The sequence below is a fragment of the Pipistrellus kuhlii genome, unplaced genomic scaffold (genome assembly GCF_014108245.1).
Source record: "Pipistrellus kuhlii isolate mPipKuh1 unplaced genomic scaffold, mPipKuh1.p scaffold_m20_p_3, whole genome shotgun sequence".
In the NCBI taxonomy this organism is placed as follows: domain Eukaryota; kingdom Metazoa; phylum Chordata; class Mammalia; order Chiroptera; family Vespertilionidae; genus Pipistrellus; species Pipistrellus kuhlii.
In genome coordinates, this window is record NW_023425529.1 from 181,923,767 (window position 1) to 182,046,059 (window position 122,293).

Consider the following 122,293-nt stretch of genomic DNA (forward strand, 5'->3'; position numbering starts at 1 on the left):
GGGAGTGACTGAAAAGAGAGAACCTGCCGCGCCAGGCACCACGTGTGGTTTGTGTTTACATGTAACCACGTGCGGACGAGCCGGTGTGGGCTTTTGAATCACACTTAAGGCTGCTATCCCTGCCAGTGGTCGGCAAACTCATCAGTCCACAGAGCCAAATATCAACAGGACAACGACTGACATTCCTTCGGAGAGCCACATTTTTTAAACTTAAACTTCTTCTAACGCCACTTCTTCAACACAGACTCACCCAGGCCATGGTATTTGTGGAAGAGCCACACTCAAGGGGCCAAAGAGCCGCCTGTGGCTCCCGAGCCGAAGTTTGCCGACCACGGGCCTAGGCTAACAGGACCCTGAGCTCGCCGTTCCTCCTCCCTGAGCCCGCCCGGTGTGCTTCTTACAAAAGGCACAGAAGCCCTAGCCGGTTTTTCTCAGTGGTTAGAGCATTGGCCTGCGGACTGAAAGGTCCCGGGTTCGATTCCAGTCAAGGGTACATGCCTGGATTGCGGGCTCGATCCCCAGCAGGGAGCATGCAGGAGGCAACCAATCAATGATTCTCTCTCATCATTAATGTTTCTCTCTCTCCCTCCCCTTTCCTCTCCAAAATCGATATTTTTAAAACAACACCAAAAGGCACAGAAAACCGGCCTCACTCTAAATTGCTTTGTAATGGAGTCAGTTTTGTCATGTATTTGCTCCTTTAATATCTTAAGTACCAGCCCCCCATGCGGGATACTTTGCTCTTCATCTCTCTTCTTTGTAGCACACACACCCCACTGAGCGGCTCCCCTTCTGTGCCTGTCCCTTTTCAGTAAGAGGATGCTCACTTGTTGCCTTCACTGCTGTGGAATTCCTCTGGGGAACCCCACAAGTACAAAAGGTGAGACCACGAGGAATCCTCAGGCTCCTGACATTCCAGAATCTAAACACCCGATTTTCCTTCTCTTCTTCACATGAACACGATGATCCATTGAGAGCCAAGCGCTGCCGCCAGGTGAGCAGTTACCTGTGTGACGCTTAGAGTGACACATCCCTGTCTACAGGAACTCATCATGAGAAATGTATAAATGCTACAGAGATGGGTACATGTAACATGTCCGTGAACACCACGGGAAAGCAGAGACAGCAGGCAGGCCCGGGCCACCTTCCACGCTGAGGAAGCTGCCATCAGTGTAACTTTGAGTCACTTCTCAGCCTTCAACGAAGCGAAGCGTTGGGGTCACTGTGACAACAACACCTACATCAACACGGAACTGTCCCGTGCCGAATGGTCCCACAGAGGAGCTGCTGGCCGCCAGCGGAGTTTTCACAACTTTGTTAGAGGCAAACAAAAAATAAAAAAATAAAGTTTCCTTAGGAAAGCAGCTACCCTTCTTGAAAGCCTACGGGTGTTGGGGGAGTGGGGGTGGGACAGGACTGGGATGGGGCTTGTGCCAATGGCCTGGTGTTACCCTGCTTGGTGGGAGCACGCTGCTAGGGAAAGCCAGGGACAGCTTCTGGGTGCAGCCCAAGGCAGTGCACACTCTCTGAAAACGCGGAAAATGTCTGATTAGGTTTGGTGTAGCCCAGTGATAGGCAAACTGAGGCTCTTTGGCCCCTTGAATGTGGCTCTTCCACAAAATACCACAGCCTGGGCGAGTCTATTTTGAAGAAGTGGCATTAGAAGAACTTTAAGTTTAAAAAATGTGGCTCTTCAAAGAAATTTCACTCGTTGTACTGTTGATATTTTGGCTCTGTTGACTAATGAGTTTGCTGACCACTGGGCTAGCCGAAAGGTTCCTGGAGTTTTAACCAGAAACTGTGGTGGGAAGCCCCCTCTGGCTCCTTAACCAGAGCTTTCCTTGGTACCCTTACCTTCAAGAGAAGATTAATCTAAGGGCACAGGAAAGCACCAGTCAGGCCTGGGACAGAGCAGATGCTCAGTAAGTGCTAGTGCTCTCACGCCTACCTCAAAGTCAGTAAGATGCCTACCCCCTGGGTATAGCTCTTACTCCATTTTTATGCTTGATTCCCCAAGCAGGCTATACCATCTTTGAGGGTAGGTTCCTGATACTATGGTTTTTTAAAAAATAAAATCAATAGCAATAAGCATAAGGAATTGATGTATATTAAAATTTTAATTTATGTTTTGTCAAATGGATGGAAGTTCTTAAAGAAAACCCAGTGCTACTATAAGGGGACTTCCTCTTAGTTCTAGAGATAGCCTAGAGGTTACCCTTATGACTCAGCAAAGAAAGCCCCCTGGGTACTGAGGCTGGGCGGCGGCGGAGCTGGGGGTAGGAATTCAGAGAGAATGGAGGAACCCCCTGTCCGCCAGCGCGTTTAAAGTCCCCTCTCTCTCTGCGCTGGGACGGAAATCAGAGCACAGGCATTGCTGGTGTGTATCACCCCATCAACACGCGGGCGGCCTCTCTGCTCTCACTTCCTACATGGGCACCTGTGCAGGCGGAGGGCGGACCAGGAGCACATACCCTCCGCTCTCAGAGCCCCTCTGTGCTCCTTAGGAAACCAGAGTGTGGAGCATCCCGAGTCCGTGTGCTCACTGGCGTGCACAGGATGGCTCCTCCTTGGTCCTGGCGGGAACCACAATGTGTGACTCACTCTCCGAGGTCCGCACAGCTGGACTGGAGTCCGACAAAGCATCTTGTCTCCTGGGCTCATCCAGAACCATCGTAAGGCCAGCTAGGTGGGGATGCTCGAGGCCCCTGAGCATCCACACTGCTGTGCCTGGGCCGGCTGGTCACCCCGAGGGCGGTAGAGATCAGCTTTCTCCTGCTTCATAGAGGTTTTCTCCCTTGTTCTCTTAAACAGAGCTCCTTTCCTTTACTAAAAGTGAGGTTGGAAAAGCACCTTGGGGTTTAACCACTTCAACAAGTGCTTGTAGTCAGGAGGCTCTCGCTATTTCTGAAGCTCTGTCACCTTTCCCCAAATCATTCTCTCTTTCTCCCCCCCCCCCTTCTCCCTTAAGCTGTCATCCCATTCAAACACAGTTCTGCCAACGCCATTGTCTCTGTCTTGGACCCATTAAGCCTGGGCTTGGTAAACAAATTTTCTCCCAATGTCACCAGGATCTGCTGTGTTCTTACGTTCCATAAGAGTGTTACAGATGAGCAACGTGAGGCTCAGAGAATATGTGTAACTCTCCCTGTGCCCTTAGCTGCTGAGAAGCACAGCTGGGATTTGAAAACTGCTCTGACTTTAAGCCCCATGCTTTTTATTCAATCCCTCTGGTTTCAACATCTAGCAGGAATAAGAAAAAACTGGTGGTCATCCACCCATAATTACGGATCATTTCACTCTTACGAGGGCTTTTCCATCTAGTCTACCCCATTGACTGCCAGTATTACCTTCCCAGATGCCTTTGCCTTTGTCTGCTCCTGGTAGACACGCCATCAATCCAGGGAGAGAGAAGCAGGAATGAGATTGTAGAGTCTGAGCTTTGCCTCTGGAGTATTCTCTTCCTGGTGGGGAAAGGGACACACCTGTGCAAATGGAAATCCACGTCCTGCTTTTAGATGGAGAAGAGGGGCAGAGGCTAATTGCCTGCAGCTCAAAACAACCCTTAGGACAAAGCGCCATGTTCTGGGGTGGTGTATTTATTATAGTCCTCGTCTTACCTGAGAACACAAACCTGTAGCCCTGTTCGTGTGGTATCGACACCGTCTCCCACCCCCGTTGTTAGGATCTCGCTGCAAAGGTGTGAGCTGTGGAAGCGAGAGAAGCATTTCTCTAGTTTCATGTTTGTAGTGCTCCCCCTTAAATGCTACCTTTTATTCACATCCATGACATGTCACTTGCTTTATGTACATTCTCCCCAGAACACTTCAAGGAAATATAAACATCTCCACTTTACAGCTGAAGAAAGCGAGGCTCAGAGAGATGTTGGATCTGCGTGAGTCAGGATTCTCCAGAAGCACACAAAACAAAGGATGTGTTTGTGTGTATAGAAGGAGCTTTATTGTAAGGAACCGACTCGTACAATTACGGGCAAGTCCGGAGTTGGCGAGGTGAGCCAACGGACGGGAGTCTCAGGCAGGAGCGGATGTTGTAGTTCAAGTCTAAAGGGAACCTGCTGCCGAGGTCTGTCCTGCGTGGGGGAGGCCAGCCTTTTGTTCCATGCGGGCCCTTAACGAATTGTGGGTGAGGCACATCCACAGTATAGAGAGCAGCTGCTTTTCTCAAAATTCACCGATTGAGCCCTTGGTTGTGGGCACATCCCCAGCAGGGGGTGTGCAAGAGGCAGCTGATCGATGATTCTCTCTCATTGATGTTTCTAACTCTCTATCCCTCTCTCTTCCTCTCTGTAAAAAAATCAATAAAATATATATATTTTTTAAAATTCTCCTATTGAAATGTTCGTCTCATCCAGAACGCCCTCATGGAGACATCCACAAGAATGTCGCCTATCTGGGTTTGGTGGCTCTGCCAGCTTGACACATCAAAGTCACCGCCACCACCGCCTGTTCACGGCAAATGCCATGCCCCTTCTTACCACCCCAGGCTCTTCTCAGCATGGCTTCCCTGTGACCTTGAGTGGAGGTCAAGCCCAGCACATTGACCTTCGGCAAACGCTCCCCGTGTTATGTGAAATGTCTAGCCCGTGCTGTTTGCAAAGTCTTTGTTTACAAAGACAATCTTGAAGGAATGTTCTGCCTCCTAAAACGTAAAAGGCAAACCTGATGTGGGTGGTTATAAAACACACAGACCTTCTCTAAGCACCCTAGCTAGAGCCATCTTTAGGATGTCTCCGCCAGTTTGGGGAAACCATCTAATGCAAGCAAGAGCAAGATGAGGAGAGAGGTCAGTTTTTATATGTAAGCAAAGCCATTTTATTTTTACTTCCCGGAATAAGAGAAAAAGGAAAATAGAAACAGATTGATCATGGGCTAGGCATCGATACCGTGTGTAATGAAGATTCTCAAAAGTTGCAGTTTGTTTTAGCCTATTTTTTTAAAAATAAATATTTTATTGATTTTTTTTACAGAGAGGAAGGGAGAGGGATAGAGAGTTAGAAACATTGATGAGAGAGAATCATCAATCGGCTGCCTCTTGCACACCTCCTACTGGGGATGTGCCCAACACCCAGGTACATGCCCTTGACCGGAATCGAACCCGGGACCTTTCAGTCCACAGGCTGATGCTCTATTCACTGAGCCAAACTAATTTCGGCTGTTTTAGCCTATTTTAAATAACAATTTTGCTTTTAAGAAATTAAAAAAATTTTTTTTTTTTTTTAAATTAAAACCAAACATGAAGGCTTCAAGCAAACTGATTCCCCAGCATGAGTTTCTGGGATCCCAAAGCTTTTCTCAGTGGGGCTGAGATAGAAGCAGAGTTGAAATCTGGGCAAGAATGTTTGGGCGGGGGGAAGGGAAGGCCTGTCCTGTTGGAAGAGGAAGTTGACCATGAGCTGTGAGGATTTGGAAACACCGTCTTGTCGGTCTCGCAGGAAAAGAATCATGTGCAATTCCATGGCCCAACGCATCCCAACTTTTCACTCGTTTTTATTTTTGTATTTTTTATCATGATAAACATACAAAACGTAAAATTTATCTTTTTAGCCATTCTTGAGTTTATGATACAGTGGCATAAGTCATCGTGTTGTGTAACCATCACCACAATTTCCCAAATATTTTCGCCCTCCCGAACAGAAACTCTGTCCCCATGAAGCAATTCCTCCCCATCCTCCTGCCTCCAGCCCCTGGTACCCTCCACACTACCAGGATTTGCCTGCTCTAGGTACCCCACTCCAACGGAACCGTACAGTTTCTGTCCTTCTGGGGCTGGCTTTCGCTTAGCGCAATGCCTTCAAGGGAGCATGCGTCAGAACCCCGTTCCTTCTCTCGGCTGCCCATTTCCTTGCTGGGGGCCGCATCCCGCTCCTTGATGTGGGAGAGGATGTGGTGGGCAGGCGTCCGTGTGAGGCTGTCAGCGAAGCACACGCATGGCCCCCTCTGATTGCAGAGAGGCTGACAGGAATCCTCCTCTCCTCTGACCTTCCAGACCAAGGTAATTTCCTGTGTTCCCGGCGCCCGCTCTCCTCCGGGTCCTGGGAGAACATGCCCTCCAGCTCCTCAGTTTCATGGGAGGAGAAAACATCCACCTGATAAAATTTCCCCAGCTGATTACATTTTCGGGGACCATCATTTTTTTTTTTTTAAATAAAAAATCTACACAAGAGAAGATTTATTTTTTAAAAATCAGGTAGAATGATTGGCAGTTTAAAAACTCCTATGCAGACAGCATATCCTAGATGAGAAGCGCTTATCTAGGTCCAAGATCTCCATCCGCGTGGCTCTCAGAAGCCCAGCGGCGTGGACGAGTGCCCTCCCTTGCCCGCTCCCTCTGACTTTTTTGTCCTTTGCCACGGCTTCCCACAACCCACTTCATCATTTATGCATTCACTAATCAACAAACGGGGCAGAGTTCATTATTAATTAATAATTACAATGAATAATTAAGCATATTACAAGCCATTATTAAATAACAATACTACTAAAATTAACTAACTATTGCTAATAATTATTGTCATGAGTCATTGTTTAGGAATTAATGATGAACTGGAAGGTGGTTAAATGTTGCCATATTTACCCACGACTCTTTAAAAGGCCTCCCTCCCATCAAATATCGCTGATCTGCCAACTGGCCTTGTTCTCTCGGCATCCTGAGAAATGGGCCTTTTCATCCTGGGACTATTCCTTGGTTTTTTAAATGTGAAATATCTCCACTGGACTATGGGTACCAGATCATAGTTTTAAAAATCTGCACGGCGAGTTGATTACATCAAAGGCGAAGGTTTTCTGTCTTAACCCTTTACTCTCACACACTGTGTACAGATTCCTCCCACGACAGCAGTGCCGTGTACCCGAATCCCCTCTCCCCCTCTCCCCCTCTCCCCCTCTCCCCCTCTCCCCCTCCCCTCCCTCAGCGTGCAGAATACACGACTTGCCGGATTCTCCCCAATGCCCTGGCAGGTGGGCAAGGGCAGGGCTGCCACAGGTTCTGCAGCAAAACAGACCCTGGGGCCTGACGGGCAGGCGAGGTGTGCCGCTGCCCACATGCAGTGCCCCTGCAGGCTGGACACAAACCTCCCGGGACTGAAACTCACCCCACCAGAGCGAGGGGACACATGGCTTCCGTCCCATCAGCAAAAACACTGTCCCAGGGTCAGCAAGAGGGGGGCGGAGGAAAGCCCTGCCCCCCACCCCACCCTAGCTGGGCAGCTCCACGGAGTCCCTCCCGCTGATGGCAGCCCACCCCACAGCCATCCCGGTGCCCCTGCGTGCCCAGAGGATGGCCGGCCGGACGGTGCGCTAGCTCACCGCGCGGATGCCAAGTCAGCGCCAGCTCCTCTCACAAACCAGCGCTCCTCTGGCCTGTGGGGGCCGGGGGCCAATGAATCCTGGGAACCTGCAGAGCCAAGGCCATGGCCAGCTAGGGGGAGACTGAGATGAGGGGACCAGGACAGAGGGCGGGCTTTGAGCAGACTCTCTATGTGTGCCCTGGGCCCCTGCCCCTGCCTCTGTGCCCTTTGCGGCAGCGTCTGCCTGCGCAGACTCCTTCCTTTAGGGTCCTGGCTGCCCCCCACTCTCCCCGATGGCCTTCTAACCATCAAAGATTGGGGACAGATGCGCTTACGGCCAGAACCCCATGCCTCGAGCTCCTGGTTTTGAGGAATGATGGAAAACATTTGGTTTCACCCAATTTCCAAGAATCAGAGGCAGATTCCAGGAGGGTGGGGATTGTCTGTATTTAAAAATAGGAGAACGCATCTGGCGAGAGCTATTCCTGCCATTAAAAGACCTTCACGGCTTCTCCCAGCAAGGCCCGGCCCTGGGGTGCTGGTCCCTCCACCCTGAGGTTTTGGTTTGGTCCATTTCTAATGTCCACAAAGAGCGGTGACCATCCTGATGGAGAGTCATCCTCCTCTCTAATCTGTCCACACTTTGCCAGAGAGAAATTTCTAGAACTCAAGCCTGACCACACAGGTCCCTCCCCTATTTCAATGCACTCATGGGTCCCTGGACTCTGTAGGTCGTAGGCCCAGCTTCTCCGAACCCCAGAGGATCAGAGTCCACGCAGCCCCAGCTCCTCTTGTGGCTGGTTTTGTTCTCTCTCTTTGTTCTATTTCTCTTGCTCTGCTTGACTGACCTCTAGTTTAGGAGTCAAGCTTTGAGGAATTCCCAGGCCAGCCGCCTGGCACTGCCCACCGGCCCGAGTTCAGGGCGTGGCCCCCACGGGAGCCCCACGGTCTGTGTCTCTGCTGAGGCGTGATGCGCACTTTGACGTGTCTCACCCATCGCATCAGGTCGTCTGTGAGGACGTCGCCTCTTGGTTCTCCAGGCATAGATTGTCCTTTCAGTACATGTGTCCCGGTTGCTGAGTCAGAAAACAAGACATGATGGCACGTGCATTCGTGTGCGAGGGCTGCCCTCACAGAGTGCCACAGAAGTGAATTGCCCGCAGGTGTTGGCAGGGGTGACGTGACCAGCGGTGATGTAGGGAAGAGACCTGCAAACCCGTCAGTCACACCAAACAGTGACGGCTGCGCCGGACCTGTGTGGGCGCGTGTTTTGTTTGACACGTACCGTTCATGTTTCTGTTGGTATTGTTGAGGGGACATGGAGGCGGACAGAGCAAAGACTGTGGTATAATAATCATAAAAGCTGCCGAAGCTGGTTTGGCTCAGTGGATGGAGCGTCGGCCTGCAGACTGAGGGGTTCCGGGTACGATTCCGGTCAAGGGCATGGACCTTGGTTGCAGGCACATCCCCAGTAGGGGGTGTGCAGGAGGCGACTGATCGATGTTTGTTTCTCTCTCATCGATGTTTCTAACTCTCTATCTCTCTCCTTTCCTCTGTGTAAAAAAAAAATATATATATATATATAAATAAAGATGTATGATATGCAAACTTAAAAAAAATCATAGAAGCCCCCCACGATCCCTCTTGTGAACTATCCCGGGGTTGGGCACCTGGAGAGGGCATTGGTCCTCAGACAGCGGGCTGTGGAGTCAGCGTGTGAACAGAAATAACGGGGTCTGTGGTAGGAGGAAGAGAGGGGGGTATTGTGATCAAGATCGAGGGGAAGGGAGGCCTGAGGAACAAAAGCACCCCCTCCCACAGCCCCCGGAGGAGACAGCAGGAGCGGCTGGGAGCGGGACTGGGTGAGGCAAGGGCGGTGCAGCATTGAACTGACTGCGCCCCTGGGAGTGAGTGCCGCCTCTGGGTGGGCTTGGGCACTCGCTTCACCGGCCACCGGGTGGGCTCGGGTGCCAACTGGAGAAGGGACTGGTGTAGGCTAGAACTGAGACACATCTCGGTATGTGAATTATATTTTCAACGTAGTAGAAAGGGACCTATCAGGGAACATATAAATATTTCTTCTGAAACACTGTAGTTATAAAGGAGCCTAGTAGGGTTAAAAAAAAAAAAAAAGCCACAAAAACTTTTCTCATGTGTCCTGGATTGACACAGGTTTTTTAAAAATCTCATTCCACTTGAGGAGTTGGCAGCCATGGATCACCCAACAACGGTTGCCATGGCTGCGAGGAGGAAGCAGAAAGCACCTCCGGGCTAGTTTACCGGAGAAAGGGCAGTCTGGCTCCTGTGCTTCACTAATGGCTGGGCTTGTGTCCCCCGAGGCCATAAAGAGGAGCGACTACAAAACGCGTAGAAAAACACAGCCAGTTCCTTCCAAGGAAATCCCAGAGCCTGCCCCAGCGAGGTCTCCTTTCTTCAACATTGGAGTTGGTTTTCTGTCTCAAGGGCCACCTGTTGTATAGTTGTGTGTGTGTTCTCGGCATTTTAGGGATGCTTTTTCTCATGAAGTGCGGGCAAACAATGCACAGTGGCCCAGGTTTCTGGATCAATTGCAAGAATTGTGGAAATGGTAGTGGAAAGGAGTATCCATGCAGCACTCAGGGCTCCCCGACCTGCTTGGGGCTGTTCTCAGTGACAGTGGGGGAGGATCTGGAAAGTGGGGGTGTCAGTCGTGATGAAGGGAGAATGACCTTTACTTGGGCAGATGTAGTTTTGGGTTCTGTCTTTAGTCCTTAGAGATTGTGTGGCACCTGTTAGTTATGTCCTGTCTCACCTGCAAACTGATTGTAACACTTACTTTGGCTATCACACTCAGGTTACCTCGGGATGTTGTGAGGGTTGGAGAGGGCACAGAAAACAGCGAGCACAGGACGAGGGATGCATTTGCCTTTTGTGGGTGGCTGAATAGTGACCCCGCCAAAGATGTCCGCGTCCTAATCTCTGAATGTTAACCTGTGAATGTTACCAGGCATGGCAAAAAAGACTTCACAGGTTTGATTATGTCAAGAATCTTAAAATGGGGAGATTATTCTGGGCGACCCAGGTGGGCCTTACATGAGACAGATAGGAAATCAGATGAAGAGTAGCAGAAAGTGATGTGACCACAGAAGCAGAGAATAAAGTGATGCAGCCACAAGCCAAGGAATACAGATACCTTCTAGCATCTGGAGAGGCAAGGAATGGATTCTCTCGGAGTCTCCAGAAGGAACCCACCTTGCCAACACCTTGATTTTAGTCCCAGGAAACTCATTTCTCCCATCCAAGTACTAACCAGGCCCGACCCTGCTTAGCTTCCGAGATCAGACGACATCGGGCGCGTTCAGGGTGGTATGGTCGTAGACCCAGGAAACTCATTTCTAACACTGACCTCCAGAACTATCTATACTGAAAAAAGGGTAATATGCAAAAATTAGACTGGACAGACAGGACATCTTCTGGACGTCCTCCAGACAAAGTCATAGCAGCTGTGAGAGCTGAGGAGGGCTGGGCCATGGTAACTGTGAAGGCTAGCAGTGGCAACAGCAGTGGGGTGATGTGGGTGGCATCTTCCCCTGATCAGCCAGGTCACCTTCTGCAGATGGAGGCCAAACTACCATGGAGAGGGAGAGTGGGTCTAAGCCATCAGTAGGACATCCTTTGAGGGCTCCTGGACTATGAGAGGGGGCAGGCCAGTTAAGGGACTCCCCCCACTACTCCCCCCCCCCCCCCCCCCCCCCGTAGTGCATGAATTTTCGTACACTGGGCCTCTAGTAAGATAATAAATTTGTGTGTTTTTTTAAGTTACTAAGTTTATGATAATCTTAATAGGAAACTAATACAACTTTCTACAAATGGTGGCTATTTTCATTATAAAGCATAATATTCATCAAAATATGAAAAATTGTAAAGTGCCATCGTGAAGATGATTATCACAATGTTTTATTCTATGTACATTGAAATCAAGTCTGTTGCTTCCAAACTTTTTGCATTTCAATATTTTTCCATTATTGAATTTATGTATGCCAAACTATACTTCCTTTTTTTAAAATTACCATTTCCAAGAAGATTTATATCTTTTTTTAAAATATATTTTTATTGATTTTGTACAGAGAGGAAGGGAGAGAGAGAGTTAGAAACATCGATAAGAGAGAGTCATCGATCAACTGCCTCTTGCACACCCCCTACTGGGGTTATGCCAGCAACCAAGGTACATGCCCTTGACCGGAATCGAACCGGGACCCTTCAGTTCCCAAGCCGACGCTCTATCCATTGAGCCAAACCGGTCTTGGCAGAAGATTTATATCTTAAGAGATATTCTAGGTTAGTCCTTGCCTCATAGGGTTGTAGTCTAATGGCCTCCCACCCTTGGTAAGACACCTCAGTCACTCAATGTGAGCACTAAAGGGGAAACAGTTAACAAGTAGGGAAAAGAAAATGATATACTGAAGCAGGCAGTAGCAGTCTGCCAGTGAACTCCCAGATAGGGACTGCATTTCCCAGACTGCCTTGCATGTAGATGTGGTCACCCCTGCGTTCTGGCCAATGGAATGGAAATAGAATTGACATGTGCACCTTGAAGGAAATGTCCTTGAAGACAGCTCTAGGCATTGCCCCTCTTCATAGCTCACTCTGCTGGGCGGATGGAAGGTGTGATGTTTTGATGGTTGTGTTGTCATCCATTATGTATCCCTTGCCATTGGACAGGAGGTTACTTCCAACTTCCCACTACACCAAATAGCACTGTGATAAGTATTAGTGTAGCCAGCTCTGTGCGATCATGCTTTTAAATATTTTTTAAATGCCTAGGTAATGAAGGAACACCTTTCTTGGTAAAAACAAACAAACAAACAAACAAACAAACATTACAGAAGTGACTAAAGTCCCCATTATGATCAGCTTCAGTGTAGTCGCTGTCACTGGCTACTGCGTAACTTTCTCTTACAATGTGTTTACATAGTATATTCTCCTGTATCTAAGTAGAGTATATACTAGTAGTGCTGGATAGTTTCTATCTGTGATGCGGGTGTGGTGATCAGACACTACCATGGCACATATATTCACTCGGAAGCATATCTTAGAAGCATTTCCATATCAGCACAGGAAGGTCTGCACCGCACCCTGTAGTGCTGTGTGAGAGTCCAGAACAAGGACAAATCCCTGTTTAATGAGTTCCTTCCCTATTGCCTAGTATCTGGGCTCCTTTCAGTGTTTTGCGAAGGCAAACACATTTCTTATGCACATGTGCAAATGTTTATCTGGAGAAATTCAGGGAAGCGGAATTGTTACATCATGGAGGAGGCACTTTTTACTTTATTTTATTCTAACAGATACTGTCAAATGGCCCCTCAAAGTGACTGCACAGTCACGCTCCCCCCAGAGCTCAGAGGAGGGTGGTATGTTTGTCACTACACCCTCACCCACGCTTCGTATGATCTAACTCTGATTAAAAATGCTTTCCTGTGTTTTATTTGCATTTCCCTTGTACCTAGTGAGATTAAGTTTGTTTTTTCAAGTTCATTGGCCCTAGTAGGTCATATTCCTGAAAGTTTAGTTGCTAGGTAGGCGAAAAGACATGCAATGTGTGTGTGTGTGTGTGTGTGTGTGTGTGTGTGTGTGTGTGTGTATCTATCATCTACTCTTCAAAGGTTTTACATTTTTTCCAAAGGGCCCTTCTATAATAATTGAATCAAATGAATGCCCTCACTACAGAGTGTGTAAACTCCATTTTAAAAACACTCCTTACAGCACTGAGTTTTACATTTTAAACATGTGATAGGTAACTATAGCATCTCATTTATTTTAAATTGGTTTCCTTAAGAATAAAGGTGACTACATTCTGATCATTTTTGGCCAGTTATACTTCTTTTTGTGTGTGTGTGATTTACTTATTTCTTTATTTCCCCCATGTTTATGTGAGGGTTTTCATCTTTATTTCTGTGAGCTTTTATAAGAACTCCTTGCTCACACTAAGAAGGTTAACCTACATCTGAGAGTTCAATAAAGCCTGGGTAGTTCAGTAAAAATAACATTCCAAATATATTAATGTGTTATTATACAACATAGAATACTGTTCCTAAGACTAATATAAATTCCTCACCATGAAGTTACCAGCTGCTGGAGAAGGAAAAGCCGCAGGACGAGGTAATGAATAACCAGGGAGGGGCCTGGCCTAGCCCCGCAGTGACACTGCATCCAGGACACGGCGTCCTCAACCTCTGCAGGCAGAGACGGAAAATCCAACACAACCAACCGAACAAAACCTGGACAGCACAGCCCCCCTCAAAAGCACTGCAAAGAGGCATGAACTATGAACTTGTCTTAAGCTTTGCTGACCTGAGGGGTAAGCTAGTGCTTTTTTGTTGTTGTTGTTTGTTTATTCACTTCACAGAGTGATTGACCCAGGTGTTTCCTTGGTGGAGATTTATAACATCCATCCGTCCATCCCAAACATTTATCGAGTGTTCCTGAATTTTAGACCCTCTCTTTGGCACCGGAAGGGGAAACTGAGGAAGGAGAAAGTGTGGACAGACAGCTGAGTGGAGGATGAAAGCAAAGTGCTAACTTGTGTGCGATGGACTTATTTCTTTGTTTGTGTGAGGTTTTTCACCTTTATTTCTGTGAGCTTTTGTAAGATCTCTTTACATACACTAAGAATGTTAACCTACACCTGAGAGTTCAGTATAGGTTGAATCCATCTCAACCTCCCCTTGTTCCGGACCCTTTTGGAGTCTAGGCTCAGACTCAGAGCAGCTCAGCTGTACCCACACAATCTCATCCTTCATGAGTTGTGCCAGCCTGGAGGTGGCCTGGTCCCCTCCCTCCAACTGCTCCAGCAGGGACGTGCTCAGGCCGAGCACAATGGCCCGCTCCTGTTGGAAGGTCTTTTCAAAGAGGAGCCAGTGTGACCCCAACTGCTCAGGCCCGTGGGGCTGGCCAGGTAGCAGCATGCAATCCAGGCTCAACGCTTCATGTGCTCCATGGAGCACAGAGCACTTTCCGAGGGCCAAGCCGGGCCGTTCATGCCTGCGAGGCCCCTTTCCTTCGGCTGATCCAGAAACTGGTCCATAGTCACTAAACCATGACACGGCAAGGATCTCCCTTGAAAGTCAAGAAGGAATGTTAGAAGCAGCAGCGGTGGAATGAATCAAAGGGAAACTCCACGGGGATAGGTAGATTTTACATTACAAAAAAGGAACAGAGAGAAGGAAGAGAGAACAGAAAAAAGGAGTGGGTGGCAGTGAGGGAAGAGAGAGGACGGGGAGAAAAAAAAAAACATCAGAGAGGTCCCCACCTTCACAAATGACAATGCTGCCCCCCACCTCCCAGCAGCACTGGCACTTGAGAGAATTTGGGCCCTTCTGCTCGGTGGAGGGTGGAGGGAGCCGCGAGATGAGGTCAGGGAGCAGGATAAAGAGTTTGAAAACCCAGGGGGAAAATAACCTGGGTCCTAAGCACTGGGCAGTTGCAGCTAAAATGATTAAAATAAGCAAGCAAGCAACCAAACACATCCGAATCTCCCCTTGGTTTGGGGGGTAGAGAAGGGAAAGAAGACAAGGGGGGGAAATAAGGAAGAAGTGTTTCTGATGCTGGAAGCAGTGTCAGGTGCCTGGACCAATTCCACAAGCCACGAGCTTGTGATTCAACCAACGCGCTGAGTTGAGTTCTGTCCTCAACGCACCTCGTTCATTCATTGTTCGTTTCTCCTCTGCAGTGGGAATCCCTCTCCCTGCTCCTGCTTTTAAACCTGGATGAGCTTTGAGATTGTGAGACCGGAGCACCCCCGTGTCCCCAAGAGACCTGACGCTTGCTTCATGGCCTGCACACGTGAGAGAGAGTCTTCCTGCACCCTCCCCTTTGCCACCACTGTCAGAGCATCGCAGACAGCAGCCCCTTTGTGTGTCTTGCTTTGTGCTGGTGGAGTGACCGACGGCTGCACTGGGGTGCCAATGCCAAGCCTGCTCCCCTCTCTGGGTTTGTCCGCATGTTGTAATTGTGCAAATAAATGCTCACTCAAAACAACAACAACAACAACAACAACAACAACAAAAAAAAAAAAAACCTGAATGAAGTAGCTACTCTTCGTGAAGGAGACTAACACTCCAAAGCCCATCGTGATTTGTTTGTTTGTTTGTTTGTTTTTTTGATAATAAGTGGCCCCTTGCTTGGAAAGGAAGCTCCCAGAAGGGACTGATGGGTTAGAAAGTAGCTGTTTCCCCAGGTTCCTAACGGAACTGCAGACTTGCCCGGTCAGGTGCACACCAGCTGCAGAACTCTGGGTACACGCTTGTTCTGTTTCCACTGTCAAGCTCACAAACATGGTAGAAACCTTTCTGGGTGATTTGTCAAAGGATTTACTTAAACTATTTCTGTCCAGACGCTGAGACTAGGTCTGTGCTTTTGAGCAATAGTGACACCCAGTGTCTGAATTTTTAGGTCTGAAAGGAAACCAAGAATGAGCAGGGAGGAGGAGGAGGACGACACCTTACATACAGCTGCTGTCTTTTATTGAGAGCCAACGGAGGCCCAGAAAGGGACATGATGGTGAGCTCTCGTCCACCTTCTCTTTCTGCGCTGGGCTGGCTCCACTCAGAAGTGAATGTGGCCATCCCTGTGAGTGTGGGGCGGGGAGAGTCCTTTTGGGTAGAAAAGATGGTGTGTTGCCTGTCACTAAATTGACGCTGATGCCTGGTAACCCTATGAATGAGGGATGGACCACAGGGTTCTGTCCTCAACAGCCCAGCTCGGCTCCTACACACTCGCGCTTGTGGCTTCGTGGATGGAGTCGGCCCCTCTCCTGTTTGGCCTTCCTCTTTTCCTGCTGCCGTCTAGTTCCCCAGCATGACTGTCGTTGCCAAAGAGCCCTGCCGCCTCATGATGTGCCCGAAGTCAGACAGCTTCAGTTTTGTTGTTGTTGTGGTTTTTTGTTTTTGTTTTTAAAAAAATATATTTTATTGGTTTTATACAGAGAGGAAGAGAGAGGGATAGAGAGTCAGAAACATCGATGAGAGAGAAACATTGATCAGTTGCCGCTTGCACACTCCCCACTGGGGATGTGCCCGCAACCAAGGTATATGCCCTTGACCGGAATCGAACCCGGGACCCTTCAGTCCCCCCGCTGACGCTCTATCCACTGAGCCAAACCAGTTTTGGCCTTCTGTGATGTTTTAGGCTGATTTGCTCTGGGGCCCACTTGTCCATCTTCCTGGCGTCCACAGTACCCGCAAAGCTCTCCCCCAACATCATGTTTTATATGAATACAGTTCTCTCCCCACCAGCCTTCTTCCCTGTGCAACTTTCACACCTGTACATAGTGATTGGGAAGAAGAGGATGGGGGTGCCCTTGGCCTTGACCTCTAATGACGCATCTTCGTTCTTGGGGATCTCTCCCAATTCTCCATTGCTGCCCTGCCGAGACTTATTTTCTCTTGATTTCTTGGCTGCGGTCTCCATTTGAGTTGATGACTGAGCCGATTTTATTCAGGGACTATTTGGCTTTAAAAATTAATGTTCAGCCGAAACCAGTTTGGCTCAGTGGATATAGAGCATAGGCCTACAGACTGAAGGGTCCCAGGTTCAATTCCAGTCAAGGGCATGTACCTTGGTTGCGGGAACATCCCCAGTGGGGGGTGTGCAGGAGGCAGCTGGTCGATGTTTCTAGCTCTCTATCGCTCTCTCTTCCTCTCTGTAAAAAATCAATAAAGTATATTTAAAAAAAATAATGTTCAATTAATTGAAGTTACATTTTAAAAACAAGCTAGCTCTTCCTTAAGTGTTTTAAATTCAGCTTCCAAATCATATTTTTTAATCTACTAATAAAGTACATTCTCAACAATCATATTTACTATTTGGGAAGGTCTACCAAATAGAAACTGAAATACTTAAAAAGAAACCAAAATATAAAAAAACGGGAAAATGCACTTAAAATATGCTAATTAAATTTGTCATAGGATCCCCATAAATATCATTATTTTATTTATGTATTGAATATATTCAAATATCTATTTGAGCATATCTGAATAAAATGTCTTCCCAAATACTTTAGATAACTTTTTTCAGCTATAGTTGATATTCAATATTATTTCATATTAGTTTCAGCTGTACAGCATAGTGGGTTAGACATTTATATAACTTATGAAATGATCCCCTTGACACCATGCATAGCTATTACAATATTTTTAACTATAGCTTTCAGATGTTGTACTTTACACCCCCATGACTATGTTGTAACTACCAATCTGTACTTCTTTTAAAAATATATATTTTATTGATTTTTTTTACAGAGAGGAAGGGAGAGGGATAGAGAGCTAGAAACATCAATGAGAGAGAAACATTGACCAGCTGCCTCCTGCACACTTCCTATTGGGGATGTGCTTGCAACCAAGGTACATGCCCTTGACTGGAATTGAACCTGGGACCATTCAGTCCGCAGGCTGATGCTCTGTCCACTGAGTCAAACCGGTTAGGGCCAATCTGTACTTCTTAATCCCTCTACCTTTTTCACCCACTCCCCCAACCTCAGATAACTTTTTAAAATCAGATAAGATATAATTAAGGCAATTTAAGTTGCTAAAATGACTCAATATTGTCTTCAAAATTAAAAAAAAATAATTGTATCATTCTTTACACTAAAATCCCAAGTGCAAATAACTCAAAACACACTTTAAACTGTAATCACAAGACTCAATATTTGGATTCTTCGACAGGGAAAATTATCTTTATCCTTATAAACATAATAAATTCCAAGTAAACACAGTTTATCCTAAAATGCAATATGATGGTATTGATAATGAGTTTGATTTACATATGAACTCAAACCTCCTGGTCTTAAAAAAAACATGTACCCTATAAACTGTTAATGTCAACCCAGCCCAAGTCCATCTCTATATGGATGCTTGAGGGTAGTCATCAGCCCGCGGGGGCCTCAGTGCTGATCCTTGCAATGACACTGGCGGGCCACAGGCGGCTAACTTAGGGCCACCATTCCAGAACTCCAGGGCCTCCGCAGCGTCTGGCGAGGGCTCCACACCTCAGGGGTGGAGACATTTGGGAGTTTTTCCTCCTTGGTCCCCATGGAGATGGTAGCCTACTTCCTTCGGCTGCAGCTAGATCTTCATTTCGTGGGCTCCTGGTGTGCACCATCACCGACTGGAGGAGGATCCTGTCACTTAGGGTTTTTACTCAAATGGACTGAAAGTTCTCTCTTGCACTTCATTATGTTTTTAACGTGAACCACCTCTTGCAGGACCTAAAAACAAAGTAAATGTAAACCAAATCGGCGAAGGCCTTTCCAAAACGCCTTCTCATTCCAAGTCTGACTCTTTTCAGTTGTGTTTCCGCTCAGTCATTAATGTGTGAGCTTTTCAAACAGTCTAACACGATTCACACTCGGGTGTAGAAGGAACACATGCCCCAGCCTCAGGTGGGACCAGCAGAGGCTGCAGGAGCGGGTGTGCGCTGAGAAGGTGACGTTGGAGGCAGACCGCTGGGTCAGAAACAAACCCTGACAAACACCTCCACGTGAACATGTGACTTCACACACCGTGACCCTCTCCCCAGGCCCACGTCGCACATGAAACAGAAGTGCATTCCAGCCGAAACAGGTTTGGCTCAGTGGTAGAGCGTCGGTCTGCGGACTGAAAGGTCCCAGGTTCGATTCCGGTCAAGGGCATGCAGCTTGGTTGCGGGCACATCCCCAGTGGGGAGTGTGCAGGAGGCAGCTGATAGATGTTTCTCTCCCATCGATGTTTCTGGTTCTCTATCTCTCTCCCTTCCTCTCTGTAAAAATCAATAAAATATATATTTAAAAAAAAAGTGCATTCCACTACACAAATGCGTGACATGGAGCACGCGGAAAATTATGCCGCTCTCTCTTATTTTCAAGGTTTGGAAGGTTTTTTTCTTATTATTTCTTCCAAAACTCACTGGTGAGGGAACCGTTCTTCAAACAATCCATGGAGGAACCAATGCCGCTGGTCTGGCTCATCAGCTGCACTTACAATTGTGCCGCATCAGCCAGTGTCCGCCTCCTCCTCCTCCAGAAATGTCGCTAAGCACATCTGCTCACCACTCCTCCTCCCGCCATCCTCAGAAGCCTGTGCTTGAAAGCATCTTACGCTGTTATTTCCAGAACGTTCCTTCCAGCCACGCTAAGTTCTGCTGCTGACGCTTTTATGTTCTAGCATTTTTAAGCGATGATGTCTGCTTCCCGGCTGCTGCCTGGCAGACCCTGAGGGGAGAGGCTGGGATCTGAAGGGGCTCCCCACGTCAGAGATGTCCACGTGTGGGGGGAACACACATGCCTAGAATCGAGGAAATGCAGCTGGAACCGGTTTGGCTCAGTGGATAAAGCATCAGCCTGCAGACTGGAGGGTCCCAGGTTCGATTCTGGTCAAGGGCATGTACCTTGGTTGCGGGCACATCCCCATTGGGGGGTGTGCAGGAGGCAGCTGATCGATGTTTCTCTCTCATCGATGTCTCTAACTCTCTGTCTCCCTTCCTCTCTGTGAAAAATCAATAAAATATATTTTTAAAAAAGAATGAAGGAAATGCAGCCAGTCACAGAGAGCGGGAAGGTTAGATTGGGAGCCTAGTCTTGTGTGTGGCCTGTATGGGGCACGCTGTGTGTTTGGGGCCCCCATCTGTCCGTGACGGGAGTCTCCCTCTCCCTGAGACCTAAGTGGTGTGTCCTCACTACCTCTCTCCCCCACCACAAACGGGGTGCCCCGAGGAGAGTGAGTTCCTGCAGGGGCTCCCCAGCTGCCACCTTCCGCACCCCTTGGCTCCCCTTCAGGGGCTTTGACGGCAGGAGGAGGCCCCGGCTGTGCCTGCTGCCCTGGGACCCTGAGCCCGTCCCCACAGGCCCAGGGGGAGGGAGGTCTGTCACAACGCGCTGGGCGCTGGGCGCTGGGCGCTGGGCGACGGCGTTTCTCCCACACCACGGCCGTCACGGGGTCTCACGTGCTGTGACATCGTGGCCGGATGCTCCCCAGTCTGTCACGTCCTGGCACATGGAGCAGGTGCGAGCCTTCACCCAGCCACCGGCCCAGGGGCGGCCTCTCCGGGCTGGGAGTGCTCGCCCGGGGCTGCCCTGACCCCTGCCTGACCTCCCCAGGCTGCGGGGACCGGGCCGTGCCCTGGAACCCCCGTGAGCCCGGGGGGGCCTGTCTGTACCCCGAAACCAGGTGAGCCCAGGGGACCCTGTCTGTACCCCGGAACCAGGTGAGCCCAGGGGGGCCTGTCTGTACCCCAGAACCAGGTGAGCCCAGGGGGCCTGTCTGTACCCCGAAACCAGGTGAGCCCAGGGGGGCCTGTCTGTACCCCAGAACCAGGTGAGCCCAGGGGGCCCTGTCTGTACCCCGAAACCACGTGAGCACAGGGGGGCCTGTCTGTACCCCAGAACCAGGTGAGCCCAGGGACCCTGTCTGTACCCCGAAACCATGTGAGTACAGGGGGGCCTGTCTATACCCCAGAACCCCCGTGAGCCCAGGGGGCCTGTCTGTGCCCTGGAACCAGGTGAGCACAGGGGGGCCCGTCTGTACCCCGGAACCAGGTGAGCCCAGGGGGCCCTGTTTGTGCCCCGGAACCATGTGAGCACGGTGGGGTGGGGGTGGGGGGCTGGCAGTGGCTGTGGGCCCAGGGAACCTCCAATGAGAAATGATGCAGGTCACTGTCTCACAGAACGTGCCTCCTGCCCGTTGGAGGAAGTGAGTGAGCCACCTCCACACCAGGAGGCAGACTTCGGCTGTGGCCACAGGACTCCTCTGGTACCGGCCGGACAAGGACACGCCTGGGCCCTCTCCCCCGAACCATCCCCCTCCTCCCTGCCTGCCGGCAGCAGGAGAACAGGCCACACTGAGCTCAGAAGGTCTGGGAGCGCAGCCTGGGGCCCGGGTTTGAGGAGCATGCCCTGCCCCTGCAGCAAGAGGCTCAGCCCTCGGCTCCATCGCCTCCGACTCCTCCTCGGGGTGGGCGCCCGCCTCCTGGGTGGAGTGACCACCACCACTCGTCCTCCACAGGGGACACTTGCTTCTTCTTTTTGAAAACACGCGCCCGGTGCACGCCCGGCATGTCGGAGGAGGCAGCTCCCGTCTGCCCACCCGCAGGGAGCGCTGTTGAGCCTTTCCAACAGGTTCTAGGGACAGAGAAACTAGACACACAGGTGACTTCTTCCTATTGACTCACTAGAACCACCAGCTGCACCCTCTCCCTAATGCATGGCAGCCACTCATGTCAGATCAGCTCAGGACGTGCGGCGAGAGGGGGGACGCGGTGAGTAACTGTGCCAGGACGCGGCCCGGGGGATGCCTGGTCCCTTTGTGTCCCTTTTGTGTCCACTGGTAGTGGCTGCCTCCTGCCCGGTCCCTCTGAGATCCGCTCGTTCCCTGGCCTGCACGGGTCCGGGGACCGGCCGTGTCCCCGGGGCACCCCGGATGCTGGGACCCGTCCCACCACAGGCCCCGGGCCCCAGAAGCGTGTCCCCCGCTTTAGATGCCGCGCTGAGATGCAGGCAGGCATTCTCCGAGGACCCAACACTTCCATCCTGGGCTCCAGCTCCCTCTCCGATGGGGGAGTTCCCAATGCTCCTCTCTTCCTGCTCAAGACTTGGTCCTGAGCGGGGGTACCGGAGCCCCACAGCCATCCCTTCCCTTCCTCCTGCAGCCCCCTCTCTCCAGGGCCCGGCTCCGGCCTTCACTCCCTCCCTGTCTCATCCCCTGTGTAAGGCTCTCAGCCGGACCAGCCTAGTGGCCGCTGCAGGCCTGCGGGGTGGGGGGCCTGGGGATGGGGGAGTCGGGGGGTGGGGAGGCAGAGAGAGTGTGTGTGGGCAGAGGTGGGGGAGATGGCAGTTTTCATTTATGTGGACAGTGACCTGGGCCATCTAATCTGGTTTCAGCCTACGAGAAAGATGGCGGAAAATCTCTCTCCCAGCAGCAATCCGCTTCACACTGACCCCCCCACTGCAGACCCAGCGAAGCCCCGACGTGGTGGTCGGTGCTGAGCACAGACGCGCTGGTTATGGCAGAGACCACCTTCCCCCGAGGCCCGACGCGTGAGGACGGCAGGACGCCGTGTGCTCTTGCTGCGTGGACATGGCCGCACAGCCAGGGGACTGTCCACACCTGCCGTCCACGTGGGCCGTTTCATGGGTGGCCATGGCCCCGAGCCGGGACAGGCAAGAAGGAAGGAAGGTGAGAAAGGGGGCTCCTGCCACCCACACAAGCGCTGTGTTCCAGCTAATCAGCACAGAAGGCCAGAGCAGCCGCTGGAGAGTGCCTCCAGCGCTCCTTGGCTGCGGGCACATCCCCAGTAGGAGATGTGCATGAGGCAGCTGATGGATGTTTCTCTCTCGTCGATGTTTCTAACTCTGTCTCTCTCCTTTCCTCTGTTAAAATCAATAATATATATTTATATATTTATATATTTATATATTTATATTTACATTTACATTTACATTTATATTTATATTTACATTTACATTTACATTTACATTTATATTTATATTTATATTTATATTTATATTTACATTTACATTTACATTTACATTTACATTTATATTATCTATATTTATATTTACATTTACATTTACATTTACATTTACATTTACATTTACATTTACATTATTTATATTTATATTTATATTTATATTTATATTTATATTTATATTTATATTTATATTTAAATGTCATCTAGGGCTGCTTGCAAGATGGCGCCAAAAGCCAAGAAGCCTACGAGGACAACCTGGAAGTCTGGTTTGGACCTTACTCACCCAGTAGAAGATGGCGTTTTTGACTCTGCAAATTTTGAACAGTTTCTGCGGGAGAAGGTCAAAGTCAATGGGAAGACTGGAAATCTTGGGGATGTTGTTCACATTGAACGCTTCAAGAATAAAGTCACAGCTGTTTCTGAGAAACGATTCTCTAAAGCACATGTGTCAAACACAAGGCCCTCGGGCCAAATCCGTCCCGCCAGGCCTTGCAATGTGGCCCGCACCGCGCTGTCATCACTGCACTCCGCTGCGTTTCCATTACAATGACAGTTTATGACTGTTCAGTAAACCATTCGGCCCGCGATTTAGGCTGGATTTTAGATTTTGGCCCCTTCTCTGATTGAGTTCGACACCCCTACGAGTCTAAAGGATATTTGAAATACCTTACCAAGAAATACCTCAGGAAGAACAGTCTTTGTGATTGGCTCTGTGTGGTTGCATCTGACAAGGAGACGTACAAACTTCGTTACTTCCAGGTTAGTCAGGATGAAGATGGATCTGAATCTGAGGACTAGGTGAAGGTACCTTATATAGGCCTTTCCTTACTAATAAAATATATGAAGTGTGCTAAGAGAAACATCTAGAAATGGATTTTTAGTTTATCAGTGAATACAAAATGTAACACTCTAAAAAAAATAATAAAATGAAATAAAATGTCATCCAGGCTGCCCCTGCCTCATGTGACAAGGAAATTTGACAACTGTCCTAAACAGATGCTCCTTCTCTCCCAATGAGCTCACACAGAGGAACTGTGTTGAAAGGTCAAGAACTTATACTGCTATTTTATTTTTATTTTTTATTTTTTAAATAAAACAGTGTCTTCTGGGAAGATATGGTTACACATGCACTCAGATTCACATTTGACAGAAACAAGAGCAGGGAGACTTCCCCTCGCCCTCCTCCCCTCTCGGGGCTGCGTGAGGAGCTGCAGACACGCACACTGGGTGCAGGCAAAGGGGCACTGCAGGCACCCTGGGGTGGGAAAGACAGCTCACAGGCGTGGGAAGTGGGGAGGGAGACATTCAAGTAGAGCAGCTTCTGGGATCCGTGGAACTTCATGAGGCTTCGCCGCTTTTGGAATTGAATTTCTATTTCTTTTGGACGCGATTCTACATGAAAACGGGTCTCATATGTCCCCTCCCTGTCATTCAACGTCTCATTCTACGGCTGTTTGCCCAGCCTGGCACTAAGAAAACCTAAGAATGAGAAACGTTCAAGTATTATTTTGAAGTTTGAAGATACTTTGGTTGTTGGAACTCAGATGACCTCACACCACAGAGGAACGTCCTCTCGTCCAGAGATGGAGGGTGCGTGCCCGAATCCACGAAGGGGAGCCGGGCTCAGATGCTGGCTCTGCCCTCCACGGTCACCGCGAACCAGTGCCGCAGCAACGCCCGGGATGCCCCTCTTCTGAAAACGGGAGGGCGAAGCTGACCGGGCCTTGTGCACAGCTGGAGGAATCACGGAGCCCGCTGGGAATTACCCCTCCACGGAAACTCCCAGCTGACCCCCCGGCTGCAGGCTCCTGAAGTGGCTCTGAAGATCAGGCCCAAGTCTGACTGCAGAAGCCAGCCTGGAAATCCTCCCCCGAAGGTGGCCAGGCGCCCGGGACCCCTGCGCCCCTGCCCACGGAGCCCTCTCCTCCCCACCGGGGTGGGGGAGGTGCTGGCCCTGCAGAGGCGGCTCTGGCCCCAGGAGGCAGGGTGGCCAGAGCGCTCAGCAGCTTCTTCCTTGCAGCTCCCCGTGCTTGGGCTCTGGGCAGGGTGCTGCTTTCTCCCAACGCCCTAGACCCGTGGCCAGCAAACTGCGACTCACGAGCTGCATGCGGCTCTCTGGCCCCTTGAGTGTGGCTCTTCCATAAAATACCACGGCCTGGGTGAGTCTATTTTGAAGAAGTGGCGTTAGAAGAAGTTTAAGATGAACGAATGTGGCTCTCCAAAGAAATGTCAATCGTTGTCCTGTTGATATTTGGCTCTGTGGACTAATGAGCTTGCCCACCACTGCCCTGGACAAACTCTGTGAGATCTGAAAGAGGAAGGCTAGGGGTGGTGGTGTGTGTGTGTGTATGTGTGTGTGTGGGGGGGGGGGGGGGACGGGGCAAGGGAGTGGGGGGGTGGAGAGGGGTAAGAGAGAGGGCTGTTTCAGCCACTGGAGCAAACATCCAGCCCAAACACTTGACTATTTCATGCCACAGCCTAGCTCAAGTGACTTCCACTTTCCTTCCCAGAAAGGAGAAGTGGAAGCCAGGAAGTGGGGAGAAGAGGCAGGGGGCAGGAGGGCGAGGAGTGCGGTAGGTGGTGGCTGCTAGGACTGGGGTTGGGGTTGGGCAGTGGGGGCAGCAGCCAGGCGGGGTCCGTGGAGCACTGAGCGACAGGCAGTGGGGTAGGGGACAGCTCTGTCTGCCCCAGCTGGCTGGTGTCAAAGGTAAACAAAGCTAAGGTGGACAGGATGAGTGTTCATCAGTAAGACGCCATTGTAATAGGGTGGTGGTCGGCAAACTGCGGCTCTCGAGCCACCTGTGGCTCTTTGGCCCCTTGAGTGTGGCTCTTCCACAAAATACCACGGCCTGGGGGAGTCTCTTTTGAAGAAGCGATGTTAGAAGAAGTTTAAGTTTAACAAATGTGGCTCTCCAGAGAAATGTCAATCGTTGTCCTGTTGATATTTGGCTCTGTGGACTAATGAGTTTGCCGACCGCTGTAAAAGCGTGAGTGGACTCCAGTTTGCTTTGTACAGAAGTAACTGAGCACGTTAAAAGGAGAGCGAGGGCCTAGGGAGGAGGCTGATAGGGCCCCCATAGAGCAAGGAAGTGAAAAATTACAAAAAGTGAGACGGGCGTGGGATGGGCTCCTGTGAGCGCCATCTGGACTGGCTAACTGGCAGCCACCCGCCAGGCTCCACCCCCCTCGGAGACTGGGAGGGGAAGGGCCTGCTCCAGGTGTCAGCTGGAACTAACAGGCAGTTCCTTTGGCCTTGAGTTCTCTGGCCCTTTAAGGGGGGCGTACAGTCAGCCTAGGAATACAGCCTTGAGCTCTTAGACAAGACTTTGATGTTTTGTTCAAGTCTTTATGGGCCAAGCTGGAGGCTTAGTTGGGAATAGGGCTCAGAGGGACCTGGCTGCAGTTGAGGCAAGTTGATGATCTTTTCTTTCTTTCTTTTTTTTTTTTTCTCTCACTCTTTTAAAGTATTTGTATTGATTTCAGAGAGGAAGAAAGAAGGAAAGGGATAGAAACATCAGTGATGAGGGAGGATCATTGATTGGCTGTCTCCTGCATGCCCCACATCGGGGATCCAGCCCACAACCCGGGCATCTGCCCCGATAGGGAATCGAACCGTGACCTCCTGGTTCCTAGGCCAATGCTTAACCGCCGAGCCACGCCTGCAGGGCGCGACGAGAACCTTTGTCACTGGCGGAGGTGGTCCCTTCATGCTGAAGGTCGTTAGCGGTGGTCCACGCCGCCTCAGGTTTCTGTGGGCAGCCTCACGGACCACGCCACAGCTGCTGCCAGGGATGTGCTGGCACCCTGACCACACGGTCGCTCCTGGCCTGGGGAGTGTTTGGGCTGTGCCCACTCTCAGCCCTGCCCCGGGTGTTCAGGGGGCCATTGCCAGCCGTGTGAGCGGAGCCATGGAGACGGTCAGGCTTTAGTGATGGGACTTGGTCCAGGTCCCGGTTCTGCCGCTCCTGTGCCTAAGCTTCCATTTCTCACTGAGAGAATGGGGGAAGGGCTGCCCCCGTGGGCTGGTGGGCCAGATCGGATTGTTCTGTAAGGTCGGTGGCATCTAATGAACATTGTGCACATGTTCATTCCTTCTCTCCTCTCGTAGCAGAAAGTTGAGAAAGTTGCCTGACTCAACAAACAGGCGAAAGACCAAAATTCCCCTTGTAAGTTGGTTGTTTGTAACTTAGAAACAAGATGGATTATATTTAGATCCCCAAGACCGCTCACAAACGCTCAGCGATGCTAAATATAGACGGTGCCTACATGCATACAGCAGAAAGTACAGGAGCACAAAGTCACATGTGGGCCGCAGCGTCAACACGCAGGATGTTTGCCAGTGAGGCGTCTGCTCTCGGGAGGGCGGCCATGGTGGAGACTCTGACAAAACCCAAGCGCCCGTGCTTCGTTCTTGTCCCCTGGCCGGAAACTTTCTCTGAAAGTTAAGAGAACGAGCTTCAGTGCAAGGCTTGACCTCAAGTCCTGACTCCTCTATTTAATAATTTTGTGGTGCGGGGCAAGTCATTGAACCTGGGCAGGCCTCAGTTCCCTCATCTGTGAAATGGGCTAAGAACAGCGTTGGTCCATCTACACAATGGAATACTACGCTGCCATAAAAAAGAAGGAGTTCTTACCATTTGCAGCAACCTGGATGGAACTGGAGAACATCATGCTGAGTGAAATAAGCCAGTCAATGAAAGAAAAATACCACATGATCTCACTCATTTGTGGGTAATAAAGAACATTATAAGCTGATGAACAAAAAGATAGATACAGAGGTGGTAAAGCATCAAACAGACTGTCAAATTACAGCGGGAAGGTTAGGGAGAGGTGGGGGAGATAAGAGATCAACCGAAGGACTTGTGTGCATGCATATAAGCATAACCAATGGATGCAAAACTCTGGGGGGTGAGGGCACGTATGGGATGGGGTGGGAGGGGCAATGGTAAGATATGTACACATATAATACCTTAATAATAATAATAATAATAATAATAATAATAAAGAACAACAACAAAAAGAACAGTGTGTGTTTCAGAGGATTTGGACGTGGTTCAAATGAGAAAACACAAGAAAAGTGCTTGGCTGAGGCCAAGCTCCCCTCGGGTTCAGCCTGTGCTGCAGAAGCCTGCACACGGCCGCATGGAGGGAATGTTTGGAGAACTGGTCTATGGTTTGAGGGAGAGAGGAGGGACTCACCTTGCCCTTGCAGGACAGCTGCGCTTGATACAGCTGCAGTTTATGACAACCACACTTTACGACAGGCACAGAGAGGCGCAGAGTGCGGGCTCTCCCCTGGGCAATGTTACAGCCCGATGAGTGTGGAGCCAGAGGAGTCTCCGGGCCTCCCGGCACACTGCAGGGTCCCTGTGGAAGCCAGGCAGGAAGCACAGGGCCCCACGCTCTTCAAGCTCCAGTCACCCTGGAGTCAACGCTCTAAGGTCCTGGCAGTGACTGAGAAGTGAACGGAACCCGAAGATATAGATTCACAAGGAAATTTTTATTTCATATCAATGAATGCTCACTAAATGGGTGGTGATGGTGACAATATGCCAGGCTGTTAGCTTCTCCGTCCATCCATCCACCCACCCACCCACCCACCAAGCCCATGGTCGGCAAACTCATTAGTCAATAGAGCCAAATATCAACAGTACAAATATCAGGCGCATCCAAGAATGCACATGCTCTCCTTTGTCTTGACTTTTAGTAAAACTTCCTTTTTTTTTTTCCACCCTGTATAAAATAAACACGCTGTATTGGCTCTGGGTCCCTGTCCCTGTCAGAGGACGGTGGTCCCACCCGGCCCCAGCTTTTTCCTTCTATCTCTGTGTCTGTCCCTTTCTTTCATTTTCTCAATCCCCAGCCACCCCTACTCAGGAACTGGATCACTAAACTAGGTGGATGCAGAAAAGAGAGAAATATTTACACAATAGTGTGGGCAGGTGGACAATCCAAGTTCCTGTCCCCAATTCTCAGCTGACATTCACCTATAGTAGGGGTGTCGAACTCAATCAGAGAAGGGGCCAAAATCTAAAATCCAGCCTAAATCGTGGGCCGAATGGTTTACTGAACAGTCATAAACTGTCATTGTGATGGAAATGCAGCGGAGTGCAGTGATGACAGCGCGGTGCGGGCCACATTGCAAGGCCTGGCGGGACGGATTTGGCCCGCGGGCCTTGTGTTTGACACATGTGACCTATAGGATCTCTATCTTACCATACAGCCAATGTCTCCTACCTTGCCTATTGGTTCTCTGACACGGTGCCCTGAGTCCAGGGAGTACACAAAACACTTGGGCTCTAAGACATCGCCCAACAGGTTTCTTTCCTGCCTCCTGTTACTTGAGAGCTGTCCCTGCGGGTGCTGTTGTTCCTAAGATGTAACAAGCTACCGCAGGTTCCTTCTAGTTCCGGCACATATTTTTTGAAAAGCTCCTGTCTCAATGAACATTGATCAAAAGGGGAATTAAATGAGTGGGTATCACAAGGGTGCTGTTCTCAGAACGTCCACAAAGGGGCACTGTTGCCATGAACCCCTTTCTAGGCTGCTGTTCTCAGAAAGTCCCAAAGAGAAGAGAGACCACCATATCACAGGGAGGAATGGTGGGGTGCCTTTCTGGTTGTTTCAGTGTTTGGATCCTGGTCTTGGGATGAGGGGCATGCAGGGATGTACGGAGTGTCTTCCAAGCTCCTCAGGTCTCAGTTTCCTGAGTGAAAGCCGGGGATGTGGAGGAGAGGTCTGCTGGCAGGTGGGCCTCCCACCAGCTCTGCGGGGAGGTCGTTGATGGAGTCTGTGCCTACTTTCCATCAGGTTAGGCCCTGAGCCCCATCCCGGTGATGGGCACATTCGTGCTTTTCCCTGGAAGGCTGAGAAAAGTTGCATTTTTAGGGTTAATGATCGGATCTCATAAACACCAAAAACATATTTTTCTATGGTTGACACCACCTTGATTTTCCTCAAAGCAGCATAAATATTGCACATTGAATTTGTGCTCTCCCCGCTCAGCTGTCTGTAGGGGATAGTGCGAAGGGAGCTCAGAGGAGGGCGTCCGTGTTCTCATGTTTGTGGGGACATGTCAACCCTCCTCCTCTGAGCAATAGCAGCCTTCCTTCTCCTCCTAGCTTTCTCTCTTAAAAAAAAAAAAAATATATATATATATATATATTTTTTTTTTTCCAAAACCGGTTTGGCTCAGTGGATAGAGCATTGGCCTGCAGACTGAGGGGTCCCGGGTTCGATTCTGGTCAAAGGCACGTACCTTGGTTGTGAGCACATCCCAGTGGGGGGTGTGTAGAAGGCAGCTGATCAATGATTCTCTCTCATTGATGTTTCTAACTCTCTATCTCTCTCTCTTCCTCTCTGTAAAAAAAATCAATAAAATAATTTTAAAAGATAAAAAAATATATTTCATTTATAAACTCCCCAAGGAGTTTATAAGTTGGAATATATTTTAAACATATACTTTAAATACTTCGTTCCTGAGATAAATACGTATTTTGCAACTTCATTGGTTTATTTTTGTTTGTTTATTTGTTTTTTTAAATCCCCACCTGAGGATATTTTTCCATTGATTTTTAGAGAGAATGAAAGAGAGGGGAAGACAGAGAAATATTGATATGAGAGAAACACATTGATTGCCTCCTGCACGAGCTCTGACTAGGTCCTGGGCTGGGGAGGAGCCTGCAACTGAGGTACCCGGGACCCTTCAGTCCACAGGCTGACACTCTATCCACTGGGCCAAACCAGCTAGGGCTTGGTTTAGTTTTAAACTCACACACGCATTCACACCTGCTTTGTATTTACTTTTAACACAACAATCTAGGGACCAAAATGGAAACATTTAGCTCATAAAGTCATAGGTTGTAGACTTTAGATTGGCATAAAATGTGAATGGGGGCCAGCGGATTTGCTGAGCAAGTCCTTGCAATAAGCCTTTGATATTATCAAGATAAAAAGCCATTGGAGCTGCACCTGTCAGCCAGTTCGGAGCTGAGGGATGGACTTCATTTTGAACGTAGGGCTCCGCCTGGTGGCCGCTCTCGGGCTGCCTTCTGGAGTTGAGTTCCAAGTCCCGGTTTCCGAGGAGCGTCTCTCCCAACTCGCTTTCTTCCTGCTTCTCTTTTCTGCTCCCGTGTGTGAGTGGGATTTCAGCGTCCACTTGCCCCCTGGTCAGGAACCTTGTGTTGTGCTTAGGACTGGAGGAGGATGACAGGCGTGTGATCAGACAGGAGGCGGAAGGGCCAGGGCCCACCGTGGCCGCTGTCCCATGGTCCTCAGAGGCAGCTGGCGGCTGGTGGAGAAAAGAACACAGGGCTGAGGCTCTTGGAACCCCCGGGCCTTGCTCCTGGCTGTGCCTAAACGAATTCCCGGCCGGCTTCCCTCACTTGCAGCAACAACAACATCCTCATCAGTCCTCCTGGACCCCCAGGTCCAGGAAGGGGAAACGGGGTCCTCTCTGCCCTGCTCCTTGCAGGGAAGGGCAGGGAAGGGCAGGGCTCACTCCTAATGCTGTACATCAGACAGCCACGGAGCTTGACTGGATAAGAGGAACGGGCGCCAGTGCCCAGGCCCCGAGGAACCCGAGCCTGGAAGGCTGGCGTGCCCCAGGTGGGCCCGAGGTGACTCCTGTGACCTTCGGGCTTGATCTCTGACCCTGAGCTCCTAGAAGACCCTGTGGCTTCAGGCTGGAGATGATGCTTTGCCCTGAAGTGAGCGCCCAGAGTTCGATTCAGGGGGGATCCGTGCCTCCATGGCCTCCCCAAGGCTGTGGCAGGAGTCACCCCTCCATCGCGGCACCTCACAGAAATGCCTTCTAGATGCCGGCAGCCCTGGGCCTTGCTTTGACGGAACCTGTAGGGGAACAGATAGAATTGCAGAAGCAAAAGGATCGTTGTTACTTTATCAACTGCGTGAGAGGCCGAAGGACTCACAGATTCATAGAGTTTGTGGAGCTGGAGGGGGCCAGCGAGGTAGTTGAATCTTAGGGGTGATCAGGACAGCACTCAGAGGCAGTGAGGGGCGATCAGGCCAGCAGAAAGGGGGTGGGGGACAGTTAGAGACGACCAGGCAGGCAGACAAGTGAGCAGTTAGGAGCCAGCAGTCCAGGATTGTGATCGGGATGTCTGACTGCCGGTTTAGGCCCAATTCCCGGGACTGGGCCTAAACCAGCAGTCGGACATCCCCCAAGGGGTCCAGGATTGGAGAGTATGCAGGCTGGGCTGAGGGAGACCCTCCTCCTTGTGGTCACATGTAAACCCTTCTCCTCTGTCTGCACCCACAGACTTGAGAAAGGGCCTCAGTTCCTCGAAGAGTTGTCTCCCTCTAGTGGCCAAAGATTATTTATTATTATTATTATTATTATTATTATTATTATTATTTTGTTAAGATTCAAGCCTGGCCCTAACGGGTTTGGCTTAGTGAATAGTGTCGGCTTACATGATGGGCTACTGTGCTGACTGGAGGAAGGCCGGGCCCTCCCCTCTCAGGGTGGGGAGGAGCACAAAACGGCTTCACCACAGGCGCCTGGTCTTCAGTCCGAGCCTCTCCCGCTCAGATCAGAGCCTCCTGAGCCCTCAGTCCGAGGCTGATGGCAGGTCACTTCCGGTTAGGAAGTAGCTTCAGGGTCTGACAGGGTCGCGCATTGCCCCGAGGAGAGCAATGAGGGGCTTAAAACAACACACACGTGTCACCTCGAGGTCCTGGAGGTCAGTAACTCGAAGTAGGTCTCCAGGGGCGGACACCAAGGTGCCTGCTGGCTGCTTCCATCTGGAGACTCTCGGGAGAGACAATCTGTTTCCTGGGCCCGTCCAGCTTCCAGAGGCTGCCCACACCCCTGGCTCCTGCTCTCTCCCTGCCTCCTCACACCTCACCGCCTGGGGCAAGTCCTTCTCGTTCTCTCAGGACACCCCTCTGACCTCCCCGCCCACCTTTAAGGACCCCGTGATTCCGTTGGATGCTCCCTGGTCATCCAGGATCATCTCCCTTCCTACGGCACCTCCATCTGCTATGACCCGTTGGGAGAGCCGTGGTTCTGCCTCCCACAGGGCACACCCTGGGTCCGTCCTAAAGCATGCCTTTGCTGCCCATAGTCTTTTTTTTTTTTTTTTTTTTTTTTTTTTAAGATTGTTTTGGTTTTCCAATTAAGAGATAATTTTATTTTTATTTTTTAATATATCTTATTGATTTAAAATATATATATATATATATATATATATATTGTATTGATTTTTTACAGAGAGGAAGGGAGAGGGACAGAAAGTCAGAAACATTGATAAGAGAGAAACATCGACCAGCTGCCTCCTGCACATTGTGGATATTCCCACAACCAAGGTACATGCCCTTGACCGGAATTGAACCCGGGACCTTTCAGTCCTCAGGTCAACGCTCTATCCACTGAGCCAAACCAGTTTCGGCGCCACCCATAGTCTTTACCTTTGAAGACTTGAATGCTTTTGGTCTTAATAGTTTGGAGGTGACAGTGCATGACGAACGATTGTTTGCCTTTCACGTCTTTGCTGCTGTGCAGAGCCAGCACCTTAGCAGGGAGGGGGCCTGGCCGGCCTCCCCGCTTTGATGCCCCAGCACAGCTTTGTTGCTCTCCTTTAATGAGGCTCAGATTAGATCTCACAAAACCCTTTGAAACTGGTATTGTCATTCCAGGATTTATGGTGAGGAAACTTATAAAATCACACGCTATAATTATATTGTCAAGTTCAAGGACTATGCACATATTCCCCACAAAAAGATGAAGGTTTTCTCAGTGACTCATGCTTTCTTGCAGGCTTGAATATTTAAAATATATATATTATTGATTTCTTTACAGAGAGGAAGAGAGAGGGAGAGAGAGTTAAAAACATCAATCAGCTGCCTCCTGCACACCCACTACTGGGGATGTGCCCGCAACCAAGGTACATGCCCTTGATCGGAATTGAACCTGGGTCTTTCGGTTCTCAGGCCAACGTTCTAGCCACTGAGCCAAACCGGTTAGGGCCATGCTTGAATCTTAAAAAATAAATAAATAAATAATAAAATAATAATAATAATAATAATAAAGTCATCATCATCTTTGGCCACTAGAGGGAGACAACTGTTTGAGGACCTGAGGCCTTTTCTCATGTGTGTGGGTGTAGGCAGAGGAAACGCTGTTGCTGTTTATGAATGGTATCCAGGGCTGACCGAACAGGTGAACAATGAAAGGGCAATTCCCACACTTGCCCTCAATGCTGATCTCAGTGAGCCTCTTTCCCCCTCTTCCATAGTCCCCCAGGCCATTCAAAGCAAGGGCCTCTTACCCTCGCCATCGCCATCGGCAGCTTAACAGCTTCACATTCAATCAGAATTCTTGGTGGGAAGAAAGCCCACGAACCTGTCAGAACCAATGCCACGTAAAAACACAGAATCACATCGATTTCAAGTCTGCAAGTGCTGTTGCGTGGCGTCTGACCAGTGGCCCCGGGCTGTCCAGACAAACCCTGTTGTGACCACGTGTCCTCTGACAACATTGCTCTGAAGTAGAAGTCAGGGTGCGTGTTCTCCGATAGAAGGCTCTGGGCTCCCTGACACAGGTTTGCTGCTGACATCTCACAGCTTAAAAATAGAGCTTGGCCATATTTTTGGCTGAGTGGTCGAGCATGGCTGAGTGGTTGAGTGTCGACCGATGAACCAGGAGATCATGGTTTAAAAATTTGGCTCTCGCCGAAACCAGTTTAGCTCAGTGGATAGAGCATCGGCTTGTGGACTGAAAGGTCCCGGGTTCTATTCTGGTCAAGGGCATACACCTTGGTTGCTGGCACATCCCCAGTAGGGGGTGTGCAAGAAGCAGCTGATCGATGATTCTCTCTTATCAATGTTTCTCACTCTATCCCTCTCTCTTTCTCTCTGTGAAAAATCAATAAAATATATTTAAAAAAATAAAATAAAAAATGTGGCTCTCCAAAGAAATTTCAATCATTGTACTGTTGATATTTGGCTCTGTTGACTCTTGAGTTTGGACCGCAGTCCTAGGCTGGTATCTTCACTGACAAGGTCAACCTTCACCTTAACTGAGCCTATCTATCTTTTTGCATCTATGATAACATACCCTTGAAATGTCTGGGTAACCTGTAACTTCCCTTTTTCTAGATCCCCTTGGGGCACAACCTAAAGTGCTGGGTGCCAGGACAGATACCACAAATTCCTTCATTAACATGTTAATTGTTCCTGTACCCATCTAAGTATGTGTCTATCATTTTACTTTTTATCCAATCCCAGGGTTTTCCCTGCTTTTGCCTTCTCCCGCTTTTCTAGTCTATCACCTATGGATTTCATGTAAGCACCTATGTCCCTTTCCTTTGATCACAATGTGTAAGTACAGATGGAACCTGAGCATTATCTCAGTTCATTGAGGTTCTGCTAAGTTCACACTTTGGCTCAAAAAAACTCACAAAAATTCTCTACAGGTTTCAATGTTTTGGTTTTTTTTCGTTAATAGTATGATGCTAGCTGTGGGTTTTTCATATATGGCCTTTACTATGTTGATGAAGTTTAATTCTCCACCCGCTTTTTAGCTGTGCCTCTTTGTATTATTTTTAGTGGTTGCTCTTAGCATTAATGTATGCATCCTTATTGTAATCTACTTAAAACTTAATATCTGATCACTTTACATTTTATTCTTTATATCTGACTATCTGACTTTCCCCACTTTGAAAATGAAAACATGTCTCAACAGTTTAATTCCACTTAAACATCCTACTCCTGTATTTTAAGCTACTGTTTTTGTCTTCTAATTCTTCATAAGGTATAAATAATAAGTCCCAGCATAGTGTTATTATTTTGACTTTAAACTTATTTTTTTGTTTAAAAGCAATTTTTTAAATATATACTTTTTATTGATTTCAGAGAGGAAAGGAGAGGGAAAGACAGAAACATCGATGATGAGAGAGAATCATTGACCAGCTGCCCCCTACTGGGGACCAAGCGCATGAGCCCTTGACCAGAATTGAACCTGGGATTCTTCAGTCTGCAGGCCAATGCTCTATCCATAGATACCGGCTAGGGCTACACTGTTATTTTTAAAGAGCATTTAAAAAAGAAAAACATATAGTCATTTATATTTATCCATATATCTACCATTTCTGATAACTTTTTTCTCTTCCTGTAGGTCTTAATTTTTTTTTTTTTATCTTGTATTATTTCCCTTAAACTTAAAGGACATTCTTTCCTATTTCTTAGAGTAGAAGTGTGTTGGTGACTAATACTCTTAATTTTAGAAGAATATGTTCACGGGTCTAGGACATATTCTGTAGGGTGTCAGCCCTTTAAAATGTATTAAGATTCTAGTTCCTACGCCTTACCAGAGAGAGGGCCGATGGGACACTCGCCCTGGTCTGGGATTGGGGCAAACACTTTGAGGAGCTACGACTGCTGATTTCTAGGAAATGAAAGTGTTGACATGAGCCAACAAGGCCCAACAGGGTGGGCAAACAGATGGATTAGCAGGGCCAGTGAAGGCTGGTGTTGGCCAGCATGGCTGACTGGGATCCCTCCTTCTGAAGCTCATTGATTCTACAGCTGGAAAGGACCTTAAACCTAAAGGACATTCTTTCCTATTTCTTTCTTTCTTTAATTATTTTATTTATATTTTATTGCCAAAACCGGTTTGGCTCAGTGGATTGAGCGTCAGCCTGCAGACTGCAAGGTCCCAGGTTTGATTCTGGTCAAGGGCATGTATCTTGGTTACAGGCACATCCTCAGAGGTGAAAACCGTGTGTGGGGAGGTAGCTTTCTCAGAATCACACAGTTGTCCAATGCTAGACTCCCAGGCCCTAGAACCCCGTCTTGTCCCTCCTCCGACCCGTTCCTCCCACCTCAGGGCCCCTTCCGGAGGCCAGGCGCCACGGTGCTGACTGTCTGCGCAGCACATTCCCGGGAGCTCAAGCGTGTCCCTGGGCAAAGGTGGTCCCTGTCCTACGGAAAGTTCTCGTTCTTCTGCACTAAGGTTACACCCCCGCGGGCAATGACCTTAGGGCGTTGCCAACCCTGGAAAAACAAGTGGCAGGAAGCCCTTTTAGAGGGCCCCTCGAACAGACAAACACGGCCTTGGGCCGCCCGGCTCTGGGCACTTAATATTGACCACTTTTTCTGATCGAGCGCCTTTGCTTATCATTGCTTAGCTTTGACTTCCCACCTCTTCTGGGTCACATGTACACGGGCCCAGGAGTCTGACTGGAATCCCATCTCAAACTTTCCTTGTTCCTTTCTTCATATGTTGGCATGTATGATAAAGATGTTCATGGACAATAATTTTGACGCCAAACCTTAGAGAAACTACTAAACATGATCATATAACAATACGGTCACCATAAACAATACAGGCACATCAGCAATCCCGCCACCCACACGGCCCAGCGTGAGGGGTGCGGCCTTGGGGAACTTGGGGCCTGTGGATGCTCTGAGGAGAGCGAGTCAGGGAAGGCCTGCCCCCCTCACAGCTGTATCGGGCACTCAGGGGGCTGTGTTTTGGGTTGCACTCCCAGCTAGCAGCAGAGGAAAGTGGGTGCCCCTTTTATAGAATCCTGCGCCTCTCCCCAAGGTCATCCCCAAGGCCGACTAGGAGGCCTCGGCCCCTCACTGTTATCTTCACCGCCCGGAGGCTTCAGAACCACTCAGGGCCTGTCTACTGCCTCCCGGGACCCTCCCTCCCCCCAGGAGGAAGTTCTTCCCCCCACCTCTGCCCCTCCCTCCCCAGAAAGTTCTTCAGGGTGTGTGACAGTGGCCGGCACCCCGTCCTCACTCCTTCCCCTTCATTTTCCCTCCCTGCCTTTCCCTCTCCCACCCTTTTTTGTTTCTGTTTAGAAGAACAAGTCTCCCACAACGCACAGAAAGAGAAGTAACATCATGTTCTCAAAGTCACACACTTTACGAATAAACTCCTCTTTTTCTTTTTTTTATTTTAATTTTTAAAATATATTTTATTGATTTTGTACAGAGAGGAAGGGAGAGAGATAGAGAGCCAGAAACATCGATGAGAGAGAGTCATCGATCAGCTGCCTCCTGCACACCCCCCACTGGGGATGTGCTGGCAACCAAGGTACATGCCCTTGACCGGAATTGAACCCAGGTCCCTTCAGTCCCCAAGCCGACGCTCTATCCATTGAGCCAAACCGGTTTTGGCTCCTCTTTTTCTTATTTTTCAATCGTAAAAGGCGTTATCTTCCTTGGAAAGATGAAGTCTGTGCCTGTCTAAGTCAGCGGAGAGGGGGATGGGAAATTGGCCGGTGTGTTTTCTTTTTTGTACACAATTTAGAGAGTGACGGGTGGTCTCTGGTGAGGGCTAGGCCCCAAATACGGGAGAACAGGAGGCAGGAGGGCACGGGCGGGGGGGAGGGGGACGGCGGCTTAGGGGGTGTTGAGAGAAGCGTTCAGAGTTGATCGAGGTCAGGTGGCTGGTGTTCGCCTGCCTTCAGTCCCAGTGGAGGTGGCCCTGACCTTTCAACCTTCACCAGAACCCAAATCTTAGCTAGCTGTGGGTCTGGCACATTTTATAAGCCCTTTTCATTGCCTGCCACCCGGGCACCCTGAGAATCTGGATTAGCGCTCAGGCTCTCACCCCTGTGCCTGGCTGTAGTTCACTGAGCCCCGGTCAGCCTCCACCTCCCACCCCGCCCCAGCCTGTCCTGGGAGGGAGCCTGCATCCTTTCCAACTCTGCCTTCCCATCCCAAACTCTTACCTCCAGCCTCGACCTCCGGGCCCTCCCAGGGCAGTGCTGGCCCACTGGGGAACTTCCTCCCTGGCACCACAGCTCAGCTGAGAACCACTCCTCCCAAGGATGGGTTTGGACCCCAGCAACTTGAAAAATAAAGCACGAGACAAACAATTGGTTTGGGAGAGTTATGGCCAGGAATTTGCCAACAAATTCACAAGCAGGACCACCGAGTTTAGCTCATATATGGGGTGCAGAGGTTTGCATTTCCAAACCGAAAGCAACCAAGTGTAAGAGTTTAAGCGGAGCAAAGAGGTAGTAGGATGGCAGCAAATTAAAAAGATGGCCCTTCTCCTGGGCTCTTCCCTGGGGGGAGTCCAGGTGCACAGTCAGCGTGGCCTTCTGTCATCTCCTGCACTTCCTCCTCTCTGTGGGGGCTTGTGATCCTGGAACCTTCATCCCAAATAATAATAACAGGGCGGCACGGTCTCCCCTGGCATTAATTCCGGGTTGTTTGTGGATCCAGCTTCTCCAAAGGAGTCCGCCTCCTGATTTCCTAGGGAAGGGTGAGCAGGGATGTCTTTTGAAAAAAAAAAAGGGTGCTGTCTCGGTAGGCCTTGTGCCTTAGGGTGCCTGACCAGCTCGGAGCCCAGAAACACCACAGGGCCATGGCCCTGACTGCGGGGACAGGCCATCTGCGGAGCCTGCTGGAGGCCTTCTGTGGACCACGTCTGTGACGCTGGGATGGGCAGGCTCCCTTCGCGTAGACGTGACCCGGCTGGCATGTAGCAAGGTCAGAGCCCTGAAGGCCATCTCCAGGGCCACCTCCAGGGCCACCTCCAGGGCCACCTCCAGGGCCACCTCCAGGGCCACCTCCAAGGCCACCTCCAGGGCCATCCACGGGTACATCCTGAGCTGAGCCGGGAGGGAGGCCGTGGGCCGTTTGCTGTTTGGGGCGTGGCCGCGGCTGGGAGGAACGGGAAGGAATGTGCTGTTTTCATCTTCCCGACAGTCCTCCGCTGACAGAAACCATGCCCAGGATCCTGCGCGTGGTGAACTCTATCCTGGGCGCTGCTTTCAAGGCAGAAACAGATGCGGAGACTTCTTATCTAAAACTAATCTCACAGCTATGAGACGATAGAAACAGCAGCGGGGAAATGTTAGGGGCAAAAAAAAATTAATTAATTAAAAAAATAGAATATTGGGGGCTAGTTATTGTTTTTTTCTTCTTTTTTTCTTTTTGAGGCTAGTCAAGTGAAGCAGTGGGAGTGGAGAAGGAACAAAGAAATCTGTAACTGGCTGTGATCAATTAGTTGTAAGACACCACTGCATGTTGTTATGGGAAATATTAATCCTGCTCTGTTAACCAGGATCGCCTGGATTAAGGAAAGGACCTTCTGACCTAGCTGGGAATTGTGGGGACCTGGGAGTCAACCTCGGATCTAGGGGGAGGGGTCATCCTTGGAATGCGGCCCATTCCATTCAAGAACTGCCGGAGATCACGGAAAGAGGAACAACCTTGTTGCCCCCGCCCCAGCCTCGTCCTTCCCCATTTCTGTCCTGCCTGTGTAATCTGTGTCCTACCCTATAAGAGCAGCCGGCTTCTGAGGGGGGCTGCAGAGCCGATTTTTGTGGATGACCTGCTGCTTGGAATCAATGCTCATAGAGGACTCAAGAAAGAAAAAGAAAAAGAAAAAGAAAAAAAGGGTGCTGTACCTTTAAATTCTGAAAGTGAACTTGGCTCAGGAAGGCCAGCAGTCAAGGTCCAGCCCCTAGAAGAGAGAAGAGCTACAGACTCTCCATCCTCGGTCTTTGCACGGGGACGACCGTGCCAGCCGGCTCGGCAGGCTCCTGGCAGCATGGCGGCACTGCTCCCGGCCCTCCTGCTGGCCCTCGCCCTGGGCCTGGCCCAGCCAGCCGCTGCCCCCCGGAAGCTGCTGGTGTTCCTGCTGGATGGCTTCCGCTCGGACTACATCGGCGACGAGGCCCTGGAGTCCCTGCCCGGGCTGAAGGAGATTGTGAGCCGGGGGGTGAAAGCGGACTACCTGACCCCCGACTTCCCCACGCTCTCCTATCCCAACTACTACACCCTGATGACCGGTGAGCGCCTGGTCCTCTGCTTGGCAGGGGTGGGAGTGGGGTAAAGGGGGTGAGGAGGGTGCTGGCGTCCAACAGGGGCCCCTCAGCGCCTGGCCTGGGAGTCTGATGTGCATGTTCAGGTCCCCCTAGTCCCCGGGGACCTCCGGGGAAAGACAGGAAGTCTGTGTTCTCGGCCGAGGTTGTTGTTTTCACTGTGCTGTTCTCCGGAAGTTATCCCAAGGACCTGCTCTGGATTCTCAGAGAGTGGAGAGCAGAGGGAGCTGAGCGGATGGGTGATTGGAAAAGGGGGCTATTCGGTGTGCAACTCAGAATGCTGGCTAACCCCGTGCTTTCCAAGTTCAACGTTCAAGGGCCCATTTGTCCTCAGGAGCCTGTAGCATATTCCTTCCGTCCCCTTGCCCTGCAGTCACCTGTTATCCCCGGGGAGTCAGCATGTTTATCAACGTGCTGGGCTGTGCGAGGTCCACGTGCATTCCTGGGTCGCAGGAGAGAATGGCTCAGTCGGGTTGTGAAGTATCACTTAGCGACGCCACCCGGCCCTTTGGCTGTTTTGGGGGCAGGTGACACGGTACAGAGAAGAGGTGTGCTGTGCTTCAGATTCCCACTGTTCACCGGTAGCATCTGTTATGGAACCAAGCAGAACAAGCCCGGCCAGTGTGGTTCAGTGGTTGAGCGTTGACCTATGAACCAGGAGGTCACGGTTCCATTCCTGGTCAGGGCACAGGCCCGGGTTGCGGGCTCGATCCTATCATCCTTGATGTTTCTATCTCTCTCTTCCTCTCCCTTCTTCTCTGGAATAAAAAAACAGGACAAACATGCCAGCTAACGCAGACTGGGCCCAGGTGCGAGGAAGCTGGCTGGGGCCCGGGGCGGCCTTCCCTCAGGATTGCAGAGGGTCAGTGTGAGTCCATGGTCCTGTCCCGTCTGCTCAGCAGGGACTTTCTGCGCATGCAGTTGGGTTCTGGCTCCCTGTTGGCTTCCCAGTGACCTGTGTGAGGTCCAGCGAGCCACTCCCAGGAGGAACTGAGCCAGCTGCCAGGGAGGGTGCTGAGGGCACGCCGTGATGGCTGCGATTGCTGAGCTCTGAGCGCAGGGAGCGCTGTCGGTTATGAGAGCAGGAAGGGGATGAGAACTCCGGATCTCCTCATGGGTCCCCACAGCACAGCTCAGCCTGCAAAGACAATGGGCATATCTGACCTCCTGTGTGCGTCCTCTGGGCAGAGGCCCATCAAAATGCCATCAAATGAAAAGGGAAGAGACTTTGGAGAACTAGAAATGAAGGCATGGAGACAGGGGGAAAATAAGGGTTGTGCTGAAGAACAATGCATTTGTTGGTTTTAAAATGTTTCCCCAGCAGACAAACAGCAGCCTCTCTGAGACGAGGGAGGGGGAGACAGAGCCCGCTGGTCCCCCCTGGGCGTGCGCCCCCCTCGCCGGGAAGCAGTGTGCAGCCCGCGGGTCACACATAGATGCCATTGTGTGTCACAGCCCGACTGCAGCTCCGTCCCAGGAGGTTCGCACACGCAGACCACCCCCTCCAGCCGCTTGCAGAGCCTCCCGGGAGACCCCATTCATAGCTGCCACGTGCAGTGCCCGGTCTCCGCAGGGAGCAAACAGAATCCATCTCAGAAAGCCAGGCTCCGGGGAGTCAAAGGGCCCATTGCCGTCTGCACAGAGGGGTCGGGCCAGTGACACGGGCTTTTGTTGGTGGGACCCCCGTTCCTGACATTGGCACCAGGAGTGATTGGCACTGAGCCCCGCCCGCCACGCAGAGACAGGCCTCGGGTTCAGGGATGGCTCTTGTCACGCGTCCTTCCTATGGGGGGCCGGGCAGCGCCCCAAAGTGCTTGGCAAAGATTTCACCTTCACTTCTTTTTTTTAAAAAAAAAATAATTCTTTTTAAAAAATATATTTTATTGATTTTTTTTTTTTTTTACAGAGAGGAAGGGAGAGGGATAGAGAGTTAGAAACATTGATGAGAGAAAAACATCCATCAGCTGCCTCCTACATACCTCCCACCGGGAATGTGCCCGCAACCAAGGTACATGCCCTGGACCGGAATCAAACCTGGGACCCTTCAGTCTGCAGGCCAATGCTCTAACCATTGAGCCAAACCAGTTTCTGAAAAAAAAACTTTATTGTTGAAAGTATTACATATGTCCCCTTTTCCCTCCAGCCAGCCCCATCCCCCCAACCCGCCCCAGGCCTTCAGCACCCCTTGTCTGTGTCCATGGGCTATGCATCTATGCATTCAAGGTCTTTGGCTGATTACCTCCCACCCAGCCACCCTCCCCGACCTTCCCTCCAAGATTCTGCACTCTGTTCCATGCTTCCATGTCTCAGGATCCACTTCATTCAGCAGTTTATTTTGTTACTTAGATTTTGCATATGAGTGTGGTCATATGATATTTATCTTTCTTCAACTGACTTGTTTCATTTAGCACGATACTCTCTAGGTCCCTCCATGCTGTCTCAAAGGGTAAAATATTCTTCTTTTTTTACTGCTGCATAGTATTCCATAATATAAATGTGTTACAGCTTTTTTATGCACTGGTCTATTGATAGGCACTTGGGCTGTTTCCAGATCTTAGCTACTGTAAATTGTGCTGCTATGAATTCAGGGGTGCATACATTCTTTCTGATTGGTGCTTCTGGTTTCTTAGGGTATATTTCTAGAATTGGGATCAATGGGAGTTCCATTTTTAGTTTTTTGAGGAAACTCCATACTGTCTTCCACAGTGGCTGAAGTATTTGCATTCCCACCAGCAGTGTACTAGGGTTCCCTTTTTTCCACATCCTCGCCAGCACTTGTCATTTGTCTTTTTGTTGATGGTAGCCATTCTGACAGGTGTGAGATGGTACCTCATTGTCATTTTTTATTGCATCTCTCTGATGATCAGTGACTTTGAGCATGTTTTCATGTCTCATGGCCATCTGTATGTCTTCTTTGGAAAATTGTCTACTTAGGTCCTTTGCTCACTTTTAAATTGAATTCTTTGTCTTCCTTTTGTTAAGTTGTATGAGTTCATTATATATTTTGGATATTAATCCTTTATCAGATGTATCATTGCCAAAAATGTTCTCCCATGCAGTGGGCTCCCTTTTTATTTTGCTGATTGTTTCTTTTGCTGTGCAGAATCTTTTTATTTTGATGTAGTCCCATTTGTTTATTTTCTCCTCAGTTTCCTTTGCTTTAGAACATGTATCTATAAACATATTGCTATGAGAGATGTCTGAAATTTTGCTGCCTATGTTTTCTTTGGATTTTTATGGTTTCAGACTTACATTTAAGTGTTTTACCATTTTGAGTTTATTCTTGTGTATGGTGTAAGTTGGTCTAGTTTCATTGTTTTTTCATACATCTGTCCAATTTTTCCAACCCCATTTATTGAAGAGACTCTTGACTCCATTGTATGCTCTTGTCTTCTTTGTCAAATGTTAATTGAGCTTGGGTTGATTTCTGGGTTTCACCTTCACTTTCAAACTGAAGCTCCTTGTTATGTCTATATCTATTTAGATGGTAACATGAAATGTACACTCTGATGGGAAAGACTGCTCGATACTTAGGTCAGCTTTCCCCCTTTCCTAGAAGCAATATTAACACAGGACGTGTCTAGCAAGGCTCGTGTTCATGTGTGGATGATTCTGGGCAGGGCTTTCTGGTACCCACTGAGGAAGCAAAGGCCGGAGAGGCCAGGCTGTGAAGCTGGTGTCAGCTCTGCTACCCTGGAACAGACTCAGGGCTAAGTGCAGACTCTTTCCCCCAACATTCATGCTTATTTCTCTACCTGATGTTGAAAAATTTCTCTTTTTTTATGTAAGGAAGAATATAACCATGGGGAATTATACTTGAACATATGGTTTGAGCATTGGAGCATTTTATGAACCAACAAAAGAGTCATGTTGATGCTTTGGGTTCTGAAAGGGAGGCTGTTTCAGGGTTCCCCAGGATTCGTAGGTGAGACTACCACCTCACCTCATTACAGGAATTATTGCCCATAAGACACAAGGCCCTGGTGTTCTTCTCTTAGCGGGAGGAGGATGCCTGGGTTCTTGGACAGAGCCTTGTCCTTGGAACTGGAAGAGCTTGGGTTGAGTCCTCTCAGTGTCTGGGGGATGCGGGAAGTCTTGGGGCAAAAGGCATTGCACTGTCTCAGTTTCCCCAGCTCTCAGGTTGCCACCAGATGCAGATGTGAACACGAGCCATACAGAGGGATTTAAGTAGAGTTTCACAGAGGGAACTAGAAGGATGGCACGTCTTGGTAGGCCTACATATAAGGAAGCGAATGTCTGAAACTCCTGGGAAAGAGAATTTCCTGGGAAGGGAGCCACGTGGCCAGTGATGGGAAATGAACAGGATGTGGAAGGAAGCTCAGAAATCGAGCCCAGTCATTGACATAATGCCCCTGCAGCTGATTTTATGTTCTCCTTCAAGTTATATGTGTATCGGGATACATGTGCACAAAATAGTGATTGGGAAAATAGTGATCGGAAAAATCCATCAAACCATTGACTCCTGGGGACACAGGATCTTAAAAGAGGGCCTTTTACCAGGAAGGTTACACTCAAGTTGAGGACGGAAGCACCTCAACTACCCGGTAATATTCTAAAATGAATGACAAGGACTGATGTGTTGAATTCCCAATCCCTGATACCTCTGAGTGTTACCATGTTTAAAGGTAAGGTCTTTAGCCCAGCAGGCAAGGCTCAGTGGTTGAATATTGACCTATGAACCAGAAAGTCATGGTTCAATTCCCTGTAGGGCACATGCGTGGGTTGTAGGCTTGATCTCCAGTTTGGGGTGTGCAGGAGGCATCCAGCCTATCAATGATTCTCTTTCATCATTGATGTTTCTATTTCTCTCTCCCTCTCGTTTCCTCTCTGAAATCAATAAAAATGTATATATATATAAAAAGATTAGGCCTTTGAGAGGTGATTAAGTTAAAACGAGGCCCTCGAGTGGAGCCTGTTAGGAAGTGGAAAGAACAGGCCACGGTGAGAGGCTGCCGTCCGTAAGCCGCGGAGTGAGGTCTCGGCAGGAACCAAACCTGCCGACACTTTGGTCTTGGACTTCCAGCCTCCAGAACTGAGAAGTACATTTCTGTTGTGTTGCCAGCCAGTCTGTGGCAACTCTAGCAAACAAATGCACAAAGACCAACGGGTAGTTTCCGAACATGCTACCAAGGACCAGAGGAGAGAGGGGTTTCTTCCTTTTGGAGGAACGGGTGAGAGCATTTTGAGTAAGGTGGGCTCTGTGCCGGGAGGGAGAGCCACCAGCATTGTGTGGGTCAGTCTACCTTACTGGACGCATAAGCTCTCTTCAGGAAGAGCTGTGTGACTCAACGTCATTGAGGTTAAAAATGCAACCACAAGAGGAACGGCTGTTGGGGTGCTGTCTATGTTAGTATGACTGTGGATCTTTCCGTAAGGTTATCCTCTTTTTGAATTAAATCCACATTTGATTTAAAGTTTCACATGAAATCCATGGAAGAAAAACAGTGGTGTGTTCACTCCAGATCATGCGTTAGAGAGAGTGTTGAGTAGGTTTTCAATCGGCATGACACTTACCAAGGCCAATGGCAACATTTGTTTGTAATTCTTTGACACTTCTTTTTTTATTATTAAAATATAGTTGATGCACAATATTTTATTAGTTTCAGATGTACACCACAGTGATTCTACCTTTGTATACCTTAGAGTGTGATCACCAGGATACGTCTAGTGACTGCATATCACTGTGCAAAGTTATTGTGATATTATTGACTATATTCCTGTGCTGTACACTCTACCCAGTGGCTTAATTATTTTTTAAGTAGAGGTTTATACCTCTTATTTCTCTTTACTTTTTTTCACCCATCTCCCATCCCCTCCTCTGGCAACCATCAGTTTGTTCTCTGTATGAGTCTGTTTCTATTTTCTTTCATTAGTTCTTTTGTCTTGTCTTTTTTAGAGTTCACATATAAGTAAGTGATTTTTAGATATTACTAAATTAATAAGGAGAAGAAGAAGGTTGGAATTATGCTTTGTTTTATTTGAGCAATTAGCAGTCCTTGAGATGAACTGGTTACCATTTATGTCTAATGATCCTATGTCTCAAACTGTGTCTATCAATTTTGTTTCAGATTTTGATGATAAAGTTGGTGGCAGCGAGAGGGTTGAAAGGAGAAGGGAGCTGTGCCAAGTGAGGGATCAAAGCTGTTGGGAATTTAACCAGAATGCTAGCCATTGGCGTAGCCTGAGAGAGAGCCCAATTCAACCAAGATTGCTGAAGCTATGAGAGCCGAGGGCACAGCAAAGCGTGAGAAAGGCAAGCGGTTCCCAACTTCACAAACAGCCGTGAGGGGACAGCCAAGGCCGAGTTGTGTGTGGTCCTGAATGTCGGACCAGGGCTGGGTCAGACAGGGCCACCCTGTGTTCTCAGATTGCTCAAGCGGCCAGGCTGTCAACATTGGGAGACGCTACTTCTATGTTTGAAACATGGTGTTATGGACTGAATTGTGTGCGGGCCTTCCCCCTACCCCCTCAGTTGTCAGTTGGATTCCCAATCCCCAATGCTTACATTGTGACTGTATTTGGAGATAGGGTCCTTCAAAAGGTAATTAAGTCAAAATGGGGTCAGTAAGCCGGGGAGGGGAGTTGCCAACTCAATATGACTGGTGTGCTTATTAGAAGGGGAGATCAGGACACAGGTGGGCACAGAGGGAAGACAAGGGAATTCGCGGGGAGAAGATGATAAAGCCAAGGAGAGAGGCTTTAGAAAGGACCAGCCCTGAGACATCTTGACCTTGGACTTCGAGCCTCCAAAATGATGAGAAATGTGATGTTTGTGGTTGGAGCCACCAGCTGTGGCACATGGTTACGATAGCTCTTGGACACTAGTCAGGTGGGAGGGTGACTACGTGGCTAGTAGAATGAATGTTTTCCTGGACAGACTACTGCCACTCCCAAACCTATGTATTGAGGCTTTCCGGTGGTTTCTGCCCTGAGATTGAGGTAGTCTGGTGTACTGGTTTCCTGGGGATGCTGTAACCAATTCCCACAAGCTGGTGGCTTACTTAACACCACAGAAACTATTTCTTCCCAGGTCTGGAGGCCAGGAACCTAGAACCAAGGTGTCGGCAGGGCCACACTCTCTCTGAAGGCTCCTGGGAGAACTGTCCCATGCCTCCTCTTAGCTTTTTGTGCGTGTCTTCCTTGGCCTGTAGTTATGTCCCTGCATCCCTCCAGTCTCTGCCTCCTCTGTCACAGGGAATTCTCCGTGTGTCTCTGTATGTGTCTCTTCTCTTCCCAGGACACCAGTCATTCTAATGGCTTCATCTTACCTTGACAAGTGTGAAGACCTGTTTCTCAATCAGGTCACACTCATGGACGCTGAGAGACAGAGCTTAAACTGGGGAACACAATTCAACCCGTGACACCTGATGTCGCGGAGAGAGCTATGGGTTTGCTGCAGAAGACCTAAGCTCATGGATTATGTGACTTCCTGGTTTTTGGAAATGAAGCAGTTCTTTTGCATTTTGATATTATTTAGCAGTAGAATGGAGAAAATAAACTTGGCCAAATAGGCTTGGGGTGAGGTCAGAATCAGAAGTCAACATTCTGAAGACTCCACATTACACACTGTATCAGTAAGATCAGGCTAACCTGTGCTGCAATAACAAGCTACACCAGAGGCTTACAGCAACTCAGGTGTGCTTCTCACTCATGTATATGAACACTGAGGATGAACTCGCCCCGTTTCCTCTTCGTTTTGAGACCCAGGCTGAAAAAGCAGTTTCTAAATAACACATGCTGGTCTCATGGCCAAGGGAAAATGGAAAATGGCTAAACGATGTGATAATGCTTAAAACTTCTACCTAGCAGTGTCACAAGTCACACTCACTAACATTTCATTGGCCACAGCAAATCCTATTGCTCACTGGATGCCAGTAAGTCAGGGTGGTGCAGTGGGTGCAGGAATCATCTTTAACATCATGGACACGGAATGGGTACTTGCATTTTTAAAAAATATGTATATTTTTATTGATTTTTCACAGAGAGGAAGAGAGAGAGAGAGAGAGAGAGAGAGAGAGAGAGAGAGAGAGAGAGAGAGAGAAACATCGATGAGAGAGAAACATCAATCAGCTGCCTCCTGCACACCCCCTACTTGGATGTGCCCACAACAAAGGTACATGCCCTTGACTGGAATCGAACCTGGGACCTTTCAGTCCGCAGGCTGACGCTCTATCCACTAAGACAAACCGGTTTTGGTGGTACTTGCATTTTGGAAGAACCTTGTGGGTCTTAATGAAAATGAATGAGTTAGAGACCCACGTATCTGCAGCTCTGGGAGGGTTACCATGGTCTTGAACATTTCCAGGAGAAGGTGGAACTAGAATTAGACACTGAAGGATGAGTGGAAAGATTGGTAGCAAGAGATGAATTTTGAACCAGGTCTTCAAAAAAAAAAAAATCTATAATGATTGATCTGAGGGACATAACATAAGCAAAGTCAGAGACGCATTCACAAGACGGGAGGTGCTCACAACATTCACCACTCAGGTGTGTGCTAGAGCGTTAGAGAGGGATGCGTTTGTTTTCTTTAGAGACATTCAGTTGGTGGAAGGCTTTGGAAGCTAAATTGAGCCTGGCCAGTGTGGCTGAGTATTGAGTGTGACCCACGGACCAAGAGGTCAGGGTATATGCCTGGGTTGTGGGCTTGATCCCCAGTAGGGGGCATGCAGGAAGCAGCCAATTTATGATTTTCTCTCATCGTTGATACTTCTATCTCTCTTTCCCTCTCCCTTCAACTCCGAAATCAATAAAAACATTTTTAAAAAGAACTCTGAATGGAAGATAATCCAATGAGCTCATCTTTTCTCCCTTTTCACTTGAAACATTTGAGCATCTTTTCTTTTGATGACGGAGTGAGTGGTTGAATTGGAAGAGTGCCATTGAGGCAGAACTTGCTGATCGGATAACGAGAGAATATGGAAGAATGAAAAGTAAGGGATCCTGCATCAGTTCCGAGGCTGTGAGGTATTCAGGAGTCTGGGACCCCTATGAGCAGAGAAGAGAAAGTTTGGGGGACTGTTTATTGGGGAGGTAAAGTTTCATAAGAATAAATTTCAAGTTGGAGTAGAATATCTACCTGGAGTTGAGACTTCAGGGGATCAGAGACAACGTCTTAAAGGAGAGTCCGTCCAAGAACGTGTAGAATACCTATGGGGGGGGGGGGGAGAGTTTGCTTCTGTGGGTGCCAGGGGATCCAGGCAATGGGCTTCCTGTCTCTCTGTCTGCCACTCAGCGGGTGAGGACTCTTCTCCCAGAAGCACAATCAAGTCTATCTTCTCACCTGCATGATTTCCCCCCTAAATTTTGTCACTTACTTCCTGGGGACACCTAACAACAGGTTTTTACTGAAAACAGAGGTCTTAAGGGGCCCTGGTTAAGCTGCCTGAAGAGGCGGGCTGGGTCAGGGAGGGGTCGGCCAAAGGCAGCCGCGGAGAACACTGACCCGCTCAGGCCCTGAGAAAAGAGTGTGTTCCAAGAATTTGTAAGACTCGTCTCTCCCGCACGTCATTATTTCAGCTCCTTCAACAGCACTGAAGGGCCACTTCTCCAAAGGCGTGTTTCTCTTGGCTTCCATGGTGACGAGAGGGACCCCTTGCTACATGGTGTTCAGCTGCTGGGAACCAGCACTGCAGAGGAAGTGGGTAGGGCAGTGGGGAAAGTTTCCGAATGTGGTGAGAGCTTTGGATTATAACAAGAGCCAGCCCTTCTCAAGAAGGTCCACCCCCCCAGAGCCACCGAGGGCTGACCTCCTCCCGCTACTGCTGAGTGACAGGCCCGTGCCCTCCCACCCAGGCCTCATCAGGAGTGCCAGGTGCCAAACACGGGTAAGAGGGCATTGAAAGCAAATTTCGAGGGAGCCTGAGTCAGCACGTGAGCGCTCATTTTGGAGACTCGAGGCAGCACCTCCTCAGGTTTCAGAGCCCCCTTCGTGAATGAGGCCATTGTCTGCCGTCTCCGGGGTGGGCGGGCAGCTGGGGGGCTTCTTGGAGAAGATGGAGCATTGGCTCTCGGTGGATATTGTGCTGGATCATAACCATCTGCCCTCAGCCCTTTCCAGAGGGAGGAGAAAGGGGCCGGGGAAGGGCCGGGCCCCACGGGTGGGCTGGCTCTTTGGGATGAAGGGCTGCCAGGTGAACATCGCACACGGACTTTGGGGTCACTGCGGGTGCTCTGCACCTGAGGAGGTAGCTCCTGACCCCAGGCCCAGGCCCCTAAGAGCATGCACTCCTGAGGAGGAGGGACCGGAGGGGACCAGCGGTGGTTGTGAGAATGGGTGTGAGCATCTGCATCAGGCCTGGGCTGTGGATGAATGCTCCGGGTGTGTGGGGAGCCCAGGCTCCCTGCCCCGTCCCCTTGGGCCTGTGCAGCCCTGTCTGCGCGCCCAGGCTGTCCCACCAGCACAACCGATAGGAAGCAGGCTGGAAAGCCGGCGGGGTGAGCATGGGGGAGTCAGCCAGCCAGGTTCCTTCTGGAGTCTGTGCAACCCCCTGGGACTTGGGATGAGTCACGCCCTCTTCCCTCCCGAGTTCTCACTGCTTCCCACCAAGAGGCCTGGGGTCAGCCGTGTGCTCAGTGAGTGCAGAAAGTGGGGTGGTCTAGCCCAGTGGTCGGCAAACTCATCAGTCCACAGAGCCAAATATCAACAGGACAACAACGGACATTTCTTTGGAGAGCCACATTTTTAAACTTAAACTTCTTCTAACGCCACTTCTTCAACATAGACTCGCCCAGGCCGTGGTATTTTGTGGAAGAGCCACACTCAAGGGGCCAAAGAGCCGCATGTGGCTCGAGAGCCACAGTTTGCTGATCATGGGGACTCTAGGCCAACAGTCACCAACCAGTGGTCCGTGGCCCACTGGTGGTCCGCGAGGTCTGAAAGGTTGGCTGGTGACTGCTGGTCTATGCGCTCTATTCCAGGATGCCCGGGGAGGGTCCAAGGAGGTCAGGGCAGAGGGAGAGGGTGACTGGCAGGGGTGCTCAGTGACTGCCTGCTCCTCTTCCCCATGGTCACAAGCCCACCTCTTTGTACTCTTGGAGAGCGTGGCCGGCAGGGTGCGAGGTGGCAGAGGGAGGTCCTGTGCCTGTGGATAAAGTGGGCCAGACCCCCACAGTGCTTTCCTGAGGGGGCCCTGGGCGTGGGCTCTGCTTCCAGACTGTGCTCACAAATCAGACAAAGGAGGCCACCCGCCGTGCAGTGCGCCCTGGTCCCTAAGCAGGAGGCTTCATCTGCACGGGGAGGGCGTGGCTCTCAGGTGGACCGGAGAACACTGATCTACAGGTGGAAGGCACAACCTTAAGCAAACACAGGAACTTGGGAGAAACCTCAGATATTGGGCTCTCAGTCCCTCATTAGTAGACCACAGGCCCCGCCTGCAGCATGCTGCCCGGCCCACCCTGCTCCGGCCCAGGACAATGGAAAGCCACACCAGCCCTCCCGGGCCACGTGGACTCCCCCAGGGCTCAGCGTTGTCTCTGGTGAAGGAGGCGGGCCCTCTCGAGTCTACCCCCTTGGCCTGCAACACGCCCCACCCAGAGTCCACCAGAGAGGCAAGGGCACCCCAGGACACGCTGGCACCTCAGAGAAGTACCCAGGGTCCTCACGCTTGCTTCCAGCAGTCCCTGAAGAATGCCACGAAGCCACTCGGCGGAGATGTTCCCGGAAGCCAGGCCACAGCCAGTTATTTTAAGTTTTTCACACCCGTCCCCCCAGTCTGTGGTCAGGAATGCTCCGTGCGAGGAGGCAGAACCCCCTGCCCTGGGTCCAGCCAGACTCCCTGGGGAGGGAGGGAAGAGGCAGCGGGCACCAGAAGCACCACCATCTGGGGCCACCAGGAGGGAAAATCATCTCTAAAGGTACATAGAGAGCAGGCACTGGCTTCTTATGGGAGGGCCCCCTGGATGGATAGGCGAAGCAAATACATGGGACGGCTGTCTCTCTTTTTGAACAGTATGATTTATCTGTTCAAAATATCAAATTGAGCTGAAACCTGTTTGGCTCAGTGGATAGAGCATCAGCCTATGGACTGAAGGGTCCCAGGTTTGATTCCAGTCAAGGGCATGTACCTTGGTTGCGGGCACATCCCCAGTAGGGGATGTGCAAGAGGCAGCTGATTAATGGCTCTCTCATCGATGTTTCTAACTATCTTTCTCCCTTCCTCTCTGTTAAAAATCAATAAAATATATTTTTTTAAAAATATATCAAATTGAAAGGGTTATCTGGATCCATCGGAACTTGCTCATCTTTGGTTGACTAGCAGACATGTTCACTTAGCATTGGCTAAGCCCCTGTTTGCGTTCAGGCTGCTGTGGCAGTACCGCAGACTGGGCATCTTACAAGCAACAGGCATGCATCTCTCACGGTTCCGGAGGCTGGGCGGGTGCGATCTCGGCACTGGCGGGGCCAGTGCTGGTGCGGCCTTCTTCCAGGCAGCAGACGGCCATCTTTTCATTGAGTTCTCACATGGCGGGAAGACAGCAGGAGCTCTCCGGGGTCCCTTTCCTAAGGGCACTAATCCCACTCACGAGGGCCCCACCCTTATGACCTAATCCCCTCCCAGAGGCTCAGCCTTAGCCTGATGCCCTCACATTAGGGATTAGATTTCGATAGATGAGGTTTGAGAGGACACCGACATTCTGTCCACTGCACTCTCCTTGGGACTTCAGGGAACAGAATCACATTAAAGGGGTTGTTTACAGGAAGCTCCCCAGCCCAGTGGGCCTAGAGCAATGTTTGGTATGCTCAGTCTGTGCTGCCAGCTTACAAACCACAGCCAGCCATGGCCAGGCCCCGGTGTAGGCTCTGTCACTGCCCTTTGAAGACTCTCACCTCCAGAAGCTGCCTCTCTAAGGAGCAGGACGAGGGCAACCAACCAGCCCTGAAGCTCCCACTCCCCAGGTGGCTCCCCGAGGCTCCCCCTGCAGGCCAGCCTGCACCCCACCCTGTGTTTGGTCTACACTTGCTCAAGGGCAGGAGAATGTGGGAATATGGGCAGTGTCAGGGCCCTGTGCCTGCTCAGAGGAGACACTTGATGGTGCTTGTTGGACTGCACTGGGTCAGTGCCAGGAACTGATTTTGGACCCCACGGTAGAAGTCTCATGTCCTCTGTCTTCTGGCCTCCATACTTTTGTTGTTGTGCCTCATCTGCTGAGGGTCCACTCTTTGCTAACGAAGCCCCGGCCATACTCCAGAGCCCCGACTCTCGGGGCAACAATGAGGGCACATGGAGACCACCTAAGAGAATGAAAAAAACAAGGAACACGGAGAACGGAGGCAAGACAGGGTTCTGATCAAGCCTCGAATTTTATTGTTGAAGCTGCAATATATATATATATATACAGGCTGTAGGGGGAGGTTGCTGCAGGGGACATTCCAAGGCGGGGCAAACTATGGGAGGGAGGATCAGGGAGGGGACGTTGTAGGGATCTTCCGGAGCAGGATGTGTCCTTAAGCAATAGGTTATCTTTAGCTTCTGGCCAAACCCGCAGGGCACCACATAACTTCTGCTAGAAGGAACTTAATTCTAAGATGGAGTTGTATTTTCTTCAGACGGAGTTGCTTGTCTCAACTCTGATGGCTCCCAACACTCCCTCCTTCCTCTTCACATCGAACATGCTTCTCCTGTCGGGCCCCGAGCCACACCACCGCCACATTCCTCCTGTCATCATGGCCTCCCGGCACCCAGGGATGTCCCTGGTGTAGCTGGGGTCTGTGGTCGATCTCATTCCAGGTTCCGGTTCCTCCCCGTCTGGCCCGCTCCCCGGCAGCCTGGCCAGCTGGCCTTGTCCCAAACCATGGCAGCCCTCCCTGTCCGTGTCTGCCTGGGCCTTTCTGAGTTCGTTTCAGCGTGCATTTGTCCGTAAAATATAACACGGAAACCATGTGGAGGAGCTCGGGAATATGTAACTGAACCCACAATATCCTGATCCAGAATTTCCCCCGAAGGCGTTCAGAGTTACAAAATGTAAAAAGCAGAAGATGCTTTGGAAATCTGAATGCGTTTATTCGTCTCGCTGCAAAGCACCGGAGACCGAGCCCTGACTCAGGCCCTACTGCTAGGGCAGGAGAGAAGCTCACCGAGCACAGGTCTCCGAGTCCGGGCAGGTCGGACCTCCCTCCGGTGACCAGGAGGGAAGCCCAGGTGTCCTTTCCGACCTGCCTGCCTGGTGACCCAGGTCACCTCTTTGCCCGGGCTCTCATCTGGGCTCTGAGCTCTCCACTATACTCTTCATGGGTGGGCTTTGGTTCTTCTCTCACCCTCATCTCCAGGATGGATGAGCTGCAGTGGAGATGAGATTCAAGGAAGCTTTCTCGTAAATTAAAAAAAATATATATACTTTATTGATTTTTCACAGAGAGGAAAGGAGAGGGATAGAGAGTTAGAAACATCAATGGGAGAGAATCATTGATCAGCTGCCTCTTGCACACCCCCTACTGGGAATGTGCCCACAACCCAGGTACATGCCCTTGACCAGAATCGAACCCGGGACCTTTCAGTCCTCAGGCTGACGCTCTATCCACTGAGCCAAACTGGTTTTGGTGCTTTCTTGTAGATTTTATCAAAGATTTGGTCAGAGAGGAGATAGAACCACCTAGAATGCTGGGGTGGTGCTTGGACTCTGCGCAGCCGTCCTCCCTGCGTCTCAGGGCTCTGGGTAACACTGGAAGGCCGGCTGCTATTCTTTAAACTCCGGACGTGCCAAAACCGGTTTGGCTCAGTGAATAGAGCCTCAGCCTACGGACTGAAAGGTCCCGGGTTCAATTCCGGTCAAGGGCATGTACCTTGGTTGCGGGCACATCCCCAGTAGGGGGTGTGCAAGATGCGGCTGATTGATGACTCTCTCTCATCGATGTTTCTAACTCTCTATCTCTCTCCTTTCCTTTCTATACTAAATCAATAAAATATATTAAAAACAAAACAAAACAAAACAAAACAAAACAAAAAAAACAACTCCCGGACGTGATCTCACCAAGTTCTGCTGAAACAGATAAGGCAATCTTGTTCCAAAGAATTCACTCTCAGACTGTGTCAACATGCACTTTTCAACATGAAGCTGAAAGCCAAGATAATCAGATGAAAACAAAAGAAACGGTGTTATTTACCCAATTTTCAACCACCTATTGGACTGTGTGGGGGTCTTGGGAACTCGCCTCGAGATTCCATCAGCAGACATTGGACTGACTCCTAACCTTCTGGCAAAGGGGCCACCAGGGCCCAGGGGCCAGTGGTGACCCCCCTGGTGGCCTGGAGTTTTGGAAGCTGACCTCTCCACCTCTGCTCTGCCGCCTGTTTCTCTTGGAGGCCTGTCTGGGAACGCGTAGTCCTCCCCTTTGCTTGGCTGCCGCCCAAGTCCAGCTCCCCTCCGCCCAGCTTCCTCTTCCCCAACAAGTCATCCCTCCTCTGAAAGGCCTTGGCCTCCGATGGTAACGTTTTAGGGCTGGGTGGGGCTTGGATTGATTGTGTTCTAATCTATCTATTCGTGGACTCCTTCACCACTGACTGTCAGAACCACAGCATTTGGCAATTGTCACAGCCTATAATGTCGTCGTATATTCACCCAGTGCATTTGTATATGGACAGTCTCCCAGGAGGGGTATATTGAACGTTTACTTTGTGAGGAGGGCTGGTCTAAAGATGACTGGGACATGGCCTCGTCTGTCTGTCTTGAATGAGCTTGTAATTAAGACGGAGCAACTATCGTAAATAAATACATGTTGAGATAAATATAAGCACAAGACAGAGCAGAATAGGCACAGGGGACGCATAGCTCATTCCTGAGGCTGCGAGGTGAGGAGGGAAGGTTCATGTAGGGATGGTGTCTGGGTAAAGCCTGCAGGATTCAGGCAGGTGGCCATAATGAGTCCTTGGGCCCCAGGGCCAGAATGAACCTGGGGTCAAGGATTTGATAGGCTCTGTGGAGAGGGCAAGACTGTGTGGAGCAGTGGTCGGCAAAACTGTGGGTGGCTCGAGAGTTTTGCTGCCCTGTTGACTGGATTTGCTGACCACTGGTGTAGAGGATCAGAGAGAGAGAGAGAGAGAGAGAGAGAGAGAGAGAGCGAGAGAGAGAGAGAGAGAATCGGAGGATCAGACAAGAATTCAAGCGACTCTTAGCGTATAATTAATAAATTAATGAATCAACATGTGTTTACAAAGTTGAGTGCATAAGAAATAGTACATGCTTTGATTTTCTTAACAAAATCTAAACCCATGGGGACACCTTGAAAACATTCTAAGTCAAACACGCTACACAAAAGGGCACACATTGTGTGAGTCCACTATCATGAAGTAGGTAGACTAGTCAAGGTCACAGAACCAGGTAGCAGAGTGGTGGATACTGTGAGCTGGGGAGATGGAGTTTTTAATGGGACAGGGTTTCGGTTTGGGATAATAATTCTGAGGATGGATGACAGTGGTGATGGTTGTACCACCATGTGAATGTACTTAATGCCACTGACCCGTACATTTAAAAATGGCTACAATGATAAATTTTGCATTTGTTTATTTTTACCACGGTAAAAATAAATAAATAAACCCAAATCTGGTCTTGACCCCCATCCCACTGGGTTCAATAGAAAGTCAGTCTCAGGCCTGACCAGTGTGGTTCAGTGGTTGAGTGTCAACTACTGAGCCAGGAGGTCACGGTTCTATTACTGGTCAGGATACATGCCTGGGTTGCAAGTTCAATCCCAAGTAGGGGGCATGCAAGGGGCAGCCGATCAATAATTCTCTCTCATCATTGATGTTTCTATTTCTCTCTCCCTCTTCCTTCCTCTCTGAAATATATATGTATTTCAGGGTAAAATTTTTTTATCAGTCTCAGATACTACTGTGAGTAACAGGGTAACTTTTCCTCCTCCAGGGTTATGCAGAGGTCCTGGCTCATAGATAATCCCAAGGCACTGGGCAGCGGCCTGGTCACTGGTCCATCCTGGTTCCCCCAATGCTCACATGTTGGTTCCTACAGCTCCAAGCCCGGGCTCTGCTGTTCTGAGTTGGAAACCTCATGTTTGGGTTCCTGCCATCCCTGTTGTGTCTCTCATCTGTCAGTGCTCCCCCCAAGCAGTCCTCCCGTTTCCTGCTCTCCCTGGCCCAGCTGACTCCCTCATACCTTTCCATCAGGACCAGCTTCGTGGCGGGTGCCCATGAAGAGCAGGCTGTGAGGTCAAACTCCCTTGTGATCCCATGACCTCACGCTGCCTCTCTCCCACTTTTAGGGAAGTGGCTCTCAGGGCAGTGCCCTCTGTGTCTGACCCTCTGACAGCCAGGAGGTGGTTGTGTTACGCACACGGCACATGCCTGCACATGGCACATGCCTGCGCACGGCACATGCGCACACATGCAGACACCCGTAGGAGGGCATGCATCTCCGTCTTCGGGCTTCCTCCAGACGGAGCCACCTCACGGGCAACCAACTGTTTTAATCCCTGCTTTGTGCGTCTCAATGGACAATGCAAACAATTGGCCCTTCTGGGCTGGAATATAAAAGGGAGGATTCAACGCCAGACACTCAGCTGCTTATCCTAAACGGCCCGGGCTGAGCAGTCAGGGAAAAGGGCCCAAACAGGCCTCTTTTGATAAGCCACATCTGGGAGCTGACTTCCCCCTTCCTGAGCTGCGACCCGCACCCCGGCTAGCCCCTCCAGATTGCCCTGGTTCTGGGGCTGGGGGCCTGGTGGTCCCACCCGGGCAGAGCTCAGTCACCTACCTCCCCCTCAGGTGTCTCATGGCCCTGACACTGCGGAGGAGCTTAATCAACGCCTCTTTGTATTTGTTTGAAGTTACTCGGAATTTGCGTTATCTGAAATCTCAGCCAGTGTCCTTGTAAGCCTTTCTCTTCCGATCCCACCCCCACCCCTGACGGGAAGGGTTTCTGCTGCCTGCCTGTCCAGGGAGACGCTTTTGTCCCCCAGCAGATGACAAAGCCAGCGGAAGTGGCCAGGGCCGCCTCCGACACAGCTCCATGACCCTCTCTGCTTCTCCTCCCCAGGGCCGTCCACACCCAGCCCCGGATGTAGAGTACAGAGCAGAAATGGGTATAATTAAGTCTTCTGCAAACTCGAATATTTTAAGAGGCAAGTAGACACCCAATTTAAGATTATGATGGTTTGCTTTTCACTGAATTTCAAATTGGTGAGTGGCCCAGGGCTCTGGTGGTTTAAGACGATGGCTCTCATGTTTCCAGGAGACAGAGGGTTGGGAGGTTAGGCCATTTGTAACGAATCTGGAAACGTCCTCAGAAGCCACGCTGCTCCTGCTCTGGCCCAGGCTCCGTGGCCAGGTGGTTCCGTGGGTGGCGGGAGAGTATGGGTTTCTTAACTCCGATCAGAAATAAAGAGGCATCGCTTCTGCCAAACACCACCTGCTTGGATTTCACTCCGCCACAGTGAAGATATTGTGTTCAGCTCATGGCCAAGCCAATCCACTTCTCCCCGCACGTGGTCCCTTCCTGGGCTCTGGCCTGGTCACTCCTGTTCTGTCCCTGAGGATACCTGGGTGAGGTCAGCGACGGGCTGAAAGCAAGAGACTAGGTTCTAGTCTGGGCCAACTTCCTGGCCTGGGTTTAGGGTTTGTTTTCCTGACAAAATGAGGCAGATGAGGGCTCCAGGGAATGAATTTGAACATTACCATCGTCTTCTTTTTCTTTTCTTTTTAAAAAATATCTTTATTGATTTTAGAGAGGAAGGGAAAGGGAGAGAGAAACATCAATGATCAGAGAGAACCATGATTGGCTGTCTTCTGCACCCCCCACACTGGGGATTGAACCCTCAACCCAGGCGTGTGCCCTGACAGGGAATTGAATCGTGACCTCCTGGTTCATAGATTGACACCCAACCAATGAGCCTTGCAGGCCCGGCCATCTTCTTTGTTTTTAAACTATTGTTGTGACCATCCCTGATCTGCTTCCCCTGAACTTCCTGACCTTGGCTCATGTCTTTGACTTTGGCTCGTGTCCATGAAAGGCAAGGTGTATAGGTGATGTTAATGTAAAAAAACCATTGACACCTGTAAAGAATTTTTGTGAGTTTATTTGAGCCAAATTGTTGATATATGCCGAACCTCAATGAATTGAGGAAATGCTCCGGAGAATGGCGGGTTACATCTGTATTTATACATTGCCATCAAAGGAAAGGGACATACGTGAAGTCCATTGGTGATAGACTACAGAGGCGAGAGAAAGCAAAGTAAATGATAGACACATACTTAGGTGGTACAGGAACAATTAACATAGCAATGAAGGAATTTGTGGTATTTGTCCTAATGCCCGCCGGGGCACATTAGATTGTACCTCAAGGGGTCCAAAAAAGGGAAGTTACAGGTTACCTAGTCATTTCAAGGGTATGTTATCATAGATGCGAAAAGACAGATAGGCTCAGTTAAGGTGAAGGTTGACCTTGTCAGTGAAGATACTGGCCTAGGACTGTGGTCCGAAAACTCTAGAGTCAACAGAGCCAAATATCAACAATATAATGATTGACATTTCTTTGAAGAGCCACATTTGTTAAACTTAAACTTCTTCTAACACCACTTCTTCAAAACAGACTCACACTTAAGGGGCCAAAGAGCCACGGTTTGCCAACCACTGGCCTAGGATATAACTACCTACCATTACTGCTTTTAGTTAAAGTTTGATTTCAGACCATCCTTTGTGGTGACTTTAGGTCTCTGAGTTTGCCAGACATGGCCATGGAGGCCTCCCCTGAGCTGGTCAGCTTTTCTGTGGCCCCTTTCTTCACAGTGACCTCCAGCTCGCCCCTCTTCACAGCACGTCCTCCACAGGAAGCTTATCAGCATTTCCACTGACTCCCAAAGCCCAGGGTGAGAGTTTTGCACATACTCCTCACTCTGGTAACGCTCAGGGCTGTGATTTTAAAAAAAGGGGGAATCGGCCTGGTTTGAGGTAGGATTTTTGGTATTAGAAACCCGGGCCAGAAATTTCTATTTAAAAATCACACCCTTCACCACCCATTTCCCCAAAGAACAGCGTTCAGACATTTTAGCAAAATATCTAATGGGCCACAGCCCCCTCCCACTCACTGGAGCAGCCCGCACAGAGAGTCACGGAAGGAGGGCAGCCTTGGGGAGAAACCTTTGGCATGACCCTCCAGCCGCCAACCCACTCTCCAGCCGGACCGAAGGCAGCTCCAGCTCCGCATGCTGAGCCCTGGGCTCCGAGCCTCGGCCTGGGGGAAACGGCCTGATAGGAGGGCTCCAGGCCACTCCCGAAGGGCACAAATGGGAAATATCCTGGAGATTAAGGAACAGCTAGGACATTTGCTCGCTTAGTCACCCCATTTGTCACGCCGATTCTTTCTAGATCTCATGGGTGTCAAGTCCAAGTGTTCCCAAGGTCAGGGGTTGGCTCCTCCAGGCAACATCTCTCTGATCACAGGAGGAAGCACGTGAGATGCCAAGAGTGGCCCCGCCCACAGCCCCGGGGATTTACAGGGAACCCAACATCTGTATGTTCAGATGTCTCCACCATTTATTTATCTATTTTATTATTTTACACTTGTAAAAAAATTAAATTTTATTGGAATGACTTTGGTTATGAAATAGGTTTCAGATGTACAATTCTATAGTACGTCATCTGTATAGTGTATTATGTGTTCTGCACCACAAGTCAAGTCTCCTTCTGTCACCATGAATGACCCATCTGCCTCTTCCACCTCCCTCCCCCACCCCTTCCCCTCTGGTCCTCGCCATGCTGTTGTCTGTGGGTTTTGTTTTTGTTTGTTTGTGCTCAATCTTCTCACCTTTTCACCCAGCCCTGCAGCCCCCACCCCCCCTCTGATTGCTGTCAGCGTGTTTGTTCTCTGTATCTATGAGTCTGTTTCTACTTTGTTTGTTAGTTTATTTTGTTCAGAACTGTCTCCACCATTTAATTGGCAGCACATTTTCTCATCGTGGGTCCTCAGAATTTACCTTTTTGAGGGTAAACTGTTGTTAAATTTTCAGACCTCTGGAGCTACTGGGGGTCGGTTTGCACACACGCTTCTTCTGTATTCCATGTCCATCTTACAGGAGATGCCTGTGTGTGGCCCCGAGGAGGGGACTCCTAGTGACCTCCAGCGGTCAGCGTGGCCAGGTGCCCGCCAGCGACAGGAGGGAGCGTGGTCTTCCAGGCGTCTGGCGGCGTTGGGAGGGCTGAAGGGGGGCAGCTGGGGAAGAGGTGACTTTCTTCACTGGCAGCAAAAGCCTCGGCCAATGTTTGACTTCGTTAAATGGAATTGGGTTGGCATTGTAAGAGAACGTTTGCTCTGTAAGTTTCCAAATTTAGCCCACAGAAGCCGGGCTCGGATAACGCCTGTGTAAGGACACAGCACTGGGGAGGGCTTCAGGCACAATGCTTGGCTTCTAGAATCGAAGGGTAGACCCTAGAATAAAGTCAGAGATCTTTGGGCTTGTTCCACCCATGGGCCATGCTATGACTAGTAAGACCCTAGCACCCAATATGCAGTCGTTTATTTTTTTTAAAAAAAATGTATGCCCCATGACCACAGGACTTTGTCTTGCTGGGTCCTTACCTCAGCTCACAGAGCCGTGCCTGACTCATTCATTTTTTTAAATTTTATTGATATTTTTACAGAGAGGAAGAGAGAGGGATAGAGAGCTAGAAACATCGACCAGCTGCCTCCTGCACACCCTCTATCAGGGATGTGTCCACAACCAAGGTAGATGCCCTTGACCGGAATGGAACCTGGGACCCTTCAGTCCACAGACCGATGCTCTATCCCACTGAGCCAAACTTGTTTCAGCTGACACATTCATTCATAAATACACTCAGGCTTGCGGCAGGTGTTCTTCATTCACACTCATCTATGCCGAGAGCCTTCCACCTGCCCAGAGGTTCACTCGTCAGGCCCTGGAGACACATGGGCACCAAAGTGGGCAACGTTTCTACCTCATGGAGCTGCCAGGGCCACAGAAATAGCAAACATGTATCCTTCATTCTGTCCCAGATTTCTCAGAACTGCAAAGGCCCTTAATACCCAAACCCTTCCTTCTCCATCTTCCACCACCAGTGCCAGACCTTCACCGATGAGGGGTTTTCCTTAGTTCTGCTCCCCCCATATCCTCCGGAACATCCCCCAGTAAATTTCAGGTGTGTCTACTTTCATCTCCATCTCTTTAAACACACACACACACACACACACACACACACACACACACATATATATATATATATATATATATATATATATATATATTATTGATTTTTTACAGAGAGGAAGGAAGAGGGAGAGAGAGTTAGAGACATCGATGAGAGAGAGTCATCGATCAGTTGCCTCTTCACACCCCCTTCTGGGGATGTGCCCACAACCAAGGTACATGCCATTGACCGGAATCGAACCCAGGACCTTTCAATCCGCAGGCTGACGCTCTATCCATTGAGCCAAACCGGTTTCGGCTTGCTGATTTCTCTTATGTCAGCCCCAACACCTTGGGGGTGGCTAAGAGTTTGTTCCTTGATCTTCTTTTCTCCTTCTCTCATCACCTCTGTGGTCTCATCCCTCGCAATTTCTGACAATTCCCATTTGTCACCGCCTGGGTTCCAGACAGCCACTCATGTGCTTCACGTTTCTTACCTCTGCCTTGTATGGATATTGGATACCAATGGAGTCATTCGATATGTGTGGTCTCTTGGATCTTGCTTCTTTTACTGAGCATAATATTTTTGAGGTTCACCCACATGTAACCACAGGCTGTTCCTTCATGGTGCTGAGCAGTGTTTCACCACATGGATATCAGCCATTTCTTATAATAAAAAAGCTCAAAACTACAAGGGCACGGACACAGTATTATGAATGTCTCTGTGCCCTTCCTGTGATCCCCTAATCACTAACATTTGGCACATTCATTCATTCTCAGGTGAGAAATATAGCGTTCAGTTTTGGTGTTTTTGTGTGTTTTTCAGAACCAGTTGAAAGTAAATTGCTAACATCATGACCCTTCACCCCTAAACAATTCAGCATGTGGGGCATGTTCTCCTGCGCCACCACATGGCCTCCCCTGGCCAAAAAGGATCCTCCATAGCTTTTTAAAACATAAAACCGAGAGGTCCAAGCAGTGCCTTTGGTGCCACGTTTCTTTGCTCTCCATGAAGAGGAAGCGTCTTGCCCTCGTGTTTTGTTTGTTTTTAAGAGTGACCTTGGCATTCTTGGAAAGCCCAGCCCATGGTCCTGTGAGCAGGCTGGCTTTTGAATTCATCTGGTTTTTCTCTCTGGTTAGATCTGAGTTAAGCCTTATTTTGGCAAGAATATGACATTTTGAAAATCCAAATGAGGACACAGTTTTATGTGAGTTGGGAGCGGGCACATGCATGCAAACATGCATGCATGTGTGTTTGGGGGAGAGGGCGAAGGGGCAGAGGGATTACCACTGCCAATTGGAGTGAAAAGTCACTGACCTTAAACAAAAGGGAAAAGAGGAGGGTGATGCAGGGCTGGGGGTGGGTGGGAGGGGAGATAATAAAATACCCAACAGAACAAATCTGGAAAAGGGAAGTGTGATTACACAGGAGCGGGCGATGAGGCAGGGGAAGGCACAGGAGACGCAGGGAGAGGAGAGTCAGATGGCGACCCCTCATTTCCCAGGTCTAGGGACCCTGGGGCTGCCTGGGCGCTGGGCTGTCCAGCCTCGCTGGCCTCGCTGTCGGCCTCGGTCTGAGTTTTTAGCAGGTTCAGCATTTTCACCAGCAGCTCTAAGAGCCCGGGCCTCCTTCCAACAGTGAGATGTGAAAACAAAAGGACAGGCGGCCCTGGGCAGCACCCTGGGTTGCCGGCCGTGGAGGCATTGTGGCCGCCAGCAGAGGGCAGTGTCGGGCCAGGCATGTCCCAGGCGCAGGGCGCGCTTTCTCCCCAGGTGAGCCCCGGGATTAGTTTCTGAATTTGGGACTCGCCTCTGGCAAACTTTCCGGAGCAAAATGTGGTCAGGCTTCTTTTCTTCTGAGTCAAGAATTTTGAGTGTCTTCCCCAGACTATGATGTATAAACATGAAGTAAGAAATAGGCTGCCGCCTCACCCCTCCCTAGAAACCACTGATCATTGCAGACCAGTTGATAACATCCCCGTTCGGGGTGGGGGGTGGGAGGTGGGGGAGGTTAGGTGATGTTTATCAAATGTCTACTGTGTTCCAGACACTGTGCAAAATTTCACCTGCCCCAAATTACCCACCCTGCAAGGAAGTATGTTATTATTATTTTTAAAATAAACATTTTATTGTTTTTTGTTTGTTTGTTTGTTTTTTACAGAGAGGAAGGGAGAGAGATAGAGAGAGAATCATCGATCAGCCGCCTCCTGCACACCCTCTACTGGGGATGTGCCCGCAACCAAGGTACATGCCCTTGACCGGAATCAAACCTGGGACCTTTCAGTCCGCAGGCCGACGCTCTATCCACCGAGCCAAACCCGCCAGGGCTGAAGTATATTGTTTCCATTTCCCACTGAAGTGACGTGACCCGTGTGGGGTCCCACGGCAGGCAGGCATAGGATTCACACTTCAGTGTGTTGGGCTCCAAAACGCTTCCTGCTGGGCCCCAGGCTTCTCGTAGGCCCTCCGTTCCCACCTGCTCCCATCCTGACCGATGCTTCCAATTCTCACTCACAACCTTCTGTATGCCAGTGGTGCCTACTGTTTGCACAGGGAAACTCGGAACATGTCAGAGGGGCCCTCCTCACAGCCAGCCAGGGGGTGAGTTGCGCATCTGAGCTAGGCTTCCATCCCGAAGGCAGATTGTCTGTGAACGTGTTTTACACATCCTAGGAGCACCCCAAGGGAATGCTGGCCACACGTCATTGGGTGAGGCTCCTTGTCAGTGCCAAGCACTGCTGTGTGCGTGCTGCCATGGGTCAGAACAGGTGGGCTGAGGCTGCCACGATGACCTACATTCTCTTCCCCCCATGGCTCGGGGGCTGGTCTCACTTCTCTGGCCACACCTGGCCCAAGGCAGTGAACATGGATGGATAGGCCAGCACCTTATCTCACACATTCTTCCAAAACAAACAAGGCGGACCTCGTCCATTTGCTTCCTGTGGTTGGTTGGTTCTCACTGGCTAGAGCCGCTGGTGTTGCTGATGACAGCACACTCCCCAGCAGCTGGAGCCCAAAATTCTGTATCAGCTCTTGGCCTTGGCGGCTGTTCCGATAATATGTTGACGTCTGGTCACCCATCGGTCACCCCGGGTTCTGCACCGATGGAGAAGCTAGATGGGAGAACGTGGCTTGGATCCAAAGCCTAAGTGTGCTCTTCTCCTCACCGCCCCCCCCCCTTTTAATTTTTTTTATTTTTACTGAATTGAACTCCCCATTCTTACCTTCCACCCTGCTCCAGTCATGGGGGTGGGGAGGGCAGCTGGAAAACTAGAGCCAGCCGTGTGCGTGCCCCCTCGCCTCACCCCCATTCCGTCTCAGAGAAGAGAATGCAAAGAGGCCTCTGCCCGGCCACAGCAGACAGGATGGGAAGGCGCTGGAGACTGTTTTAGCCAAAGTCACCGCTCCAGGAGCGTGAGGCCTGGGCCAGAACGATGTCTGGGGCGCAGGAAGGAGCTGGTGGGTGGGGAAGGTGGGCACCTAATCACCAGGGAGAAGGAAGTTCAGGACAGAGACACTGCTGGCTTCCCTCCTGTGTAAGGACCCATAGGCCATGAGCTTCCCCTCCAAGGACCTCCCATCCCTAGAGGCACTGGGAGGACTCAGTGCAGAGGAAGTGTGCCATGAAAGAAAAGTGCCACATGATCCCACTCATTTATGGAAAATAAAGAGCATTACAACCTGATGAACAAAAAGATAAACACAGAGGCAGTAAAGCACCAAACAGACTGTCAAATTACAGTGGGAAGGCTGGGGGGTGTTGGAGAGAGGGGTGGGGGAGGTGGGGAAGAGATCAATCGAAGGACTTATATGCACAACCAATGGACACAAGACACTGGGCGGTGGGGGTGGGAATGAGGGTATGTGACAGAGGGTAAGGGAGGCTGGGGGAAGGTCAATGGAAGGGAAAAAAGGAGATATATATTGTGTAATACTTTAAACAAAATAAAACAAAATAAAATAATAAAGAGATCCCGTCCCAAAAGCAGAAAGTAATTCAAGCTCGCCCCTACGTCCTCGCAGAGGGGGTCATGGGTTCAGTTACCTGGAAATTTCTGAGCTTTGCTAAAAATTCACTTCCCCAAACCAAAGAGTGTTTACATAAGAACTGCCAATCTTGCGTGTTTGTCCTGACGCGGGAAAACCGTTTCTGCCTCCTTTCCTGCATTCTAGTCGTTAAACAACGGCTCCAAGCCAGCGCCCGCCAGGAAAACAGCAGCGCGTCAGTTCGAGTCCAGCGACCTCAAAAGCAGGAGCATGAATGCCTCTAATCAAACCTCCTGCCACCCCTTTAACATTGCGGGTTCTTTTTGCCTCGGCGCCTCCCGCAATAACCAAAGCCTGCTGCCTCGGTCTTGCAATCTCTGTGATTCCGACACGAATGGCGCCCGTCTGGCACCTCCCGCCGGAGTGGCACCTGCAGGGGAGCTAACGGCGTGCTCTCCGCTGGCAGGCCCCTCCGAAGCCGCGTCTTTCACGCACACGCTCTGCCTTCGGATCGGTTAGTAAGATGTATCCCCGGCAGAGATGGCCTGGGGAGCACACTTCCTTTTCTGGGCAGTGCATCCGAGTCCCTTGGATAGCAAGTACTTATTTGAAAATGCACTAGGCAGGGTCTCCGCCGCTCTCAGGCCCTCAAAGACTCCGGGAAAGCGCTCGGAGGAGGAGTCTGGTGGTGGGAAGCCCTGCCTTCTATGACCCGCTCGGGCTGCCGGCTGGGACTCGGCTAGGATTGCTTCCTGGGGCCGTGTCAATGTGAGGTGATGCTTACACACTTGACCTCCAAGAGGCACTCATTAGCGTGAGGCCCGAACGGTCCAGAGCTTTGGACGACTCTTCACAACTAGACTCTTTCCAGAGAGAGAGGGAATGGAAGGTTCTTGCTTGCTTTGTTAGTGCCCCTGGGCTGGTAGCGTCCTCCTTTAGGATATTTACGGTAACGGCTCATGCCAGTGGGCAGGAGACAGGGGTGCGCCTGGCTTTCTGAGACCCGAACTCCCTGTGGCTACTTTCCCGAGAGTCTGGGGAGCAGACCTGGATTTGGAGGCCACTTCTATGAAGACAGCCCGGCCCTGCTGGGCGGTGAGAGCCCAGTGGCTGCAGGGTCGCTGGGCCCAGAGGGTCAGGACTGGGGCAAAGAGGCCTGGGTTGGACCAGGCTCTGCCTTTTTGCCCACCGCCTGGTCACCCAGCCACGCCGAACCCCATGGCATCTGTGCAATCGTCTGTCTCTCGGAGTGACGGGAGGCCCAGTGAGATGGAAGCTGGAAGCTCTAGTTCCCACCCCATGGGAGGTGGCCCGACACCGCTAGCTCGTCTTTTCTCAGAGCCCACCAGCAAGCACCTGTCGAATTGGCTCAGGCCTTTGCCTTCAGTGGGGACCCTCCTGCGCCTCCCTTGGCCCCCAGCGCCTTCATGCATTGCCCCAGATGCAGCGCTGCCTGAGGAGGCGGAGCCTAGACCCTCACCAGGGACGGAGCTCGTCCCCAGCCCTCCTGTCTGGAGGGTGGAGCTGGCCGATGGCATCAGAGCCAGCTTGTGGGCACCAGCTCCCTTTCCTCGGGCTTGCAAAGGGCTGGGACCTGTACCAAGTGCCAGTTCCTACCCTGCGATTCCTGCAGGCGGTCACAGCCGCAGAGAGCCAGGGCCCCGGGCCAGGCCGCCTGCCGACGCCTGAGTCCCCTCCCCCTCCTTTGTGAGACTCTCTGGGCCCCAGTGGCTTCACCTGAGAGGTGGGCTAGCTGTGGTCTCTCTGACCACTTGGCTGGCATCTTCCCACTGAATCCATCTCCTTTTAGAGCTGGACAGATGGCCCTCCGCCTGGTTCAGTTGTAACCCAGACTTCCAGCCTGCAACTTGGAACTCAACTCCCGAGGGCTGCCTCTGTGAAAACATAATGTCCTAAAAGAATCGTCTCCAGCTCCTCATTAGTATGTGTAAACTATTTATGTTGTCATGTTTGGAACACATGGATGCGCCTAAAATGTAAGTTTATTCTTCACGTTTCAACCAGCTGTTTTCTCAAAAATTGATTTCAGAGTGATGCGAACACAGCCTCCCGTCGCAAGCCCAGGCCCAGGCCACCAAACAGGGTCCGAGAGGGTCTTGTTGGCAGAGCTCCCCTCCACACGCGGGACCCTTTCACTCAGACGAGGACAAAGCACTGGTCCCGGCAAAGCTCTGGGTAAAAACCCACTCCCTGTGGACCCCCGGGCTCTAAGGTCAAAGCGTGACTTGTGCAGAGCCTGGGCTTCTGGGATGAAATAAAAGGTTTCCCTTTTGCTATGTGGGATTTCCAAATTTTATGGTATGGTTTTTCCTTGTTTTTGCTTAAAAATTAAGAGTCTGTGTGTGTGTTGGGGTGGGGACAGTCAGGAAGAAACGGCAAACAAACAAAAGCCCAAGTCGGTGAAGCGCAGTCAGCTCAAGGAAGCAGGCCTTCTCCGGTGCCAAGTGACGCTCTCTACAACTGCAGCAACTTCTGATGCACTTGCCAATGTTTGTGTTATTTTTACTTTAAAGATGTAACAGATTGCCGCCACATAAATAATGTAAGCCTCGCGTTTCAAAGGCGGCCAAGCGCGTGTGTCTCTCGCTTCTGGCTTCTCTTCTGGGACAAAGCCGTGCCCAACAGAAGCGCCGCCATGTCTCTAACACTCCATTTGGACTGTTGCTTTTTTGTGTTGCATCTAGTTCTCGCCGTTCTGTTCCAAATGCCACAGGTTCTGTCACTGTTCTGCATGGAAGCTGTAACTCCGCTTCTACAGGAAGGAAGGGAATGAGCTCCATAGCTTGTACTTGTGATCTCGCAGGAAGGTCACCGGCTTGGAGGGGGAACGGGAGTGCTGGGGAGAGACCCTAACCCAAGTCCCACAGGGGTCTGCCATTTCCATTTAGATTCACACTTAGACTTCCAGCCAGGAGCAATGGGTCACATTTTTCACACAGCAGCCTCAGTTTAACTTAAAATAGCTTAGACTTGGCAGATGGATTTCACACAAAATGATCCCGTCCTCAATCAATTATTGGACTTTTCACTGTGTTGTGTGCCATTGTGGTACAACTGAGAGAGGAGAAACATCTATGTTAAAAAAAAAAAAAAAAGTCAAACACCAATCTTTATGCTGCTCTATACTTCCTCAGTGTGGTTGAACTGCTCTTATAAACCAAAAACAAAGATAGATAGACATATATATATATATATATATATATATATATATATATATATAAAAGGCTAATATGCTAAGTGTCTCTCCAACTGTCTGACTGTTGCTATAATGAGCGCTGACCACCAGGGGGAAGACAGGAGCTGCAGAGCTACAGTGACTTGGCAGCACGGGTTCTCGGGTGATGCACCCCAGGTGATTCCAACTTCAGTCGTGGGTTATGTTGTTGCTGGGGCACTATCGTCCCCGCATCTGGTTTTCTGCACGCACACTTGGTGTTTGCGTACGGTAACTACTTTGCAGAGTGCTCTCTGGGACCCCTCAGGGGATATTGGAGAGCCGGTTTTGGTCCAATTCCCCCAGGCCAGGCAGAGGGACCCCACCTGCCAGAGGGACCCCACTCACTCCACAGATGCTGGGGAGAGGCCACGGGAGGTTGGCTCCAGGGCATTTTCTGCCAGTACCGCCCCACTGGCCACCTCCTAGTTAATTTCCCTTTAATGTGCACGAATCCATGCACCGGGTCACTAGGACAATATAAAAATCCCGGAACAGTAACGATAGCTTTGTGTTCTATTTACTGCAGGCAGACATACTGAGGTCCACCAGATGATCGGGAACTACATGTGGGACTCCAACACCAACAAGTCATTTGACATTGGTGTCAACAAAGACAGCCTGATGCCACTCTGGTGGAATGGGTCAGAACCTCTGTGGGTCACCCTGACCAAAGCCAAGAGGAAGGTCCACATGTACTACTGGCCAGGTGAGTGCGTCCACCCACATCTCAAAACACCGTGGAGTCCCCAAAGACAAGGGATGACATGTGTGAAGCCCGGGCCAGGGCTTGGAAAATGAGATCTTTAGTCAAGAAAGATGGCTTTTGAACGTGTTTGTAAACTTTTCTTTTGAACTCTCTAACACCAGAGCAGGCACAATGCCATTCCAGATCCCCCTGGTTCAGCAGTGCTGCTGTAGTCTATCATGCTTTTTCCTATGCAAAACCTTAGAATCTAAGGCTTAGATACACACGAGAGAGTTACAGTGCGCCTATTTGCCTGGCAAGAGAATCTGGCATACCAATTCTTTAGGTTTGGAGCTCCTCTACTGCGTTGAAAAGATGATTCAGAATACTTACAACTTTCAGTAGTGTATTTGGTGGAACCCCTCAAAATAATATTCATTGAAAAATGAAATTACTTCATTTACTGCAATGAGGTGAGCAACCATGCCAGCTGCCCTGGCTGCTCTGAGGCGTCTTCAGGACACTCTTGAAGTGGAGAATAGCTCCAAATCTAGCAATGGAGAATAGCTCATTAAGGATGAGAGGACTCAGTGGTAATGATACAACCAACTTTGCATTGTCTTCCCACTGGAGGGATTTGTTCTCGGGTAAGGGTGCAATTTGACTTTTCCATGGGCATGGCTGTAGACACTTTCTCCCTAATTCTGATTGCCATGCAGAAGAAAGTCTCAGGGAAGGTCTAGAAGAAATGAAGGGACAGATAGGGAGAAGCGGCTGAGGGGGTCTCATTGGCTTGGGTTGGAGGGCAGCAGCGGCCTGATAGAATGATGAGAGCATGGTGGGTTGTGGGGGACGGTGGATGAGAATGGGGCGAAGGACGAGTAAGCCAAGGCTGAGTCATAGATGGCCCACACTGAGGGCGTGGCCTTCAGCAGGAGTTTGGGAGATGCTCCAGGCTACACCTGCTCTCAGGAGCATAGAACACAAACAGATAGAGCCATGGACAGCCATGCTGTGGCGAGGGCCCTGGAAGTGCCACAGAGCAGAGCCTGGCATGTTCAGGGGAGCTGTGAAGGCAGGAGCAGGCTGTCTTCATCCAGAACCGGGCAGAAGAGCAGGCAGACACAGGCTGGCCTACGGGCAGATGCAGTTTCCGGGGGAAAGCTAGAGTTTCCTCAGAAGACACCTGGGATAGTATCCATCGCAGACACCTGGGCTGGGATGGTAAGAAGCTTTCGGGCAAGGGAGGGGCTTCAGAGAGCTCCATTACCTTTAAAGGAGACTCTAGCTTTTGCACGAAGTTAGATTGAGATCAAGGAGACAAGACAGTGCATCAGCCAAGCTGATCAGACTTGTGGGAGAGCCAAGCTCAAGCCGGGAGGTCTGAAGCCAAAAGCTTGAGCTGCAGTTTGAGGTCATTCTCAGAAATCATTATTTAAAACAAACAAACAAACAACAACAAAAAACCCCACAAACCAACAAGGTCCACATGCAGACACAGGAGTGTGCGGGTTGGGTGCGCCACCTCAGAGATCACCTTAAAATACACCCGAGGGCCCTCAAGGCAAAACACTGCCCATGGGCTCTGGTTAACCCAACATCTAGGTTTTGGAACCCTAGCTCTTCCTGAGCAGTCACAGAGCATCATTCTATATATATATATATATATATATATATATATTTATTTTTTTTAATTGATTTCAGAGAGGGAAGGAGAGGGAGAGATAGAAACACCGAAGACGAGAGAATTATTGATCAGCTGCCTCCTGCACGCCTCCTGCTCAAGCCCACAACCTGGATATGTGCCCTTGACTGGAATCCAACCTGGGACCTTTCAGTCCGCAGGCCGACACTCTATCCACTGAGCCAAACCAGCGACCTGCAAGAGGATTCTCTAAAGACCTAGCCTTGGTGACTTGATAGAAATTTCTTGATAGAAATGGATGGAAAGTCTCTGGTTTCCTACACACCGTCCAGTCCCACTGAACTGGAGACACAGATAGTGGCCGCGCAGCCTGCCGGGATGGCCCGGCACTCTGGCTGACAGCTGAGGGATGGGGGTCACTGCTCTCCTCTCTCCCTGGGTCCCCTCCAGCCACAGCTAATAGCACGGCAAGTGTCCATTTGTCTCAGGAAGATGAAGCAAAGGGCGGTGGTGTTTCTTCTAAACACGGCTGGATTTTGTTTTCCTTTTCGAATCCTCCTCTTCCTTCCCCAGTCCCACGAGACATTGCACAGGCCCCTCGACGAGGCCTGGAAAATCTTCATTGCTCCAGTGAGCTGTGTTATGACACTTTGAGTCTCGCCATTAAGTCAATATTTAGAAGAGCAATTTAGAAATGGCAGGAGTTCAAGTCTTCCTGTCAGGTAGATAAAGCAGCAGACTGAAAAATTGATCAGTGGGGAGGAGTCCAAAACACCTCACTTCCAGTCCTGAGAAAGAGAATATTGTAAGCAGACCTTTTGTTCCCACACCCAACGGTGCCATGGAGCCATGCAGGGAGCAACAGGCCTTGGGACATGATCCCAGGCCCACGGTGGAATATTTCTTTGGGAAGGCATGACTAGGACCTAGTAATGTTTTGCAAAGGATAAGAACTGATTTCATTTTTATAATTTTTAATAGATTTCAGAGAGAAAGGAGGAGGAAGAGAGAGATAGAAGCATCAATGATGAGAGAGAATCATTGACCAGCCGCCTCCTGCACACCCCACACTGGGCCCATTTAGCCACTTCCTCACTGGGGACAGTCACTTACCTTACCTGTCCTCCAGTTTCACTGTTTGTCCGACAGTGATGACCATATGTACCCCGCAGGCTTGCTGGGCATGTGAAATGAGACAAGCGATGTAGAGTATTTGACCAGAGTAGATGCTCAATCAATCCTCTGCCCCCAGATTCCAGAACGAGCTTAGCCTATGTCCGTTTTCATGAGACATGGGGAAGAGCTCCCACCCAGCTCACCCTTAGCCCCAAAGAAAAATGTTTGAATTCACACCAGGAATTCAAATCGGCCCTTCAGCAAAGAGCCCAGAGGGAGCGCAAGCCCTGTTTTAACTCGCCAAGAGGATTGAGGGCAGGAAAGGGACAGAAAAGGGGTGGGCAGCTGGAGCTGGCCACTTGGTCACTGGAGAAGGAAAGGAGGACAAAGTCTGGCTTTTTCACGCATAGGACACATCATAACCATGACCACACGCAGAGGTGCACTCAGCGCCGGGCAGGGTGGGCACTGGACTGGCCTCTGGCGATTGGCCCAAGGGTGGCAGAGGAGGTGAGGTTGCCAGGCCACGCACACAGCACTCACTCCTGGCCCCAGTGTTCCTGGAAGTAACCCAGAACCACCTCGCAGGTCAGGGCCCAAGGTCCCCTCAGACATACGGGGAAAGGGCCATTTGTCCGACTTGGGGATCACAGGCTCAGATTTAAGGGGCTGAGCGTGGGGAGTCCCTGGACAGGTGCCAGCGCTCAGCAAAGTACCTGTTCTGGGAAGGAGGCTTTGGCTGGGAATACCATGTTGGACGGAGGTCAAGATGGCTCCCCGTGGGCCAGCATGAGCTCGCTGCATTCATGGGCTCATTTGTAAGATTGGGGTGATCTTGAAGCACAGCACCTGCCTCAGCCCGGATAGCCTATCTGAGAAGCCTCCGGGGACATCAGTCCAGCGGTGGTCACCCATTCCTCACCTGGTTCCACCTGGGAGGAGGGCAGGCCCGACCCCAGCCCAGAGACTGTCCCACCGGAAGCCAACCAGCAGGTGCAGAGATGCAACTCTGCCTTTCCCCTCCTTGTGCTTCGCTGTGGCTTCACCACCGACCTCCTAAGTGGAGGAGACTCGGCAGCGGGGAGCACCTGATTCTTCTTCTCATGCTGGCTCCCTATGAGTCCCTTCCGGTGCCACTGAGGCATTTTCATTGAGGCTTTGGAATCGGCTCTCATGGACGAGTTGCTTCTCATCTCCTCTGTCGCCCTGGCTTGCTCTCTGTCCCTGCACACAAGGCCCGCCCACCACCCTCTGCTCCATCAGAAGAGCGATGATGCAGTCAGAGGTCTCCCAGCCCGTGGGCCCTCCTGACCCAGAGGATCAAAGGGGCCGCTGCCCCCCACCCCCCCCCCCCCCCAGACCTGTTCCCACAAGCTCCTGTGGCTCCGATGCCTTTTTCTGGAAAAGGTCCCATGATTCTGAGTTAATTGGTTTCGCTGCTTTAATAAGGTCTCTGGAGGCGTGTAGTCAACAATCGTACACCTGCCTCCTATCACGGGAAATGGCGCTCTCAGGGCTCATTGTTACAAGATGTGTCAAAGCTGGGAGCGTTTGCAAGGTGAGCCCTGTGCTCCAGGAAGTGGGGGGAATGCGAGTTTTAGGGGATCCCCTTGGTGGTCCTTGGAGAGAGTTGCCAGGAAGCCAGGCTCCTGCGGGGAAGCCGTGGGCATGGCGAGAATGTCCCAGAGCCGGCGACCAGTGGGCAGGGAGGGAGACATTGGGACGGTCACGTCTCCTCTCCGTGGCTTTCCTTCCTCACCTGTACAATGGAAAGATTGGATGGAAGGCTGCCATGAAGGCACCCATGAGGTGTCGCTTGCCTTGTAGACATCATTGATTTGCACATTTATTTGGACAGTTGGGGCCCATGGCAGCCAAGTGGTGTTGTGACAAAATGGGCATAATAAAATAATGGAAGTTAAGTGTTTTGAAGAAATGTCTTTTAAAAATATATATATATTTTATTGATATTTTACAGAGAGGAGGAAGGGAGAGAGATAGAGAGCTAGAAACGTCAATGAGAGAGAAACATCGACCAGCTGCCTCTTGCACACCCCCTATCGGGCATGTGCCCACAACCAATGTACATGCTCTTGACCGAATCGAACCTGGGACCTTTCAGTCCACAGATGGACTCTCTACCACTGAGCCAAACTGGTTTTGGCAGAAATGTCTTTTTATAAAAATATTTTTTTTATTGATTTCAGAGATGAAGGGAGAGGGAAAGAGAGATAGAAACATCAATAATGAGCCCTAGCTCAGTGGATAGAGCGTTGGCCTGTGGACTGAAGGGTCTCAGGTTCGATTCTAGTCAAGGGCACTTAGGTTGCAGGCTTGGTCCCCAGTGTGGGGCACATTGGGGAGGCAGCCAATCAGTGACTCTCATCATTGATGTTTCTGTCTCTCTCTCCCTCTCCCTTTCCCTCTCTGAAATCAATAAGAATATATATATATATATATATATATATATATATATATATATATATATATATATTGGCTCGGGCTGCTTCTCCTTTTGAGACTTCACCAAGGAGAGGCCATTGGACAAGGGAGCCGAAAGATTCCATTTCTCCCCATTTCTGTCCACTTGGGGGTAGGAGTCTATATATATACATAAATATATATATATATAAATATATACATAAATATATATATTTAAAAAAAAAAAGAAGCATCAATGATGAGAGAGGATCATTGATTGGCTGCCTCCCACATGACCCTTACTAGGAATAAAGCTGGCAATCAAGGCATGCTCTCTGACCAGGAGTCAAACCATGACCTCCTGGTTCATAGGTTGATGCTCAACCACTGAGCCACACTGGCCGGGCTGAAGAAATGTCTTTTTCATTCCTTCATTCCTTTATTTATTTTGCACAAAGGTGCCTGTGCTGAGGTGGCCCTCTGGCTGTCTGTGAGGCCCTGTAACTGTGTTCTCCTCAGGTTGTCTGTGAGGCCCTGTAACTGTGTTCTCCTCAGGTTGTCTGTGAGGCCCTGTAACTGTGTTCTCCTCAGGGCATCTGCATGCGGTAGTGGGAGAGGATGCTCACGCAGCCTCAGGTGGGAATATCAGTGGGAAAGTGGACTCGAAGCAGAGATGAGACGATGCCCTAGAAATGAACCCTAATTAAGGGTAAATTAGGGGTAATTTCCATCCAATTTCCCTGGGAGCCATGAGCAAACAAGGTGGTGCAAAGTCAGACCTGCCCTGGGAGTGGCTGTGAAACCAGAATCTCACTCCAAAGCTTCTGTTTGTGCTGTGAAACCGCGAGGCCCAGGCCACCGCCTCTGCTCCCCACAGATCCCCCTGCAGAGGCAGGCACCTCTGAGTGACCTGCAATGACCTCCTCTAACCAGACCCCATGCTCCTGGGGAGGCCCCGAAACGGCCTGGAGACAGCAGCCCCGAGGCTGAGCAATGCACTCACCTGTGATAGATCCAGAGAGGGGCCAGAGAACTATCTCGTGGGATCCATCCGCACAATGCCCCCTCCAGTCGGCTGATTTCCATCAGATAAACACCAAGGAAAACAAAGCCAAGCACCCGCACTAATTCATGACGCAAAATTAGCCTTGCTCTCTCTAAACCACCAGTTCACTAGCTCATGTTCCATTACATCATGGCTGTCATTTCTTGCTGGCTGCTTTCCCTGTCATTTATTCATTCTGGGTTAGAAGGTTAGAGGTAAGGGAAAATGCTTCTTTTTAAAAAAATATATTTTCATTGATTTCAGAGAGTGAGAGTGAGAGGGAAGGAGAGATAGAAGCCTCAATGATGAGAGAGAATCATTGATTGGCTGCCTTCTGCACGCCCCCTACTGGGGATCAAGCCTACAGCCCGGCATGTCCCCCTGACTGGAATTGGACCGGGACCCTTCAGTCCATAGAGTAGGCTGACTGAGCCAAATTGGCTCGGGCTGCTTCTCCTTTTGAGACTTCACCAAGGAGAGGCCATTGGACAAGGGAGCCGAAAGATTCCATTTCTCCCCATTTCTGTCCACTTGGGGGTAGGAGTCTAGTCCTGCTCGGGGCACATGGAGGTATAACTTCCATTCAAAGTAACCGTGTCTGCAGGACTTGCATTCAGCTTATTGATACTAACATCCCAATCCTCCATGTCTTCCTATAACTACATTTTATATTTTACATAGATACATCTTCTCTATCTATTATTCTTTATATCTCTCTACTGACAACGTTTGTATTAGGGTGGCAGCAGCCTCATACATCTTGTGTTCATTGAGTCTCTTGACTGCATTATTTTCTCCTGTGCATGTTTTTAAATTTATCATGGCCCCTAAGTATACAAAACCCACTGCTAAAGTCGCCAATAAGAGGCCAAGCTGAGCGATTGGCCTGAAGTGAAATAAAAGTGATGAAGGACTACAAAGGTGGAAAATCGGCAGTGGTTATTGTTCTCCAGCCACGCACGTCCCTCCCACCATCGCTACGAGCTTGAAGAACAAGGACAAAGTGAAGGGTCTGCTTCATTGGAGGGTCTGAAGGCAATGAGACCACATTGAGGAGGGCACATATCAGACACACAGAAACTCCGAACGGCCTGGATCAAAGACCAGCCACAGGACTTTCCCCTCAGCACCGCGGCGGTCATGGCCAAGGCAAAGCGTCTGCGGTGCTGAGAGAAGAGGCTGGGCCCACCTACTATGTTGAATTGACTTTTAGCTCTGGGTGGTTTAAATGACGCAAGAATCGTTATCAATTACATTAATTACATCATGTGAACGCGAGGGTTAGCTGGGAGTGCTGGTGTGAAGGCAGCTGAGGAATTTTTGGAAACTCCAGATAAGCTGACGGTGGAGGAGAATGACTTGCCAAAGCAAATAGTCAAGTTGATAAACCTCCCTAATCTGGAAATGAGCGCCTGGAAGGACTTTCGTCCACACGGAGGCCAAGTGGGTATCAGGTTCAGGGCGCTTAAGGACTGGATGGCCATCTTGCTTGGGGGCAATGTTGCAGGATGCAAATTGAAACCCTGTGTGCTCTGGCAGGTGGGAACCCCAGGGCCTTCCAGCGCAGGTGTAAGCACTCGTGCCAGTGAGCTGCCAGGGCCTGAAAAGTCAGGGTGACCCCGCTCCTCCCCCAGGTTGCCTGCTGGCTTGCTATGCCAGTGAAATGGAGAGAAGGATGCTTGGAGAATAACGTACCTTTCAAGATTTTACTTATTGTTGACCCCGCTCTTGAACATCGTCCTTTTACTGCTTATCTTTTTCCTAATGTCAGAGTGGACATTCTCCTTCGAGCCACCACCTCTTTGAGGTAACCAATGGATCCAGGAATTACAGCAGCTTCTAAAGCCTATTATCTGAGGGGGACTTTTGCACAGGCTACATGCAACCAGGGAAGATTCGAAGACACGGATGCAATCCTGGAAGGATGCTGCCATGGTCCTTAAGTTAAATTCATTGTAATTTCTAAAAATTAAAAAAAAAATCCATAACAGTGTTACAACAGGTCTATGTTGCCACACATTTTGTATAACTTCATGTAATTAATCAATAATTTTTTACATCATCCTTTAACCTAGGCAAGTATACATTTCTCAGGCAAACTATATAACTATGCTAATATTAAATCCAGATTCGTTTTAATCCAACAAAGCTTTAAAAGAATATATGATTGATAATATTAACAAACGTAATTATTATTACACAAAATACTGATGGTTTGATATTAATGAATAAACACAAAAAATTGTGCAGCTTTTTACTTATGAAATGTGTTAGTTGAGTACTTGTGGTCAGCATGATTGTATAGGTTTCAGGTGTGGGTTTCTATCTTAGAAGATCTGAATATTGCACAGTGTGCCCATCACTCCACGGCAGAACTTCTCAACACAGTTTACTTTATCTGCAAAAGCATGGTCAAATGCCATTGCTTGTAAACTCCCATAACTACATGTCAGATGTGCCAGCAGCAGCTACCTGGCTGCTCTATGTAAGGCTGGTAATCTTTTGCAGGATAAGTGGTGTCTTGCTTGCATTTGGGTTGTTGGCCTTGAGCACAGATAGACACAAAGTGTGGGCCCACTTATACCTGGCTGAGGAAATAGCTTTGAGAGAACAACAAACATTCACAAATTAATCTTCAACTGATAAAACGCAGGTATCTTAAGTGCTGTAACTGGCCAAGATCCCACTGGCATTTCTTCCAGTGATGAATATTTTCTAAGAATCCTTGGGGCCTCTCACCTGATCATCCTTCTCAACAAACAAATCTTGGGAAGGCAGCTTCCTGCCTCTGGGCCTCTCTTAGATACACTTGCTCTCCCTGCACCCGTGATGTCAGCCAGAGAGGGATGGCGTGTCTGCGGAGCACTCGGAGCTTGCTCCGGAATGCCGGGTAAAGGAATTCTTCTTGGAGGCTGCCCCACCTTCTAATAAATCAGCTGTAACCAGCTACAGACCAGATGGCTACCAGCTGTAACCAGCTGTGCCCAGGAGTGGGCTTAATGTGATTCTTGACAGACACTCCTTTCTCCCCACATTCCCAACTTGTCCCACTGTTACTCACATCCCCCTTGGAAATCATTTTCCCGGGGCTACGAGAAAGCTCGCCATCTGGTCTCCTGACACCCCTTGTCTGGAGCTGTGTTGGGTGGACAGTTCTCCACACACACCTTATTGCTTCTCACTTTGAACTTGTGCTTCTGCTGCTCTCTTTGCTTGGGATGTCCCTTTCTTTCCCACCTTCACTTCCAGCCCCCGACACGTTGCCTAGATGCAGTCTGCAAGACTGAGCCCAACACGGGCATTCAAAAAGGGCTTCCAGGAGGACGGGCCCCTCACCGCCTCGCCCAGACTTCACATAGTACCCTGTTTTCCTGTGTGTCTCCTCCCTCTGGACTTCTCTCCGAGACGCTCCAGGTGGGAGACTCCAGCTAATAAATGTCTCTTTCCGCCTGGTCTGAACACGGCGACTAGTTGGTAGTAGGTGCTCAATGAATGTAACCAACTAACTCAAACGGAAGTGGGCTCAACCCTCTGCTGCCTTAGATCCTGAGAAGGTTGGGTGTCTCTTCCTCAGGGCAACTGCTTCTACCTTCCAGGGGGCTGGGGCAGAGAGGCTGAGGCCCAGCAGCCCCTAACACCTGAGTGCCTGCTATTCTTTAACTTCATTTTGGGAGAGGTCATGGCTCAGAGCCCTTGCGTTCACTAGGTGATTTTTAGGCTTGCTAATCTAGTGCAGTCCCTCTACGTCCAGTCAGACTAGTGAAATGCTTACTTATTTTATTATTCCTGGACTAGTACCTAACACCTGATTCTAGAATAGGCAATGCTACCAAAGAAGAATTAGTGGTTATGAAAAAAAACTATAGGAAAATGTTTTAATTGAGACATTTCTATGCACTAATTAAATTTTTTGTTTCAAATGTAGGAATTAAGAAAGACAGTTATTAACCAATTTCTGTTAGTCCCTGTTAGGGGACACTGATGTTGAATAGGAATGACATTTGAGAATTTCTGCCCCAGTTAAACAAAATTACAGTTAAATATGCCACTTATCAGCAATAAGTCCTTTAAATTTCTTGAAAATGAACAACAGTTAAAAAACAAAACGAAAACTAATGGAGCTTACATCCTGAAATAGGCTTATCGCCCTCCCTCAATCACTGAAGAGAATAACCATTCACCACCTTTTTCCTTCTTAGGCTGCGAGGTTGAGATTCTTGGTGTCAGACCCACTTACTGCCTGGAATACAAAACTTCCCCAACAGATATCAATTTTGCCAACGCAGTCAGCGATGCTCTCGACTCCCTCAAGTAAGTGCCCCGGGTTCTTAGCCATGCCATTGCTCCTCCTTGTTTTCAGCACCAAAGACAAATGCTAACGTGAATGAAGAAGGCTTGGTGTAGGTAGAATGTCTCTAATGTATTGGTATAGATGGGAGGTAGGCCGTGACGTGGTGAGTGCTTGTATCTCAGACGATATCAACAAGTGTGTGACCAAAAGGGAGGATCTGGGGTGAAATAGGTCTGGATAATGGCTCTACCTTCTTCTTGGAAAGCAATGAGCATATCAGAGCATAGAACTTTATCTTCTCTCCCTTGAAACCATAACACACAGTTTGGAAAATGCAGTAATTAGTAATAGCACATGTGAGTCTGTCAGGGAATGTGACCAACAAGACAAGTCAAGGCAAAGTCTCAGTCAGCCTCAGAAATCACGATGTGGATGTCAAGATGGATGACCCGGTGGGGTGGTCTCCATGGAAAATCACCCGCCAAGAGGCTGAGGAATTGGGGCTCTTATGTTTCCAGGGCTGGACATGGGGTCGCCATGGCTACAGAAGGGGCCTCTTGGGTGGGGTCAATGTGGAAGACCCATCGTGTTCAGAGGGTGGAGACCATGGAAGGACTTCCATGCAGGGCAGTTCTGGGGAGCCATCACTCCATGGGCACTGGCCACGGGACTGTACCTCGGGTAGCATTGGCCAAGTACGAATCCCATTCTTTCCACCAGCACCGCAGGCATCATGGGGGGTAGCAGTGACTCCCTCAGAGCTGACAGGAGCAGACAACAGGCTTGCCTTTGTCTTAGAGTGATTCCACTTCCACGAACGTCTATCAAGAGGGCATTCTGGGCACGTAAGGGTTCAGGCTCTGATCCACAGATTAGAGAGGAAATGGGTTTAAAATCCTTAAGGAGAAGGGACAAAGTAAAATGTTAGGGTATTTGCGGGGTTGGGGGCGGGCATGGAGGCAAGGGATGGGGATCGGAGGAAGTCACCTATATGTCAACATTCTCCACGAGGGTTGTAACTCGAATGTGCCACGGGACCTGCCTCCTGCCTACTCTGTTGTCTTTTCTTGCCCACAAGTGCTGAAAAGCCAACCACATGCGAACTGGAGTGTAGTGTGGCGGCCTCATTTGCGCAAACAAAGCAGAATGGCGTGGCCGGCATAGCAGAGGAGCTGGACCTTTCCAGGGGTCTCAGTCTGCATGAGGCCGTTTCCAGCATGCACAAATACTAACACTCCCTACAGCATGCACAAATGCTAGCTCCCGCTCCCTGCAGCTCACCGCCTTGCCAAATGGGAAAATGTGGAACACAGTTGCCACACAAACACCTCCCAATAATGCAACATTGTTGGGCATGGGATCTTTTTTGCATCCATCTTGTGGTGACAGCTGGGTGGTCTCCCACTGTGCACCACCCAGGGACTCACAGATAGAGAAGTATGAGTATCTGAGAATTATGCAACAGTCCACATCAGTTTCTTTCCGGGGGACTCAGGAGATGACAAGACAGGTTGGAAGGAGACTCTAAGAAACACAGACGCAGAAAAGGATGGTGGAGAATTATGGGATACTATCATTGTAAGGTGCAGAAATGCTTAATAACGTAGAGCAGTGTTTCCCAAACTGTGGTACGCTTACCCACAAGGGTATGGGAAGAGTATGGTGGGGGTACGCGTTGCACCAGAGTTCGGTGGGGATATGCACTGCACCGTGCTTAGCTGCGCCTAAATCTACGTTCTCATGAGTACAAGGGATGCTCAGTGTTACGAAAATTATAGCAGGGGTACACATATGTCAAAGTTTGGGAAACACTGAGTCGTAGAGGATCATCAAACCACAATCTCTATCAGACGAGAGTAATTCCATCCTGCCAGGCTCCCGCAGGTTACCAGCTGTGCTTCTGGCGTCTGGGCACTAATCCGTAGTTAAGTCTGGGAGCGTAAGCAAGATTACTAGATGCCGCCTTGTACTGCACTGCAAGGACAGGGGCTTACGTTTCTGGCCTTATTTCTAAGTTTTGGATTGCCTTTGTTAACAGTAATGTCCACCCTCCCTTGAAATTGCCTCCCTTTCCCTCTCCCTCATTCTTTCTCTTTCCAACCCTCGTCAGTCAGGAAAATGAATGTGGCATTATGAACTTTTTACATTGAAAGGAAATCTGGACAGAATCCCGAGGTGATGGGGGACCGGAGTGTCCCTGAAGTCCGGGGCGAGGGGCCCCTTACAGCTCTCAGGTAACTGGGCTGATGGCCACATGTCCTGGCTCTGTTCCTGGACCTTTAAGCCATAAATAGCCAATAACAGGCCTGCAGACATTCCCACCCATCGCTCCTCACCCGAGCACTTCGTTACAAATGAGCTGGCCTGTGATGGAGACCAGGCCCAGGTGGGAAACAGCTGGCGACCAAGAATTTGTCAGCTAGACTCCAAGCAGGCGAGAGCTCTCAGCCTGGAAGACGGGGGTCCCTCATGAATCAGGGAGACCCCAGTATTGAAGCTTTCACGCAAGGCACATGCATAAATCCCGGACTCTCAAGCACCCCGAGGCCGGAGCTGCCGGCATCTGGAGTTGACAGCTTCCTGACACGAAGCCATCAGGTACCTCCGAGAGAAACCCTGGCTGTCTGATCACACGGAGATTTGTGGACATGGCAACTAGGCTAAGAGAGACCAGCCCAGTGGCTGCTGCGGGGAACCGAGGTGTCTAAGACGAAATGACCTAAAAGCATTTCATTGAACTTGACTACAATCCTGGCTGGGAACTGTTTCCCACATACAAGCCCCACCCTGGAAGGGTGCACACCGAGACCCAGGACACACCGTGCAAGCCGCACAGCCACGTGCTGAGGCTTATCTAAACGAATGACTGTTCTGGACGGCTCCGCACATTCAAACGAAGCACCGTCAGCCTTCATTGTCATGAACTTGGGCCTCAAAGAAGCTTAGGAATAAGTGGAAATGCATCAGGGCCAGCAAGAGGTCCACCCGCCATTGGTGCGCATGGAGATCTCAGTGGCTTGTTCTCTGCTGTCTTACATGCCGAGGGAGTGAGGTCTGGCCATTCCCACGTGACTGTGACCAGTGATAACATCATTTGTGGGAAACACCTACATAACAACCTAACCCAACCCCCGCTGTGTAGGACAGTGGTCTTGGCATTTGTAAAGAAGAGCCAGTTTATGTGTGTTCTAAAGAGAGAAAAGTGGTCCCGGCTGGGTAGCCCAGTTGGTTAGAGCATCGTCCCAATGTGCTAAGGTTGGGGGTTCGATCCTTGGTCAGGGCACATATAAGACTCAACCAATAAATGCATAAATGAGTGGATGAACAAATCGATGTTTCTCTCAAAAATCAACAAAATTTTAAAAAATATATATTTTATTGATTTTTTACAGAGAGAAAGAGAGAGGGATAGAGAGTTAGAAACATCGATGAGAATCATCTATCAGCTGCCTCTTGCACACCCCCTACTGGGGATGTGCCCGCAACCAAGGTACATGCCCTTGACCCGAATCGAACCCGGGACCTTTCAATCCGCAGACCGATGCTCTATCCATTGAGCCAAACCGGTTTCAGCATAAAATCAACAAAATTTTTGATAAAATAAAAAGAAAAAGAGAGGGGGGGAAAAAACACACCCAAAAACAGTTCTCTTACCTTGAAAGCAAAACTGTGACGCCCACCTCAGGGCTGGCAGTAGAGCAACAACACAGGGTCATTAAGCAGTCCGACCACAAGAAAGAGGGAGGGGGGGAGGGCCATTCACTGGTGTGCATCAAAGCCAAACCAAATGGGAACAGAAGTTAACAGCCAGGAAAGCAGGGTTTACCAGCTGAGGAACTGGCGCCAGCCCAGAGTCACAGGGAGCTGGTGCCCAGAGCCTGGCTCCCGATAGCGTCCGGGGAGGGCTGTGTGGAAGGGAAGTCATTCCTCGCGGTGGCGGAAGGAGTGGGGTCGTGGGCTCTCTGACTGGCTGGGCCAGGGTAGTTGATCTCTGCCTCAGGCTCCGATGTCAGCATGGCATGGCTCTGTCTGGTTTCGTGGGGTGGTCCCTAGGGTCTTCCTGCTCTCATGGGCCTGGGTGACACAGCTGAAGTCCAGATGCCACCTGTAGCTTGGCCGGAACGCTGTTTGTGTGGCCAGCAGGCCTGAGGCTTTGTCCTCAGACAGTGTGATGCTGCCCAGAAGCCGATGCTGAAGGGCTGGATGAAGAAGGAAGGAGGAAGAGTCACGGCAGAGAAATTGCATCACACTTGCCTTGGCTGGCCTGGCACCAGTGGGTGTCATAGCATGGTCGTCTGAAAGGTCGTCCAGAAGGTTGTTTGGCTGTCCGGTCTGATTAGCATATTATACTTTTATAATTATAGATGAGAACCATTTTCCCAAGATCAGTTGGGTTAAGCAGAATGTGCTGTGGGCAGTTGAGGTTTTTCAGAGTTTTCAGTGATTGTGTCCAGGGTGACGGCCTGGTCCCGCCTGGGTTTGAGTCCCATACACCTCTCACCAGCTGTGTGTTGCTGGCAACTGTATTGAACTCTCTGTTCAATACATATATACCTTATAGTGTTGTTGTGAGGATTATTCAAGATAATGTCTGTAAAAGCCCTCAACATATCACCTGACCCAGAGAAACTATCATTCACAGAGCACTTACTACTATTATTCATCCAACTAACAGTTTTATTTTTATTTTTATTTTATATATATTTTTTTATTGATTTTTTACAGAGAGGAAGGGAGAGAGATAGAGAGCTAGAAACGTCGATGAGAGAGAAACATCGACCAGCTGTCTCTTGCACACCCCCTACTGGGGAATGTGCCCGCAACCAACGTACATGCCCCTGACAGGAATTGAATCTGGGACTTTTCAGCCACAGACCAATGCTCTACCACTGAGCCAAACCGGTTTCAGCCCAACCAACAGTTTTAAAGCACCTACTGTGTGCCAACTAGTAGGCTAGAGCTAGGCCAGTGAATCACCACCCCTAGGGTAAAAGAATTTCACAATTTAGAGAGAAGGACAGACACATACATGGGCAACTACAGTCAATAGGAAAAAAAATCATAACCAGAGATGGAGTGCCGTGTCAGCACCTGAAGGGCCACGGGCTGGGCCTGAGCATCATGGCCGACCTCCCCGAGTCCGGGGGGATGGTAGTGTAAGCCGCACTGTGTAAGCAGCACTGTTGGGACTGCCCTGAGGCTACTTGCTCCCCCGGTGGTTGCTAGACACAGTAGGGGCACAGCAGACTCTGAGGACACCTTGTCTTTCCTTCCTGGCGTTCCAAGGATGGGAAGGCCCATCATGTCCTGAGGATGGAAGGTATGGTCTCACCAGGAGAGACCAGGCCACCTCGTGTGTGAGTGTGTGTGTGAGTCTGTGAGTGTGTGTGTGTGTGTGTGTGTGTGTGAGTCTGTGAGTCTGTGAGTGTGTGTGTGTGTGTGTGAGTGTGTGTGTGTGTGTGTGTGTGAATCTGAGTCTGTGTGTGTGTGTGTGTGTGTGTGAGTCTGTGAGTGTGTGTGTGTGTGTGTGTGTGAGTGTGTGTGTGTGTGTGTGTGTGAATCTGAGTCTGTGTGTGTGTGTGTGTGTGTGTGAGTCTGTGAGTGTGTGTGTGTGTGTGTGTGAGTCTGTGAGTGTGTGTGTGTGTGTGTGTGTGAGTGTGAGTGTGTGTGTGTGTGTGTGTGAATCTGAGTCTGAGTGTGTGTGTGTGTGTGTGTGTGAGTCTGTGAGTGTGTGTGTGTGTGTGTGTGTGAGTCTGTGAGTGTGTGTGTGAGTCTGTGAGTGTGTGTGTGTGTGAGTCTGTGAGTGTGTGTGAGTCTGTGAGTGTGTGTGTGTGTGTGAGTCTGTGATTGTGTGTGAGTGTGTGTGTTGGCATTTAACATAAAGCTTCTCAAGAGAAATTGGGGATTCCACCAGAGTGTTAATTATCAATCCTTGTAAAGTCCAAGCAAACCAACTGGCTCTCATTCCCTCTCCATTACTCCAGTTTGTACCAGTTCCTAGGGAAGAAGCTCATTACACCAGCAGCACCATCGCTGCTTTCTGAGGTTCTGGGCAAAGGCAGGGCTGAGGAGGAGGCTCCGGTGGCACACGCCACGTGAGACAATTTTCTTCCATCTCCAGTTTCCATCACCAGTTCTTGCCACTCCTGGCCGGGCCTCGGGGGTTAAGTTAACTTGGCTTTTACCCAAGTCCTCTGGCCACTAGCGGGTGTTTTTCCTGGGACCCACAGCAGTGTGGTCACTGCAGCATTCCCTCTTTGTCCGCATTGGGGCTGGCCCTCCCGTGTCCCCAGGGGACCAGGGCTCCGGAGTGTGTGCTGGTGTCAGCCCCCAGCACGGACCTGCTCGCCTCCCAGAAGGCCGGGGTGACGTTTGCTCTGGCCCATCAGTGACCCCGCAGTCAGAGGCCCCTCGACCGCCCAGCAATAACGGGACCCCCTTATTTAAAGGGCTGCTTCTCTTTTTTCTGGCCCCCGATGCCAGCAGGGGGCGGGGGCGGAGCTATCAGAGCATCCCTGCCTGTGCCCACGCCTTCCACCTTGGGCCGTGACGGGCAATGCCACAGCAGCCAGAGACGAGGGGCCCATGCACGTGTCCTCTGACCCTTGTCACCAAGGTGCTCAGGACCGGCGTGTCTTGGTGCTGAATTCCTGCCTCTCCTTGCAGATGCCATCCTGTTCATTTTCAGCACAGATTCTGCATCCTTTAGCTCTTATGTTCGGTATTATTCTGTACCTGTTTCAGAGGCACAGCGTGGTGGTTAGACCATCGTGTCCTTTAGAGAGTGTCCCCCCGCCCCCATATTCCAAGGACCCCCATGTCCACCTCACCCTGTCATTTAGGGCTGTCGGCCTTGTCGCCCTCGGGGAGGGTTTGAGGATGCTGATGCACCAGGGCCTGGGAGCGGGGTGAGAGTGGAGACGGGGGGGCCTCTCGGCACTGACTCTCCCCCTGCTGCCCCCAGGAGTGGCCGCGCTGACCTGGCCGCTGTCTACCACGAGCGCATCGACGTGGAGGGCCACCACTACGGGCCCTCGTCGCCGCAGACGAAAGACGCCCTGAAGGCCGTGGACACCGTGTTCAAGCACATGGCCCAGTGGATCCAGGTGACCGGACCGAGAGCAGGGCCCCCGCTGCCCTCCCTCCTGTCACTGCCTGTCTGTCCCCTGGAGGGTCACGCCCCTCAGCATCCTCTCCTGCTGTGGAAGCTGACAGGCCAGCCCCAGGCCGTGATGGTCTCCCTTCCTCACTCACCCCTCCTCGGGGACCAGGGGACCCCTTGTTTGACAGCCAGGGCCTGGGGGCGGGAAGAGACATAGATGGCATCGTAGCCAGCCCAGCTGGCCAGCTGGCCCGGTTCTGCACCCAAGTCAGTGCCTGGGAGCCAGGCCGGGCTCTGTCCCTCGGGTGCCATGGCCTGGCTGAGTGACCGGAGGCAAGGTGTTTTGCACATGTGTGAAATGGGAGGGACAGTTCCAGTACCATGCGAGTTGGTTGAAAGAGCCAAAGATGACAACAGTGAGGGCACTTTGCTGGATGAAAGGCCCGAATGTGTCTCTGGAGTGGGATCAGTGCCCACCCCCTCCCCGGAGTGCTTCTGCTGAGTGTGAACTGCAACTTCAGGAGGGGAGCAGACGATTGAATTCAGACTTGGTCATGTGTCCTTTCTTCTATAAAGTGTAGCTTAAAACACCTCCCCTTCTCCTACACATCCTCTTTCCCCTCCCCCTCCCCTTTCTTCCCTTACCTCTTCCTCTCCCCCTCTCGCTCCCCCTTCTCCCCCTCCTCCTCACTCTCCCCCTCTCACTCTCCCTCCTCCTCCTCCTCCTTCCCCTCCCCCTTCCCTTTCCCCCTCTCTTTCTCTTCTCCTCCTCCTCCTCCCCCTCCCCCTCCCTTTCCCTGCTGTGATCACCGCCTTTGTCCACCCACAGGAGCGGGACCTGCAGGACAAGCTCAATGTCATCATCTTCTCTGACCATGGGATGACGGACATCTTCTGGGAGGACAAAGTGATTGAGCTGAAGCAGCACGTCAGCCTGGGGGACCTGCAGCAAGTGAAGGACCGAGGGCCCCTTGTGAGCCTCTGGCCGGCCCCTGGGAAGCACGCGGAGGCAAGCAGCACATGGCGGGGAAGGGAGGCGGACGCGGGAGGGGAGGGAATGGGGCCCGGCCACCACTCTGCGCTTGGTCTTTGTCCTGCTACAGCTGGTGATCTCCATCACCATCTCAGCCTCCCCTGCCTCCGTTTCCCCTTCTCTAAAATGGGCGTGCCGGGACCTGCCGCACTGACCGTTAGTGGCCACTGAAGGAGAGAAAGCGTGGACAGTGCTTCGCAGGCTGAGTGCTGAGCCCTTCCCACGCCTGTGGCTGGCCCCGTAGCACCTGTCGGGCAGTATCGGACGCACGTGCTCTTTCTCGGGAGCAGCCCCGTCCGACTGTCCGTCAGTCAGACAAGCAGGTGGATGGGCTGTGGTCAGCTTTGGCTCAGGACGCACTCTGCTGGGGTCCCATCCCGCTCCCCATAACCCACATCTTCCTACCCAGGCCCCCCTGTCCATGTAGCCCAGCTTCTGTCGGGGCTGCGGGAAAACAAGGTGCGCGCTGGCCCTGTACGGACGATGCACGTGTCACTATGATCATCACCATCAAAGGCCGGTGCTCCCAAGGGGTGTGGTGGAATTCCCACACGTGCAGATGTGGCATCTCGCTTGCTCCCCCCATCTCTGCCCTCCGGGGACCCAGCACCCTGAGATCACAGGCCTCAACCCACCCTTCTCCCCAAACACCAAGTACATCTGGAGAACTGGGTGCTGCATCACCCGAGGAAAGGAGGAGGAGCAGGTGGTACCGTTGGGTGAACACTCTGCCCACCCAATGGTTGTCTCCCAGTGGGGCTCCTGCCATCTCCCAGAGAAACTGCTCTGGGCCAGGACAGGTGGTGCCGGCTGTGGAGGAGGCAGTCGTGGGGTGCCAGGAGTAGGCCTTGGCGGGTCTGGTGCCTTCCCCATGCTCACAGCCGCGAAACACTGGCCCACAGGTGCTGGGAGGTTGCCGGTGTAGATGGAGCGCAGGTGTAGACTTTGGCCAAAATTTTCTCTTTGGCTCAGAGAGACTCCTCTTTTTATTTTATCCCACCCAACCCATCGAGAGCCTGAGAGCTGTCCGTGTGGAGCTGAGAGACTCAGTGGTCCACAGCCCCGCCTCCAGCTCTGCCGCCTCCCCCAGCAGACATCCCTTTTTCTCAGGAAGGGAAGGCGTGTTTGCCCTATGTCCCGTGAGCTCCCTCCACACGAAGTGAGATGACGGTCTCACACGCAGGCAGGAGCCACAGTCACCGCTTCTCTCGGTGACGGTCTGTTTCCCTGGCAGGCAGGCTCCCCGCACCCCCAATTTGGCACCTAGGAGGGCACTGTTTCTGGGATGCCGAGGAGGCGGCAGCTTGTGAGCTGGGAAGCGCTCCTCCCAACCAGGCGGCTGCCAGCTGCCTAGAGCAGTTGGTAGATCATCCACACGTGGGGGCCGTGTTTGGGTGACAGTCTGTCACGTGATGGACACAACCGTGGGTGAGACCGCCATGTGTCCTCGGACGTTCCCCTTCTCCAAAAGCTTGCGGCACAGGCACCCCACTTCACCGAAGTACGGACTTGCGTAAGGAGGAAGTCACAACGCAGGGGCCCATCGGAAACTCTGCCAAACAGCCCGAGGGCTAATTAATTTCAGAGTCCAGTGGATAAACTCCAATTTGCAGTCGGCTCCTCTGCGTCAGCCAGTGGGTTTTCATTTTGGCCAGAAACATGTAAGCTGCTGCTAGATATGGGAGGGGTGTGACGAGTTTACATGTCATCAGGAAACCAGCAGTGCAATCAGTGGCAAACTACTGGTACTTTTAAGATTGGAGCCGAGGGAGGGCAATGGTATATGTACAAAAATAATAATTAAAAAAAAAAAAAAAAGATTGGAGCGGAAACCAGTTTGGCTCAGTGGATAGAGCGTCAGCCTGTGGACTGAAGGGTCCCAGGTTCGTTTCCAGTCAAGGGCATTTACCTTGGTTGCAGGCACATCCCCAGTAGAAAGTGTGCAAGAGGCAGCTGATCGTGATTCTCTCTCATCAATGTTTCTAACTCTCTATCCCTCTCTTTTCCTCTCTGTAAAAAAATCAATAAAATATATTAAAAAAAAAAAAAGATTGGAGTGTAGGTAGGACATGCTCTAGGTCAAGTCAGAGAACAAACCCTCTTTCTTTGGTCATGGTGGTATCTGATTTCTCATTCTCCCTTTAATCTCATTCTCCCTTTAATGACATACATAAGCTTTTGTAATTTGCTCATTTGTTATTAAATACCAAAAATTACTATAAAATGTGTGTAAGGTGTAAAGGATAATATTACGATGGTACCTTACACTGAGTGGCCAGATTATGATGATCTCTGAACGCATAATAATCTGGCCACTCAGTGTATATCCTATATAATAAAAGGCTAATATGCAAATTGTCCCCTCAACCAGGAGTTCGACCAGCAGGCAGTCCCAGCCAACTGCCTATGTTCCCTCCCCTTGGCCAGGCTGGCTAGACCCCACTCATGCACAAATTCATGCACTGGGCCTCTAATATATACTGAGTGGCCAAATTATTATACGTTCAGAGATCATAATAATCTGGCCATCAGTGTATATTCAATATACTGAGAAATAGCACAGTAGCGTTACCTGTAGGAACACCTGTGTGCCCTACTCAGACACTATCACCTGTGCAGCCTCCTCAGAGAAAGCCACTGTCCTAAATTTCAAGTGATCATTTCCCTAATTCTCTTTATAGTTTTACCAAACATGGTCATTAGTTTTTGTAGTTATTTGAACCTTCCAAAATAAGAAAACTCTTGTCTGTATTCTTCTGCAACTTGCTTTTGTGTGAGTGTGTGTGTGTGTGTGTGTGTGTCTCAAACTGAAATTCAGGTGTTCTGTGTCGCTGTAATCCATTTCCTCTTCATTGCTGTATAATATTCCACTGCCATTATCGCCTCGACCCAGGTACCCCTTCCACTGTCGCTAGGCTTTGGGGCTGCTCCAGTCTGCAGAATGTGTCCCTCTACAGACACACAGGTGCACATGCACAGGGGCTCTCACAATGCTCCTAAGGGAACCCCTTGTTTTCGGAGGCATATGGGAGTTCCTCTTTTTTTTTACGTAGCCACGTCTATCAGCTGTGTGAGTAATTTCTTCTTTCTTTTTAGTCTTATCAAGTCCGCCCTCTCCTCCAGGTGCATTCAGTATTCACATTCATGTGACGAAGAGAATGCAACCCCAGTCACCCTGCCTTTCTTTGCAGATTTACAACAAGCTGAGGACCGTGGAGCACATGACCGTCTACGAGAAGGAAGCCATCCCGAGCAGGTTCCACTACAAGAAAGGGAAGTTCGTCTCTCCCCTGACCTTACTGGCCGACGAAGGGTGGTTCATAACGGAGGTAATTATAAAACAGACAGCCATTTACCCATTAGGCCTCTGGTCGGCAAACTGTGGCTCTTTGGCCCCTTGCATGTGGCTCTTCCACAAAGTACCACGGCCTGCGCGAGTCTGTTTGGAAGAAGTGGCGTTAGAAGAAGTTTACGCTTAAAAAACGTGGCTCTCCAAAGAAATTTCAATCGTTGTACGTTGATGTTTGGCTCTGTTGACTAATGAGTTTGCCGACCACTGCCTTAGGCGAGTTCTCTCAAACAACCAAAGATACCAGGTAGCTCTTCAGCCTTCCTAGGGAAGAGGTTTTGTTTTCACTTAGATGTAGCTCATTACATGGCTTCCTTCTTTAGGGAATCAAGAGGCTTGGTCAGGTGACTTCTATTTATTTATTTGTTTTTGTTAGTCCTCACCTGAGGGCATTTTTCCTGTTGACTTAGACTCAGTGTTTCCCAAACTTCTCTCATGATGAGAATCACCTGGTGGAGTTGTTAAACTACAGATTCCTGAATCCCAACTAAGAAGTGCTAACCTAGAATTTTTGGGAACATACAGGTAAAATTGTATACTTAACTAGTGCTCTAAGACGATCTGGGGGAGGCGGCTCCGATGGGCGGTGGCAGCCGGAGTGGCACTGTCCAGGCCTGGCTAATGGCGCTCCCAGGAGCGGGGGTTGAGTGCTGGGAGCTGCTGGCTCTCTGGTGGTGATGAGGGTGGTCTGTGCCAGCCGTCTGAGCACACACGCCTGCCCTCTGCACCCCTGGCACACTTCAACAAGCAAGATGGGGTAGGGGCATGGAGAGAAACTCCATCCATACAGTGCCGTCCTCCCCCTCCCTTCCCTTCCCTTTCCCCTCGCCCAGGAGCTCCCGTTCCTCTCCAGGGCTGGATTCCCTGTGAGGTATTTCTCACTTCCAGGACCAGGGCCAGAGCCTGTGCAGTCCCGCCTGCTTTTGAAAGAGGGCGCCGTCTCAGACAGGGACAGAGACACAGGCAGAAGGACATCTCCTTGCAGCGACCTGTGGCACACACGTCTGAAGGCTCTTGGCACACACGTCTAAGTGCTCTCCCCAGAGGCCCCGTCAGCGAGGCTCCTTGGGCCCCGTGGGGACTCGCTGACGGGGCCTCTCGGGAGAGCACTTAGAATGGCGATGCCAGACTCTGAGCGGCAGGGGTCTGTAAGGAAACCTTACCCCCAGGCCCGTCACACACCCAGGTCAGCACTCACCTTGTATTTATTCTTTTCTTTTTTTCTTTTTTTTTTAAATATATTTTATTGATTTTCCACAGAGAAGAAGGGAGAGAGATAGAGAGTTAGAAACATCGATGAGAGAGAAACATCAATCAAAACCTCCTGCACACTCCCTACTGGGGATGTGCCCACAACCAAGGTACATGCCCTTGACTGGAATCGAACCCAGGACCCTTCAGTCTGCAGGCTGACGCTCTACCCACCATTACTTTTTGCAAGAGCTTCCCCTATGGCCTCTGTGTTCCCCATGGCCACACACACACACACACACACTCACACACACACACACTCACACACACACACTCACACACACACACACACTCACACACACACACACACACACACACTCACACTCACACACACACACACACACACACACACACACACACACTCACACACACACTCACACACACACACACTCACACACACACACTCACACACACACTCACACACACACTCACACACACACACTCACACACACACACACTCACACACACTCACACACACACACTCACACACACACACACACTCACACACACACACACACACTCACACACACACACACACACTCACACACACACTCACACACTCACACACACACACACACACACACACACACACACACACGTCCCACCCCATCTCACCTTTGGCCAAATCTGGAGAGTCTGGGCACCTCCCTAGAAGTCTCCAGGTGGGGTCAGGCTCCTCGACCGGCAGCTGGAGGATGGGCAGCCGGGGGCTCGCCCTCCGGGGCAGGTTTATGCCTCGTCAGTACTGCCCCCGACGAGAGCACCGGGAGGGGAACGTAGGAGCCGTGTGCCGGTGGGGAAAGCCCTCGGTGGGAAAGGAGGAGCAACCATCATTCACCCAGTGCCCCACACGGAGCATATCCCGTCCGGTCGCTCACCGGAAATGGCCAGCTTCTCCCACAAGCAGCCAGGTTACCGCTGCTTTTGAAAGTCTGAGGACAGTGGTCCCTGGAGCAGGTTGTCCCTGTCCGGAAACTCATGGGTCACCCTGTGAGCACAGATTTTCATGGTGGTGTGTTTATTTGTGGAATTTCCACTGGAATTTTTAAATCAGGTCATTGGTCTCCATCTCCCTTCCCCCTGTGCCTCTGTCTCGGGGTTCTTGTGTCGGGTGGGGCTCATAATCAGGGAAGTCACCAGCAACTCAGTGTCCTGCCTGGCATCCAGGAGTCTGCCTGACTGTGACAAAGCTAAACTGGGACGCGTCCTGATCACCAGCTCAGAATCAGAAACAGTCTAGCAAGTCAGAAATGCAACATGCAAACGAAAGCGTGCCCGTGGAAAAACACGAGCTGCAGCTGGAGGAGGAGGAGGGACGAGGGTGACAGAGACTCAGGAAACGGAGCGGCAGTGACAGAGTGCCATTTGGCAACCAGTCACGCTGGGGGCGATGGATGGGCTGAGAGGGGATGGTGTGCGATGCGATCTGACAGCTAAATACGCAGAGGCGAGTTCAGGATTCACCGCCGCCCCTGCCCGGCCGTCATGCCAGAGCACCTTGCCCCACAGCCCGGGCATCTGGGACCAGCTGCAGCCATTTGGTGAGCACCTCCTGTGTGTCAGGCCCTGAGCACACAGTCAGGTCATCCTCCAACCCTCCTGAGGCAGGTGTGATGGCTCCGCTGGGAACCTGAGCCTCAGGTGGATCACAGGCTAAGAAGTGGCAAGGTGAGACTTAACCCACACCCATCCAGTTCCAAAGTCTCTCTCTCTCTCCCTCCCTCTCTCCTCTCTCTCTCCCTCTCTCTCTCTCTCTCTCTCTCTCTCTCTCTCTCTCTCTCTCTCTCTCTCCTTTATAACTGGCTGCCACTTTGGGGAGTGAGGAGGCAGGGACAGGAAGGGCCTCACTTGCGGGCCTGCAGGAGCGCTGGGGACCTCTGGCTGTGGTCAGTGTAAGGACAGGAGATGGTGCCTGGGTTTCGTCCCAGGCCTGCCTCTCGGCAGCTTTAAGAGCAGCGGTTCACCCGGGTGTGCCTTGGTTTCTTCAGCTATAAGCAGGGACATACCATATACTGCCCATGCTGGGATGCTGTGGTGATTCGGTGAAGGGCGGTGTCGGCTCTCAGTGCACCGCACGGCATGCTGACTACATGGGGTTCTTGCTGTCTGGTGAGCTGGCCTGTGTGCTGCTGGTAGCTAGTGATTCTAAACTGACGATGGCCCTAGCCAGCTTGGCTCAGGGAATAGAGCATCGGCCCTGCAGATGGAAGGGTCCCGGGTTCTATTCCGGTCAAGGGCATGGACCTCGGTTGCAGGTTGGATCCTGGCCCTGGTCGGGGTTCCTGTGGGAGGCAGCCAATCGATGTAGCTCTCTCTGTGTCTCTTCAGCTCCCTTCCACTCTCTCTAAAAATCAATGGAAAAAATAAAATAAAAAATAAAATAGCCAAAACCAGTTTGGCTGAGTGGATAGAGCTTTGGCCTGCGGACTGAAAGGTCTCAGGTTTGATTCCAGTCAAGGGCATGTACCTTGTTGTGGGCACATCCCCAGTAGGGGGTGTGCAGGAGGCAGCTGGTCGATGTTTCTCTCTCATCCATGTTTCTAGCTCTAGTAAAATAATAAAATAAAATAAAACCCCCAAGACATCTGATTACTAGGTGCAGGGTGTAGTTCAGCTCTGAGGAAGAGACCGCCTGCATGCCCAGAGCTGTCTGGCAACGTGCGGGCTGCCTCCCAGGGGCAGAGCTCCGGAGTGGAAGTGATCGGAGGGGTGACCCGATGCCGAGAAGGAAGTGCCCGCTGCCGCCGGGTGGTGGTCGGGCCCGGTGCTCCCGGGCCCCGGGGCTGGGACCCGGGAAAGTAACCACCTTGTTGGTTTCAGAGCCGAGAGCAGCTTCCGTTCTGGATGAACAGCACCGGCAAGAGAGAAGGCTGGCAGCGTGGGTGGCACGGCTACGACAATGAGCTCATGGACATGCGGGGCATCTTCCTGGCCTTCGGACCCGGTAGGCGGGGGAGCCACGGGGTTCCCCAGGCCACGCCCCGGGGGCTCGGGGCGGAGGGAGGCCGGCCTGATTGCTTTATGAGCCACGCTGAGCAGACCCAGCCGGTCTCCGGGAGACAGCCCTCGCTGGCTGGCTTTCAAATGTTTCTTGGGTTTGGCAAATGTGGCTGAATAGTTTTCCTTGTAAATTTTAAACCCTGAGTGCAGTGTGGAAAATGTGTTCCACATGTTTGCGATTCATTTTTCACTTAATTCATCAGAATGTGAGTTCACAGCCATCTGATGTCCGGGAACGCTTACCGGACGCCAGCGTGCTGACAGCTGCGAGTTTCAGCACTGATGTGGCTGCTCCCTGGCCAGGCTCCCCACACCCCCTCCTTGTCGAGAGTGCCCAGCCCTGGGGGGGCATTCGGGTTAGGGCAACCAGAAGCTGGCCTGCGCTCCAGGGCAGGCTGGGAAATGCCCCGAAGGCTGACTTCCTCAACCAGATAAATCCTGGGGCGGGCAGAGAGCAGGGGTGAAGAGGGTCTATTTGGTCATTTGCTTTCATTTTGTAGAGCACCGGAAATTCACATTTTGCAAAAGGTTATCAAATACTCTGAGGATCATACTACTACCTGAAACCACCTTTCTTTAAAAACAAACAATTAGGTTAGCTCTAGCTGGTCTGGCTCAGTGGAGAGGGCATCAGTCTGTGGACTGAAGGGTACCTGGTTGGATTCTGGTTGAGGGCATGTACCATGATGCAAGCTCCTCCCCCCAGCCGGGCCCTGCCGTGCAGGAGGCAACCAATCCACGTGTTTCTCTCACATTGATGTTTCTCCGTCTTTCCCTCTCCCACTTTCTAAAAATTAATGGAAAAATATCCTCAGGGGAGGATTAAAAAATAATAATAATAATAATTAGGGTAAAGAGCATTCAACAGCCATCACCAGTCAGTTGACTGGCTCATGAGCTGCATTCCTGCTACTGTCCACCCTCCCGGTTAAAGAGACCGAGCCGACCCTGATACCCACATTCCAAATGCCCCTTTCTGGATGCCGAAAAGAAGGCTTCCATCCATGAAAGCCACGCTTTCCTTACAAAGTATAAGCTAGAGACCACCCTGGGGAGCAAAGGCAGGTACCGACCCCCTGCTGGGCCCACTCTCCCTACCCAGACACAGCTGCTGAGAGCCCGGGCTGCCTGTGTCCGCTCCCTCCGTGGGGCCTCTGGCAGCCTGAGCTTAGCGAACTCATGGGTCCAAGTCCTTCCCCACACCCAGTGCCGAAGGAAGAATCACAAACAGTAGCAGCAAACATCTCAGAGCCCTGACCGGGTCAGGACCTGGGCCTGGGCCTGGGCCTGGGGTTGGGGCAGAGCAGGGCGGGGGGTGAGGAGGGGGGCGTGCAGATGGTGTGTAGCATGTTGCTATGAACCAGTAATAGCTCTCAGGTGCTCCCCAGCAGCCCGGGCCCTGCCAGACCCATGCAGCTCAGAGCTGAGGGAATGAGTGATGAGACCCCGAGGACTCGGTGGAGGTCAACTGCTAGGTTAGGCTGGAGACACTCCAGGGCCGTGGCCTCAATCCGGGAGAGCACCAGACGGCCGGGCTTTCGTTCAAAACCATCACCTCTCCCTTCCCCGGAGAGAAAGAAAAGATCATGAATGCAAAACAGTTGTCCGTTGAAGGAGTGTTTATGAGCGAGGCCCGGGCTGTATCTTAAAGCAGAAGCCAACCAGAAACGTTAAACAAAATACCCAGAGCTGCCTTAGCTTCGGTGGGGGAGATTCTGTCCATGAGCACAGGCCTCCCTCCCGGGCTCCCCGCCTACTAAAAGCCCGTGTCTCTCAGAGGCCGAAAGACGACCCCTGATGCAAACCGCCCGGGCTCCCTGCAGACACGTTCGCCGGCAGAGAGGGCCGGGAGAGCCGTGCCAACCGTCCCGCCTCCGGCTCCCGTGAGAGATGGAACCGCTTTACACACGGGCTGTTCACTCAGAAGACAGTTTAAGAGCAAGGCCATTCCTGGCTCTCTAGCTGCACACGGAGATGAAGGCCCAGCCCTCCTGGTTAATTGTAGGCGCCTCTCACTCAGGGAGGAGGCCCGGCATCCTGGCGGCTGCCCACATGCCGTTTAGGAAGTCAGGGAGTCTGGCCCAGGCTGACCTTTAGCGTAAACCATGCTCCTTGCCTGGCGGAGATCGATCTCTCTCTCTCTCTCTCTCTCTCTCTCTCTCTCTCTCTCTCCCCTCTCTCTCTCTCTTAAAATATATTTTATTGATTTTTTTTTTTTTTTACAGAGAGGAAGGGAGAGGGATAGAAAGTTAGAAACATCGATGAGAGAGAAACATCGAACAGCTGCCTCCTGCACACCCCCTACTGGGGATGTGCCCGCAACCATAGCACATGCCCTTGACCGGAATCGAACCTGGGACCCTTGAGTCCGCAGGCCAACGCTCTATCCACTGAGCCAATCCAGCCAGGGCGGATTTGTCTCTTAAAGGAACTCTAGGAGCCATAGAAAGCTACTTCCTCTCACAACCTGTGGCCTTCTGCATCTGCCACGCCCCCCTGACAGAGCTGGTTGTGCAGTCCCAAAGTCCCGGGAGTCTGAGTGTGATTCCTCCACCCTGGGTCGCGCCCCTCCCTGCCCGGTCACGGACGGAGGTCGCGGATGGTGATGACTTGCTTGCCCGTCTTTGTCTTTCAGATTTCAAATCCAACTTCCGAGCCGCCCCGATCCGCTCCGTGGACGTCTACAACCTCATGTGCCGCGCGGCCGGCATCACCCCGCTGCCCAACAACGGGTCCTGGTCCCGGGTGATGTGCATGCTGAAGGGCCCGGCCAGCCCTGCGCCGCGGCCTCTGCCCCCCGGCCTGGCCCTGGCCTTGACTCTGCTCTTGTTCCTTCAGTAGCTGCTCCTCCCTGTCCCAAACACTCGGCCAAGGGGGCCTTCACAGGGAACAGTTTTATGTCCTATTTGAGTAATAGCTTCTTGAACGCAATCAAGGCCACACACACTGCCAATATTTTATTCTTGGATGATTCTATACATAAAAAAAAATCCCTACTTCTTAAAAAAACAAATATCTGAACTGAAGAGAAGGAAAATCTTGCTCTTAATCTATTCAGCTGTATGTCAGCTTGTCCTTTCTTTTTCATTTGGAAATTCAGATGAACTGTCTGAGCAAGGGCCTGTCCCTAGCAAGCAGCCTTTGAGAGATTATTGTGTGAGGGTCCGGGACCCCGCTCTGCCCCGCTGAGCACAGAGCAGCCCCTCGCCTGTGCCCTGTGCACACCCAGGAGCCCTCCACGGCCACACCTTCCTTCCCAGAGAGAGGAGGTTCCCCGTGACAGCCGTGGCTGCCATCTGTTCCTGTCCCAGCTCCTGGAGCTTTTCCATCTTCTACAAAGACCCAAAAAGGGTGTTATCTTAGCGTGGGCCACCCGTCAATCAAAAGCCCGAAGGACTGGAGAACTCAGAATAAGGCGGCAGGCATGACTGCCCTCCCAGAGTCGGGATGCACAAAAATGTCCACTTCGCCTTGAGGAGCAGAAAAGGCTTAGCGTAGATCAGGGCTCCCCTGTGACTTCTCACGGGGTATCCAGGCCTGAAGCGTGCTGTGGGTGGGCTAATGGATTGCCTGCTGCCTGCCAGCGTGAAGGCCTTCTCAGAGACTACACTCTTTGGGTCACCACACACAACATGGATTATAGCAACGCCCGATGCACATTACAGCTGGGAAAGGTATCTGGCTGGTGAGCGAGGGGACATATCTGCAGAAATCTCAGGCCATTGCTTGGAATGGCGATGTATTAAGTACAAGTTTGATGCGTCAGTGTCCTGGAGCTTTGCTTGTTAAACAACAGTAGCAAAGTGGATCCCTGTGTGACCACAAATTCCAAGGAAAACCAGGGCGGGGTGGGGGCAGAGAACCTGATGGAGTCAAACCCCCATCGCTGACCAACAAGCCATGATTAGGAAAGTGGTGCAGCCGCCACCCTCGAGAGACGAGCCGCTGAGCCTGGCTGGAATGTTTTCAGTTCGTCATGGAGTTAGGCGCAGGGGATCTTGCACAGACAAGGGACAACTGAATGTTTAAGCGATCCGACTCATGGACACACATCACTGTCTTAAAAATGACTTTGCAGGAAGCGAGGCAGATCCGCCAGTGAGACTTTTGTGTCAGGAAAACAACCTCCGTCTCCTCGGGAGGATGACGCCCTTCCAGGGAGTTGACCTTGAAGAGCGGATATTTGCGCTCACCCCGACTCCCGAAGGCGAAGCCAGCCGCCTCTGTGCCTTGAATCATGGGAGCGAAGGGTCCCTGCTTCAAAACGTCCGCTGCATCTCCACACAAGCTTCCTAAGGACTATGTAACGTGATTTTAGAACGCAGCATCGGATCCAAGGGACAGAAGGCAGACCAGCCTCTATCTGGTTAAAAGCAAATCGGTGCTCTCAGCACTGGCAGCGGACGTTAAGTGCACACCCATTGTTCCAGCTTCCTCTGTCCTTAAAGGATGGAGCTCTGATGAACACCGCTCCGCCCGCCTTCCTGTGAAGCAAGGATCCTGAAAAGAGACACAAGCAATTCGGTTAAAAGTGGATCATTGAATGAAGAGGGGTCTAAACATGTATGCTGTCCTGCATTTGTCTTTCCTGCTCTGTTCTACCCACACCTCTACCACTACCACCACCACCACCACCACCACACACACACACACACACTCACACATACACACACACTCACACCACACATACACCACACACACACACTCACAGCACACACTCACACCACACGCACACACAGCACGCACACACACACACTCACACACACACAGACATATACACACAGACACATACACACACACTCACACCACACACACTCACACCACACACACACACTCACACACACACACCACACACACTCACACCACACTCACACCTCACACACACTCACACCACACACACACACACACACACAACACACACACACATACACACACACACACTCACACACTCACACACACACACACACACACACACACTCATGCCTAAAACCTTCAAGTTACATAATCAAATTTCAGGTAGTGGTCTGACGAAGTTACTCAATAAATGCTCTTGAAGCAATGAATGAGAATAAAGAACTTTTGGAATGATGACTATTGGTAACTAACTAAGAAAATCCAGCCGCTAAAGGGAAAAAACACTTTGTGCCTTAAAGAATACATGCATTTTAGTGGCTGGATTCTTTGGCTAAAGTTCTCTCCCCAACCCCTTTGATTTTTGGTTTTAAAGGTGCCTTCTTTCCCCCAGGAAAATTTTACTTTCTCTAAATGGTTTGGTTTCACAGAAGTAACATCTGTGAGGAATATTGTACATAGACAACCTTTTCTGGATTATTTTACCACTTCGTGGCTAATTCCAGGAGGCTGATAATGACCATTGGATCGACCTGCCAATAACAAAGATAAAGGGAAGATCCTTACATCGAAGAGGTGAACGGCCGCTTTCCCCTGTTTCTATGCATACTCTCCAGAACCCAATCCAATTACATCCTGAAGATGTAAGCTTAAGGTAGAACAGGTCCAGAGAATTCTTTCTCACCTAGACGAGTTCTGAGTGATAACTTCCAGCTCCCTTTCCTCTTAAAGTGACCCTGGAAATCCCTGCCAGATCTGAGTTCAGACCCAGACCCCAGTTTGCATCCCCTGACCCACCTTCAGGCTGGCGGGACCTGGGTGGTCCCCATGCGACGCTGACGTCTCACTGATGGAAGGTTTGGGTTTGCCCTAAGGAGAAATGGTGCTGAAAGGACCCTGGTAGACCCGAGTCTCCCGACAGTCATTTCATAGCCCAGCAGTTTCTCCTGTGGCCTCCAGCCCCCCTTAGACCAAAGCTGATGGGTTCACCCTGGTGATGGAGAGAGGAGCCAGAGAGGCATCGCAGGCTTCCCCACACCCACTCCTCCCTGGGTCCATGATTCCCAGCGGTGCTATCAGACAAACTCTTGTTCAAGACACAACTCTTTTATGGATTTTCTAAGTGGTTTGCATTTCTGTAAATATCAAGGGATTTCCAAACACGATCACATGTTTACTCTTTTTAAGCAACTCGTGACAGACCAAAGTCAGCACGTATATACCACTGGCGAGTAGGAAGGGAGGGTGTGCGTGGTCGTGGCAGACTGGTTATAAACACGGAAAACCTGGCCTTGGGTACGTGCTATGAAAATACACTTCTGTGTTGCTTTGAAATCATAAAATCGCACTGAGTGCAAGTGCCTCAAATGTTTAATAAATGTCCCATAAATGTGTGTTGAATGAGAAAAAGAATAAATGTCATTAAAACAATTTGCTTACACCTCAGATATTCTGTCTTGAGTACCTCAAGTTAAATAAGCTTTGCACTTTTGGCTTGCTTCCTTATCCACCGGTCATTATACTTCATTCCATAAACCAGACATATTCCATCCCATCCTTATACATTTGACAGAAAGAAGGAAGGGAAGGAGATTGGAAGGAAAGAAAGAAGGGGAGGGAAAAAAAGGAAGAAAATTAGGTTTTAAATATACTGAGCATATTTACTTTAAAAAAATGTGACAGCTTTATCAAGGTTTAATTCACGTGCCATAAAAGACCCCGTTAGCAAGTGCATAGAATTCTGCAGCCATCACCACAATCAGTTTCAGAGCCTTTTTATCAGCCCTCAATGCCATGTCCATTAGCTGTCACTCCCATGTCCTCCCACCACCACCCTATGTCTACAGATTTGCCTCTTCGGGATACTTCATAAAAAAAAATGGAACCATGCAATCTGGTCTTTTGTGGCTGGTGTCTTTCACACATCATAATGTCTTCAAGGTTTTAGCATAAATCAGTGTTATTTGTTTCCAAAACTAGGGGCCCAGTGCACAGATTTGTTCCCCTTGGAAGGAACTGTGGGCCACAAGGCTGCAGTGGGTACAGGGCCAGGTCTCAGCCCATCCTCCATGCCTCCACCTGACCCCTCCTGCCATGGCCCCTGGTCCCCTGTCTGCTGGCAGCCCCATTCCCATTGCTACCACTCCCACACACTGACAGTGCCAGCTCCACTCACACTGCTGGTGCTGGCCCCAATCCCTCCACGCCATCAGCAGGAGCGAGTGGAGTCAGTGGGTGCAAATGGTAGCTGCTGCCCTGATTGCCCCTCAGGAGCAGGGGAAAGTGAAGAAGCCCTCAGGGACGACTGGGGCCAGCAGCTGCCGCTCACACCCACTAACAGTTCCGAGTAATTGGGACCAGTGCCAGGCACTGGCAGCAGGTACAAGTGGCAGCTCCAACGCCAGCTGTGGGTTCGAGCAATGCCGGCACTGGCACGATGGCTTCAGTGCCTGCAGAGAGTGAGTGGGGCCATCACTGGCAGTGGGTGTGAGAGGCAGGGGCCGGCCTTCATCACCCTTAGGAGCAGGGGGAGGTGGAGAAGCCCTAAAGGGTGCTGCTTGCACCCACTGATGGCGCCAAGTGATTGGGGCCGGCACCAGGCAATGGCAACAGGTGTGAGCAGAGGCTCTGGCACTGGGCGCTGGCAGCAGGTGCGAGTGCTGGGTGGGACCTTGGTGTGCAAGAGCAAAGAGTTTTCAGGAACCACCAGAGGCTTGCCCTGATGACAGTGACTGGCACCACGCCTTGATCTGGCATCCCTGTTCACTTGCTCTACCATCCCGCTGCTGCCAATACCTGCCATGTTCTGCGCTCTGCCACCTGCCATGTTTTGCGCTCTGCTGCCTGCTGTTGAAGCCTGCCATGTCCTGTGTGCGCCCCCTGGTGGTCAGTGCACATCATAGTGACTGATTGTTCGGTTGTTTGGTTGTTCCCCAGCTTGGCCTATGTGCATATTAGGGCTTTCTATACATAGATACTATTCTATTGTGCAGCTATCCTACATTTTATTTATCTATTCATTAGTTAATAGGCACACCTTTTTTGGGTATTATGAATACTGCTGCTCAGAAGGAACATTCATGGGTGAGTTTTTGTGGGTATATGCTTTCGTTTCTCTTGGGAGTATGCCTGGAGTGGAATTGCTGGGTCTCATGGTAACTCTATGCTTAAACTTTTGAGAAACGTGTCAGACTGTTTTCCACATTGGCTACCCCGCTTTGGAACTTACCAGCAGGCTTCCCGATTTTGAGCATCCTCACCGACACCTGGGTTTTACATGACAAGCCATCCTGGTGGGTGTGATCTCTCGCTGTGGCTTTCTTTTGCATTTTCCTCGTGACCAATGCTGCTGAGAATCTTTCCATGTGCCTGTTGGCCACGTGTCTATCTTTGCTGGAGAAATGTCTCTTGAAGTCCTCTGTCTACATTTTTTACTCGAATGTCTGTCTTTTTTTATTGAGTTGTAACCATTCTTTATGTGATCTGTACACACGTCTTTTCAGAGACATGATTTGCCAATGCCTCTCTTCTCATCACGGCTCCTGCATCTGGAAGGGCTCTGTAGCCGACAGGAAGGGAGAACACTGGTGCGCCAAGTCAGGAGGTTCAAAGTCGGACCCCCCAGGAGTTCCTGATGCTGCATGCTGAATGCCTGCGAGGGTGTTTCTTTCCTGAGCCACCGGAACGTGCATCACTGTGCTGGTTTCAGGGTCCCCAAGCTGCCTTAGGAGGACCCGGCATGGCTTGGTCCACATGATGCCACATGGGACCACCTGTCATCTGGTCCTTGCAAAGGACCCCCACAATAGCTCACTTCCCTGTGCCCCTCCGCACACCCCCACCCCCTGCACCTCTTTCCTTCTCCAGCCCTGCTGGCTGCCCTGGTTTCCCCGTTGAGCTCAGGTGCAGGGCACTCTAAATTATTGGGTTTCACACGTTTTGCTAGAAGCCCTCATAAATAAGCCAAAATCCTGTGAACGCACATTCTCCTAATTATGAGTCTTACTTAACTCTAAGCAAAAGAATGATTCATTTCCTTTCCTCTTAAAGGAAAGAAATTTGTCACGTAATTGCCAACAGTTTGTTATAGTCTCATCAAGTTGAACACACAAACACATTTAATTGGATCAAGTCAGAGCCCAGGTCTGGCTTACGCATCTCTGTATACCCAGATCCTGGAACAGAGCTGGGCACACAGTAGGCTCTCAAATACATGAAAAATGGATGCATCTAATTTTTTGAAAGAGCACGCTGGCTGTGTGATTCCATTATTTGATGATATGGAGCCGCCTCTCCAGCCACGAACCAGGGGAAGTGGAGCAGCTGGGCAGACAGGAAGAAGAGATAAATGAGCTCTGTCTTCACCATGTTTAACGTGGCTTCCAACTGGCCTCCGTCACAGCTTGTGCGGAGGAGTTTGGAGTCACAGCCGCTGAGTCCAATTGGCCATTGACCCGGGGAGTTGGTGGCAGGGGGAGGTGGAGAGGAGCTTTCAGAGGGAGGGGACCCCCTCCTGGAGAAGCCTTGTCTAGCCTCTCCTCTCTCCTCTGCTTCCTCCTGCTCCAGAGCCTCTGGCCTCTGGTATTGGGGGGACAAGCAGGAACCGAACTTCACCAAAGCCACGCCCCTCCACTCGCTCAGCGGGTGGTGAGGGCCAGAGGGATGGGACTAGGGTTGGGGAGGGGAAGAGAAGCAGGAGACAGGAGGTGGTTCTCCTGCTCTTAGAGGAAACAATCAGAAGGGATTCTGGCAGCTCAGCACTGTCCAGACCATATAGTTCAGCTCAACACAGCTAAGAGGAGCTTGGGGTCAATGAGCCACAAACATTCTCTCCCTGGCACCTCTGGGAGCCCGCATGGAGGGTAGGTGGCTTGTGGAGGCGTTGGCATCCCGGACCCAGGCTGCTCGCTGTGCCCGAGGCCTAGAATTAGCACCGGCCTGGTGCCTGTATCAGGAAATGCATTGTATAGCAAGTGTCTCTTGTTTGTCTTGGGCAACTGAGCAGCCAGTAAATTAAGTGACCTGCCTGAGGCCACACAGCTAGGAACGTGAGGTCCTGGTGAGTGTGACCCTGGGCGTGAAGAGAGGGGGCACAGCCCTGGCTCAACCTGCTGAACCCAGCAGTCTCCGTCAGCACTCCCTCATGCCCCCACACCCCCTCCTCCAAAAACGAGTGAGCAAAGCCCAAGTAGGATCTTGCTTTGTGAACGGCGTCAGACATTCTCTTAGCACCCACCCTCCCAACCTGTCACTCACGCCATTTCTGGAGCTGCCGATGATGACCCCAAAGCCCCATCATGTGGTCTCTGCCAGCCCTAACAAGAGGAAACACGCGTTTCTATGCACATTGTAATAACCTCAACAAATTCCGTTTTAGGGATTTGGGGGCTCTGGGTTCCAAGCCTGGCTGCCCTGAACTGGGTGAGGAAACTCATAGTATTGATGCCCCAGCTCCAACCCTGGGGATCTTGATTCCAATGGTCTGGAGGGGGCCCAGGTGTTGGTATTTAAAAAAAAAAAAAACCTTCCCAGGTTATTGTAATGTCCAACCAGAAATGGAAAAAAATTAGTCAAAGAAGAAAAATCTCAGTAGGAACCGGGCTCTTAGAAGCATGCTAAGGGAGAGTGCATGGCTGGCATAATTTTAATGCTAGAATTTGTCCCGATAAGGACATGCGTTGTGTTCTGCCATGTTGTGGAAAACACATCTGTCAGTCTGCGGGAAGGTCTTCAGTGCTTTGTAATAAATGGAAAAGTCATCAAACACCAGCCAGGAAATGGTTTCTGTTCCAAATGGACCGCATTGGAGGTACACTCACTGCGGTGAGTCATAGCTACTGCCAACCACCGCAGGCCGCTCACAAGGAATCTCGCTCAGAGACACCTACCGCCCTTTCGGGACCAGCTCCCTCAGTGGGGCCGCAGCAGCTGAGGAAGATGCAGTTAGAAATGCAGCCAGCCTCGCTCTGGGCCCGACAGGAGAGGTCGTGGAGGATGGAATTTAATTTGTCTTTGTGGGAAGTGGCCTCACCTGGTTAACCATCAGTTTGAACCGAGAAAACCAATCTAGCAATGAAATGCACACGGATGAGGTTAAGGCCGGCAGGGACCAGACAGTCCCACTGGGAGAGCCAGAGAGTCAACAAACCACTGAGTAAAGACTCAGTAGATGCTTTGCATCTAGAGCGGTCAGCCCCACCCCCGTACTTACTAAGGAAAGGCCATCCTGGGAGCAGCCCCACAGGCTCAGCACCCACACACAGCTGGGACCCCAAGGAGAGGGAGAGGGCCAGCCAAGCAGAGCAGAGGACAGAGATGTCAGACTAGGAGATTCTTCCCGATTCATTCACTTCCAAGCTCACCTCACCTGTGTGCCTGCCCTGAAGGGATGTAAGCATCAGGATTTCTTTCCTGGCTGCACCATCTCAGCTCTAGGCTGCTACTCACGTGAGTGCAATAATGAAACCTGAGTCATTAAATCCTCAGATTCTGATGTGGGTGGTGGGAGGGGAAAAGTGAACTTTTAAAGCTGAAGAACAGTGATGGCAACTATAAAGGAAGCATACAGTATTTAAACATCCATGTCAAAAGCTAAGCAAAACTAAGTTCCTTCCCCATCATCAAAAGAACATTGAAAAGAATTACAGTAAATACGATAAATGTCGAATATCCTCAATCTTTAAAAAACCCATATGACTCAATAACAAAATCATTTAGACTCCAATAATCAAATGGATAAAAGGCACAGATTGCTATATACTGTACAAATACTTAATGAACAGGTGAGATAATTCTGTAATTTCACAACAGCAGGGACTCTAAGTAGGTTAGGTAGACTGCTTGACCCCCAGTGTAGAAAAACTATTTTCAGAGAAAAATGTGAAAAGTACTGACGTCAAATCCTCCACTAACGTACTGTTTCAAAGTGAAAATAAGGAGCAGAATCACAGTCGGACAATCGATGAAAACCTGCCAGAAAACACGCAGTCACGGAACTAATCAAAACCACAACTGTTTCAAGATGAGCTCAATTACATTAGAGACAATATAAGAATGGAAGAAACATGAATCAAAGGATAAAATCTCAGAAAGGGTTAAACTCAAGAAAGAATTAGAAATGAAGGAACAGTTCCAGACATGAGATCTCCGCGAGATGGAACTGGGTTACGATTCACAACAGATAATGCTTTAGGGGAAATAGAAAGTAAAGTGAAAATCAAAAATAAAATAAGAGAAATGACGAGTAGTGAAGAGAGGCTAAGAGCATCTAACATAAAGTAACAGGAACTTAGAAGAAGAAAACCAAAGCAGAGAAAGAGGACCCGTGTGAAAACCAGAACACATAGAAACGTTCCTGAAACGGAAATGAACGAAGCTGACCCGATGGAACGCTTCACAGACCTGGGAATGCAAACCAGAACTGCAAATATCAAAGCGAAAATTTATTGGGTCTCATGACAAAGAAAACATCCTTCAGGCATAAGCAAAAAAAGAAAGTGATTTATCATGAAAAAGACTTTTCAAACACAGCACTTATTGCAGGAGAAAATGTACTAACATATTTGAGCTCCTAATGGAAAGAAAATGTGAGCCAAGGATTTCATATCCAGCAAAAACGGATTTTCAAGTATGAGCAGTCCAAACTGGCATCGACATGAAAGAATTCAGGAAATATTGTGCCCAGAAAATATTCCTCTTTTCTGATGAGTCTATTAGAGAGCAAGCTTCAGACAACCAAAGTGACCAGAGAAGCACTGGCACAGGGCCTGGCGTTGAACAGGAAATAAACAGCTTCGCGGAGCGAGGAGAGAGCGCAGCACGCAGAGGCCGTACGCGCTGACAACAAACCCCTGACACAGCTGGTTTTAAATGGGGGGCAGGTAGGTAGGAAGGAAATGTGCCCAAAAATGAACTGTCGTGAGCAATCTTTGATCAGTGGTGGGAATATTTGTGCTGCTATCACATAACTAATGTGGAAGAAAATGGATGAGCCGATATGCGCTATCCTATATAATAAAAGGCTAATATAAAAATCAACAGAATGGCAGAACGACCAATTGCTATGATGCACACTGACCACCAGGAGGCAGACGCTCAATGCTGGTGCTACCCCTTGGTGGTCAGTGCACTCCCACAGGGGGAACACCCCTGAGCCAGAAGCCAGGAACAGTGAGCCGAGTGGTAAGGAGTGAGCAGGCAGGCAGTGAGGTTCAAGGGGTCCCAGACTATGAGAGGGTACAAGCCAAGCTGAGAGGACACCGCCACCTTCCCCCCCGCCCCCCAGCAAATCAGTTCCAGACATGAGATCTCCACTAGATGGAACTGGGTTACGATTCACAACAGATAATGCTTTAGGGGAAATAGAAAGTAAGGTGAAAATCAAAAATAAAATACGAGAACATTAAGTGTACAAATTTCATGCACCTGGCTTCCAGTCCTATATAGTAATAGGCTAATATGCAAATCAACTGAATGGTGGAAGGACCGATGTGCACTGACCACCAGGGGCAGCTGTTCAATGCAGGAGCTACCCCACTGCACTCCCACAGGGGGAGCCCTATTCAACCAGAAGCCCTGAGCCCGGCTCATGGCTGGTGAGCCCAGCAGCTGTGGGAGGAGCCTCTCCTGCCTCCATGGAAGCATTAAGGATGTCCAACTGGATATGCCCTGAGGGCTTCTGGGCTGTGAGAGGGCACAGGTGGACTAAGGGACCCCCCACCCCTGTGCACTAGTTTTGTGCACTGGGCCTCTAGTTTTAATCATATAACCCCTGTGCTATCCAGAGATAGGGTTTCCAGTGTGGAAGAGAGGATATAGACTATAAGAGGGTCAATAAGACCTTAGGGTCCTGAATTTGAATTACAAGTATCAGTAAAAATTCCCAGGGATTTTATCTTTAAACTAGAGGCCCAGTACATGAATTCATGTGTGGGTGGGGCCCCTCAGCCTGGCCATCAATTGGGGCCATCGGGATGGTCTCCCTCAGTCCCAATAGGGACAATTCCGGGAGGAGGGACCGAGGGAGGTTAGCTGTGGGAGCACACTGACCACCAGGGGGCAGCTCCTGTGTTGCGCATCTGCCCCCCTGGTGGTCAGGGCGCATCAGAGCGACCAGTAGACCAGTCATTTGGTCGACCGGTCGTAACAGTTGTTTACATGGGCTGGGCGTATCCGCAGTCCAACCCCAGTTCCCACTGTGCTTTCAAATGACAGTAGGGAGGACAGGGAAGCAACCCTTTCTGGGACAAAGTCCGCATCCATACTGATACAGTCGCTCCTGCGCCCAGAGCAGCTGACTGCCCGGCTAGGTAGGTAGCTGGCCGTATTGTGCCGGCTGAGATGTCACCCATGAGCCACACATGGCTACTGAACACTTAACATGTGGCTAGGAGAAACAGATTTAATGGAGTGCAAAGTAGATATCAGATCTCACAGGCTTAGAAAGAAACAGAACATAAAATATTCGGCCGAAACCAGTGTGGCTCAGTAGATAGAGCGTCGGCCTGCTGACTGAACGGTCTTGAGTGCGATTCCGGTCAAGGGCATGTACCTTGGTTGCGGGCACATTCCTGGTAGGGGGTGCACAGGAGGCAGCTGATCGATGTTTCTCTCACATCGATGTTTCTAACTCTCTATCCCTCTCCCTTCCTCTCTAAAAAATCAATAAAATATATTTAAAAAAAAAAAAGAAGAACATAAAATATTCGATTCATACTTTGTGGAAACCCCTTTCACGTCCCCTGTGATTCAGGGTTCCCGTCCAGAGTTCGGGTTCTGGAGAAGGCCACACACAAATGAAGAGACTAGAAAAGCATTACTTTGGGAAATGGGGGCCAGGTGGTAGTCCAACTCTAGTGGAAGAACTACTACCCGCTCCGGCCTTGCCATCCCTTTTATTAAGATTAAGATTATGGGATACACCCATATCCCTTAGGCAGGAGACTCTAATAATAGCCAATCATCGAATTTACTTGAGACTAACAGGTGGAGGCTGCTTCCATTACCAATATCTAGAGATTAACTCTGACCCTTCAGAGCAATTAAGGTTGACCAGCCCTCCAGATTCCCTATCCACAGCTCTCTATTATTAAAACCATGATCGGCTTCCGGCAATACTTTTACAGTGATTCCATGTTGACCTGATACTATAGAAATAGTGTGTTAAATAAAATACATTATGAAAATTAATGTCACTGGCTTCTTTTCCCTTTTCTAAACGAAGTTACTGGAAAATCTTAAGATGCTTACATTCCTCACATTATATTTCTTCTGGACGGTGTTGTTCTAGATCTGTTCTCTGCCTGGGTCTTTGTGTATAGGATTCCCCGAGCTCGGCGTGTCTCCTTTTGGATCACACTGGCGTGCCCAGAGCCACTTCCTCATTTCCGTATGAGCGGACACACACACACACACACACACACACACACGCTGTACTGGCCCCTCCAGAGAGAGAAGACGGGCCTCACCCAGCTCATTTGTGAGTCCCCGAAGTCTGGCAGACACACATGCCCCCCATTACAGAGAGCCAAAGGGCTTCCATAGGTGAGTAACGTAAACGATAATTAAAACCCCACAGTGTCCAATGCTGGTGACCACTTGAGTGACCTGGAGTAACTCTATCTCCTGGTGGCCGGGCCGACCTGTTCCCACGGGGAAGGGGGAACTGGGGTGAGGGAGCAGGGTCCCCAGCTCCAGAGAGGGCTGTGTCACGTTCTCCAGGAGAGGGCCTTGTAAACGCCCAGCCAGCCCTGTGCAGGGCCTTCCACATAGATGTCTGAAGAACATTTCTTTAATTCAAAGCAAGCCACTGGGCTCCTGTCCGGGCTCCTTAATCACTGGCCCCAATGCCAAGGAAAACACGATTCGAGCACCAGCAACGTTCTGTGCCAACGACAGAACAAGCAGAGGTCCCTGTGTAGGTTGTTGGGGAGCAGGACACGTTTTATGTGCAGAGGAAAGCGTAAGGAAAGGAGATTCTCACCTTGTTCACTGAACCAGGTGCGCTCTGGCTTCCTGGCTGCTCTGGGGCTGAGGCACCCTCCCATCCTAAAGGCCTCACCTCTCCCCGCCTCTGCCTTTCGGGAGAGCTCGGACCGTCCCTCCAGTACCTGTGCCTTCTGTCCTGAGAGGTGGGAGGCGCCCCCGGGGCCGGCCATCTCTCTGCTTGAGTCCCCAGGTGGTTTGGTCCTTCATCCGGGCTGGGGTCAGGGCCACCGCCGCTTCGCCGAGTCGCCCAAACAGTAGCTTCTTTATTGACAGGCAAGAGCTGCAATTCACGAGGGAAAACAACCACAAAACACAACAAAGGTTTCCAAAATATCACATCTCGCCAGGCCTCGGAGTCAGGTGGGCGCTCCTTGGCCCAGCAGCAGGAGCTGGACCAGCTAGAAATCACATTAAATTGCAGGGAGGGAGGTGGTACCTTTCCTGCCTGAGGCAGCCACATGGCCCTCGGTGTCTTAGCCTTTTGCCCGCCTTATATCTTAGCCTGCTTGCCCACATTATACCTCAGCCTGCTTGCCCACTTATACCTTAGCCTGCTTGCTCACCTTATACCTTAGCCCAATAGTCGGCAAACTCATTAGTCAAAAGAGCCAAATATTAACAGTACAATTGAAATTTCTTTTGAGAGCCACATTTTTAAACTTAACCTTCTTCTTCAAAATAGACTCTCCTAGGCCGTGGTATTTTGTGGAAGAGCCACACTCAAAAGGCCAAAGAGCCGCATGTGGCTCTTGAGCCTCTGTTTGCTGACCACGGTCTTAGCCTGCTTGCCCGCCTTATACCTTAGCCTGCTTGCCCTAGTTACCCTAAACCACATGTGTCAAACACAAGGCCCGCAGGCCAAATCCGTCCCGCCAGGCCTTGCAATGTGGCCCGCACCGCGCTGTCATCACTGCACTCCGCTGCGTTTCCATCACAATGACAGTTTATGACTGTTCAGTAAACCATTCGGCCCGCGATTTGGGCTGGATTTTAGATTTTGGCCCCTTCTCTGATTGAGTTCGACACCTCTACCCTAAACTGAAGGTGGCAACATGCCCCGAGTGGCAATGCGTTACTCTTCAGCCCAGGGGTCAGAGGTCAAAGGCTCTCCCAACTCCACCATTTGCGTTTGACTTAGGGGTTTTCTGTCAGGAAATGGGAATTTGGTTGATAATTACCAGACGTACAGATAAGGTTTCCTCATTAAAGTCTCATAAGACCATGAAAATAAATCACTGCAAGAGGAAAGAGAAAGAAAATCTTCTGTTTAGACTTTTCCATGACCATGGAGGCCAATTACTCCTCCTCTCCCGGCCCCGTGCCTCGGTGTTCGGCTAGCGCGGGGCCCGCTAATCAGAGGAAGGAATTTTATCCAGACCTCACAGAACTCTCCTGATTTCCAGTTAATGGCTCGGTATGTCAAGGACAGGCCAAGCCTGGCAGAATAAATTATGGGAGTGCAGCTGAGGAAACACAGTGGAGGAAACCCACGTAATATATGTCTGCAGATATGATAGAAACATAAATAAATACTACCATTTCACGAAAATCGAAGGGTTCATTTGGCCCGTCTGGGAGATGAAAGCTGTCAGGAGTCACGGGAGCAGGGACAGCCCCAAAGGAGACGCCAGGAGAAATGGGAACAGACCCCCCTCCCCCTACCGCCCTCCGAGGGCGTTCCTTCCTTTCCTGAGCTTCCCCGCCAGGCATGAGGGGCCCGAAGTGGCTGGGTTTCTCTCAGGAACTCCGCCTGAGGCGTTTCCCCACTCTGCCATCAGCCCAGGACTTCTCCTTTTCCTACCACCATCGCTCAGGTCCCAAGTCCCAGCTTTCCCAGCACTTTGCGTTCTCCAGATTTACACTGGCCAGCCAGTCAGGCCATGGCATCCTGGAGCCACGGGAGTCAGCAAGGTTTCACCAGGGTCCCTGGGAAACTGGGACCCCGGCCTGGCAGAGCGGGCGCCCTACAAGAGCGGGGGGAAGAAACACCCTTGTAGAGTCAGTTAATAATTCCAGACTAAAAGAAACCCAGATCATTTAGGTGTAAGTTATAGTAAAATGAAGCTATTCGGGGCCCATGGCTGGGGGGTGGGGTGAGTGACCGTCTGGTCTGACAGGGACTGAGGTGGACGTCCAGTGTTAGAACCGGACAAAGCTGGAGGTGCTGGTCACCCCACTGGGTGGACCGGAGGCGGTAATCGAACCCCAGCACAGTGCTCATGTCGCCCTTCCCTAAGACTGCAGCATGTCCTCGGCAGTGATGGCAAAGCTCCCCAAAACAGGAAGCTTTAGATTTAGAGCCTATTTCCTCACCTAAAGTGACAGGTACAGCCCAGCACGAAGCTCCAGCCGGAGGCTCCATCTGCTCCATCAGCGATGGGAGTGATTGTCTCTGTCTGCTCAGCTGCCGGAAGAAAATACCAGTTTGGGCGGCTTAACCAAGACATTTATTTTCCCACCGTTCTGGAGGCTGAAAGCCCAAGACCCAGGTCCCAGCTAATCCTGTTTCTGGTGAGAGCTCTCTTCCTGGCTTGCAGACAGCCACCTTCTCATTGTGTCCTCATAGGGCTTTTCCTTGGCGTGTAGGGACCAGGAAAGAAAGAGAGAGAGAGGAAGCTCTCTGTGTCTCTTATTACAAGGGCACTAATCCTATCGGTTCAGGGCCCCACCCCTATGATCTTGCTTGACTTTACTTCCTTAGAGATCACTTCTCCAAACACAGCCACCTTAGGGAACACAGGAATGTGGGAAAGACATAAACATGCAGTCCATAACAGTTAGGTCACTCCATCGTAACTAACCAATTTTAAATCCCCATTTGTAAAGATCCATTGAGAACATGGACATGGCAGTCCTTGGTGGACCAGAATGCCCTGTATGAGCTGATCATATTGCGATGACTGGGGTGCCCATTGGCCATCGGGATGGTGTTCTCTGTCTTGGACTGAAAACACCCACTTCTTCTCGCCCACCTTTCTGTGTGTATTAACTGTTCAATGGCTTTTGTCTGTTGCTTGTTATTGGTGCCTTCACATGAGCCCTAAAACTGCTTCCATCAGACCCATTGCCACAGACAATCCCCCTCCCCAACCATCGCTACTGCCCTCCCTCCCCCCTCTGGTGCTTTACCCAGAGGCTTGGGTCAATGGAGAGAGAAAAGGCAACACTCTGGAGTCCAAAGTCATGACCACACGTCCCTGCCGCTACATGGCAGCACTTCCGGATGCTCTGTCCTGCATATTCGAAGTCCCCAGCACAGAACGTTACTTCCCATATAATTGCATAAAGTCTCCAGGTATTCAGCTAACTTGACCCAATTCCCTTCCTGTCTTATCTGATAAGGAGGGGTACTCATGTTTCTCTCTTTTCAGATGTTTGTACCAATGGCAAGTACTATGCTCAAGGAGTTATCACTGAAGATTCTGGAAGAATGACCGAGTATGGTGCAGGCGGCTGGGCACCATCTGGCCATCATCATCATCTGAATCATTTTTGGGACCTTTGATCTTAAATTGAAAACATCAAAGGAAAAATGGATTCCTAAGTGTAAGTGTCAGGAGCCCAGCGTTAATCCCTTGCTTACCTGGATTTTCATGGAGGTCACAGAGTGACTTTTTTTTTTTTTTTTTTTTTTTTTTTTTAATAGGTTTTGCAGCTGTTCCTTCTGGGCTTCCATTACCCACCATGCATTGCAGAGGTTCCCTGGCCATGGGAGACAGGACAGAGGATCCATGCTGAGTGTCACCAGTGCTTAATGACCCAGTTGGAGTGCCCTTGCAGCATGCCTGCCTGGTGTAGGGCAGTGGTCAGCAAAGCCATTAGTCCGCCGAGCCAAATACCAACAGTACAACAATTGACATTTCTTTTGAGAGCCACATTTTTTAAACTTAAACTTCTTCTAATGCCACTTCTTCAAAACAGACTTGCCCAGGCCCTGGTATTTTGTGGAAGAGCCACACTCAAGGGGCCAAAGAGCCGCATGTGGCTCTCGAGCCACAGTTTGCCGACCACAAGTGTCGGGGATGTTTGCTGAATGGCTGCATGAAGACCGGATTCTGCTACCTGCCTCTGCATTCCTGTTCAGGTTCATACTGGCTGTAACTTCATGGCGGATAAATCTGGGCATTTTTAGATAAGAATTTGAGCAGAGGAGAATTGGTGACTCTCCCCAGGAACGCGTCTGTCATTCAGCAGAATTGTGCTTCTCCTGTTGGGGGCGGGAAGAGGGGGTGCATGCCCATTTCTGAGTACACACAGCCCCTGAATGTGTTCGCCTCTGTTTGGATGCCACACTTTGGAACACACTGCAAGGCTATTCAAACCTCCAAAGCTGTGTCTACACAAAGCATCCACTTGGTTACATAAGCGGTGCAAGTTAGTCATGGGAACAAGATTTTTTTTTTTTTTTTAATTTACAAAAGCGTAACTTGGCAGTGGAGAACCCTGACAAATGCTGCTTAAGTGGGGTGACCAAGGTCAAGATCAACAGTCATAAATTATGTTGAAATGTGCCCTTGGTATGACGTGATGAAATGGCACTTTACTTCCGTGACCTTCCTTTCAAATGCCCATAACCCCCCATCAGATCTTGAGAAAAACATCAGACAGATTCCATCCTGCAAAAGCCCAGCCAGTTCTCCTCAAAACGTCATGGTCATCGCAAACAGGGCAGTCTGAAACTCAGCCACAGCCCAGGGCAGCCAAGGACAAGGCCTCTAAATGCAATGTGGATCCTAGAGGGAAACCCTGGGGCAGGATAAGGACATGAGGGAAAACCAAGGAATCAGAATAAACCACGGACTGTAATTAATAAGAATGCATCGAGCCCTAACTGGTTTGGCTCAGTGGATAGAGCATCAGCCCAAGGTTTGATTCTGGTCGAGGGCATGTGCCTTGGTTGTGGGCACATTCCCAGTGGGGGGTGTGCAGGAGGCAGCTGATCGATGTTTCTCTCTCATTGATGTTTCTAACTATCTATCCCTCTCCCTTCCTCTCTGTAAAAAAATCAATAAAATATATTATTTAAAAAAAAATGTATTGACATGGGTTCATTAATTGCGACAAAGGTACCATACTAATGTCAGAAGGCAACAAGTAAGGAACATGTGTGAAGGACACAGGAGTAGTATGTCCCTATATACTCCCTCTCCTAATCTCTGGACTACTTGCTTAATTTTCCAGTAAATCTAAAACTGTTCTACAAGCAAAGCCCATTAATAACACTAATAAAACACGTACAAGGCAAAGCTACTTACTAGGTTACCAAGGTGAAGGGATGTGTTAAGAATAAGTAACATGTAGCCCTGGCCTTGACATTTTTCTCAGTGATTAGAGCGATGATTCATGGACTGAAAGGTTGTGAGTTTCATTCCCGGTCAACGGCACATCCCTCGATTGCAAGCTCGATGCCTGGCTCCAGTCTGGTGGGAACCAGTGGCAACCAGTGGGTGAGTCTCTCTCACATCGATGTGTTTCTCTCTCCCACCCCCTCCCTTCTACCCTCTCTAAAAAAAGTCAGTGGAAAAAAACACCCTCAAGTGAGGATTTCTTCAAAGAAGAATAAATAAAACGTTTATTTTTAAGTTTATTGAACCACATTGGACCTTTAGGACATGGTGCTAAGAGAAATACATCAGACAGAGAAAGACAAATACTGTATGATTTCACTTATATGTGGAAACTACAGTCACACACAAGATCATAGGTCCAGAGAGAAGTTGGGTGGCTGCTGGAGGCAGGGATTGGGGGGAGGGGTGGGCAAATAGGGGGAGGGGAGTCAAAAGGTACAAACCTGCAGTTATAAAGTGACGCATACGTTCTGGGCTTTAGTTGCTGTCTTTTAAGAAGAATAAATAAAAATTCAACATCCCCTTGACCATGGAAGTCAGCTAAGGAGAGAACACATAATAGTCTTACTCAGTTTTAAGTTTTCTACCTTATCTCCTTCTTAATGTGCAAAATATGCTTTGAGACCATTAATGAAGAAATCAAACACGAAGCTCGTATGTTATGTGACTCCAGTCATGGGAAATATCAGAAGTAGGGAAATCTATCAACACAGAAAGGAGGTTAGTGGCTGCCAGGGCTGGAGGGAGGGAGGAAGGGGGTGACTGGCAGTGGGGTGGGGTGTCCTTGGGGTGATGAGAAGACTTTGGAACCAGACAGAGTTGATGATTGCACAACATGTGAATGTACTAAGTGCCACTGAATTGTTCCTTTTAAAAATGGCTCGTTTTGTGTTAAGCAAATTTTACCTCCATCAACAAGACCTAATGATATTGAAATAATTTAAAAATAAAATAATGTAATCCTATATAATAAAGGGCTAATATGCTAATTGACCAAATGGCGAATGACCAGCCACTATGACATGCACTGACCACCAGAGGGCAGACGCTTAACATCTGAGTCCCCCTATAACACAATCTCTCTCTCTTCCCCCCCACCCCACCCTGCTCTCTCTCTTTCTCTTGGTTTTCTATTCATTTTATTTGGGCTTTCTAAACACCAAAGAAAAGTAAGGATCCAATCAATAATGACTTGCAGGCGTCCTCAAACTTTTTAAAGTGGGGGCCAGATCACGGTCCCTCAGAGAGCTGGAGGGCCGGACTATATGAACTACTAATTCCTACTGTAACACCTCGGCTGCGCTCACTGCCCAAAAAACCTGGCGGGCCGGATCAGACTCGTCTGCGGGCCGCATGTGACCCGTGGGCCGTAGTTTGAAGACCCCTGAAGAGGTACACGTAAAATCTAATCATAATGCCAGAAGCAACTGTGACTAATAATTTAGTATTTTTCCTCTTGTACTTCTTTTTATTTTATTTTATTAAGGTATCATATGTGTACATATCTTACCATTGCCGCCCCCCCCCCCCCACTCCGTACATGCCCTCACCCCCCATTCTCTCTTAATCCATTCTGAAAGCATGGTTTCCATTCCGGTCCCCAGAGCTGTGAGAAGTCACCACTTCTGCAGACGGGGCTGTGTATTGGCTCTGGCTTCCCGGCTTCTTGATAGAATTGCTCCAGTGCCTCCCACCATGAGGCTGTCTAACCAGCGTGTCCTTCGAGGGACCTCCTTGGACAGATGCAGTGTCCCAGGGGCGAAGGGTAACCCTGGCGAAGTCACTGCTCTGGCCCTAAAACCAGAGAGCATGTTCACTGCCTGCTCCTGGCGCGGAAAACCACTACAGCCACCCGCACGCCGAGGACGCCACACTGTCCTTTTAACCTGACACCTGCCGGGAAACACTCACGGTTACATGCCTGCGATGACTGAGCACAAGTTCAGACAGGGCGAAGGTAGACACGACTGTCAGGATTCACTGAGGAGCAGGCATAATTTGAGAGGGGAAAAAAGTTCAAAATAGCCAAAAGCCCCCCACAGGGACTTCAGAGAGCACATGGTTTCCCCATTTAGAAGCGAAACGAGAGTCAAAAGCATTCGCTTTATTTGGACTAAAAGTCACGGAGGCGGAAAGACGTGTGATTGAGAAGAATCTGTGGCCGAGAGCTCTTTCCGGAGAAGAGATGCGATTTCTCGGAAGGAAAAGGAGGAAAACCTGACTACCGAACAGCCCTCCTCGCCTGTGGTTTCCTAGAGAACCAAGACTCCGCCTCTGCCTCGCGTTTTGTGTGAAAGCTGACTTTTTGCTGGACACTCACGTGGACATCCCCCCTCAGAAAGTACAATGGAGAGGGAAGTTGTAGAGGACAAGAGTGCCCGCCCTGAGAAACCAGGATCTGTCCTAAGACACACTCAGACTCTCCAGCGGCCTCCAGTCCATCCCAAGTCATCCTTAAAAAAAAAAGAGAGCAAAGAAAAGAAAGCAGAGGAGCACTTTTTCTGTATCTCACAAATTATGGGGAGGCATTTTTCCCTTCATACCTTACCTGGCCCCGGGGAAAACCTGTGACCTGCTCCCAAGACATCGTCTGAGTCTATTTCCCATATTAGCTCTCAGAACGGAACCAGGGGGAGTATTTATTTTTTAAATATATTTTGTTGGTTTTCCACAGAGAGGAAGGGAGAGGGATAGAGAGTTAGAAACGTCAATGAGAGAGAAACATCAATCAGCTGCCTCCTGCACAACCCCTGCCGGGGATGTGCCCGCAAACAAGGTACATGCCCTTGACCGGAATCGAACCTGGGACCCTTCAGTCCCCAGACAGACGCTCTACTCACTGAGCCAAACCGGTTTCGGCCAGGGGGAGTATTTTTGAGTGAGGCATAACCAGGGAGGGAGAGGGGAGATTAACGTGAGAACGTGACGTGCAGCTGGCTGGGATCCCATCCATATCCTCCGGGGAAAGGGTAAAACAAACACCACGAATTAAATCACCAAGGGGGGCGCTCGGCTCCATCGCTCCCGTGTGGACGGGGGCAGGTTCAGGCCCGAGGCGAGGTGGGCGAGGTGCCGAGGGAACACGGGTGAGGAGGGAATTGGAATGGGAAGCCGCTTGGCATCTGTCAGCCGATGACAGCTCCATAGAGACCCTCGGGAGCCGGCCCACGGGCCCGGGGGCCACAGGACAGGTGCGAGAAGCAGTCTGGTTTCCTGGGTTTCACACACAGAATCCCACCTCGAGAGAAAGACGGGGCCCACCTGTTCTCCAGACGGGGCCTTCCCTTCAGAAGGGGGGCCCTGACTCCGGACACGGGGACACAGGAGGGTGGGGTCCTGGGAGCCAGGCTGCCTCCTTCCTCCTGAAAAATCAAACAAACAAGAAACACAGCTGAAACCAGTTTGGCTCAGTGGTAGAGAGTCGGCCTGCGGACTGAAAGGTCCCAGGTTTGATTCCGGTCAAGGGCATGTACCTTGGTTGCAGGCACATCCCCAGTAGGGGGTGTGCAGGAGGCAGCTGGTCAATGTTTCTCTCTCATCGATGTTTCTAACTCTCTATCCCTCTCTCTTCCTCTCTGTAAAAAAAAGTCAATAAAATATGTATTTAAAAATAAAAACAAAAACAAGAAACACAGTAAAATGGAGCTGCTACTTGTTTTTGACATTCCTGCGACCTCTTTACAGACACCATCTCTCTGTCTCAGTCCTCAGATTACCGGCTCAAATGTCGGGGATGCCGGACGCCGGGTGCCCCGGGGCAGAATGGTAGGGCGGGCAGCTGGCTCTTGGGTGGCCCCAGCTGTCTCCACCGGAGCTGCTTTCGTGACGTGTCTTTCCCGCCCACCGCCCAGTGTGCTGGGGTCTGCCCAGATCCCGCCATGGCGGTGGGTGATCGCGGACGCTGCTCTCCCCCGTTGATGCTACCCCTGTCCTAGCCCAGAGCCCCTTCCCGCATGTGAGGGCTGGGGCCCGGGCCACCCCGGAGGAAGCCCACCTCCCACACTGGAGCCAGGGTTTGTCAGGAGAGCCCCAGAGAGGACAGGAGAGGGACGCTGGCTCTCTGGGCTCAGCGGATGCCTGAGTGTGCTCTCCGAAGACAGTCAGGAGCTGGGACTCCAGAACCGGGCGCCTGGTCTGGGAGCTGGGCAGGACTGCCATGCTCACTCGGGCTCTGCTCTCTTTTCCATCCGCTTTGCGATCTGGAACCATGTTAGAAGGGCCCAGCGGGCTAAGGGCCCACGGA

General features: G+C 50.4%; 1 protein-coding gene across 1 annotated transcript; it reads left to right on the forward strand.

The window, feature by feature from the left end:
• The first annotated feature begins 40,072 nt into the window (after positions 1–40,072).
• On the forward strand, positions 40,073–99,878 carry ENPP6 (ectonucleotide pyrophosphatase/phosphodiesterase 6). Its single transcript, XM_036458150.2, has 8 exons — positions 40,073–40,560; positions 70,454–70,633; positions 81,039–81,150; positions 88,095–88,236; positions 89,062–89,241; positions 92,457–92,594; positions 96,686–96,809; positions 99,501–99,878. Exons 1-8 carry the CDS (start codon positions 40,320–40,322, stop codon positions 99,704–99,706), a joined length of 1,323 nt encoding a protein of 440 aa, XP_036314043.1. The 5' UTR covers positions 40,073–40,319; the 3' UTR covers positions 99,707–99,878.
• The last annotated feature ends 22,415 nt before the right edge of the window (positions 99,879–122,293 follow it).

Coding starts and splice junctions, on each gene's coding strand:
- ENPP6 (XM_036458150.2), top strand. CDS start 40,320: ATGGCGGCACTGCTCCCGGCCCTCCTGCTGGCCCTCGCCCTGGGCCTG. Junction 70,634..81,038: donor CCACATGTACTACTGGCCAG/GTGAGTGCGTCC, acceptor TTTCCTTCTTAG/GCTGCGAGGTTGAGATTCTT. Junction 92,595..96,685: donor AAGGGTGGTTCATAACGGAG/GTAATTATAAAA, acceptor TGTTGGTTTCAG/AGCCGAGAGCAGCTTCCGTT.